The sequence below is a fragment of the Pongo abelii genome, chromosome 9 (assembly GCF_028885655.2).
Source record: "Pongo abelii isolate AG06213 chromosome 9, NHGRI_mPonAbe1-v2.0_pri, whole genome shotgun sequence".
NCBI lineage: Eukaryota > Metazoa > Chordata > Mammalia > Primates > Hominidae > Pongo > Pongo abelii.
This window is the reverse complement of record NC_071994.2, coordinates 6,775,566-6,888,419: the sequence shown is the minus strand read 5'-3', so window position 1 is coordinate 6,888,419 and position 112,854 is coordinate 6,775,566. Positions and strand designations below refer to the sequence as shown.

At 48.6% G+C, this 112,854-nt stretch overlaps 2 protein-coding genes across 5 annotated transcripts; one reads left to right on the top strand and one right to left on the bottom strand.

The window, feature by feature from the left end:
- Positions 1–1,348: 1,348 nt before the first annotated feature.
- TCIRG1 (T cell immune regulator 1, ATPase H+ transporting V0 subunit a3) lies at positions 1,349–13,264 on the top strand. The gene is made up of 20 exons (XM_024255882.3): positions 1,349–1,502; positions 3,660–3,780; positions 4,141–4,219; positions 5,035–5,255; positions 5,338–5,423; positions 5,763–5,889; positions 5,963–6,045; positions 6,206–6,299; positions 6,483–6,695; positions 7,344–7,488; positions 9,800–9,939; positions 10,013–10,170; positions 10,248–10,338; positions 11,245–11,363; positions 11,447–11,660; positions 12,028–12,153; positions 12,328–12,432; positions 12,503–12,620; positions 12,856–13,033; positions 13,110–13,264. Exons 2-20 carry the CDS (start codon positions 3,664–3,666, stop codon positions 13,186–13,188), a joined length of 2,493 nt encoding a protein of 830 aa, XP_024111650.2. The 5' UTR covers positions 1,349–1,502; positions 3,660–3,663; the 3' UTR covers positions 13,189–13,264.
- Positions 13,265–15,218: 1,954 nt separating this feature from the next.
- On the bottom strand, positions 15,219–84,121 carry CHKA (choline kinase alpha). Of its 4 annotated transcripts, XM_054525526.2 has the most exons (13): positions 83,501–84,079; positions 59,224–59,335; positions 44,844–44,873; positions 43,756–43,809; positions 37,065–37,178; positions 33,065–33,198; positions 32,529–32,633; positions 31,227–31,285; positions 28,800–28,887; positions 28,159–28,267; positions 26,893–26,999; positions 24,317–24,398; positions 15,219–16,420 (listed from the first exon to the last, which is right to left on the bottom strand). In XM_054525526.2, the coding sequence occupies exons 1-13, from the start codon at positions 83,836–83,838 to the stop codon at positions 16,361–16,363; spliced, it is 1,392 nt and encodes a 463-aa protein (XP_054381501.1). In that variant the 5' UTR covers positions 83,839–84,079; the 3' UTR covers positions 15,219–16,360. The 4 variants fall into 4 exon arrangements, with proteins under 4 accessions (XP_054381501.1, XP_024111308.1, XP_024111309.1 ...); XM_024255540.3 differs by lacking the exon at positions 44,844–44,873 and having other exon boundaries at positions 83,501–84,100; XM_024255541.3 differs by lacking the exons at positions 43,756–43,809; positions 44,844–44,873 and having other exon boundaries at positions 83,501–84,121.
- Between the last annotated feature and the right edge of the window lie 28,733 nt (positions 84,122–112,854).

Here is a 112,854-nt window from a genome sequence, read left to right as displayed (position 1 = left end):
CAGCCTCTCCCAGCCCATTCCCAGGGAGCCTTTTCTCAGGTCTAACACCTGGGCCTGCTTCCTAGACCAGGCATTGCCATCTAATGCCAAAGTGGCTGGGCTCCTGCTTGGGCCCCACAGCCTGTGGCACTGGGATGAGAAGTAACTGCAGAAGGCGAGGGGAAGCCTGGAGCCTGGGAAGTGTCTACAGGTCTGGCCCACAGCTCATCTTGGCCACTGATGAAAACAGCCGCTCTTTCTAAAAACAAGGCAGGCGTAGGACTCCTGAATCACCACAGGTTTAGCTTTTCCCAGACGTAACCACCGTTAGAGCGTGGCATGGAGCCTGTAGCTGCGCACGGAATACTTCTATTCCAAGCGGGTCAGTCTTTCCAGCTCACCGCTGGGTTCTTTCCCTTACCGTGATCTCCAGGCACTTCTCTGCTGAGACCCCACTCAGGCTGTCTGGTTGTATCAGGCCCCGCCCCTGTCAGAACAGGCCTATGGCACCCAACCACAAGTCCCCCAATTTTCTGAGGAACCACAGCTGAGCTTGGCCGTGACTCAGTTTTCAGGCCCGGCTCTGGGGCTCCATTTGTCCACCCCTGCCGCAGCCCCTCAGGCCTATGCTTGCTGTGTGGGGCTTAGGGATCACCAGAGCTGAAGGGCCCCTGGCCTCCAGTGGGAATGCCCCAGGCCTGTCCAAAGTGCAGGCAGCTGGACGGTCGTGAATCCCAGTTTCCAGGCACTAGGACCTGATGACGCCCATGGTGCTGACCTGGAGCAACGTCGTAGTGACACCCCCGGCTGCAGCTGCAGGTGGAGCTGACAGCTGGCCTCTGGCCCCAGGGTATCTCCTAGGGCCTGCTGGGTGCGGGGCCCTGGGCAGAACAAGGCAGCATGGCCTGGCCCTGTGTCCTGCTGCCAGTGAAGCAGGCCCAGAGTGGGGCAGCCACCCACCCAAGGGCCAGCGCGGGGCCTCTCCAGGGTGGTCGAGAGCAGGAAGGTGTGAGCACCGGCGGGTTTCACTGCCGCCCACCCAAGGGAGGGGTCCCGGAGGTGGGGGAACATCCTGGGGACCCCAGGCCCATGAGCCTGCGAATGTTGGGGTCCCATCAGCCAGAGGCGCACAAGCCTCGAAGTGAGAGGAGAGCAGGGTCTCATCTCCTATCCTGAGCTGGGCCTGAGCGGAGCTGCCCCCGCATCGGGGCCAGCATAGACGCGCGCGGTTGGCGCTGGTCCGTTATCCGCTCCGTTCTCCAGGCCTCCTCTCCGGGATCAAGCGCCTCAGGACCCGTCCGCAAGGCCACAGCCTGGGCTCAGCCTCCCCCAGACTTCCTGGACTCCAGTGGAGGCTTGGGCCGGGGGCGGGGCGTCCCTGGCCCCTCCCCGTCGTCCCGCCTGCCCGGAAAGGAGTGAGCGGCGCCAAGTCCCGGGCGGGCGGGAGTGCAGTTCTGAGTCCCGCCCGGCGTGCGCGGAGCGGGGCAGCCAGCAGCGGAGGCGCGGCGCGCAGCACACCCGGGGTGAGTGCCCCCGCCGGGGTCTGCGGAGCCCCAGCTCTTCCTGTCCACCCTCTTCCCCCTGCCCCGGGGAGGGGATCCTGGCGCCCCACCCAGTTGGTTCCGTGAATGCAGCTCAGCCCGCCACCCTGCCGGGTGTCAGGCCTTGCGGGGGGCCACGGAGGATCCCCAAGGGAGGAGGAGAAGGATGGGGTGTTGGCCAACAGAGCCCAGCGTTCCCGGGCCTGGTGTGCGCGGAGCTTTCCCCACTGCTTCTTCCTTGGAGGGAGGGACCCATTCTACAGATGGGGAAGCTGAGGCCACACAACTAGGAAGTGTCAGAGCTGGAGACCAGCTGGGTCATTTGACTCCAGAGCCCACCCCATTTGGAATGGAGGGGGCGCCAGACCCTCTCCTACTGCCTTCCCGTCACCTGGAGGGGAGGGCAGAGGTGCGGAGAGACCTGGTGGGTTCCTGGAGGAGCCTTATGAGGGGCCAGGAAAGGGGCACAGGGTGAGGAGTGGGCTGGGGCCTGGACCCCAGGGCCGCAGGATGGAGGCGTATTCATTTGCACCATAAAAGTAGCTGGGTGACCCCTGGCTAGAGCGGGGACCAAGGGGGACAGGGGTAGGGGGTGAGCCAGTGGAGCCTCACATGCCAGGCGCGGGGGCTGATCACGTCCCCACACCCTTCCCCCCGCCCATTACAGGTTGTTCCCCCACCCCCTGGGAAGTGCTGGAAGGAGCCCAGCCCTCGAGCCCTCGGCATAGTGGCTGTGGGAGCCCTGATGGCCCTGAGCCAGGGGTGACCCCTCCCCAGATCCCCAGAGCTGATTCCCCACACCCCCTTATTTGGCCAGCACAGCCCCAAAGGGAGCCAGGTCAGACGGCAACCCTCCTCCGAGCTCACCCTTTGTGCTGGGCACGTAACATTGGACTTTACCTCTCCAAGTGTCAGTGGGGTCCTGCATAAAACAAAGGCACAGCGCCTCTCCCCAAGGATTTCTCCCCCCAGGGATTAGTGTGAGGTCGTGTGGATGAAGGGATTCAGTGGGGGTTCTGGTTATTTTTGTCACCTCCCTAGATCCTGTCTCTGTCAGGGGTGCCATGTCCCATTCACCCAAAGAGGAAGTAGAGGCCCAGAGAGGGTGAGAGACTTGCCCAAGGTCACACAGCCAATCTCAGCCTGGGCTCCAAGTCCCTCTGCCCTGTGGCCGGGCCTGGTCCTTAGGGATGGAACCCAGCCCCGCTGCCCCCTGCCCTGCCCACCTGCAGCCTTGGGCCATCTGCTCAGTGTTCCCTCGTTCCCTCCTTCTCTCCTTTCCTAGGCTGGGGCTGCGTTTCCCTATTTAGAGTTAAGTAAACCAGACCCAAGGGAGGAAGTGACTGGCTGGGCAGGCGGGGCCCTGACCAGGCCTGTCCCCTCCCCGTAATTTTCGAGCTAAGCAACTGAGTCCCACAGAGGGGCCCTGGGCCCCGAGAGCAGTGGCTTTGGAGCTGGAGGGGCCCCAGCATCCAGGGCGGGTTGGAGGTGGCCTGGCACCCGCCCCCACCCCGCATCAGCCTTGAGCAAGGCCCCGGGCCCTTCCCCGCCATTCTGCAGTTTCACTTTTGTTGGTTTCAACACCTGGAAGGCTGCGGCTGCTGCCAGGCGGCCCGGGCCTCAGGGGATGGCCCCGCCCCACAGCAGTGCTCCCTGGCTAGCCCCAGGGTACCCGGTGGAGATGCCCGCTCCTACCACTCAGCAAATGCAGCCCCACAGGGAGCAGGGAGGGCTCCAGCCACCCCCGGGGCAGCCCTGGGCCTAAGTGCCTGGGCCAGTGGGGTCCTGTCTAGGGTGAGGGCAGCCCGAGAGGAGGGAGGCCAGAGTGAAGGTGGGGGTGGAGCCGGCGTCATTGGGAGACACTGGAGGTAGGGGCGGGGGTCCCCATGGGCAGAGCAAGCCAGGAGAGAGCTTGAGGTCAGCTTGAGGGTGGGCTTCGGGGTCTCCCAGTCCCACTGCTTACTTTCTGCGTGACCTCAGCACCGCATCAAGCCTGCCCAGGCCTCAGTTTCCACCTCTGTCAGATGGGGGTGGTAGCAGCAGCTTCCAGGATTCAGTGAGTGAAGGTGCACAGGTGCCCGTGGTTGGGAACTGTCTGTGGTCCGCCCCTGACTGGCCCCCATCCGTGTCCACCCACAGGACCATGGGCTCCATGTTCCGGAGCGAGGAGGTGGCCCTGGTCCAGCTCTTTCTGCCCACAGCTGCCGCTTACAGCTGCGTGAGTCGGCTGGGCGAGCTGGGCCTCGTGGAGTTCAGAGACGTGAGTCGGGTGGGCAGGCGTGGGAAGGGGGCTACTGCCAAGGGTAGACCGGAGGCCGGTCCAGGATGGGGACCGCCCCCCACCATAGGGCCCTGGCCCCATTTGAACCCCAGCGGCCCCTGCCATGGGCGCTGCTCATGGGAAGCCCGCGGCTGAGGCCCGTGAGCTGGCTCCTCCCCATGCCCTCCCGGGGCATGGGGTCTGGTCTGTGCTCTGATCTGCGTCTTGTGGCTCCCAGGGCACTCCACACCTTTCTGGAGGAGGCAGCTAAGGCCTGGGGAGAGTCAGGCCTGGGCTCTAGGGTGAGGAGCTCCCTGACCCCCTTCCTGGGACACTGACCCCTCCGTGTGGCACCCACAGCTCAACGCCTCGGTGAGCGCCTTCCAGAGACGCTTTGTGGTTGATGTTCGGCGCTGCGAGGAGCTGGAGAAGACCTTCAGTGAGTTGGTCCCAGGCCTACATTCCAGGCAGGCTTCCTGGAGGAGGCATGGGCCAAGTTTGATCTGAAAGGAAGAGTCTGGGTTTGCCAGGTGGAAGGCAGAGAAGGGAGGTACATGCAGGGCCCTGCAGGGCCAAGACAGAGCAGCTGGGATCTGTGAAGCGTGCTTTGCGAAGGTGGCTGCCTTGTGTGGGCTGAGCAGAGGGCCTAGGGCAGGGCTGGCTGGGGAGGCCTCGAATACAGCATAAGAGCCCAGGACTTCGTCCTGTGGGCGCCAGGAAGCCACACGGGTTTCTAAGCAGGGAAGAGGCACAGACAGCTTTCTCCTCTACAGCTGGGCTGGGGTGGGGGGGGCCCAGAATCTAGGGTTGGGTACCCCCAAGGAGCAGGCAAAAGGGACCCCTGCCCTGGGCAGCCCCTCTCAGGAGGAGCCTGTGGGGGCACCAAGGCAGGGGCATGGGGCAGGCTGGGTTTTGTGTTTGCTGGTGCAGTTTACAGCTTTTCAACGATCAGGCAGACACAGGACTCAACGCCAGCTCCGGTCCCACGCCCTGCAGCGCGAGGGCCAGCCTGTGGGGAGACCTCAGGCCCTCTTTTGAGTGGTGGCCAAGGGACTGGGGAGGGAGAGCAGGCCGAGACCTGAGCTCAGAGGGAGGGGAGCACAGCTTCTGGATGGAAGTTTGGCCGGGATTTTCCGGCCGCCTCCGCCTGGTGAATCCAGCAGCTGGTGGCCGATGGAGTTTGGGGCAGCAGGTGGGGTCCTCAGCTGTTGAGACAACCTCGACTGCACCCCACTCCCGTTCCTCTGTGCCCAGCTTTCCTGCAGGAGGAGGTGCGGCGGGCTGGGCTGGTCCTGCCCCCGCCTGAGGGGAGGCTGCCGGCACCACCACCTCGGGACCTGCTGCGCATCCAGGAGGAGACGGAGCGCCTGGCCCAGGAGCTGCGGGATGTGCGGGGCAACCAGCAGGCCCTGCGGGCCCAGCTGCACCAGCTGCAGCTCCACGCCGCCGTGCTGGGCCAGGGCCATGAACCTCAGGTCAGCTCCCGCCCAGGCAGGAGACTGGGGGGCTGGGGAGGGGCTGTCCGGCCCGGGGCTCATGGTGCTTCTGGGTTCCTAGCTGGCAGCTGCCCACACAGATGGGGCCTCAGAGAGGACGCCCCTGCTCCAGGCCCCCGGGGGGCCGCACCAGGACCTGAGGGTCAAGTGAGTGAGGGATGACCTCATGCCCTTTCTGGCCAGCCCAGAACCCCTGGCCAGTCACTGGGCTGGGCCAGGCTGAGCTCCGACTCCTTGTCCAGTGCTCTCCCCAGGCTGCCCCTGCCTCCTCCTTCAGGCCCGGAACTTCCCACAGTCCCAAGCCCTGGCCCTGGGGGGTTCTCCTCTTCTGGTCCTGCCCGGGAGGCCTCCTGCCTTCCCCTGTGGGCAGGGCCAGTGTGCCCAATTGCCCGATTGCCTGTGCTGGGCAGGGTCCTGCCCGGGGGGCCTGGTGGGGGATGCAGGGCGGGAGGTTGGAGCAGCCCTGCCCAGCACCGTGGCCGCCAGCTTTGTGGCAGGTGCCGTGGAGCCCCACAAGGCCGCTGCCCTAGAGCGCCTGCTCTGGAGGGCCTGCCGCGGCTTCCTCATCGCCAGCTTCAGGGAGCTGGAGCAGCCGCTGGAGCACCCCGTAACGGTGAGCAGCTGGCGCTGGGCTGGGGGGTCCTGGGCAGAGCGGGACCCCGGAGTCAACTGAGCCTGCTCTGCAGGGCGAGCCAGCCACGTGGATGACCTTCCTCATCTCCTACTGGGGCGAGCAGATCGGACAGAAGATCCGCAAGATCACGGACTGGTGAGTCACCGGGAGCACCCGCCCCACTGCCCCGCTCCCGAGGCCCCTGCTGTCACCTCCCAGCCCGCCCTATCACGACTCATCCCCATGAGCTCCCTTCAGACTCAGGGTCTCGTAGCTGTGTCCTTCGGGCCCCTCACGCAGCGCATCCTCCCTCCAGCTTCCACTGCCACGTCTTCCCGTTTCTGGAGCAGGAGGAGGCCCGCCACGGGGCCCTGCAGCAGCTGCAGCAGCAGAGTCAGGAGCTGCAGGAGGTGGGTGCCCCCGGCCTCCCGGAGGTGGGTGTAGGAGGTGGGTGCCCCCGGCCTTCTGGAGGTGGGTGTAGGAGGTGGGTGCCCTGGCCTGGCCTCCCGGAGGTGGGTGCAGGAGGTGGGTGCCCCCGGCCCAGCCGCCCCACCTGCCCGCCCAGCCCCCGCTGACTGCCCACTCTGGCGCAGGTCCTCGGGGAGACGGAGCGGTTCCTGATCCAGGTGCTGGGCCGGGTGCTGCAGCTGCTGCCACCGGGACAGGTGCAGGTCCACAAGATGAAGGCCGTGTACCTGGCCCTGAACCAGTGCAGCGTGAGCACCACGCACAAGTGCCTCATTGCCGAGGCCTGGTGCTCTGTGCGAGACCTGCCCGCCCTGCAGGAGGCCCTGCGGGACAGCTCGGTGAGCAGCCTGAGGCCTCACCCCCTCTCCGCCCGCCCCTCCTACCCAAGACCTCGCCCCCTCCCCACCCGCCCCTCCTACCAGGCCGGGGCGTTTCTGCCTCACTTCCAGCCTCTGGCTCCTGCACCTGGGCTTTGCCCAGGGGCTCCTTCTCCTCCCAGCCTCCTCCATGGCCCACCTCTTCCAGGGAGTCTGCCCTGATGGCCCTGGCCCAGCAAGCTCTACCCTGACTTTCCTGAGTCCCTGGAGGCTGCACGGGGTAGTTTTAAAGTCAGAAGCTTCATTCCAATCCAGGCCCCGCTGTGACCTTAGGCCTGCTCATGGTCTGTGGAACCCGTGTGATGCCCCTGCCTCCGGGGGTCACCCGCTGCGCACAGCAGGTGCTTGCGGGTGAGGCTGGGCTCCTTCTCCTGGGCCGTCCCTAGGAGGCAGCACACTTGCTTTTCCCAAGCAATTGCCAATCCATGTGGTGTATTTGGGCCCCCACCAGGGCAGAGCGGGGCTGATCATCCCACATCAGAGAGGGGGGAAGGGGCTGCCCAGTGAACCCTCACAGGGCTCTGCATCTCCAGCTGGGCCTGGCTGGGGATCCCAGAGTCCCTGAAGGCCCCCACCACCGGTCTGGTCTGTCTCTGCCCTGGCACCCAGATGGAGGAGGGAGTGAGCGCCGTGGCTCACCGCATCCCCTGCCGGGACATGCCCCCCACACTCATCCGCACCAACCGCTTCACGGCCAGCTTCCAGGGCATCGTGGACGCCTATGGCGTGGGCCGCTACCAGGAGGTCAACCCCGGTGAGAGCCATGGCGCCCTTACCCGTGTCCTGGGAGGCTCAGCTGCCCCACTGGGTGGGTGTGAGCCTGACGGGGAGGTGTCTCCATCCTGGGCCTGGCCTGCCCTCCTGGGATGAGGGGCACACATCCCATCACTCTCGAGGGGTTGTTGGGCTCTGCAGCCAGTGTGAGGCTTTATGTGGGCCCCCAGCCAACTCCCCCTTGTTGAGTTTACAAGGGAGCCGGCATGGGCTTGTGCAAAGAACAGAGGCTGTGTGGTGGGCATGGCCCAGGTTGGAAGCCCATCTCACCTACTTTGATACATTTCTTAGCTTCTCTGAGCCTCAGCTGCCTCACCTGCAAAATGGAAATAATAGCGCCAACCTCAGAGGAATGTTGGGAAGCTTAGTGACCATTGGAGGCTGCAAGCTGGAGCCAGGGGCAGCCTCTGGTGTGGTTGGTTTGGTCGAACAGTTTATTTTTTTTTTTGAGATGGAGTCTCCGTTCTGTCACCCAGGCTGGAGTGCAGTGGCATGATCTCGGCTCACTGAAACCTCCGCCTCCCAGGTTCAAGCGATTCTCCTGCCTCAGCCTCCCAAGTAGCTGGGATTACAGGCATGCGCCACCACACCCGGCTAATTTCATATTTTTAGTAGAGATGGGGTTTCACCATGTTGGTCAGGCTGGTCTTGAACCCCCGACCTCATGTGATCCGCCCACACAGCCCCTTGGGGGCCCAAGCACCCTGACTCTTGCCCACTGGGTGAGGCAGGGCCCCTTCCTGACCTGTGACCAAGTCCCCTCCCGTCACACCCATGCTATGGGCCGGGCCCCCACTCAGTGTCACTGGGGGCACTGGGGGGTTTGCTGCTCCTGCAGGGCCAGTGTCCCGGGGCTGGATCTGGGCCCCACCAGGATTCCCCTGCACGTGGGCAGAGGCTGGTGCAGCTAGAGCATCGGCTGGAGGCCTGCGGCGGATAGAATGCTGCCAGCTCAAAGCACCAGCCTTCAGGGCAGTGTGTTTGCCAGGGAAGCTGTAACAAAGCGCCACAGGCTGGTGGCTTAAGAGGCAGACACGGTCCCACAGTCCTGGAGGCTGGAAGTCCAAGACCGAGGTGTCAGCAGGGGCCGGGGGCACTGGCTCATGCCTGTGATCTCAGCACTTTGGGAGGCTGTGGTGGGAGGAGGATCTCTGGAGTCCAGGAGTTCGAGACCAGCCTGGGCAACATAGCAAGACCTTGCATCTTAAAAAAGCAAAAGATGATGAGGTGTTGTCGGCAGGAGGGGCTCCTTCTGAGGCTGTCCAGGAAGATCTGTTCCCGGCCTCTCTCCTGGGCTTGGAGCGGCCGTCCTCATCTTCACACACTGTTCTCCTTCTATGTGGGTCCAAATGTTCCTTTTCATAAGGACACCGGGCACACTGGATTAGGGCCCACTGTAATGGCCTTATCTTGACCCAGTGACCTCTGTAAGGACCCCTGTCTCCAAAGAAGGTCACATCTGGAGTTCCTGGGGGTTGGGACTCCAGTGTATCTTTTTTGGGGTCACAACACAGCCCCTGACAGAGTGTGTCTGTTGGGGTCCTCCTGCCCCCAATGAGGACTTGTTCCCATTTTGCTGATGGGAAGTTGAGACTTCAGAGCTGAAGCGACCAGCTCGGCCTCCCAGAACTTGCCATGTGCCAGCTGGGGCCACCTGAGGCTCCCTGTCCTCTCTGGCTTCTGTGTGGGGCTCTGGGAACAGCAACAGCTGAAGCTGCTAACTTCCTGTGGCTCCAGCAGCTGGCGGGCGCTGTCTGCAGAGACCTTATGAAGTGGCCTGGTGTTACCTCCATTTTACAGATGGGGAAATGGAGGCTCAGAGAGGTTAAGTGGCTGGGCCAAGGTCACACAGCTCCTAAGTGGTAGGTTCTTTTTTTTTTTTTTTTTTTTTTTTCAGAGACAGAATCTTTGCTCTGTCGCCCAGGCTGGAGTGCAGTGGCCCGAGCTCAGCTCACTGCAACCTCCGCCTCCCGGGTTCAAATGATTCTCCTGCCTCAGCCTCCTGAGTAGCTGGGATTACGGGCACCTGCCACCGTGCCCAGCTAATTTTTCTGTTTTTAGTACAGACAGGGTTTCACCGTGTTGGCCAGGCTGGTCTCGAACTCCTGACCTCAGGTGATCACCCCGTCTCGGCCTCCCAGAGTGCTGGGATTACAGGCGTGAGGCACCGTGCCCGGCTGCTAAGTGGTGGGTTCTTGACTTCAGGCCAGCAGGGCCTCCGTGGCGTCTTGGGCCGGGAGGCAGATGCCGGTGTGTTCGGGGGTTCCCAGCTCACCCACCTCTGCCCACAGCTCCCTACACCATCATCACCTTCCCCTTCCTGTTTGCTGTGATGTTCGGGGATGTGGGCCACGGGCTGCTCATGTTCCTCTTCGCACTGGCCATGGTGCTTGCGGAGAACCGGCCAGCTGTGAAGGCCACGCAGAACGAGGTGAGGGGCCGGGCTGGGGTCCTGATGAGGGTAGCAGGGCCAGGCAGTCCCTCACCACACCGCTGCCCCCCAGATCTGGCAGACTTTCTTCAGGGGCCGCTACCTGCTCCTGCTCATGGGCCTGTTCTCCATCTACACTGGCTTCATCTACAACGAGTGCTTCAGTCGTGCCACCAGCATCTTCCCCTCGGGCTGGAGTGTGGCCGCCATGGCCAACCAGTCTGGCTGGAGGTGAGGCCCGGGCCTCAGCCCAGCCGGGGGCCCCACAGCACCCGCAGCCCTGACCACCCTGCCCTCCGTTGCCGCAGTGATGCGTTCCTGGCCCAGCACACGATGCTTACCCTGGATCCCAACGTCACCGGTGTCTTCCTGGGACCCTACCCCTTTGGCATCGACCCTGTGAGTCCTGGGATGGAGTGTCCGTGGGTGGTGAAGGCAGCTGGGAGTGGGGCCTGGGGCTCCCCTTGGTTCAGCCGTCCTGCAGCGCTGTCGCTGAGCACTCCTGTGTGCCAGGCCCTTTCCTCAGCACAAGAGGCGGACAAGCCTCCTGCCCTGCAGAGCCTGCATCACAGTCCCCTGAGTGTGCGGAGGCAAAGCCAGACCAGCCAGGAACCAGTCTCCTGAGTGTGCAGAGGCAAAGCGAGACCGTACAGGAACCAGTCTGCAGCTTGCACTGTGCCAAGTGCTGTTCCCAACCCTCTGTGGAAATGATTTTCTTTTTTATCTTTTTTTTTTTTTGGATATGGAGTCTCATTCTGTTTCCCAGGCTGGAGTGCAGTGGTGTGATCTTGGCTCACTGCAATCTCCATCTCCCGGGTTCAAGCAATTCTCCTGCCTCAGCCTCCTGAGTAGCTGGGATTACAGGCGCCTGCCACCATGCCTGGCTAATTTCTGTATTTTTAGTAGAGACAGGGTTTCACCATGTTGGCTAGGCTGGTCTCGAACCCTGACCTCATGTGATCCACCTGCTTCAGCCTCTCGAAGTGCTGGGATTACAGGCGTGAGCCACTGCACCCGGCCTGATTTTCTATTTGAACCTCATAACAACCCTGTGGGCTTCACGTTAGCAGTGTCCTCACCTAAAGAAGAGACTGAGGCACAGAGGTCATGCCCAAGGTCACCGAGGCTGGCTCCGTGGCAGCTGGCCCATCTGCGCTCTGTTGCCCGTCGGTGGGTGGGTGATGGATGAGGCTGCAGGCTCCGAGGGGGAAAACAGGGTGGTGAGAGAGTGACTTGGGCCGGGGACTTCCTGGCAGTGATGGCCAGGGGGCCCCTGAGTCCAGCCCGCCCCTGCTGCCACCCTAGATCTGGAGCCTGGCTGCCAACCACTTGAGCTTCCTCAACTCCTTCAAGATGAAGATGTCCGTCATCCTGGGCGTCGTGCACATGGCCTTTGGGGTGGTCCTCGGAGTCTTCAACCACATGTGAGGGCCAAGGCTGCCCGGGGGACGGGAGGCTGGCAGGCCAGAGTGGGCCCCAGTGAGCACGCCTTCCTCTTGTCCGCCAGGCACTTTGGCCAGAGGCACCGGCTGCTGCTGGAGACGCTGCCGGAGCTCACCTTCCTGCTGGGACTCTTCGGTTACCTCGTCTTCCTAGTCATCTACAAGTGGCTGCGTGTCTGGGCTGGCAGCACCGCCTCGGCCCCCAGCATCCTCATCCACTTCATCAACATGTTCCTCTTCTCCCACAGCCCCACCAACAGGCCGCTTTACCCCCGGCAGGTGGGCTGCGGCTGGTGGGGGCCGGGCTCACACGGCCTCATGGGGACCCCGCGGTCACTGGGCCACTGGGAGCTGCAAGATCCTTGTCCGAGAAATGGGGATGCAGGCCCCGGGCCGTGCAAACAAGGCCGTCAGAGGCGACAGTGTGCATCTTTAGCAGGTGGCACAAGTGGCGCTGGGAACCTGGGTCCCTTCCCTCAGGAGTCCTTATGGAGCCAAATCCTCATTCAGTGAGGGCACGGAGCCCCCAGGGGCCCTGGAGGGAGGAGCGACCGCGGGCTCTCTGGGCCCTGTGACTGCTGTCACTCAAGTTCCTGTGCAGGTGTGCACAGCAGGGGCGCCCTGACTCTCGCCCTCTCCCTGGCAGGAGGTGGTCCAGGCCACGCTGGTGGTCCTGGCCTTGGCCATGGTGCCCGTCCTGCTGCTTGGCACACCCCTGCACCTGCTGCGCCGCCGCCGCCGCCACCTGCGGAGGAGGCCCACTGGTCAACAGGTAGGACCGGGGCCTAAGGTGTAGGGGGCTGCCTGGGGGGAGAGGCCACTGTCCGGTGTGTCCCTGACTCCTCGCTTCCTCACGGACTCCTGAGTGGCCAGGAGCAGGCCTGGCGGGTGGCGGGGGAACCTCCTGGGGCTGGAGTGCTGCCAACACTGCCTGCTCATGCCCCAGGAGGAAAACAAGGCCGCGTTGCTGGACCTGCCCGACGCATCTGTGAATGGCTGGAGCTCCGATGAGGAAAAGGCAGGGGGCCTGGATGACGAAGAGGAGGCCGAGGTGGGCGCGGTGCCTTCCTGGGGGTGGGACGGCTGAGGCCCCGCTGGCCCTCACTGCACCCGCCCCACAGCTCGTTCCCTCCGAGGTACTCATGCACCAGGCCATCCACACCATCGAGTTCTGCCTGGGCTGCATCTCCAACACCGCCTCCTACCTGCGCCTGTGGGCCCTGAGCCTGGCCCACGCCCGTGAGTGACCTGGCCACCGACGGCTGGCCCCGGCTCCTGGCTTCTCACATACCGCTGCTGGCTGGGCGGGTTGCTTCTCTCTGGGCCTCAGTTTCCCCTCTGTAAAGTGGGACTGTCCAAGGAGGTCCCTGGCCGGCCTCCCGTGCAGGGAGGGCTTCAGGCTGCGGCAGGTAGGTAGGGGGCTGGCAGGCACCCACTTGCCGTTGGCCCTCACTGTCTCCTCCTTTGCTCGTAGAGCTGTCCGAGGTTCTGTGGGCCATGGTGATGCGCACAGGCCTGGGCCTGGGCCGGGAGGTGGGCGTGGCGGCTGCGGCGCTGGTCCCCATCTTTGCCGTCTTTGCTGTGCTGACCGTGGCCATCCTGCTGGTGATGGAGGGGCTCTCGGCCTTCCTGCACGCCCTGCGGCTGCACTGGTGAGCGACCACCCCCTGGCCTGGGCTGCTCAAGGCGGGAGTTCCCCTCACCAACCCCTCCGCTTCTCACCCCCAGGGTGGAATTCCAGAACAAGTTCTACTCGGGCACAGGCTACAAGCTGAGTCCCTTCACCTTTGCTGCCACAGATGACTAGGGCCCACTGCAGGTCCTGCCAGATCTCCATCCTGACCTCTGAGGCAGGAGAGGAATAAAGACGGTCCGCCCTGGCAGTGATGTCTCGTCTCTCTTCCCTCCTTTTTAGCTGAGGCAGGTGGCAGGGTAGAAGGCATGGTGTAGGATCTGGGACCTCAAAAAGTCGAGGCCCGGACCTGCAGCAGATCTGCAATAATGTCAGACTCTTGGGGTGAAAAGGGGCAGAAAAGGGCCAAGGAGAGATGTTTCCAGCACATTCTAACTTGGAGGGAGCAAATGTCTTCCCAGGCTGGGTCAGGGGAGTGAGCTCCCCATCCTCGGAGGTGTGCAACTGGCTGTGAGCGGGTGTCTGGGTTACTCTCTGTTGGGAGTGGTGCCAATATCCATGCCCTGGTGCCAGGCCTCAGGGGGCTGGAAGTACGGAGCAGTCTGGGGCACCTGAGCCCCGGCCAGTGCTCCATGCAGGGCCGTGGTGTCACACGCCCAAGGCCACACACCTGCCAGGAAGGGCAGAGGCTGTCCCTAGCAGCAGACATTACCCAGGACCCCGGGGTTCAGAACGGGCTGAGCCTGACTCCAGGCCCAGCCTCCCCTCACCTGACGCTACAGTCTTCCTGACCCAGGTGGTCCTTCCTGCGTTGCTGGCGGAATGGGGGTGGCTTTCTGCAGTTTCCTCTGGTCTGGGTCCCACCCCCACTGGGAGGCAGAGGAAGTGCTTCCCAGAAGCCAACAAGCTGCAAAGTAGTTCTTCCCACAGCTGTGGCTGTGGCCAGCTGCTGGGAGGAGCCTGTCCATTGGCTCCTGGACTACCTTGCTCAGGACCTCCAGATGCCAGGGGTGGTATCAGGGGCTCTAAGGTAATTCCACATGCCCAGCAGACTCAGCTTAGAGAAACAGTGCTCACAGTGCTGGGGTAGGAGCAGAGGAGGCTAAATGAAGGACTCCGGAGAGCTGCAGGTGGATCTGGACCAAATCCAGAACCCAACGCCTTACTCCCTCCTGGGGAGAGAGCTGGGCAGAGACTTGGGGCGGGCAGTGAGGTGGGGATAGGTGAGCAGCACTCGTGGTGAGTGGCCCCAGTGTGATTTAGGAGGGGTGCGGTGGGGGATCCCAGGGAGATGACCAGTCAGCCCCGCCCTGGCTTTGACATGGGGGTACCTGGCAGTGGTGGCTAGAGAAGTCCAGTTTGCCAAGAGAATGGCACATAAAAAGGCACTGGGGTGGGCACCTCTGGGGCATGGAGGTCACTGGGAGACATAGGGATGGGGTGGGTCACCTGCGTGGAGGACCAGGCAGTGAACAGCACAGGCCTGAGCCCATCCTTGTCCATGTGAGCTTATAGCCTGATGCAGAGACCACCAGGGGCTCCAGGAAAGTTAAGCTGCATGGAGAGAAATGATGGGCCAGGGCTGGGCCCAGGGTGGTTTAGGGAATGGCAGTGTCCTGGGTAGAATAGGAAGGCCCGAGACTGACTGAGCTGACGGCGGGGCAAAGTGAAGGAGCCCAGTATTGGAAGATCGGCTCCAAATGTCTCTCTGCGAGGAGACTGCAAGCGACCTCGTGTGTGAAGGGCCAGGCAGAGGCGAGGGCTGAGTGAGGCCAGCAGTGGCCTGGGCACAGGAAGACGGTGAGTGAGAAGCCACTGGAGCTCCTGTGCAGGAGTGCAACACCATTACTGTTTAATTCAGTTTGGCTTCACCTGCTTAAAACTGTAACTCTCTAGAAGGGTGAACAGCGAAAGCATACCTCCTGCCCCTGCCCAGCCGCTCAGTGTCCCCAGGCACCAGCACTGCTCCCAGTCTCCAACGTCCTCCAGGGCTCTTCGCTTCTGGGCTAGAAGCAGGGAAACCAGAGTGTGGTGGGGAAGAAGAGGAGGTGGAGGAGGGCTGATGGGGCCACATGCTGCTGGGATGCCAGCTGAGAGCAGCGGGGCACTGCTAAGCTGAGGGGCTGAGTGGGTGCAGATGGAGCCCTCCGTGGGCTCCTTCAGGTACCAGGAGCCCTCCCTGAGATTCAGGACACATCCAAGGGTGACAGCTTGAGGTTGGGTTTTTATTTTTTTATTTGTATAGTACAATCTCTGTGGTAGCAGAAATATATGCACAAAAAAACAATTCAAATAAGAGTTCAGAGTACAAAAAAGTCAGCTAAGACTGTATCCCGCGGGACATTTCATATATATGGATTTCACAGCTAAACTCAATCCACGCCCCGCACCACATACAGGCTGCTGTCTCCCACAAGAATGATGTCAGGGGCATTGGGAAAGGTAAGGGCCGGGAAACCGGGCCCTCGGAGAACCCTGTCCAGGGGCGGCCCAGCCCACTCACAGGATCCCACTCCAGGCAGAGCAGAGGGCAGGAGAGGCCCAAAGAGCTAGGTCAAGCAGCTGGCTCCCCTGGGAGGGGAGCCGGGAGACAGGGAGGTCCTCACACTGCCCCCGTGGCCACACATGGCTGTCTGCACACTCCATCAGGAGGAAGGGCAGAGGAGAAGTCACATGCATTACAGTGAAACTCATCAGTGTCACACGCCCAGCAGGAGGGGAGAGATCTGCTCCACACGCAGGCGGCCTTGGCTGCTCCAAAGCAATCCGCTGCTCCAGCTTCAGCCATGGGACCAAGAGGGTAGAGGAGCAGCTTCCGGAGGCCCCAGGCAGAGGCCACCTTGCAGCAGTGACTGGCGACTTTGCGGTGCATCTCTGCTCACTTGCCGCCCCTTGGGAGTGAGCACCGTCTATAACACATCGCCATCTACAAAAGCCTGGCCACAGTGTTCACCAGCACATTCATGAAAAAACATTTAAATCAACATTAACCAAAGTACCTGCAAGTAACACTGCTTACTCTTGCTGTTTGCCCTATCTGACTGGAAACCTCAGCCCCCAAATATGAAACGCCTTCTCTAGATTAAAAGGATTCAGAGATGTTGCACTATTGCACTATATTTCTGCTTCCCAATCTCGTTTCTGAGTCCTAGTGAAATCGTAAACAAGAGATGAAATAAACGTCGCTCCATTTTAATACAGTCTTTAGTATCATACACATCTGTGTTCAGTAGTGAGCCACCCAAAGCCTCCTGCCACAGGAGCAGTAGTCGAAGCACAGAGGGGACCCCGCTCTGCTGCCTCCCCATGCAGTCCAGTGATGAGGTGGATGGAGTCCTCCCCACAGTCACACCCCAAGCTTCCTCTTCTGGTGGAAATAGGCATCAAACCTTGCTTGGGCGTAGTCCTAGGAGACAGCAAAGAGAAGGCCTCAGCAAGGAATCCTGCTGGCCTGAACCCTGCCCATGTGTCCCCCAATCCCCATCCCAGGCAAGAGCTGAGGGCACGGACCCATGAGACCAAACGCACAGGACTGGCCTGTGCAGCACGGCTGCTCGGGGGCCTCGCTGCTCTGCAGGTGCAGGCTCCTCAAGCTCCCAGCCCACCCCACACACCTTCATTCTCAGGAGGCCTGGTTTATAGGCATGGGCCAGCCCAGCCCTGCCTCTCAGGATGGACGTCTCATCCACATGCTTAGCACTGCTACCATTCATCACCTTGCTAACCTTGGGTGCTGTGGGCACTGACTGACCGACATAACACACCTTTTAGAGCAAAAGACCCCTGGGACATAGGCAAGTCTAGAACAGAAGGGGAGAAAAAAGAGGATACCCATCGCCTACTTCCCGGGATCTCCTGCAGCATGACTTTTAAGAAGGACACTGAGAGGCAAGGGAGAAAACCCGGCTTGGTGTTGTTTCTGCCACTGTATTTTTCTGGGTCTCTTCCCTCATGTGCACATCAGTGAGGACAACACAGTCTCAAAGGCCCACTCCTCATCTAAAAGTCTGCAATTCTAGAAGCCAGGAAGATGACAGTAACACTTTTTTGAAGAATTAACTTTGAGCTGTAATTTCTGCTCTACAAGCATCAGCCCATTTTAAGTGTCCAGTTGAGGGCCTTCACAGATGCATCCATCCAGCTCACCACCACCGCAGTCAGGAGGAGACCTGTTTCCAGCATCCCTACAAGCTCCCACGGGCCTCTTGCAGTTGGCCACAGGCAGCCACCGACTCAATTTCTGTCACTATGGACTGGACTTTTCTTTCCTAGAGTAGCACATAAATGCCACTATACAATATGCACCCTCGTGTGTGGCTTCTCACTCAGCGTGATGTCTCTGAGTGGCCTGTGCTGTCATGCATTGGTGCCACCTTCCTTTTGCACTGCCGAGTGTTCTCAGTACACAGATCTGGCACCGTAGTCTCCACGCACCTGCTGACTGGCATTTAGGCTGCTTCCAGTTTGGGACAATTACAAATGAAGTTGCAGACCAGGCGAAGTGGCTCACACCTGTAATCCCAACACTTTGGAAGGCCAAGGCAGGCGGATCACTTGAGGTCAGGAGTTCGAGACCAGACTGGTCAACATGGTGAAACCCCCTCTACTAAAAATACAAAAATTAGCTGGGTGCGGTGGCGGGCGCCTGTAATCCCAGCTACTCAAGAGGCTGAGGCAGGAGAATTGCTTGAACCCGGGAGGCAGAGGTTGCAGTGAGCCAAGATCGGGCCACTGTACTCCTGCCTGGGCGACAGAGTGAGACTGTCTCAAAAACAGACAGACAGACAAATGAAGCTGCTATGAGCATCTGAGTGCAAGTCTTGGTGTGGAATCTGTTTTCATTTGTTCTGGAAAAACTCCCCAGGAGGGCTGCTGGGTGGTCTAACGCATCTTCACACTGGCTGTCGCGACTGCATTCCCAGCAGCAGCACAGGCGCATTCCCATTGCTCCATCTGCTCGCCGACATTTGGGACTGTCAGTTCTTTCAAGTTTTAGCCATCACTGTGCGTGTGTAGGGTATCGCAACGAGGCTTTGATTCACATTTCTTTAATGACTAATTATATGAAACACATGAAAAGATTCTTACTGGCCATGTGTTTCTCTTAAGTGTCCAAATCTTCCATCCATTTATAAAGCAGGCTGAGGCTGGGCGCGGTGGCCCATGCCTGTAATCCCAGCACTTTGGGAGGCCGAGGTGGGCGGATCATCTGAGATCAGGAGTTCAAGATCAGCCTGACCAACACAAAGAAACCCCGCCTCTACTAAAAAAAAAAAAAAATTAGCCAGGCGTGGTGGTGGGCGCCTGTAATCCCAGCTACTCAGGAGGCTGAGGCAGGAGAATCGTTTGAACCCAGGAGGCAGAGGATGTGGTGAGCCGAGATCGCACCATTGAACTCCAGCCTGCGCAACAAGAGTGAAACTCCATCTCAAAATAATAATAATAATAATGAAGCAGGCTGTTTGGTTTCTGGCTGAGTTATGAGTTCTTTATATATCCTAAATATGAGTCCTTTATTAAATATACATTTGTAGTATTTCCTCTCAGTCTGTGGCTTGCCTTTTCATTTTCTCCATGATACTCATTTTGATGAAGTCCAACTGTGATGACATATATGTGTGTTTTTGTCCACGGTCCCTGGCTCCTAACTCCCGTAGCCCTTACTACAGTAAACAGAATCTCTCTCTCTGACCTTCTGCCATCCTTTCACCTGCCCAAAGCTAGACTCTAATGTGACTGTGGGTCATAAGACTCTTATTCCAGAGAGGGTCCTGCCCGATACCCTGGGATAAGGAATGCGGTACAGAGAAGCCCGAAGAACCTAGTCAGGCCTTGCTGGGTTTAGATCACACCTTTTTTGTCCAATCGCATTTCAACATGGTTGTCCACGTTTCAATCATGCCTATCCAATGACATCTCCATAAAATGCCCAAGAGGACGGGGTTTGGGGAGTTTCTAGAGAACTGAATGTGGAGGCTGACAGGAAGGTGAACAAGAATGAGTTCCCCAACCCACCCACAGGGACAGAAGCTCCTGTGCTCGGAATCCTTTCAGACCTCACCCCACTTATTTATCTCTTCACCCTTAAAATACCCTTTGTTAGCTAGGCATGGTGGCGGAATGTCTGTAGCCCCAGCTACTTGGAAGGTTGAGACAAGAGGATCGCTTGAGCCCAGAAGTTAGAGACCAGCCTGGCCAACACAGTGAGACCCTGTCTCAAAAAAAAAAATACACTGGTAAACTTACGTGTTTCCCTGAGTTCTGTGAGCCGCTCTAGCAAATTAATTGAACCCGAGGGGAACGTAGGAACCCCAATATATGGCTGGTTGGTCAGAAATTCCACAGGCCTGGACTTGCAACTGGTGTTGGAAGTAGGGGGCAGTCTTAAGGTCTCAACCCTCAACCTGTGGGGTCTGGCTCTGTCCCCAGGTAGACAGTGTCGTAATGGCATTGGAGGACACCCATCTGGTGTCCACTCCAGAACTGATTACTTGTTTGTTGGCGGGGAGAACCGCCCCCGATGTGGTCACTTTAGTCTTCTGTGGTGATGATTGTTGCTGATGAAAGGAATAGGAAAAAGCACTTTGGTTTTTATGTGTTTCCTGCTCACAGCAACTTACTCTATTTTTTCCTCTTTTATGGCTAGTGCTTTATGTAACCCAAGAAATCTGTGCTTAGGTCAGTAAGCTTTTCTTTTTTTCTTTTTTGAGACAGTCTCATTCTGTCGCCCAGGCCGGAGTGCAGTGGCATGATCTCTGCTCACTGCAAGCTCCACCTCCCGAGTTCACACCATTCTCCTGCCTCAGCCTCTTGAGTAGCTGGGACTACAGGCACCTGCCACCAGGCCCGGCTAATTTTTCGTATTTTTAGTAGAGACAAGGTTTCACCGTGTTAGCCAGGATGGTCTCAATCTCCTGACCTCGTGATCCGCCCGCCTCGGCCTCCCAAAGTGCTGGGATTATAGGTGTGAGCCACTGCGACCGGCCTAGGTCACTAAACTTTTCTCTTGTGTTTTCTCATAGAAACTTAATAGTTTTAGCTTTCACATTTAGGTCTATTATCTGTTTCAAGTTGACTGTTGTTTATGGCACAGAATCAGGTTCAGTTTTTTCTCCACATGACTCTTCAAATGTTCTTGCATCATTTTTTGAAAATATAATCCTTTCCCTCTTAAATTACCTTGGCCTTTCTGTTGAGTACCAGGTGATTATATACACATGGATCTATTTCTGGGCACTGTATTCTGTTCCATCTGATTTGTTTTTTGTTTTGTTTTGTTTTTGAGATGGGGTCTTGCTCTGTTGCCCAGGCTGGAGTGCAGTGGCGTGATCACAGCTCCCCTGACTTCCCAGGCTAAAGTGATCTTCCCAGCTCAGCCTCCCGAGCAGCTGGGACTACAGGCATGTGCTACAGACACCCAGCTAATTGTTTTGTATTTTTTGTAGAGATGAGTCTTGCTATGCTGCCCAGGCTGGTTTCCAACTCCTGGGCTCTAGTGATTCTCCTGCCTCAGCTTCCCAAAGTGCTGGATGACTGGCTTGAGCCACCACACCTGGATGATTTACATTATCTTATGCCAGCACCACACAGCCTTGACTTCTGTGCTTCAGAGAAGTCTTATAACCAGGTAGTAGAAGTCTTCTTTGTTCTTTTACAAAATTATTTTGGTTATTCCAGACTCTCTGCATTTTCATATAAATTTTAGGATCAGCATGTCAATTTCTACACAGAAGCCTGTGGGGGTTTTGATTAGGCCTGTGGGGAATGTACAGGTCAGTGTGGGGAGAATGAGCATCTTTACCTTAAGGCTTCCATCCATCAAGGTGGTACCTTCTCCATTTATTTCACTTCTTTATTTTTTATTACTCTTTCGTAGTTTCCAATGTACATATCTTACACTATTTAACATTTTTCCATGTACAATTATTTCTACCATGTAGAAATCCAACTGATTTTTGTATACTGACCTTGTATCTTGTGACTTTGATAAACTCATTCATTAGGTTAAGTAACTTTTCTGTTGATTCCTTTATTATTTTAAATGCACACAATCATGTCACCTAAAGAATAAAGGCAGTTTCTTCTTCCTTCCCAGTGCACCTACATTTCCTTTCTTTGTCTTGCCTCACTGCACCAGCTAGGAGCTTCAGTACAACACAGAAGACATGCAGTGAGAACAGGCGTCCTTGCGTGTTCTGTACTTGGGGTGGGGGTCAAAGGGGACATTTTCCCTGTTACCACTAGTGATAATGTTGCCTGTGGGTTTTTTTCTTTTTTTATTGAGACAGAGTTTTGCTCTTGTTGCCCAGGCTGGAGTGCAGTGGCGTGATCTCGGCTCACTGCAACCTCCACCTCCTGGGTTCAAGCGATTCTCCTGCCTCACTTTCCTGAGTAGCTGGGATTACAGGCATGTGCCACCACCCCTGGCTAATTTTGTATTTTTAGTAGAGATGGGGTTTCTCCATGTTGGTCAGGCTGGTCTCGAACTCCCCACCTCAGGTGATCCACCTGCCCTGGCCTCCCAAAGTGCTAGGATTACAGGCATGAGCCACCGTGCCTGGCTGGCTGAGGGTTTTTCATACATGCCTTTATCTGGCTGAGGAAGATCCCCTCTAGTCCTAGTTTGCTGAGATTTTTTTTTTATCACATTGGATCTTGTCAAATGCTTTTTCCTGTGGTCCCTGAGATAATCAAACGGTTTTTCACCATCATTCTGTTAATATGAAGAATTATATGAACTGATTTTTTCAAATATAAACCAGCCTTGCATTCCAGGGATAAATGCCACTTGGCCATAATGTATTATCCTTTTACATATGTTAGTGGATTTAATTTTTGCCAATGTTTTGATAGGGATTTTGTGTAATGTTTCTTCTTATGGAATATAAACATTTAAGCTACAAAGCCGTAAGTTTCTATATACTGCTTTATGTATATCCCACAAATACTGACATGCTATGTTTTCATTATAATTCAGTTTAAAATATTTTCTCATTTTCTTTTTAATTTCTTTGACCCAGTGTTTATTTAGAAGTGTACTGTTTAATTTCCAAATAATTGAGAATTTTCTAGATATCTTTTGTTGTTGATTTCCACTTAAATTTCACTGAGAACATATCCGGTATTATTTCAATCCCTTTTAATTTATCAAGACCTGTCTGATGGCCCAGCATATGGTCTATCTAGAGGAATATTCCATATTCATTTGAAAAGAATGTGCACCCTGCAGTTGCTGGGGGGTTTAATGAACGTGCATGAAGCCAGGCTGGCAGGGAGAGTTGTAAGGCCCTCTCCCTCCTTCTGCGTGTGTTCTTCCTTGTTCTAATCACAGAAGAGGAGTGGTGAGATCTCCTACGTTTTTTGTTTTGTTTTGTTTTTGTTTTTGAGATAGAGTTTCACTCTTTTTTTTTTTTTTTTTGAGACCCGGAGTCTCGCTCTGTCACCCAGGCTGGAGTGCAGTGGCGCGATCTTGGCTCACTGCAAGCTCCGCCTCCTGGGTTCACGCCATTCTCCTGCCTCAGCCTCCCGAGTTAGCTGGGACTACAGGCACCCACCACCAGGCCCAGCTAAATTTTTTTTTTTTGTATTTTTAGTACAGACGGGGTTTCACCGTGTTTGCCAGGATGGTCTCGATCTCCTGACCTCGTGATCCGCCCGCCTCGGCCTCCCAAAGTGCTGGGATTACAGGCATGGGCCACCGCGCCCGGCCAGTTTCGCTCTTACTGCCCAGGCTGGAGTGCAATGGCACCATCTCGGCTCACTGCAAACTCTGCCTCCCAGGTTCAAGCGATTCTCCTGCCTCAGCCTCCCTAAGTACCTGGGATTACAGGCATGTGCCACCATGCCCGGCTAATTTTTGTATTTTTAGTAGAGATAGGGTTTCACCACATTGGTCAGGCTGGTCTCGAACTCCTGACCTCAAGTGATCCAACCACCTCGGCCTCCCAAAGTGCTGGGATTACAGGCGTGAGCCACTGCAACCGGCCAAGATCTCCAACTTTAATCATGAATCTGCCATTCTCTTCTTTCACTTTTGTCAGTTTTAATATCATGTCTTTTGAAGCAAGACAAGGGTTTTTAATGTCCTCTGGATGTACTGATGCCTTTATTATCACAAAATGTCCTTCTTTATCTCTAGTAATATTCCTTGTTATGAAGTGTGCTTTGTCTTACAGTATCATTTGACCATGACTCAAATCTGCTTTAAAAATCCAATGTCCCCTTCTTTTACCTAATATCATCTTTGCATTACCAAACCTTCTGCCTAGAAGTAGAAATCATTGTAGTATAAGACTGAGGAGGTCAAAATGAACTAGTCCCATCCCTGTCCCAAAGGAAAGCAGCTCACTAGACTGTAGACATTTGTGTTATCCCCCACCCCAAGACAACTCACTAACATTCATTCACTATGGAACAACAGAAAGGTTTGTCTGAAGGTTAAAAATACTTTCTATTTCTATGTCAGTGACAGTTTTTTTTTTTTTGAGACAGAATCTTGTTCTGTCACCCAGGCTACAGTGCAGTGGCATGACTTCAGCTCACTGCAACCTCCACCTCCTGGGTTCAAGCGATTCTCCTGCCTCAGCCTCTTGAGTAGCTGGGATTACAGGCGCCCGCCACCATGCAGGCTATTTTTAGTAGAGATGGGGTTTCTCCACGTTGGCCAGGATGGTCTCGAACTCCTGACCTCAGGTGATCTGCCCACCTCAGCCTCCCAAAGTGCTGGGATTACAGGCGTGAGCCACCGCACCCGGCTGACAATTCTTAAGGTTAAAATTAAATGACAGCCTAGCTTGGTTACAAATATGCCTATGAAAAACAGGAGGTCTAATTCAATAATTACCAGCTTCCAACCCAAAGTCGTGCACTACAGGCTGGAGAATGAAGTGGTAACCAATAAATAAAACCTTCCACAGCACAGGCAGGAGCCACCCACTCTTCTTCACTTACTGTCCCCTGTGTCAGAAGGGACTGAGGTCAGGGCTGGACTTCCAGGATGCAGATGCCTACATTCCCCATCAGGATTGCAGGCACTTCTCTGAAGCAGGGGAGGCAAGGTCAGCTGGCCTGGAAGTGAGGGCAACCTCCAAAGGCAACCACAGCATCAGTGACAGCGGCTTCTCCCCCAGCTTCCTGGGCTGAGCCACACTGTCCTGATGCCACCAGGTCACCACATTCGGGTACTTGGGGAGACAGAGAACCCTCTGTAAGGAACGGTCATTTGCTGCCAAGATTCACAAATACTATAGCATTTTTACCTGGGAGTAGGAAGAAAAAAAAAAAAAACGGTGCTAAAACATACCATGTACCCAAATTCAATAGATGAAATCTTGGCTTGTACAATGGACCAAAGTCCCCAGAGGAAATGAGATGCAAGGGCAAACCTGGAATGACAAAAGCAAGAAACACATATGAGACATACAGTATCAGTTACACGACCGATGAAATGATTTCATGCCAGATGGACATTTTAACTTGTGTGGATGCAAACCTAGTTAGTGTTGGCAAATCATGGGTCTATATTCCATGGGACTAACTAAGAACAATGAGAAAACCACTCCCACACCCTTCCCTCATCTGCTAGTGACAGGTGCACTGGTGAATGTGAACACACACAGCTGGCCTGGCCATGGCACACGTAAATGCCACTTGGCCATAATATATTCACAAGGTGAATATATTCACATTCACAGGGTGCAGGTGAAGGCCTGGGTGGCCATGCTGGCAGAAAAGAAAGCAAGCTTGCTACAAGGGAGGGTGCACAGCATCAGCAACCAAGAGGCAGCCCTTTGCTGGAGGCAGGATGAAGCTCTCACTCCTTGAGCAAGAGACTTCTCAAATCCCATCCTTGTCCCATCCCCTCCTGTCACACAGAAGTGAAAAGAGCAGATGAGAGAGTGTAAGCCACGTCACCATCTCTAGGCTGTACCAAGCCCCCATGTCACTGTGAATCCAAGTTCCTCCTCAAACAATACCCTGAGGGTTCATCCACATGAAGATAAAGCTCAAATTTAGGAGTGCCTGCTCTAGTACCCTCCAATCCTACTCTCTGTTCATCCTGTGGTCCCGGCCCACAAGAGTCCCGTGTGCTACCCTTTCTGTCTGGGGTCTCCTCCATCTGTTTTTTGTTTCCACCAGTTCAAGAAACAAAAAGAGATGATGTACGATGCGGTGGAGCCCAGCAGGTAGGCAGATGCGACATCACACCTAGTGTCGGGGGTGAGCACTCCGGAGGCCACGAGGAGATGACTGTGCTAAGTGCAGTGGAAAGATAAGGTGGGCCACAGTGACTTAAACAGCCATTTTACCGAAAAATGTTACAGGAGACCCCAAATAATAGGAACAACCCACAGGCCTCTTGACTAAAGAGATGGACAAATAGTGGTCTAGACCTTTGCAGAATCTGGAAGTTTCAGGGCCCTGCTTTGAAAACTGTTGAGAAAACAGTTAAAAGCAAGACTTAAAACTGATAAACATAAGTTTAATCATTTTCTAGGAGAAACTTGAGTTAAAACACAGCATATGGTGCCCGCCACTCCACAAGCATCAGTGACAAGTTTGCAGGGCCAGGTGCAGTAGCCCACATCTGTAATCCTAGCACTTTGGGAGGCTGAGGCAGGAGAACCACTTGAGCCCAGGAGTTCATGACCAGCCTGGGCAACAGAGCAAGACCCCGTGTCTACAAAAAAATACAAAAATTAGCCAGGCATGGTAGTACGTGCCTGTAGTCCCAGTTACTTGGGAGGCTGAGGCAACAGGCTTGCTAAGAGTTAGAGGCTGCAGTGAGCCATGATCACATAGCTGCACTCCAGCCTGGGTGACAGATCAAGACTCCATCTCAAAAAAAAAAAAATTCTATAGGCTCTGGGTGGCAGCAGCCCTGTATGACTGGGTTGTTGTGTCTGGATGACAGTTCAGAATGCCACAAAGTGTCCTGACCCTTCTTGGACGTGGGACCTCTTCTTGTGATATGGTTTGGCTCTGTCTCCCTACCCAAATCTCATCTTTAATTGTAATCCCCATGTGTAGAGGGAGGGACCTGGAAGGAGGTGATTAGATCATGGGGGTGGTTTCCCCCATGCTGTCCTCACAATAGTGAGGGAGTTCTCACAAGATCTGATGGTTTTAAAAGTGTCTGGTAGTCCTACCTTCTTCTCCGTCTCTCTGCCCCTCTCTCTCCTGGCACCATGTAAGACATGCCTTGCTTCCCCTTTGCCTTCTGCTATGATTGTTAAGTTTCCTGAGGCCTCCCTGGCCATGCAGAACCGTGAGTCAATTAAACCTCCTTTCTTTATAAATTACCCAGTCTCAGGTAATATCTTTGTAGCCATGTGAGAACACACTAATATACTTTGCCTGCTGTATGCTCAGATCTGAAAGCTCTGCATAGTCTCAGCCACAATGGAGAAGGAGCAGATTCTATTTTTGACAAAGTGCAAGTCCTAAAGATGTACGATTAAAAAGAAGCTCCTAGGCCAGGCGTGGTGGCTCACATCTGTAAATCCCAGCATGGGAAGGCCGAGGTGGGTGGATCACCGGAGGTCAGGAGTTCAAGACCAGCCTGGCCAACATGGCAAAAACCCATCTCTACTAAAAAATACAAAAATTAGCTGGACATGGTGGCAGGCACCTGTAATCCCAGCTACTTGGGAAGCTGAGACAGGAGAATCGCTTGAACCCGGAAGGCGGAGGTTGCAGTGAGCCGAGATTGCGCCACTGCACTCCAGCCTGGGTGACAGAGCAAGACTCTGTCTCAAAAAAAAAAAAAAAAAAAAAAAAGAAGAAGCTCTAAAATACTCATAATTGCAAGTCAGCATACCAAATATAGTCTATAAAGAGGAAAGCTATCTTTACAAATCAAAAAAGGAAAAACGTTACCTATTGACTTCAAGCAACATTTCTTCTTCTATAATGGATTTTTCTTCAGTATTGAGGTTTTCAAAGTCATTTTGGAATGCAGGCAAGTAACTGGAAATAAAATGGAGCTTAAAAAAAAGTAATTGTGTTAGGATCAATGATGGTTAAAATAGACAATGTCAATAGCTGTCACTAAGCATATGCATCTACTGTGACACACTGGGAGACACACACTCGACATGATGTTCAGCATCTCCGACATCCTGGGGCTGGCACCAGTGAGCCAACCTTTGTTAGGTTTTCAGCCGCTCTCTCTCCCCAGGATTTCTAGTGGAGATACAGTGTCTAGGCTCTTCAGAGTACTTTTTTCATTTAGAGTAGCACTTAAAAACGTAAACTGGAGACCATTATTTTGGAGGCAGGCTTGGTGCACCCTCCCAGTCCTACTCACCTTTAGCACTGCTACCAAGGCTTCAGTGCTGGGCTGAGGAATGGGAGAGAAAGATCCCAGGAGGAAATTCCCATGAGAACTGATTCTCCACACAATCACCAGCCTTCTCCCATCATTCAGGACAGGAAAGGGAACTGTTAACACCAAAGATATTTCCTCCCACTGCTAAACTCTGGTGCCCGAAAGATTACTTCTCTCTCCATAGTGTGAAATGAATAGAAAAAGGTCAGTCAGTGATCACCAAAAAGATGGCCAGAAAGCAGAATCAAGGCTGGGCTTTTCGGAAAACACTAGAAGGAACTACAAAGGATGACAAAGCTCTTCTCTGAATACAAGTATCTCTAGCACAGAGATTTTTAATAAGCTGGACTAAAAGGTCAAGTTTGTGTCTACATTTAACATAAACAAAATAACATTTTTTAACATAAACCAAATTTTAAAAGGTTATCTTTAAAAATGAAGATGTAGGCCAGGCGTGGTGGCTCACAACTGTAATCCCAGCAGTTTGGGAGGCTGGGGCAGGAGGATCACTTGAGCCCAGGAGTTTTGAGACCAGCCTGGGCAACTTGGTGAAATCCCATCTCTACAAAAAATACAAACAATTAGCTGGGCGTGGTGGCATGCGTCTGTGGTCCCAGCTACTTGGGAGGCTGAGGCGAGAGGATCACGTGAGCACAGAAGGTCAAGGGTACACTGAGCCATGATCGCACTACTGCACTCCAGCCTGGGAAACAGAGTGAGACCCTGCCTCAAAAACTAAAAAAGAAGATGTAATTCTAACTGCATGAAATTGACATGTAATTTTCCTATCAAGTATACAAAAACTCATCTCCTACCTGTTGTTTGTTGGTGGGATACTTCCGGATGTTTGCTCTGAAAAAAGGGTATTTTTCATAGCTATAATCATACATCCACTCACAGAAGTGATTTCCAATGTCGAATCCCCTGAAATAAGACATAAGACAGTGCACAGAATGAGGCAAACCGTATGCCTGGAGGCTCCCTGACTGCAGAAGAAAAAAGGCTGAGTTCCGAGCACGCCACTCCTGTTGCCATCTGGACTTGCTGAGGGAGCAAGACTATAACTGCTTTAATGACAGAGAGAGACAACAGGTGGTTGTCAGCATCACAGCTGACTAAAGCTATACAGGTGCACCTGAACCATGACTCCAGAACATTGTGTCTCCTAGACCAGGATTTATGAGAAGAAAATGATCTCTGAAGCCAAAAGAAAATGCCAAAGTCTGGACTGAATGGCATGGCTGTCCCCAACTAGTGCCATCTGCTACGAACAAAGAAGGCCGTGCTGCTTCACCACAACCATCACGGGCCAGTGGACGAGAAGCCACTGATTCCAGGTGAAGCAGCTTGCAACTCAGAGTGGCGTTTTGACTTATTTTCTCTAATAACTGTTAATTAAGCATATCATAATGATAAAACAATATTGAGATGGAAACACTGGACTGTAACATAGTACCTGTAATTGTAACTGCTGTATTCGAAATCAATGAGCATCAGTTTCTGTTTTTCAGAATTCTCTCGGCCTTCCAGCAACAAGATATTACCTGCAAAAGGTTTGGATAACATGGTTTATGTTTTACAATAGAAGGCTCAAGTCCTTGAACAGCAGAGCCGAGAGAATGGATTTGATCCCTTAGGGAATCCTAACTGAATATGGCTTTGGTCTGTGGACATCACCAGGTGCTAGACAGAGCATGAAGTGCTCACGGGAGGCATACCCCTATGCAGGGTGGCTCCTGACCCACCTGGCCATGAGAACCCCTGCTCACAGCCCTAGTCCTCGCCAGACCCCCAGGCTCACTATGGAACAAAGCCTGGCCTCTTGCTCTGCTGTCAGGACAGTACTTCCCAAATGTTCTGCATGGTGGCATGCAGGAGCTCGTGCTAGCCAAACACCACCCTCAGCGGCCCTGGGACTTGGTTTGCTGTCTGCAGGCTGGCTGGCTGTAGCACTCCAGCTGGGAAGCTGTGGGAGTGCCCTCCCGGTAAGAAAGGCAAGGGAGAGCTCAGCTGCCACAGTGGATCCCCTGCTTTGTTCGTGCCTGCTTTCTTCCCAAGGAGACCACAGGCAGCATTCCTACAAGACTATTTGCTTTAGTATTGGATTCTGGGTCAGGAGTTGGTCAGCCATCAGCCTGGCTCTGCAGGCCTGCGTTCCTGAGATCCCCACACTCGACATGATGTTCAGCATCTCCGACATCCTGCGGCTGGCACCAGTGAGCCAACCTTTGCTAGGTTTTCAGCTGCTCTCTCTCCTTAGGATTTCTAGTGGAGGTGTAGTGTCTAGGCTCTTCAGCATACTTTTTCCATTTAGAGTAGCAATTACAACGTAAACTGGAGACCAGAAAACATGTATTGGCTCACACTTGTAATCACAGCACTTTGGGAGGCGGAGGTGAGAGGATCACTTGAGTCCAGGAGTTTAAGACCAGCCTGGGCAACACAGAGAAACTCCATCTCCACAAATAATTAGCCAGGTGTAGTGGTGTGCGCCTGTTATCCCAACTACTTGGGAGGCTAAGGCAGGAGGATCACTTAAGCCCAAGAGGCTAAGGTTACGTGGAGCCTAGATTGCGCTACTGCACACCAGCCTGGGTGACACAGTAACAGTCTCAAAAAAAAAGGCAAATTGGAGGCAGACACCCAAAGTAGCAGAACAAAATTAATGTACAACTGTTACCTCTTCGATCCCTCCTACACTTTGCCATCATCAACACAGCTGATCTCCTCCAGTCCCCTCTCTCTAGTGATATCTGTGCCATTTATCACCCCCTCACCACCAGAAGGGCAAGGGTAATACACAAAGCTGTAGCTGTAATGTCTACACCCTCCTTGACTTGAGTTAGCCAGCGATGAGCAGCTAATTAGTAAAAGGTAATTTGGCTCAAATGAATGGCTTATGGATGACGGGTCTTCATGAGAAACTGTTCTCAGGATTAAAAGCAAACTGCTGAGCCTGGCAAACAAGGGTTCAAGGTGGGACCTGAACTACTGTGACTAGGGGAGGCCATGTCAGCAGCACCAGTGGGAGCTGCATAGTGGGGGGCCTCTGATGAGACTGTTCAATGTGCAATTGCGTGGGATGAAGTTTTGTTACAGTACGGAACATATCACTGTCATGTTTTCAAAGCACAGAAGCCTGAAATAGTTAATAGCACAGTGCACTGATACTAGGAGAGAAGGTGTTAGATTACACGTGTTGCGATAAGCAACACTACGCTGTGTGGTGCAGAAGGGGGAAAGGCCCGGGACTGAATGGGGTAGGCAGTGGATCTTGTTCTTTTATTGTTTTTCAGGTTAAAAAAAAATCATTCATGTTTACTGTAAGGAGTTAAACACTGAAAAAGTAATATGTGACTTAGAAAGTTTAAGTTCTTTATCCCAATTCCCAAGTTTAGTGAATATTCTTTCGGATTTCTTCCACGTAATTTTTTTTTTTTTTTAACAGGATCTTGCTCTGTCATCCAGGCTACAGTGCAGTGGTGTGATCATAGCATACTATAGCCTTGAACTCCTAGGCTCAAGCCATCCTCCTGCCTCAGCTTACCAAGTAGCTGGGACTACAGGTGCACACCACTATGCCTGGCTAATGTTTTTATTTTTTGTAGAGATGGGGTCTTGCTATATTGCCCAGGCTGATCTAGAACTCCTGGACTCAAGCAATCCTCCCACCTTGGCCTCCCAAAGTGCTGGGATTACAGGCATGAGACTCTGTGCCTGGCCTCATACTCTAAAAAAAAATACAAAACCTCATTGTCTGGCTGTATCATAATTTAATGTACCTAATACTCTTGATGCTACGTTGCATTTTTCAGACACACTGCCAGTAATTTTCTAAGTATACACACAAACCTCATCTGTAACAGAACATAGCAATTCTTACCTTCTTGACAGTCATTATGACAAAATACAACTGGAGATGGAGTAGATTCAAGCAATGATCTGAAAAGAAAGGTTTCACTGTTACCCATCAAGCTTCTCAGTCAGCTGCACACAATCTTGCTTTCTCCACATGGCCAGCACCAAATTCGTGCTCCAAAGCAACACACAGTTTCAGAGTAGTATCTGTGATGTGAATTCTGACAACTGTGTCATTATGTGGCAACAACTCCACAGGCCCTCTGCACTCAGCTCTTCCCCCGGAGGACCTCTGCATGTGCCGCTCCCTCCTGGAGCCCCTTTCTCTGCTGGTCTCAGCTTGTATAGCACCCCCTTAGACAGCCCTTCTCTTACCAGTGACCCAAGCAGGTCCTCCTATGCAGACTAAGGGCCCACTTTGATGTGTTTCTGTCACAGCACTTATCACAATTTGACATTATTTTATTTGTTTTCTCTCAGCAGCGATCATCAAGCCTAGCAGAGGAGGCACATACCTGAGTAATTAAAGGTGTAAGTACTTGTGGCTGGGTGTGGTGGCTCACGCCTGTAATCTCAGCACTTTGGGAGGCCAAGGTGGGCAGATCACGAGGTCAAGAGATCAAGACCACTCTGGCCAACATGGTGTAACCCCGTCTCTACAAAAATACAAAAATTAGCTGGGTGTGGGGGCGCATGCCTGTAGTTACAGCTACTCGGGAGGCTGAGGCAGGAGAATCACTTGAACCCAGGAGGGGGAGGTTGCAGTGAGTCAAGATCGCGCCACTGCACTCTAGCCTGGCAACAAAGCGAGACTCCGTCTTATAAAAAAAAAAAAAAATGGTGTAATACTTGTTAGTGTACAGATGTGAGTGGCCGGCGCCCAGCATCACTCTGAGGACGATGACAGCCTTGCTTCAGAGATCAGTATGAAGATTCTGTTTCTCGCAAAAGCCAAGATTGAACTGTAAGGAAGAAGGATCTTCCTCACACTCCCCAGCCTGCCCTTACTCCCTTCTCCCCACCAGAGAAAATCCACTCCGCTAGACACTCTACTGCCCTGGCCACCAAGCCACTCCTTCGACATTTTCCTTCTCTATGGAACCTTCACAAACTGACTAGAGGGCACGTGTGGGCCTCTAGTCCATAGAGTCCATAATCTCTAGTCCTCTAGAGAACCATAATTCCAGATGACAAAACTTAACGGTTTAAATTCACCCTGTAAAACCAATGTAAAATGCCGGACATAAGGCAAGCTCAATCAATGTTTACTGACAACAGTTTTAGTGACTAAGAATATTTAAAGTCAGGAAATAGAGGGAAAACTCACCTCAGGTTTTCCAGTTCCAAGGGCAGATTGTAACTGAGCAATTTGTGGAGCTTTTTAATTCTGGATTCCTCAGTAAATTTAATTCTCAGCACTTCCTTTAGATACCTATTAAAAAAATTTTAAAAAAAGAACAGAACAAAGAATCAACAATCAACTCATCAAGGCTTGCTGTTCTTGGGGCTTTGGTTAAACATTCAATCCCAGCGCAGTCACAGTGCCAGTGGGACCCCTCTGACTGCCATGACTGAGGGGAAGAGGAGTGGCCTTGGGGGTTCGTGGCATTCTAGGAAGGTGACTTTCTTCTGTCCCTTCACCCGTTCAATAGCATTTTTGCATAAGCCTTCTTTCTTGGTTTAGGAATTGACTTTTACACGCAAGAAAGACTTACTTATGAGACAAGTATCAGCAGCTGACACCCTGCACTTCAGTGAACTAGGAAGACCTCTGACTACTGTGGCAAACAAATGCTCACTTCTGGCACTTCTGGGAGCCACCACTGTAAAACTATGTTAGGAACAAGTGATTTGACCACTTACTTTTCCATTGTGCCAAAAAGCCATTTTGGTTCCTTATTGAATGGCATTTTCATACCATGAAACGTAGCCATTTTCTCAGCGATTTCTGCAGAAATATCTGGCAAACTTAATTCTTCTGTATCTAATCGCCGGCTCTGAAATAGAAAAGGGAGTTAAAAACTGACATTTATCAAGTAAACTAAAAAGAGATCACGGTCTTAGGAATGAGAAGTGTTTTTGTAGTGCATTTAAGTCTCACCCAATGCCCCAAATTCCCTTAAGAATGGACACTGTGTCCCTACAGACAGTGACCCAGCAATTGCTATGGCACTTCTACAGTGAGGAGCCGGCCACCTCCAAAGATCTATTTCATTCTGAACTCCTTTTAACTATGAAAACTCCCTCCTTAAATTTTATTGAACTACTACGCTATCATCTATTATTCTGGCCTCTAAAACCACACTGAATGTCTATTCACTACCCAATGCTGAAGTTCATGTCTTCAGCAGTTTATCACACGGCCCCGCTTCCAGCTCCTCCATCAGCTGGGACATTCTACTCTGATGTGTTGCAGGTGAGATGTGGGGTCCAGAACAGGTCCTAACCAGGAGATGCGTCACAGAGACAGGGGGGCCGTCTCCAGCTGCTCCCAGTGGTGGTGTCAGCACCTGACCTGGCACAGAGCAGGTGTCCAGGGCAAAGCTGGGCAAAGAAACAGTGTCTAAGGGACTTCCTCCTGGCCTCTGCATCCTGCACTTCCCCTAAATCAACCCGAGGCCATGCTAGTTTGGCTGCCCTTTTACAGGAGGCCCATGGGAGCTCACAATCAACTGGGACCTCTAGAGCTTCCTCATGCGACCTGCCACCCTGCAGAAATCTAAAGAGAGGTTTCTGTGAAAATGCAAAGAAATACAGCACAGGGGTAAGAGCGAATGCTCCCAACTTAGGGAAACCTCAGTTGAAATTGTGGCTTTAATTCTCATTTGAAAGCTACATGGCCATCCAAGTTACCTCATACATCTGTGTGTTCCCATTTCTATCAAATGGGAATCAGGACACGAAGTCCCTCACAGAGTTGCCAGGAGAGCTGGAGGAGAGAATGCAGGTGAGGTCTCTGGGACAGCACCTAGCCCAGGGTGGAGCTCAGCAAGTGGCAGATGTCTGCTACTGAGAGCTAAGAGCTCACTGTAAGCACTGGACTCAACCTTCTATTCAACTCCCTCCAGAAAGCACTGTCACCACAGCACTGTCAACAAATTACCATGCTGCAATAAGAACAGGGACTCCACTTCCAGCAGCAGGACACACAGGACTTATTAAGGTAGCTCACTCAGCTTTCAAAACTGCCATTAATTTGGCAACAAGGAAAATCCGAAGCTAACATGCTCAGATATGAACAAATCTCAGTATTCCAAATTCCTTCCCCAGTACAGAGAAAGAGAAACAGACTACCTACCATCCCTAGAGGCCCCGCTATTCTCACATGCCCTTTGAAAGATGGCTACAGGAATCATGAAACTAAATCACCTGATCCCAAGCAGTGAAGAGTAAACCTAAGCCAGGCATGGTGGCTCATGCCTGTAATCCCAGCACTTTGGGAGGCCAAGGCGGGAGGATTGCTTGAGCCCAGGAGTTTGAGACCAGCCTGGGCAACACACGGAGACCCCGTCTCTACAAAAAAATAAACAAAATTAGTCAAACATGGTGGCACGTGCCTGTAGTCCCAGCTACTCGGGAGGCTGAGGTGAGAGGATCACTTGAGCCTGGGAGGTTGAGGCTGCAGTGAGCTGAGATCAGGCCACTTATACTTCACTATACTGGGCAAAGGGTGAGACCCTATCTTAAAAAAAAAAAAAAAACAAGAGCAAATCTAGAAATAACATATGATATTAGGTTGAATCAAATGAAACTGCCATTCTTGTTGGTCAAAAACAGTCAAACACCGGCGGCGTCATATGGTTCAAACCTAGTATATAATAGAATTTTTAAAAAATCTTCACTATGGCTGGGTGCAGTGGTTCACACCTGTAATCCTGGTGACTTAGGAGGCTGAGGCAGGAGAAGAGCTTGAAGCCAGGAGAGTTCAAGACCAGCCAGGGTAACATAGCAAGACCCATCTCTACAAAAAAATTATTTTAATAAGCTGGGTGTGCTGGTGTGCACCTGTACTCCCAGCTACCTGAAAGGCTAAGGCAGAAAGATCACTTGAGTCCAGGAGTTTGAGGCTGCAGTGAGCTATGATCATGCTATTGCACTCCAGCCTGGGCAAGAGAGTGAGACTCCCATCTCAAAAAATTTAATATATAATAAACAATATATACAAAAGCATAGATAGAACTTAAGAACTAGAACAAAGTCAATTCCACAGATACTATGATCTATGTGTCCTGATGCCTGCCCTTTTTGTCCCCAAGATATTTTTATTATTCTGAATTGTGTTAACACAATTCCCTTACCTTTTCCAAAAAGAGAACTTTTACTACATGTGCACATATTCTTAAACAATTTTTAAAATTTATCAGGCTTTATAGAATGGCATGATACTACTTACAGTCTCCTGCAGTTTGATCATTCAACATTATGTTTGTAAGATTCACCTATATTGCCACTTATAACCATATGAGGTTCTATTATTTGCAAAATTCTTTCAAAAACTTATTATCTCGGCTAGGCGCGGTGGTTCACGCCTGTAATCCCAGCACTTTGGGAGGCCAAGGCGGGTGGATCACCTGAGGTCGGGAGTTTGAGACCAGCCTAGCCAACATGGAGAAACCCTGTCTCTACTAAAACATAGCCAGGTGCCAGGGAGCAAACTAAAGGTAAAAGCTGGCGCAGTGAAGGCACCATCCACTCATCTAAACACATCCTCAGCACTGGCAGCTAGCACGACACTAGCACAGACGGACAGTGCCACTGTCAACTAGAAGAGGATACCTCTTCTGGGGAGACAGAGCACAACTAGCCTCCCTGTTTCTGGGCTGTGGGATTAGACAAAGAAACCCCTGCCCCTGGTCCCCAGCCAGACGCAGCAGAGCACCCCTCTGCCAGGCATCCTAGTGCTGGGCTCCATCTGCACAGATGTACAGGGCAGCCCTGGACATGCCTAGGCCTCTCATGGATAAGGTATCTCATGCAGCAGGGCAGGAAAAGCTAGCGGCTTATGACTCTAGTCCTCAAGGAACTTATGCTCAATTAAAATGGGGACTATCTGATCTATCTAGGAAGAGAGTGCAGGCTGACAAAGACCAGCACTGCCAACCAAAGAAGTATTGCCAGGGCTCAGAGCCACACTTCAACACTTAGGGTTCATGAGAACCCTTGGGCATGAAGCATTGTGCAGGGCATGGAGTCAGGGGTGGGTGGGTAGAGGAACAGGAACTATGCTTTAGATATGTACATGTAACTCTAAGACATGGTATACTGGTAAATGTTATAGCAACATTAAAACTGCCTTGGGACAATAAGAAAGGGAAAATAATCCTGACTGCTTAGAAATAAGACTGCAAGGTCTTGGAGCAAGGCCTTGAAATCTAAGAATTTGACCAGCATATGGGGACACGAAGATGGGAGGTAGGGAGACTCAGTAGGAATGCACAAAACAAACCAAGGAAAGGTGATGGGAAAGAACAGGCATGGCCCCCGCAGGGCTACAGTCAGAGACTGAGCAGGGTACAGTCAAGGCCAAGGTGTTCTAGCAGCAAGTTCTATAAAGCAAGGCCCTAGAAGTTGAGAGGAACAAGGTGAAAAGGGCAAAGTCTCAGGGTACACAGCCTCAGGGGACAATGAAATGGTAAGTTTCATATATATTTCAAATTTGGATGAATATACCTTTACAGGAAAGAAAGAGGTTCTGATGTAAGTACAAAATAAATGTTGCTTTTCATGATTTCTGATACAGTTTAATGACATAGGTGAGGTTAACAGTGAAAACACAGCATTGCAGGTTCTTGCAGCAATGAGACAAAGAAGCCATCTTCTGTCTGTGGCATATGTCAACTGAGCGTTTATGAACAAATCTTACCGGGATGAACTGCTCCAGTCGGCCTTGGGGAAAGATGCCATAGAGTTTTGGCCCAAGTGACCTCTCTGCGAGAATGGCAAACATAACGCTCTCCAGAACCATGGCCTCGGCCCCCTAAAACAGATGGCAACAAATCAGGTGTTTACTGAGTGTTTGCTAAGCGCCAGGCATCAGAAGCACTCTCACAGGAGTGTTTCATCTGATCTCACGAGTATTCTTTCATGTGGGCACTACTGTTATCATCATCCCCATTTTAAATATGAAGAAATAGAGGTTCCAAAGTCACACACCGTGTCATTTGCAGGATTCATGCTTGCAAGCACTATGCTATATTGATAAGATTTAAAATGTGAGTTTAATTTAGGTCACTAGATCCAAAAATAGAAAAATATCCATCAGTGCTTTTATTGCTTCTATTTATTTCACAACCTATATAGGAGTCTCACCCTTGGCATCTCACCAAAGGCCACACCACCATCCATTCTGGTAAGGGTTGATTTGCTTTTGGTTGAGTGTGTCTAGTTAAAGCAAAGGATCCAAAGGACCTTCTGCCTACTGAATCGGGCTCGTGGGTCCAACAAGCTTGAAAATTACTGATTTAGGTCCAGGGTCTATGGCCTTCTAGTCCAAAGAGCAGCCTAGCATGGAGCATCCTAGACTGCTATTTTCAGTTGGCACACCCGACCTTTTCCTGTTATTGAATGTTTGTTGTCTTGCTGAAATCTCTATGATGCTGTCTGTTCTATCTTCGTCCTAATAATTAACGTGGGATCTATCATCATTTTGCCTTCAAAATCCATGCTTTGATCTCAAAGCAAATTCAGTCCTTGGTCTTTCCTCCTTAAACAGCACATTACAGCATAAGGGTTTCCATCTGTTGGAGTGAAGGAGTCATTCTTACCCAGAGGTCCACCTGAATCTCTTAAAGAGCTTTTACAGGCCAGGCGGTGGCTCATGCCTGTAATCCCAACACTTTGGGAGGCTGAGGTGGGAGGATCACTTGAGGCCAGGAGTTAGAGACCAGCCTGGGCAACATAGTGAGATGCCCCACCACCACCAAAGTCTCTTTAAAAAAAAATAAGAGCTTTTGCAAAGAGATTTCTAGGTCTTACTCCAAGTATTAAAAGAGAGGCACCACCAGAGCTGTTTTGAAAAAGCTTTCAGATGATTCTAATTCACCCCCTGTGAAGGAATGTGCTGTGGAGGAACATGATCCCAGAGAAACCTTCTCTAAAACACATTCACGTTTTAGGAAATGATACAGTACTATAGTAAGAAGAAAACAAAAAAGAAAAGCTACTTCCAAAGGATATCAGACCATATTAAAGCAAAAAGTATTTTGGTCACTTTTACATTTTGTGGGGGTAAATGGATTTGTCGGTAATCCCCCCACAATTATCGTCTACAACCATCATTTGTATAATCCTCACAATTATGGCCTGTCATCTTGTGAGGCTCAATCTTTCCTAATTTGTGGTTTTGTGTATATGACAATAGACTGATAACATCTATCTATCAAGCTAATGAATTTTAGGGTAGGATTTGATATCAGACACGTTTTATTTCTTAAAACCTTAGAGAATGACAACAAAGATCTAGTATCTCTATTTAGTTGTCAAAAGGTTTCCAAGCACTTTTTAGTCCTATGGTAGTGTCGTCCAGAGGTGCAGTCCCCATCTTACTCCAAGCCCAACATCACAGAAACTATCTGGGGCATTTAAGCAAGGGTCTGCAAAGCCTCCTCCAAGTCTCTGCTTAGACATTATGCTCCGCTGCTCCCCAGGGGGCAGCACGGTCCTGGTGCTCTGGAGACTGTGGTCCCCACCACCACCCTCATGCTGTGTAAAACACAGAAGTAAACAGGGGCTGGGCATGGCAGGACAAGGGGGTGCTGGACTCGGAAGTTCAGCATTTTGCACATCACGTCCACTGGGAAGGATTCTCGGAGGTGACTTTATTTACGTGTGGCATCGTCAACACATGTCACCAGCACTAGCCAGAATCCTCTCCAGAGCTGAGTCAACCCAGAAAGGACATAGAGAAAAGGGAAAGAGATTTAGAACTTCCCAATTCTCTTCAGCACTGCCCTAAACATTGTAAACAAAAACACCCTTATTCTTACGTAATAATGTAGTTCAATATTTATTCACAGTAGGAAGAAAGGGGGAGATGGTGTACGGAGAGAAGGATTTGGAGAGGAAGAAAATGAGGCCGGGTGCGGTGGCTCACGCCTGTAATCCCAGCATTTCGGGAGGCTGAGGAGGGCAGATCACCTGAGGTCAGGAGTTTGAGACCAGCCTGGCCAACAGGGTGAAACCCTGTCTCTACCAAAAAAGTACAAAAATAGTACAGGTGATGGGCGCCTGTAATCCCAGCTACTCAAGAGGCTGAGGCAGGAGAATCGCTTGAACGTGGGAGGCAGAGGTTGCAGTGAGCTGAGATCACACCACCGCACTCCAGCATGGGTGACAGAGCAAGACTCTGTCTCAAAAGAAAAGAAAATGAAAGCGAATACCCAGGCACAAGCAAGAAAAATGACAGGTTAAGGACAGCAGAGAATCCTAGAATAAGTGTACCAACTACTGGTGGTCTTCTTGTCATCAGTAAGTCTCCAGGCACCTTCCTGATTGCTCCTGAAAGTGAGCACGGTAAAAAGTGGGGTTGGACAAACATGGCTGGGTTCTCTCCTGCACCATGCACTGGTTTAGCCACAGCTGGTGATAGTGGAGGGAAAACTGGTCCTACTTTTTCACATATCTCAACTTGGAACAATTTACTTGGGCTTCAGAAATAAAGACTCATTAATACATTTGCCTAAAACACACTTACTCAATGTCTACTATGTCCTGGCACTGTGCTAAGTGCCAGGGAACCAACAAACAAGATACATAAGGCCCCTGCCCACAACGGGGCTTACATGAGAGAGAGGGAGGGATGGGGAGAGAGAGAGAAATGGACAGTAAGCAAGTACACGCAGCTATGGACTGGCTCACTGCCATGAGGGAAACAAGGGTGACTGGTGTGGTGGCGTGGGTACTTCTAAGGAGGCCACACTGAACTGACCTGAGATCTGAGGTGTGAAAAGCCACAGCAGCCCCACGGGAGCACAGGGCCATGAGGGAGGAACAAGTGTGACGCCTTCAAGGAACTGAGAGGCCTGTCTCACTGGAACAGGACAATCAAGGAAAACGAAGAGAAGAGCATGAGATTGCCGGGTGGACTGGGGCTCACAGAAACCAATTCACAAGTCCTCAACATGTTGATGATGTTTACAGCTCACAAATTGGGTTCGATCCCCTGGGGACAGAAGAGGAAGAACCAGCATAGGCCTTAAAATGCCCTTTCTTATGTGACTGTCGCCACGGTAAGAAAGCTTTCTACGGGGCACCCTCGCATACACCCCCAAAACAAACACTATCCACAGCAATACTCACTCTCACAACTGGGCAACACTTATTAATATTTTCCACTCTGTTTTATTTTAAAAAACAATAAACATGCTAACATTTCATGTCCCACTAGAGGTTCACAAGCCACAACTTGAAAAACTGGTTTAAGTTCAGGCAGCAAAAAGAGGGGCCAGGCCAGAAGGCGAGGTGAGGCAGGCGCCACTGCCAGGAAGGAGAGTGGTATTCCCTAATGGTGCTGCTAAGTGGCCATTAGATTTGGCAATATGGAACCTGTTGGTGACAAAAACAAGAACAGCTTCAGAGTGATGGGCGGGCAGATGTCAGATTGGAGCATGTGAAGAGTGAACAGAAACGGGAGAGAGAAGTGGCTGAGACTGGAACAAGGGGTTTAAACTGACTTTTCACTTTATTGATGAAGTTTCATTTATTTAAAACTCAGGAAGAAGAGTATTGATGTTATGAACTTCTTGAGAAGACGTAACAGCATTTCTGTGGTATTTCAGCCAAAAATGCATAACCTCAATTGTGAGAAAACACTAGACAAGCTGAAATTGAGGAGACATTTCCAAAATAACAGATCAGTACTCTTCACAAGTATAAAGATTACAAATAACAAAAGAATTGTTACAGGCTGAAAAAGACTAAAGAGAAATAGACAATGCAATGTTGAGATCTAGCTAAATCTCGAGACAGAACAAAAGAAAATATGCATAGGAGAACTTCTGAAATTCAATTCAGGTCATAGTTTAGTTATTATTATTGTTTTTTTTTTTTTTGGAGATATTATTATTTTTTTTTTTCTGGAGATGGATAGCCCAGGCTGGAATGCAGTGGCAAGATCTTGGCTCACTGCAGCCTCCGCCTCCCAGGTTCATGAGATTCTCCTGCCTCAGCCTCCCGAGTAGCTGGGACTATAGGCGTTCGCTACCAAGCCCAGCTTATTTTTGTATTTTTAGTAAAAACAGGGTTTCACCCTGTTGGCCAAGCTGGTCTCAAACTCGTGACCTCAAATGATCAGCCCACCTCAGCCTCCCAAAGTGCTGGGATTACAGACGTTTAGTTATTACTATTGCATCAACGTTAATGTCCTGGTTTTGACCATTGCACTGTGGTTATGTGAGATGTTCGCATTAGGGAAGCTGGGTGAGGGGTGCATGGGAAATCTCTATACTTTTTTTTTTCTTTTGAGTCGGAGTTTCGCACTGTTGCCCAGGCTGGAGTGCACTGGCATCTCCAGCCTGGAGATGCATAGAGATGCAGTGCACTGGCATCTCAGCTCACTGCAAGCTCTGCCTCCTGGGTTCATGCCATTCTCCTGCCTCAGCCTCCCGAGTAGCTAGGACTACAGGCGCCCGCCACCACGCCCGGCTAATTTTTTTTGTATTTTTAGTAGAGACAGGGTTTCACCATGTTAGCCAGGATGGTCTCGATCTCCTGACCTCGTGATCCACCCGCCTTGGCCTCCCAAAGTCCTAGGACTACAGCGTGAGCCACCACGCCCCGCCTCTCTGTACTATTCTTGAAATTTTTTCTGTAAGTCTAAAATTGGTATGAAATAAGAAGTTAAAAATAAATTCATATAAAATTCATATTAAAAAGACTGAAATCGGCCGGGCAATTTCATGGCGAGTTTGAGGGGCATGTGAGACATCCGAGGAGAGACTGCTAGCATTAGTTCCAAGTCGAGGTCAGGGCTGGAGGAAGAATGTAGTGTCCCCTTGGCCTATAGATCAGGTGACCGAGGGAGAGAGGACAACATGAGAAGAGGGCCTATGGTCAAATCATGGGGCGCCCTAGCATGTAGACAGCCAGATCTGTGCTTTGTGTCTCTGTGTCATGGCTGCCCTCAGGAGAGGAAACATTTCAAAAGGGCGGGGGTCATGTCAAATGCTACTGAGAAGTCAAAATAAAATGAGAACTGAAAAGTACTTTGGATTTAGCATCATGGAGGTCCTGGTGAGCCAAGATTTTCAGCTACCAGGATGTCCAAAGGTCTTTGCACAAAGGGCTTGGAATGGTTCACAACAGATTGTCAATCACTTCCCACCCAAGGATTTCCCAGTCACTGTCACTCCAGAGAGCACAAGTTCTAGATCCTCTAGCAGGGCCCTCAGAGCAGGACACACGTAAAACAAGCCGCTGAAAAGTGTGGAAAAAATATCATCACTTTTATTCCTTTTTTATCTCAACCGTTTTAATGTCTATTTCTTGATTTTTTTTTTTTTTTTTTTTTTTTGCGTTTGGTGGGGAGACTCCTGTCGCCCAGGCTGGAGTGCGGTGGCACAATCTCGGTCTACTGCAACCTCCGCCTCCCAGGTTCAAGCAATTCTCCTGCCTCAGCCTCCCAAGTAGCTGGAATTACAGGTGCCCACCACCATGCCTGGCTAATTTTTCTATTTTCAGTAGAGACGGAGTTTCACCTTGTTGGCCAGGCTGGTCTCGAACTCCTGACCTCATGATCCACCTGCCTCAGCCTCCCAAAATGCTGGGATTACAGGTGTGAGCCACCACATTCAGCCTATTTCTTGGCCATTTTAATAATCAATATACAATTGGTAAAAATGATGTGGCGATGTGTGTGTGTATCTACATCTTAGACCCACGTGTGTTGGGCATGTGTGCACATGCACCCTTCTCTGTGAGCCTGCACATAATGGCAGAGATGCTCAAAAGGTGCTTACGCTGGGGCATGCAGACCAACACCCCAGACCCCTGCTTCTGAGGCTCCATCCATCAGTGCTCTTGGCCTCAAGCCATCTGCACATGTGTGTTTCAGAGAGTGGGGTCACATTCTCTAAGTCTAGGAAGAAGCTTTTCCAACTTGGGTATCATGCATAGGAAAAAACATTGCTGCTAGCCCAGGGAAAATGAGTGGCCACCAAAACCACTGGGCAGTGACCCGCTTCCTGATGGGAAGTGTGGGAACGACCAGAAAGGGGGTGAGAGAGGCTTCACAGCAGCGGCAGCCAGGGCCTCCACATCAGGTACCACACACGAATGCTCCCCTGGCTGCCATCTGCCAGCATCCCAATGCTGTTTCGATTGCCATAAAGACACCAAACTTCCACAGTCTACACTCTCAGGAGGAATGAGGAATACCCACTGCTCACTCAGTCTCCGCAAGGTGGCTTCTGATAGATATACCAAGAGCCCCTCCTCGTAGAAAGATAGATCAGGATTTTCCAAGGGTAGATAAGAGGCACTGCCAAGCCCTGGAGTAGCGAAGCGTAGCTAACACTAGTTCACATCTCACACAGATGCAGAAAGACTGAATTACTTACTTGAAATTCATTTTCTTTCTGAGCTTGTTCGGATCCCTCTTTATTACAGGACCTCTATGAATGAGAAAAAGGAAACACTTCCGGTGAGATGGGGAACACTAAACAGACACTAACTTTGCAACCACCAGAACAGTCAGGGTTTACAAAACATCACAGGTCTTTAAGGAAGGTTTCTCAGCCCACCGATGTGACGGGCAGCATCTAATGCACCAGCAGCCTCCAGCACTAGTACCAACACCTTAGAAAGTGCTTCATTGCTTTACAAGAAAAGGGATGTGCCGGTGAGACCCAATAGCTGCACGTCTCACAGCCGCCCCATGTACCTTTCACAATTTCATTGTTAGAGGAAAGTCAATAGAGTGCACTCTTCCAATCAGGCCTTCTAAAGACAAGCGGTCAGGCTGAGTCTCTCACCAATTTAGCTACGTGGTTCTCTCAAGTCAACCTGCAAGAACAGGGAGTGTAAAGATGCCTGTGGACAGCTGTGGTCAGCACAGAACTCGGACAGAGAAGAAAGCGCTGTGCAGGCAGGAAACCTGGCACAAAATCTGTGCAGACATGCCCTGCCGACTCGCCACTTTCCCAGAGTAACCCCTCTAGTTCAGCCGGTCACCAGCTCAAGCTGAACTGTTCCTCCACCATAAAGAGGACTGTGTGTATTTAATAAAGTCTCTAAAATTATTTCAAATATTAATATATTAAGAAATACTTATATCACTTTCCTCAATGAAATTGCAAATTTATGGTAACCAGGATTCTAGCAATAACAACACACTAGATCATTAACTACCATAAACAACCCTTGGGCTACATTCTTTCTTCATGGTACAGATCATATATTTTAAGAGCAACCCCCCACCCCAAATGCTTTAAAATCCTTCGTACTATCTTTAATAAGGGAATGGGGAAAAGTAAAGTCAGAAACTTGTGTCATGTCAAACTTTTATACTCAAATACTGCCTCTAAAAATGTTACTTGTTAAATTAAACTAAGTCTGTTTAAGCCAGACACAAAAGGAATCCCATAAAGGAAACCTCTTTAAAAAAATTTAAGGTAACAGATTCTTGAACACCCCATGAAAAACATACCTTTCCATTCCACAGCTTTATCAAAAATACCTGTACCAAGGGTGGAAAGTGTGGACAGGAAAAAAAATGCCACGTTAAGCAACACCAGCTACTCTAGCACCAATCAAAAACCTAGTGATTTAAAGCAACCACTCATCCATCACACACTGAAATAACATTCCAGACGTTTTAATGCATGTTTTGTATAAACAGTACATGTTCTATCTTAATATAAAAGTAAACAAAATAAGTATCCATGTTCATAAATCTATTTGCAAAAGGCTCTTAACGTTTGCACTGATACATATTCAATACTATATTTAGCATACAGTTAAGTACATTTGGTACAAAATACAGAAAGTACAAATGGGGATTTATGATATTTTCATTTGTGTAATCTGCAGTTCTCTGATGAAAAGATGTTACAGGTTAAATCCCGTTACAATGAAAGCTATAAAAATCAAAATAGTACAAAAATGCTTTCAGATCTTTGCAGATGGTTTGATGTGCGATGTGGTAGGCACTGGAAAGCTTCCCTTCACCCTAATTCCAAACACTCTCGTGGCCGCATCGTTCCTTAGACTCTGCTTTGTGGGTCGCCTCTTCCAAGCAGTCTGTAAATTCCTAATGAATAGGGACTGAGTCTTTTATTGATGTTAGTCTTCTCACAGAGCACCAAGCAAATCTTGATGCCCACTATACTTTTTAGGCTGCATGAATAAATGAACACTCCAGAGTGGTATAGCACGAGGCAAGTGAGCCCAAGGAGCTGCCTGGTGCCACGCAGCCAACCAGTGATAGCAAATTCCCATCCAGGGTCTCGGTAACAAGGAAGCTGGCTGTGGGGTTAATTAGAAATGCCCCTTCAAAAGTCCTTATGCTTTTTTCTCCAAAGAAACTTAAGAATAAAAAAGTTCTATAATCTGATATATTACATATTAATACTTTGCAGTATAAGCTTTAAGACAAATAAGAAAGTTAGATACTCTTCTGAAATTGTTGTAACGGGATTTAACCTGTACACAATTCTAAATGACTATGGTTATTCCTATGCTGTTGTTACTCTAACTGTATCTTCTTAGGGAGATACAGTTAATGGGTTATTTAGCCATCAGAAGTCCCTTTCCCTTATCTAATGGCGCTCTCAAAAGCAAGTTACTTCATCCAAAGTTAAAAACTGGCTGAGGCCCCAAAGTCTTTCCTTTTTTTAAACATATTGGCACTATAAGTGGTGGTAAATTCCATGATAATCCCCCTGCCCACTCCCTCACTCCACCCCCAGACGAATTCATCACTTATACCATCAGAGCACCATTACGAAGGCAAGATGGACTTCTGCAATATCCAGCCCTCTGTTCTGTTTCCTCAGTACAGAATGCTCAGGCTCCCTAAGTCCTGTAAATAACAAGTGTAAGACCAGGAAACCTCAAACCAAGTGGATATTCATGGAAAGGTAAGAGAAGAACTTTTTCGTCCAGGAAGACAGGAAGTTAAATATATTTTGGGGCCGGGCGCGGTGGCCCACGCCTGTAATCCCAGCACTTTGGGAGGCTGAGGCAGGTGGATCATCTCAGGTCAGGAGCTTGAGATCAGCCTGGCCAGCATGGTGAAATTTCAACTCTACTAGAAATACAAAAAAATTAGCCGGGCATAGTGGCGCATGCCTGTAATCCCAGCTACTCAGGAGGCTGAGGCAGGAGAATCACTTGAACCTGGGAGGAAGAGGTTGTAGTGAGCCAAGATCAGGTCACTGCACTCCAGCCTGGGTGACAAGAGCAAAACTCTGACTCAAAAAAAAAAAAAAAATATATATATATATATATATATATACACACATATATATATATAGGAATCCGTGGGATTGTACTTCAGTGACATAAATTCATTTGAAGTAGATATTAAAATACATTGTATAAATATTTAGTATGACATCCAACTTCTCTCTAACAAGTTAATAAAAATTATCCTCTATAAGTTATAAAACAAAACTAAGCTTTTTACATTTATTAGAAATTTGAACACTGGTTATTTAACATTAACTAATTATTAATTTTTTTTAATGTGAACATTACTGTGGTCATTTTTTAAAAATCATCTTATATAGATACAGACTGAAATATTTACAGAATAATATAACACCTGGAATTTGCTTCAAAATAACCCTGGCGGAGTAAATGAGGGAAAAGATGGAAGAAGACTGGCTGTGAGGGGAAGATGAAGAATGAACACTGGGGTTCATTATACTCTTCTACTTTAGGATATATCTGAAATTCCCCATAATAAAAACTTTTAAAAAATAAACACTGAAATTTCAAGACCTAAGAAATTAGAATGTCTCAATTATGCCTAAGACACCCAACTCTATAAATACACTGAAAACCACTGAATTCTACACTTAAAAGGCACACAATAATGAAAAATATATTGCCACTGGCTTCCTCCCACCTTCTTTCTTTCCTTCCTATTTTGGGCTTAGTTTTCAAGAGAATCTTAAGTTAGAGTCATATATTCATTAGCCTGTGATGTAGGAAATAAATGAGGCTACAGTGACATTAATAAAGGAGGCATAATTACTATTTTAAAGTTAGCTTTTAAGAGGTGGAACTTCAAAAAAAAAATTTGGAGACTGGGTCTTGCTCTGCCTCAGGTTGGAGTGCAGTGGCAGGAATAGGGCTCACTGCAGCCTCAACCTCCCCAGGTCGAGCAATCCTCCTGTATTAGCCTCCCAAGTAGCAGGACCACAGGCATGTCCCACCATACCTGGCCTTTTTTTTTTTTCTTGTAGAGACAAGATCTCACTATGTTACCCAGGCTGCTCTTGAATTCCTGAGCTCAAGTGATCCTCCTGCCGCAGTCTCCCAAAGGGCTGAGATTACAGGCATGAGCCATCATGACCAGCCTGAAAAAGATTTTTTGATTGGCCAAGAACTTTTAAATTTAAAAACTAAATTCCCAAAAGTCTGAATTATATTAGCTAGGAAGTAAAATGAGAAAATAGAGGACTTTCATTTTTACCTTATTTCTATACTTTAAAAAGTGCTTAAAAGCGTTTATTATTTTTATAATAAATACATTTGATGCAAGGTTTCAAATGTTACTTTTCTAACAAAATTGCATTTTGGGGCTTTGTGGGGTTTTTTTCGTTTGTTTTGTTTTTGAGACAGTGTCTCACTCTGTCACCCAGGCTAGAGTGCAGTGGTACAATCTCAGCTCACTGCAACCTCCACCTCCTGGGTTCAAGCGATTCTCCCATCTCAGCCTCCGGAGTAGTTGGGATTACAGGTGTGTGCCACCACGCCCGGCTATTTAGGCTTTGTATTTTAAATGAGACTATGAAAAGCAGTAAATGTTCATATTATAGAGCACAGGTTTTCAAAATGTTCTACTTCATGCTTTAAAAATAAAATGGCCCAGGCATGGTGGCTCACGCCTGTAATCCCAACACTTTGGGAGGCCGAGGCAGGCGTATCACGAGGTCAAGAGATCGACACCATCCTTGCCAACATGATGAAACCCTCTCTCTACTAAAAATACAAAAATTAGCTGGGAGTGGTGATGTGCGCCTGTCGTCTCAGCTACTCGGGAAGCTGAGGCAGGAGAATCACTTGAACCCAGGAGGCCGAGGTTGCAGTGAGCCAAGATCGCGCCACTGCACTCCAGCCTGGTGACAGTGAGACTCTGTCTCATAAAATAAAATAAAAATACAATAAAAAAAATCAATAAGTAGTAAGACAACTCCAGGACCAAGGAGGAAGAGACATCCATTTATTGTATTTTGTGTTACATGATTTTAGGATTCAAAAACCTACTTTAAGTTACCTAATGTTCCACAATATAGCAGGTGTATTTCTTTTAACCTATTTAGGCCATCAGACAGAATAAACTTATTTGGCCAGTACTTAATGAAAGACTTCCCTAATACTGAGGGAAGTAGGTTTATGACTAAACGAATAAAGCCCCATTTGGGAAATGAAAACAAAGCAGCACTTCAGTTTTCCCTAGAGTCTGTGTATAGTAAGAATGGGTGAAAGCAGCATAAAGAAAGTGTCATTAAGTCACATATAGTTATCATTTAAATGTCATTTGGCCAGGCGCGGTGGCTCACGCCTGTAATCCCAGCACTTTGGGAGGCCAAGACGGGCGGATCACGAGGTCAGGGGATTGAGACCATCCTGGCTAACACAGTGAAACACCGTCTCTACCAAAAACACAAAAAATTGCCTGGAGTGGTGGCGGGCGCCTGTTGTCCCAGCTACTCGGGAGGCTGAGGCAGGAGAATGGCGGGAACCCAGGAGGCGGAGCTTGCAGTGAGCAGAGATCATGCCACTGCACTCCAGCCTGGGCGACAAAGCAAGACTTCGTCTCAAAAAAAAAAAAAAAAAAAAAAAGTCATTTAAAACATCTTTAACATCTGAAACATTTATCTTCAAAGTATCTTGAAAGGTCCACTACTACATGAGCTGCTGTGAGACAGATTTTTAAAAGTGATGATTCAGCTACAAAGAATAGCATGTCATCAATAGCAAAATAAATTGGAAATGCTATTTAAGAAACCAAATCATTATCAATTATGGATAATATAATACGAGCCAGGCACGGTGGCTCACATTGGTAACCTTAGCACTTTGGGAGGTTGAGGGGGGCGGATCATTTGAGGTCAGGAGTTCAAAACCATCCTGGCCAACATGGTGAAACCCAGTCTCTACTAAACATACAAAAAATTAGCCGGGCCTGGTGGCAGGTGCCTGTAATCTCAGCTACTTGGAAGGCTGAGGCGGGAGAATTGCTTGAACCTGGGAGGCAGAGATTGTAGTGAGCCAAGATCACACCACTGCACTCCAGCCTGGGCAATAGAGTGAGACTTCATCTCACACACACACAAAAAAATCATAATATAGAATAGAAATAGGTACTATGTTAAATATAATGGTGGCTACTGAACTAAAATGATATATAAATAAGAGTACAGGTTTTTTATTGAAAAAAATTGTGCCATCCATTTTTTAATAGAAAAAAAGAAAAATACATACAAAAAAAGAAAATTAAGAAACATGGATGACGGTCTCTTCTTCCTACCACCCCTTCCTCACCAAGAAATAACTAAACGGATCATTCAGCTTACTATCTCTTTTAAAGGCTTTACATAAAACGGTAAATTGATTGTGACCTTTTAAAAATGCTTTGAGACCTATAAATAAATAAGTAAGAATAATCCTGTCTGGGTGCAGTGGCTCACGCCTGTAATCCCAGCACGTTGGGAGGCCGAGGTGGGCGGATCACCTGAGGCTGGGAATTTGAGACCAGCCTGATCAACATGGTGAAACCCTGTCTCTACTTAAAATACAAAAATTAGTCAGGTGTAGTGGCGCATGCCTGTAATCCCAACTACTCAGGGGACTGAGGCACAAGAATCGCTTGAACCTGAGAGGCAGAGGTTGCAGCAAGCTAAGATCACGCCATTGCACTCCAGCTTGGGCGACAGTGGGAGGCTGTCTCAAAAAAAAAAAAAAAATCCTACTGTTAGCTAGACTCAGTTTCCTCAGTTTCTAGGATATCTAAATTTTGGTCTCGGAAAAGAATCCATCTTTCTACTAATCTGGTATTATCTTCCTGAGCTGAGTACTGAAACAACTCCCAGGCCATCATATTCACCCTGAGAATAGGAGGATATGGTGCATCATTCGGATTCAATTCAGTAGCTGTGATGCCCATTTGGTCTTGGAGTGGCATGAACTTCTCTACTGTGTAGCCTGTGGCTTTGGAGACCCTTAATACCCACCCTGGTTATCTCACCACACTCAACCCTCTAGGAGAGAAATAATTTTTAATACAGGGGTGGCATCTGTTATAATCCCTGGCCTGCCAAGTCCCTGTTGATGATGCAGCTATGTTCCATCTCAGGAGAGGTGAGGCAGGAAAAAGCGTGAGAACCATGACTCTATAGAATGTGTTCAATTCTACAGAATTGAAAGAGTTATGCGACTCTTTCAATTAACATTTTGCAGTATATTTTCTTGGCAATATGTTTTCGTCTCAGAGTTATCATGGACCCTAACCTTACTTCTTCCTGACTTCTATGAAAAAAATGAAATCATACTGTATTTATTGCTTTTATGGTTTCTTACAGCACTTTCTCGAACTCCTGACCTCAGGTGATCCACTCGCCTCAGCCTCCCAAAGTCCTGGGATTACAGGCGTGAGCCACTACGCCCGGCCACTTACAGCACTTTCTGAAAACATTTTACAGAACACATTAAAATGTGAGATCTCAATGCAATGATTTATTGCATTATTTATTGCTCATTAAATATTTAATGAGCACATATGAATTACAAGAATTTAAACAGATAAGTGATTTCTAACATTTTATGGTAGTCTCTAGAGTGTCTTCAATTATCCCAAGGACCAGCCTAAAACAACTTGATCTTTTTGGACATTAATAATTTCAAAATTGGATGACTTGATGAATATCCCTAGGAAACTAGAACTTCTAAAACACTTTAGGCAACATAAGCCAGTAGAAAGACAGGTGAGTGGAAGCCCAGGTTTTAAAAAGGCCTATTTCAGGACCTTCTCAAAATCTATGTCTGATCTAGGGCAACCTGCTGACCCAACACTCCTCAGACTTCCAAGACTAAATAAAATACCTTCCCTCTAAGTATCTCAAGGGTTGACTTGCAAGCAACACTTTTACAGGAAGTGTGCCTTCACTACATCAAGTCAGCACTGCAGAGCTCCCTAAGGTCTCAGGTACCCAGCCAAGACATATGAAAGTATACTGACTGGTAAGGACAAAGAAGAATGTTTGTTTCTAATTCTGACCAAAATATCAAAATACATATGGTGTTTCCTTAATGCTGGAAGTGATATGAAGGAAGAACTTGATTACTTCAATTAAGTTATCAAGTCGAGGCCCATAAATTTCTAAAATTCCTAAATGTTTGTCATTTTCTACTGAGGAAACAGAAGAAAGGAATCTGATTTGCTTTGGACAAAAAAAAAAGTGATATATTTATTACACAACATTCTGAAATCTTAATCACTGTACCTCTTTAAGCACAGCACAAACTGTAGCTGGTGCTACTTAACAAGCATTACAACTTTCTTTTTTAAAAGCAATTCTTGAATCCAAGAACTAAAAGAAAGAAATTAAAGCTGTAGAGAATGCTCCAACTTCAGAGGTCTCATACTATACCGTGAATCGTGTCTGTCACCTGGAAACCAGAGTGCTCCAGGCACGATCGCATGGACAAGCCTGCAGCAGAGAACACATGCACATACAGCTAAAGTGGTACATTACCCCCAACGCCCTTCACTCCACCCAACATAAAGACATTCCTTCCCAAAGAGGGGTGGGCTGCGGTCAAACCATCGTTCCATGGACCAGAAATCCGCATTGGCTTCATGCTATAAATCCCAAACATTTAATACCAGCAAGACAAAGACACTCTGAATATATAAAAATTAGACATAGTAGTCTGTGGTTTATTTGGTTATCAAAAGAAGGCACCAAAGCAGGTATGGAAGGACTATTGGTAGTAATTTGGCAACTATCTTGGGAGAGTATCAGCTAAAGAAATATTAGGTTAGACCAAATGGGAACACACAACACTAGAAAAATGTTTTACTTCTGAGAAGGAAGTTTTGACTGCCTTAGGAACAGAGAATTAAACCATACTCAAAAGTATAAGGGAATTTTTTTAAAACAGAATGAACAGAACAACTTAAATTCCTAATGATCCTAACACAATGAGGAAAACAGTGGCAATTCACAGAATTCAGTTACCAGGGACATGACTCCTTCAAGGAGTACCAGCAATGCTGGTCTTTGCATGGTGTGACCTTAGTAACATAAAGAAATAGTTTTAGCAACTGATTTCTCAGTAGCTGGTAGTTTAATATTAACTATTTATGAGTTATTCCATATTTTATTGTGGCTTTTTAATTAAACTGGGGCTAAGAGAAAATAGGGAGGAAGACATTTGTTTTCTAGATTCAAAAAGGACAGTGTCCAGATTTGACTCTTTTGAGTTGCTAATACATATCTGCGTTGTGCCTTGATGCCTTTATTATGGTTAGTACTCAAACAAGCACTAATATTAGCCTTCTATTACTCAAAAAACAAACAAAAACAATTTTCCAGACAACATTCAAGAGAGATCTTTGATGTGTATTATAAACGTTCATGCCTGTGAGACCGCTCATAACGGTGAGGCCAAATCTCTCCATTCATGCACATAAGGAAGTGGCTTAACACAGAGTCACTGTTCTGACAGAGGAAGGGACAAAGCAATCCTCTGAGACTTCCGCCAACTGGCACAGGTTACATTGAATGAACAATACGTACTGACATTTGTGTCTTCCACAATTCATGATAAATAAGCAAACTGGTTATTTGTAATCAGCCAAACTTGCTTCTCTGAAAAGGCTGCTACTGGACGTTGCAGAGCTCATGTTCCTTCCCAGTATCAGAAAGGAAAAAAATCAAGTTACATTTATAGCTAATTTTATACATTTACGCTCTCTTCTAGCAATTCTATCTCTTTCCACAATGCAAAGGCTGAACTATTACTTCTCAAAACTTCTATTAAATTATTCTCTTTTAGTTCAGGGTAGTTCTACAGTTGAGTTTGATTTTCATAATCTATGTAGCTAATGAAAATAACCTCATTTCCATTAAAATTAAAGACAGTCTATGTAAAACAGACACTAAATTATACTCACATGCATTATTTTAAGATCAGACCAATATTTTTATGTTTAATGATTTCCTACAAATAATATTGTATAGTTGTGTGTGTCTTATCTTGTTCATATTTTCAAAAGGACCCATTCTTGACCTTGCCAAACACAGGAATTTTCATAAGCACCCTAAAACTAACACAAATCCTAAACAAAAACTCCAGGATACAGTCAGGAAGTTTGTTTCCGTCTCATCTTAGATAGAAATAGGGGCTAGAAGAGACAGATGTTTGTGGGACAGAAGCTGTGGGGCTGAACCCAATCAGAAAGTTTTACCTTGGCTTTCTGGCACTTAACCTTAGAGAACTGTACCAAAGAGCAGTCATTTCAGTGTCACTATGGAAATAAAGGAAATCAGACATCTTATAATGCCAAGATGAAGAAAAATGAGAAAGTTGAGAATCATCTAGTTATTTTAAACCAAGTCACCTGTAAATCATTTGCTGATCAAAGAACGTGTAAAATGTTACCACCTCTGATTCTCACAGAGGTAAAATGTTCAAAAGCTAAAAACAAGGAAGAGAAATGGAAAGAAGGGACATACTAAACTAAATCTGTCATATAATTAAGGAAAAATGCAAAATACTCTGAGAAAATACATAGGCCTATTATTTGTGCAGTAGTCTTCAATTAACATTTTTCAAAGAAGGAGTGAATTCTAGCCCACCTTAAAGGACGCTATAGCTGCATTTATAAAGTTGGCTTGGGAGATACCAGTTATATTTGTATAAGTACATATACATGTATAGGATATGTGTATGCTTTCCTACAACATAGAGCAAAAAGAAGGAAAGCAGAAGATTTGAGTCATGCTATATTTAATTCTCTCTTTAACCCATAATTTTATGAAAGTAATGTGATTTATTATTTGGGGCTCTGTATTTGCTCCGCCACATCTCTCAATTAATGCAAATCTTGACAATTTTTTATCAATCCTGACAATTTATCATAAATTCTGGCTTTTTTTGTTGTGATAGGAACAAAACCCTCATTGTAGACCATAAATATCTCCTTCCATTATAGGCCAGATTCATTCTAAAGAGTTGGCTATACATCAGCAATTTCATCACACCTAGATCACAGCAAAAATAAATAATAGAAACTTTAAAGCTGATTTGAAAACATTTGGAAAGGAATTTAAAATCCCCGGCACAGTGTGTGGCAGCTCAGCTTCTAAAGCACACAGCAGCTGTTGCCTGGCTCGCATCTTAGAAGCTTCTAAGCCTGCTCTCTACTTTGCTTCTTTTGTACCATAGCCATCTTTTGGAGTTCTTGATTTTGGTTCCCCTCCTCATGTTGTCACAGTACTCCCAATGACCAACAGTCTCCAATGGCCATTAATATCTGAAACTCTTAACTGGCAACAAGTATGACTGCTAAACTCCGCAGAGCTAGGAAACCAAATAACTCTGAGACTCTAAGCTTCATGGTTTACTAAGTTTAAACTACAACCAAAAAAGTGTGTTTGAACTAAAGACTCGACCAACTGAATAATTATATTGAAAATATAGATTCCCACCTAAGAAGCAAAGAAATAGTTTTTTTCTAACAAAAATCAGTTTGTTGTCTATGTCAACTGTCAGATTATCAGAGGTATGCTTACTATCCATATAGAAAACTACTAATTTCCCACCCAGTTTTTTTTTGTTTTTTTTTTTTTGTTTTTTTTTTTTGAGACAGGGTCTCTCTCTGTCCCCCAGGCTGCAGTGCAGTGGCATGATCTTGGCTCACTGCAATCTCCACCTCCTGGGCTTAAGAGATCTTTCCACCTCAGCCTCCAAAGTTGCTGGGACCACAGGCACATGCCACCACGCCCAGCTATTTTTTTATAGAGATAGGGTTTTGCCATGTTGCCCAGGCTAGTTTCAAACTCCTGGACTCAAGCAATCCACCTGCCTTGGCCTCCCAAAGTGTTGGGATTACAGGAGTGAGCCACCATGCCCAGCCCTAATTTCCCTTTCTATCCAAGGTGCTTTCAAGTATGGTTTCCACCTTACATCAGTAGATATAGCTTCAGGAATGGAAACTCATTTAACATTTGCCTAATAAAAATATAACTGAGAAGCTAAATGTAGGGTACCTCCCCCCAAATTGGAATTATATGTAAAACATACGCCATTCTATTAGTTTGGTAAGAGTTAATTACATTTTAAGTGGCTTAAATTATTCTTTTTATTTTTCTTAGTTACTTAAGAGTCTTTTTTCTTAGAAATAAATCGGGACATAGAATTCTGTTCAAGCAAATTTTATTTCCAGACATTTCTACTGTATTTAACTACTGTCAGGTACTACTTCCAGACTGCTAAAATTTCAAAATGGAAAAAAGACTAACAATTGACAATGAATCTTTATTAGAGGAAGGCTAATTGCCAGGTAGTAGGCTATGCTGCAGCTGGCTTTTACTAAGTGACTCATATAATAAACCAGAACATTCTAGAGCTGGGCTGTCCAACACTGTGGCCACGAGCTACATGTGACTATTTTAATTTAAATTAATTAAAATTAAAAACAATTTAAAACTCAGTTCAACAGCCACACTTGCCACATTCCACATATTCGTTAGTGACATGTGGCTGATGACAAGTGTATCAGACAGCACAGATGCAGAACCCTCCATTACTCCCATCACTACAGCACTGTTCTAGAGCACAGGATTAAACTCCCAGGTTAGTCTAGACCACAGAGGAGCACCTTGTAACACATTTAAAATGCTTCTTATTTAAGTTAGAAATGAAAGCCTCATAAATCAGATTTAAACAATAGTTTTAAATCACATGTAATTTCAGCATCTACTTATTATTCTAAAAGTGTTGTATAAATGCAAAACACAAAAAAACAGCAGAAATGGGACTTAATTGTTGCAGAACATAAACAGTCCTCAAAGAAAAAATGACTATCAAGACATACCAGGCCAAGCGCAGTGGCTCATGCCTGTAATCCTAGCATTTTGAGGACTAGACGGGTGCATCACTTAAGGCCAGGAGTTTGAGACCATCTTGGGAAACATGGTGAAACCCTGCCTCTACAAAAAATACAAAAATTAGCTGGCGTGGTGGCTCACTCCTGTAGTCCCAGCTACTCAGGAGGCTGAGGTGGGAGGATCACCTGAGCCCAGGAGGTCGAGGCTGCAGTGAGCCATGGTTGTGCCACTACACTACAGCCTGGGTGGCAAAGTGAGACCCTGTCTAAGAAAATAAAGGCACATCAGTAAAAGTGCCAAAATAACAATGAAAGATTTCAAAAACTATACTTTGAAACTGCAACTTGATTAAATTTAAAACCCAAGCTGCATGGTGAACACAAGAATCTTTTCTGCTTGTGTATTAACAAGCAAGGGGTCTGAGTTTTCAGTTAGCATCAACTGTTGTCCTAGCTGGATGCCAGCTATCTGCACCTAATGACAAAGTGACCTCAGATATCCTCACCAAGTGCACACGTGTGTGGAACAGCTATGCACCTTCAAACATACTAACTTGTTCCCAGCATTTTTAGATCTTAACCATTTCCACAGCTTGACAGAGTCAAGGAAAAGCTATCCATTAAAAGGGTTTCTTCACATTATGACAATTTTTTTAATGAATTAACATCTAGACTGCCAATTTGAACTTTAATATTTCTAAACATATAATCAAATATCATATGGATATGATCTGCTTTTTAGATTGAGCTGAAATAGGCCGGTCTTTTAAAAAATTTAGTTTGAAAACTACTCTGCTCTATTTCATTAGGATAAAAATGGGCCCTTCCAAAGAAGATTAAAATGGATATCAGGGCCAGGCACTGTAATCCCAGCACTTTGTGAGGTCAAGGCGGGCGGGTCACAAGGTCAGGAGATCGAGACCATCCTGGCTAACATGGTGAAACCTCATCTCTACTAAAAATACAAAAATTAGCCAGGCGTGGTGGCAGATGCCTGTAGTCCCAGCTACTTGAAAGGCTAAGGCAGGAGAATGGCGTGAACCCAGGAGGCAGAGCTTGCAGTGAGCCGAGATTGCACCACTGCACTCTAGCCTGGGCAACAGAGCAAGACTCCATCTCAAAAAAAAAAAAAAAAAAAAACAGCCGGGCACGGTGGCTCACACCTGTAATCCCAGCACTTTGGAGGCCAAGGTGGACGGATCACGAGGTCAGGAGATCGAGACCATCCTGGCTAACATGGCAAAACCCCATCTCTACTAAAAATACAAAAAGTGAGCCGGGTGTGGTGGCAGGCGCCTGCAGTCCCAGCTACTCGGGAGGCTGAGGCAGGAGAATGGCGTGAACCCGGGAGGCAGAGTTTGCAGTAAGCCAAGATTGCGCCACTGCACTCCAGCCTGGGTGACAGAACAAGACTCTGTCGCAAAAAAAAAAAACAAAAAAAGAACAGGTATCAAAATCCTACCACAGGCCAGGCGTGGTGGCTCACACCTGTAATCCCAGCACTGTGAGAAGCTGAGGCAGGCAGATCACCTAAGGTCACGAGTTTGAGACCAGCCTGGCCAATATGGTGAAACCCTGTCTCTACTAAAAACACAAAAATTAGCTGGGCGTAGCGGCGCACCTACAATCCCAGCTACTCGGAAAGCTGAGGCAGGAGAATTGCTTGAACCCGGGAGGCAGAGGCTGCAGTGAGCCGAGATCGCGCCACTGCATTCCAGCCTGAGCTACATAGCCAGACTCCATCTCAGGAAAAAAAAAAAAAAATCCTACCAGAGAAATACATCAACCTGGCCGGGTGCAATGGCTCATGCCTGTAATCCCAGCACTTTGGGAGGTCACGGCGGGTGGATCACTTGAGGTCAGGAGTTCGAGACCAGCCTGACCAACATGGTGAAACCCCGTCTCTACTAAAAAAATACAAAATTAGCCAGGCGTGGTGGCACACATAACGTCAGCTACTTGGGAGGCTTAGACAGGAGAATCACTTGAACCCGGGAGGCAGAGGTTGCAGTGAGCTGAGATCGCGCCATTGCACTCCAGCCTGGGCAACAAGAGTGAAACTCTGTCTCAAAAAAATATATATATATATCAGCCTAATATTTCTACTGTGCTCAATGTAATAGTAAATTCATGACATTAATAATAATAATAATAAACCCAGACAAGTTGGGATATCCTATAACTGGATAATTCAATAGGTATTTTAATTAAGAATTAGATTATTTAAGAAATATAAAACTTTAGAAAGATTATGACTGTAACAAACAACTCAAAGTTTTAAAGAAATCTCAGAGAAACAGTTATTAAATTCAGCTTCGTTGAGATCATACTTTGTTAACTGGGACTATCCTCTAAAATCTTTTGGATTATGTTACAAAAACAATACCTTCTCCACATTAGAACTTTACAATCTAAATCTGAACTGAAAATTTTAATCAATATGTAGAACCAAGAATCATCAAGCACTATTAAAGATTTAACCAACGTTGTACCTTCTCTGGATGTAAAACTGGGAATACTTGCACTAGTTTACTAATAAACAATAACTAAAAAAAACACAAATTAACTTAGAATGCAAACCAAGCTGTGCAGCCCAATTAAAGTAAAAGTAAAAGCAATATACTCAAATATCTTTAGTAACACCATTAAAGTATTTAAAATCTCTTTCCAAGGTATCTCAGGAAAGAGGATTTAAAATGTTAACAGGATCCCCCCCTCCCAAAGTAGCCTACCAACTCACCATCTGCAAAATTGCTCCATACAGCCGCAGGAGCACTTTCCGAGGCTCATCGCCAAGGGTGGCTGTGGTGTCAGGCAGGGAGCACTGGAACAGCATGTTGCTAAGGCCACCTCTGTCAGAAATAAGAGGACAGCAAGTATCTTTATTACAGGTGAGCTAAATCACTCTTCTTGGATAAATATGGATGAAAAGTCAGGGTTACGCAAGAACTGTTCTCATCTTATCTCGATTTATTCTCTCAATTTAACTCCATGAGTCACATTAAAAACAGACATTCCCTTTCTGTTTTTCTGCAGTAGAGGTGGGGAAGCGTTTTTGAAATTGCCTGTGTGGGCCGGGCGTGGTGGCTCACGCCTGTAATCCCAGCACTTTGGGAGGCCAAGGCGGGTGGATCACGAGGTCAAGAAATCTAGACCATCCTGGCTAACACAGTGAAACCCTGTCTCTACTAAAAAAAATACAAAAAATTAGCCAGGCGTGGTGGCAGCTGCCTGTAGTCCCAGCTACTCAGGAGGCTGAGGCAGGAGAATGGCATGAACCCGGGAGGCGAAGCCTGCAGTGAGCCGAGATCGTACCACTGCACTCCAGCCTGGGCGACAGAGCAAGACTCCGTCTCAAAAAAAATAATAATAATCTTGAGGCAATATTTAAACCTTCTTCTCTAGGGCTTTCCATTTGATATGTATTAATAGTTCCAAGATCTTCTACGCTAGTGTTACTAAAAATCTGTCAACTGATTTTGACTAGGAGCTTGTTCAAAAAACTTCCAACATTAACTGGTTACCACAGCCTTCAGATGAAACAGGAGACCTCAATACTCTAATCACATACCAAGTAAGTAGCTAAGCAAGGAATCGAACCCAGGCATATAGCTCCAGAGTCCCTGCTTGTAACTAACCATGAAGAGTTGTCAAAGAGATAGGAGGCAAAGCTGGTGAGCACCATGTGCCACATTAAAGATGTCATAGGAGGTCAGGCGCGGTGGCTCACGCCTATAATCCAAGCACTTTGGGAGGCCAAGGCATGTGGATCACCTGAGGTCGAGAGTTTGACACCTGCCTGGCCAACATGGCAAAACCCTATCTCTACTAAAAATACAAATTAGCCGGGTGTGGTGGCACACACCTTGTAATACCAGCTACTTGGGCGGCTGAGGCAGAAGAATCGCTTGAACCCAGGAGGCAGAGGTTGCAGTGAGCCGTTATCGCGCCACTGTACTCCAGCCTGGGCGACAGAGTGAGACTACCATCTCAAAAAAAAAAAAAAAAAGAAAAGATAAAAGAAAATGTCATAGGAGCTGCGTGAGCTGCAAAATCACCTTCCATCAGGACTACTCTCTAAAAACCTCTATGACACAAACATCTCCGTGTCCTATTACTGCTATAACAAATTACTACAAATTTAGTGGCTTAAAACTGAAAACAGATTCTGATTGAGCTCATTAATTTTTAAAAATAAGGGTAACTAGGTGGAAATGGGGAGTTGGTTTAAGTTTAATGGGTACAGAGTTTCAGTTTGGGAAGATGACAACATTCTGGAGACGGATGGTGGTGATGGTAGCACAACAATGAATGTACTTAATGCCACTAAACTATAAATTTTAAAATTGTTAAAATGGTATTTTTAATGCTGCTTATTTTACCACAATTTTACTTAATTTTATTTATTTATTATTTTTTTTCAGAGAGGGTTTTGCTCTGTCGTCCAGGCTAGAGTACAGTGGCACAATCTTGGCTCACTGCAACCTCCACCACCCAGGTTCAAGCGATTCTCCTGCCTCAGCCTCCCAAGTAGCTGGGATTACACGTGCATGCCAGCATGCTCAGCTAATTTTTGTATTTTTGGTAGAAACGGAGTTTTGCCATGTTGGCCAGGCTGGTCTGGAACTCCTGACCTCAGGTGATCCACCCATCTCGGCCTCCCAGAGTGCTAGAATTACAGGCACACCATGCCTGACCTTATTTTACCACAGTTTTAATAAAAAAGGACGAAGTACTGATATATACTACATGAAACTTAAAAACATTATGCTAAGTAAAAGAAGACAGTCACAAAAGACCACATGTTATATGATTCCATTCATATGAACTGTCCAGAACAAGGAAATCTATGAAGTCCATTAGTGGTTGCCAGGAGCTGGGGTGGGAAGGGGTACTTAGGGGTAGGGGATGATAGCTAAAAGTTTCTTTTTGAAAGATGAAAATGTTCTAAAACTGACTGTTGTTAACAGCTGCAACTATCTGTGACTACACTAAAAGCCACTGGACTGTACAATTTAAATGGGTGAATTGTATGGTATGTGAACTATATCTCATTTTTTTCTTACCAAATAAAAAATTTGAACGTGCTTCTAGCACAATTTTTTCCCAGATTTAAGTAAGACATATTTAAGAGGTTTTTTCAAAGGTTACTTAAAATGAAAAACCATCATGAGTCTCTAGGAACAAGACAGCAAGAGTCAGGATCTATTTTCCCAGAAGGTTGTCTACCTTAGTTAAAAAGAACAAAAATAAAAGGGAACCCAAAGTTCTTGTCTTCCCAAAGCAAGCTGTGAAGCAGGCCGACAGCGTGTAGATCAAAGGAACCAAAAGCAGCCTTAACCTTTCTGCTAAACTTGGGGTGGCACCTCAACTGTGTGGCTTATCAGAATCCCCCTGCTGCGTCTGGTCACAGCCAACATGGGTTTCTGGCTACCAAGCAACAGAACGGGCATTAAAACAGTTAAAAGCCCTAGTTTTTCTTCCGGTCACATACTCTGGAAATCTCAGTCAAATGCAAAAGCAAACAGATGAAGTACTGTTCTAAATTGTGTAACCTGATTCAAAGTTTACCCCCGTACTGCTAAAGAAGGAAGGCAGACTAGCTTGGCCAGAAACAAGCTCACAACCTGGAAACCCTTCAACTGCTTTGTATTACCTGTAGCCTCTATTGTTCAATAGGTTTTAGTGAATAAATTGTCAATTATTTTTTAGTGACAGCCAAAATAAATGAAGCAAGGTAACTGGCACCAATAACCCAAACTGTGAGAAATTTACCTAGAAAAAAAGCTAGCTACCAATGAGTCAAATAATAATACGACCAGGAACAATAAAATGTGGTGGGAAGAAATGCCAGAAATGGTAGCAAAAATGTAACAGTTCAATTTATCATATAATTTGTCAAAAATATCCTCTCAAGTAAAACCCCAGGAGCTCTCAAGGATTTGCAAGAAGTTTTGAAACCACAAACTTTATCACCTGGCAAAACAGCTTTATAAGTCATAATTAGATATGAGAGGCATGGGCTGGATGTGGTGGCTCATGCCTGTAATCCTAGCACTTTGGGAGGCTGAGGCAGGCAGATCACTTGAGGTCAGGAGTTCAAGACCAGCCTGGCCAACATGGTGTAACCCTGTCTCTACTAAAAATACAAAAATTAGCTGGGCATGGTGGCACGTGCCTGTAATTCCAGCTACTCGGGAGGCTGAGGCAGGAGAACTACTTGAACCCGAGAGGCGGAGATTGCAGTGAGCTGAGATCGTGCCATTGTACTCCAGCCTGGGGGACAAGAGCGAAACACCATCTCCAATAAATAAATAAATAAATAAATTTAAATATATATATATATATATGCACACACACACACATATATATGAAAGGCACAAGATACTCAAGCAAAATCTCAAATACAGTGACAATAACACACTTATTCCACACTCAACACAATGACAGGAAGGAAACAGAAAAGAGCAGGAAGTACCTGCTGGCAGGAATTCTCACCCCTGCCCCTCCACACCCAGTGGTGCACGCATCACTAACTGCCAACCCATGATTCCTTAAAACAGAATACTAAGGGAATAACAAGTAGTATAAAGAGGTTCTTTTTTTTTTTTTTTTGAGGCAGAGTCTCACTCTGTCACCCAGGCTGGAGTGCAATGGCGCGAACTCGGCTCACTGCAAGCTCCACCTCCCAGGTTCACACCATTCTCCTGCCTCAGCCTCCCAAGTAGCTGGGACTACAGGCGCCCACCACCACACCGGGCTAATTTTTTTGTATTTTTAGTAGAGACGAGGTTTCACCATGTTAGCCAGGATGGTCTCGATCTCCTGACCTCATGATCCACCTGTCTCGGCCTCCCAAAGTACTGGAATTACAGGCATGAGCCACCGCGCTGGTCCAAAGAGGTTATTTTACATAAATTGTTGAGCAAAAATGAAATGAATCATTTCAGCTTCTCTTGATAGCCAGAAGAACTAGGCAAGAGAAAGAAATAAAAGGCATCCAAATTGGAAATGAAGTTAAATTATCCCTGTTTGCAGACAACATGATCTTACATATAGAAAATCCTAAAGACCCCACCAAAAAACTATGAGAACTAATAAGTTCAGTAAGATTGCAGGATACAAAATCAACATACAAAAATCAGTAGCAGTATTATTTCTATATGGGAGGCTCAGGTGGGAAGATCACTTGAGCCCAGGAGGTCAAGGCTGAAGTGAGTGAGCTGTGATCATGCCACTGCATGCCAGCTAATAGCAAATTATCTGGAATGGAAATCAAGAAAACAATCCTGTTTACAATAGCTAACAAAAAAAAAAAAAAAGAAAAGAAAAAGAAAGAAATTTAACCAAGGAGGTGAAAGATCTCTGCAATGAAAACTTTATTGATCAGAGAAACTGAAGACACAAATAAATGGAACAATATCCCATGTTCATGTATTAGAAGAATTAATATTGTTAAAATGTCCATACTGGCCAAGTGTGTGGCTCACGCCTGTAATCCCAGCACTTTGGGAGGCTGAGGTGGCGGATCACCTGAGGTCAGGAGTTCAAGACCAGCCTGGCCAACATGATGAAACCCTGCCTCTACTAAAAATACAAAAATTAGCTGAGCATAGTGGTGGGCGCCCGTAATCCCAGCTACTCAGGAGGCTGAGGCAGGAGAATCGCTTGAACTCAGGAGGCTGAGGTGGCAGTGAGCCAAGATCACGCCACTGCACTCCAGCCTGGGCGACAGAGCAAGACTGTCTCAAAAAAAAAAAAAAAAAGAAAAGAAAAAAAAAAAAGTCCATACTACCCAAAGCAAGCTATACATTCAATGCAATCTCTATCAAAATACCAATGACGTTCTTCATAGAAATAGGAAAAACAATCCTAAAATTTATATGAAATCACAAAAGACCCCAGTAGCCAAAGCAATCTGGAGCAAAAAGAACAAAGCTGGAGGAATCACACTACCTAACTTCAACATATACTACAAAGTCATAGTAACCAAAACAGCATGGTGTTGGCATAAAAACAGACAGAAACCAATATAACAGAATAAAAGCCCACAAATCAACCCACACTTACAGCCACCTGATTTTCAACAAGTGTCAAGAATACAATAGGGAAAAAGACAGTCTCTTCAATAAACAGTGTTGGGAAAACTGGATATCACATGCAGAAGAATGAAATTAGATCCTTATCTCACACCATATACAAAAATAAACTCAAAATGGATCGAAAACTTAAAGTAAGACCTGAAACTATGAAACTGCCGTAAGAAAACATAGGGGAAAAGCTTCATGACCTTGGTCTGAGCCAGGAATTTTTTTTAAAAGACCTCAAAAGCACAGGCAACATGAACAAAAATAAACAAATAGGATTATATCAGACCAAAAAGCTTCTGCACAGCAAAGGAAACAAGAGTGAAGAAACAACCTACAGAATAGAAGAATCTATTTGCAAACTATACATCAGTTAAGGGGATAATATAGAAAATATACAAGGAACTCACAGCAAAGAAAGGAAAAACCAATTAAAAAATGGACACCAGCTACTCAAGAGGCTGAGGCAAGAGGATCACTAGAGCCCAGGAAGTCAAGGCTGCACTGTACTTTAGCCTGGGTGACAGAGCAAGACCCTGTTTAAATATATATATATATATATATATTTGCCCTAAATGGTGGCGTGTGCCTATATTCCCAGCTTGGGAGGTTGACACAGGAGGATTGCTTGAGCCTAAGAGTTTGAGGCTGAAGTAAGCTATGAATGCACCACTGTACTCCAGCCTGGATGACAGAGCAAGATTCCATCCCTCAATAACAAAAACAAGGCAAAAGACCCAACAGACATTTATCAAAAGATGACAAATAAATGGCCAGAAAGCCACGTGTGGTAGGTAGCACGTGCCTGCAGTCCCAACTACTTGGGAGGTTGAGATGGGAGGATTACTTGAGCCTGGGAGGTTGAGGCTGCAAATGAGCTGTGATTGTGCTACTGCACTCCAGCCTGGGTGACAGAGCAAGACCCTGTCTCAGTAAATTAAAAAAAATTAAATAAATGGCCAACAGGTATATGAAAAAATGCTGAACACCACTAGTCATTATTACACTGTCTATTATCAATGATAAAAGATAACAAACGCTGACAAGGATGTGGAGAAAAGGGAACCCTTACACACTGTTGATGGCAATGTAAGTTACTACAGATATGAAAAACAGTATGCAGGGTCCTCAGAAAATTAAAAACAGAATTACCATTAAGATCCAGCTCCTGCTCATCAAAGCAAGTTTAAAAAAAAAAAAATCCAGGCTTGGCGCAGAGGCTCATGCGTGTAATCCCTGCATTTTGGAAGGCTGAGGCGGTCAGATCACCTGAGGTCAGGAATTCGAGATCAGCCTGGCCAACATGGTGAAACTCTGTCTCTATTAAAAATACAAAAAAATTAGCCAGGCATGGTGGTGCACATCTGTAATCCCAGCTATTTGTGAGGAGGAAGCACAAGAATCACTTGAACCCGGGAGGCAGAGTTGCAGTGAGCCGAGATCGCACCACTGCACTCCAGCCTGGGAGACAGAGCAAGGCTCAGTCTCAAAAAAATAAAAAATAATAAATTAAATAAAATAAAAAATTAAAAATCCAGCAATCCCATTACTGGTAATACATCCAAAGGAAATGAAATCAGTACATCAGACATCTACACTCTCATGTATATTGCAGCACTAGTCACAAAAGCCATCAATTGATTATAGAATAAGTGTAAGTGTCCATCAACAGATGAATAAAGAAAATGTGGTATATATACACAGTAGAATCCTATTAAGCCTTATAAAAGCATGAAATTCTGTCATTTGTGACAATATGGATGAACCTGGAGGACAGTACTTATATTAAGCAAAATAAGTCAGGCACAGAAAGACAGTAACAATGTGATCTCACTTGTGTAGAATCTAAAAAAGTTGATCTCATGGAAGTTGAGAATAGTGCTTACCAGAGGCAAGGGGAGGCGAGGGGAGACAGGGAGAGGTTGGTCAACTGGTACGATATTATAGTCAGATGGAAGAAATAAATTCACCTTATACCCCATAAATAGGACAATTATTATTATTATTATTTTTTGAGACTGAGTTTTGCTCTATCATCCAGGCTGGAGTGCAATGGTGCAATCTCGGCTTACCGCAACCTCCGCCTCCCAGGTTTAAGCGGTTCTCATGCCTTAGTCTCCTGAGTAGCTAGGATTACAGGCTCCCGCTACCACGCTCAGCTAATAATTTTTGTATTTTTAGTACAGGTAGGGTTGCACCATGTTGGTCAGCTGGTCTCGAACTCCTGACCTCAAGTGATCCAATCGCCTCGGCCTCCCAAAATGCTGGGATTACAGGCGTGAGCCACCGCATCCGATCAATATGTACAATTATTACATGTCAATTATAAACATTATGAATAATGCTCCAATGTTTCAGCACTTACATCAAATACACAGGTTATAAAATTATAAAATTCTGGCCGGGCACAGTGGCTCACGCCTGGAATCCCAGCACTTTGGGAGGCAGAGACGGGCAGATCATCTGAAGTCAGGAATTCAAGACCAGCCTGATCAACATGGTGAAACCCTGTCTCTACTAAAAATACAAAATTAGCCAGGCGTGGTAGCACATGCCTGTAATCTCAGCTACTCAGGAGGCCGAGGCAGGAGAATCGCTTGAACCCGGGAGACGGAGGCTGCAGCGAGTTGAGATCGTGCCATTGCACTCCAGCCTGGACGACAGAGTGAAACTCCACCTCAAAAAAAAAAAAGAGATTATTTAATGCCTGTTACATTCTATAGCACTGTAAAACAAGAAAAACCCATGCTACATGCTACAGTGATACAACAACTTAGTAGGCTGCCCAAGGTCTTGAAATATGTCATCTCTAGGCCAGGCACGGTGGCTCACGCCTGTAATCCCAGCACTTTGGGAGGCTGAGGCGGGTGGATCACGAGGTCAGGAGTTCAAGACCAGCCTGGCCAACATGGTGAAACCCCATCTCTATTAAAAATACAAAAATTAGCTGGGCATGGTGGCGGATACCTGTAGTCCCAGCTACTCAGGAGGCTGAGGCAAGAGAATCGCTTGAACATGGGAGGAGGAGGTTGCAGTGAGCCGAAATCAGGCCACTGTACTCCAGCCTGGGCAGCAGAGTGAGACTCCATCTCAAAAAAAAAAGAAAAGAAAAGAAAAAGAAAGAAATATGCCAACTCTAATGTCAAACATCTATCTATTTTTAATTATTTGGGTTTTTTCCCCTGTCATTTTTAGCAACGGGGATATTTTGGGATTCATGTATGTGAATCAGCTGAATGAATGCTTAGGCAGATGACAAACCTGAGGAACTGTCTGCTCCAACCTGTAACACAAAGATTTCCACCTGATAAATTAAGATAAGAAGTGACCTAACCAACTGTATTTTGCTGAAAACCAAAAAAGCCACTGAAAGCCCTGCAAACTGTCTACAAGTCACAGGGCACCCAGTCCAGCACATACAGGGCTTAGTCCCCAAGGCTGAGGGCCTGGACCTAGGAGAAAATAGAGCAGGCAGTTCCATGACTATCATCTAAAAGTCAAAATGACTAGAAAGAAAAAAAAATCACGACATAACCAGTGTCTCAACAGAAAAATGATCTTTAAGCCATAGGGCTGGCTACATAGAAAAGAGAATACAGCATAATATCAAAACAGCTACTGAATTTAGAGCACAAGGAAAATAAGAAAAAAAGCAGACTTTTGAAAAATTTCTTCTAACCATCTAAAATTCAAATTGCAGCTATGGCTCAGGTGAAAAAAAAAGTGCTGCAGTAAAACATCAGCATCTCTACGGAGTAATCAGGACGGTCTTAACCCCCAGCTCTCTGAACACAAGAAAAGCCAGGAGGTACCATTAAAAGAACAGGCTAGGCCAGGCACAGTGGCTAACACCTATAATCAATCTCAACACTTCAGGAGGTCAAGGTGAAAGGATTGCTTCAGCCCAAGAGCTGCAGACCAGCCTAGGCAACATAACAAGACTTGATCTCTACAGATTTTTTTTTTTAATTGGCCAGGCATGGTGGCATGAGCCTGTGGTCCCAGGTACTTGGGAGGTTGAGGTGGCACGACCGCTTGAGCCTGGAAGGTTGGGGCTGCAGTGAGCCGTGATCACATCACTGCACTCCAGCCTGGGCAACACAAAAACCCTGCCTCCAAAAAAAAAAAAAAAAAAAAAAAAAGACCAGTCCAGCCCAGGTGGAGTGCTGGCTCTGCACAAAATAGCTGTGTGACCTTGGGCAGGCCTCCAAGTCTGTTTTCACACCATAGAACAATGTAGCAGTATCTAACAGAAGTTTCTGCGAAAATTACATGAGATCATATGAGCTGTTCACTTATCAGCACCAATTGCAAAGCAAAGGTTAATATTTAAGAGGATGCCAGAAGGAAGAAAGGATAAAGCTCAGTCTTAAGAATTCTACTCCAGCACGGCTCAGCCTTGACGCTTCATATCTGGGGCCAGGTCATTCTTTGCTGAGGGGCAAAGCTGTCCTGTGTACTGCAGGAATGTTTAGCAGCAACACTGCCCTCTATTCACTAGATGCCAGCTGTGCTGCCACCAACATGGTAACAATAAAAAACACGTCTGGCCGGGCATGGTGGATCATACCTGTAATCCCAGCACTCTGGGAGGCCCAGGCGGGTGGATCACGAGATCAGGAGTTCAAAACCAGCCTGGCCAACATGGTGAAACCCCGTCTCTACTAAAAATACAAAAATTTGCCGGGCGCAGTGGCAGGCACCTGTAATCCCAGCTACTTGGGAGGCTGAGGCAGGAGAATCGCTTGAACCTGAGCAGCAGTGGTTTCAGTGAGTCAAGATTGAGCCACTGCACTCCAGCCTGGGCGACAGAGTGAGACCCTGTCTCAAAAAAAAAAATGTTCAAACATTACCAAGTGGCGAGGTGGGGGTATAAAATCACCCCATTATTCCTTTACTTTTTATCATTCTTTCTGCAGTTTTTACCTATTTTTCCTTCCCCAAAATTTGAACACCAATTTGTTCTCTAGCTTGATTCCCAACTTATAATCTTTTCCTTCCTCTATTCAAAATAATTTCTTCCTCCTGATTTGCCTATTTCAGTTAACAGTAGTGCCCTTTTCCCACTCACCCAGGCTCAAAATCTTCCTCGTTTCCAATGGCCTGGTCCTCTCCCTATCTCCCAAATTCTCTCCTCCTTTCCATTCTCAATGCTCCTGCCCAAATGTACATCCTCCCCCAACCCCCACTACAGCAGCCTCCTCTCTGGTCTCCCAGCTTCTTGATCCCTCTCTCCTCTATGCTATCCCCCAGGCCACCTTAGAAAGTGTTTCTAAAATACAAATTTCAAGCCGCCACTGTCCCTAGCACAGTCCTTGGAACATAGCATGCCTCTGCCTACCCTTCCCACCTAGGAGGTCCTTCCACCAGGCATGGTCAGAAGTACCCCCTCCCACTTTCTCATAAAGTGCTTGCATCCCTTCTAGCCCACGCTGACTCCCAGTCAATACTCGACAAAAAGAGTACTAGGCACATTAAGATGTGTAAATACATTATGAAAGACATGAAAATTACGATCTCATTGTGGAAAACTAAAGACAAGGGCTGTGCCCCAGCACGCAGCAGAACGAGGAGATTCCCTGCCACTGACACAGAATGGAGAGGTCCTGGAAGGACGCTAGACAGGCTGACGGGGCTCCACCAGAGGGGAAAACAGGAAGGACAACGTGGGCATCACTGAAAGCAATATATGATAGATAACAGAAGAAGTGCTTTTATTATTATTATTATTTAAATTCTACTCCTAGCTGGGTGCAGTGGCACGTACCTGTAGTCCCAGCTAATGAGGAGGGTGAGGTGGGATGATCGCTTGAGCCCAGGAATTCCAGGCTGCAGTGAGCTATGATCCCACAAATGCACTCCAGCCTGGGCAAGAGCAAGACCCTGTCTCAAAAAAAAAAGAAAGAAAGAAAGAAAGAAAAATACCACTCAACCACTCAACCTTCTGGTTTCTAGTCCAGCATGTAAGAAGCTTAAAAGTCGCCACCTGATCCTAACAACATGTAAAAAGCTGAATGAACTGAAAAATCAACTCAAAGAAATAAGGTGCCTGGGCGCAGTGGCTCACGCCTGTAATCCCAGCACTTTGGGAGGCCAAGGCGGGAGGATCACGAGGTCAGGAGATCGAGACCACCCTGGCTAACACGGTGAAACCCCGTCTCCACTAAAAATACAAAAAATTACCCTGGCGTGGTAGCGGGTGCCTGTAGTCCCAGCTACTTGGGAGGCTGAGGCAGGAGAATGGCGTGAACCTGGGAGGCAGAGCTTGCAGTGAGCCAAGATCATGCCACTGCACTCCAGCCTGGGTGACTGCAAGGCTCTGTCTCAAAAAAAAAAAAAAAAAGAAATGAGGTTAAGGGGGAAACTGCTGCCTCCCAAATTGGACAGACAGACAGGCAGATACAGAGAATCACAGTTTACTGAAGCAAAATCCTCCACCAAATCAGCACTAGGGTAGGAAAACCCTAACTATAACTAACAAATTCCTGGAGGCTCAGTGTGGACAACTGTGAGAGTTTAAAACTCCAGGAGACCCAATTACTGGGGAGCCCCATTCTTTGACGAGTTTTACCTCCAGGAGCTCTACCAGTTCCTTACAGTGAAAACTGAGGGGGGAAAAAATCCCTTCATGCTTCCAGCAGAGGGAGGGGCAAAGAAACCTTTTTTTTTTTTTCTTTTCTTTTTTTTTTTGAGACACAGTCTCGCTCTGTCCCCCAGGCTGGAGTGCAGTGGCGCAATCTCGGCTCACGGCAAGCTCCACCTCCCAGGTTCACACCATTCTCCTGCCTCAGCCTCCCGAGTAGCTGGGACTACAGGCGCCCGCCACCATACCGGGCTAATTTTTTGTATTTTTAGTAGAGACGGAGTTTCACCATGTTAGCCAGGATGGTCTCAATCTCCTGACCTCGTGATCCTCCCGCCTTGGCCTCCCAAAGTGCTGGGATTACAGGCGTGAGCCACTGCGCCCGGCCTCTTTTTTTTTTTTTAAATACACCAGAACATTCTGTTCTTAACAAGGTCTGCCCTGAGGAGAAATTATTTTGCCAGCGCCTAACCTTTTGGGATTTTCTCAGAGCCTAAACTTCTTGGGAGAGGGCAAATACACAATTCCAGCCCCCTCTGGCCATTCTGTCCCACCTAAGTGGGGAGGAGAACTAAGAAAAATGGGTAATGTTCACAGTCTAAGTGCACAGGCTCACCAAAAGACTGAGACCTCACCATAGGACTATAGGTTAAACATTCAAAAATCAACAACAGGCTGGATGTGGTGGCTCGTGCCTGTAATCCCAGCACCTGGGGAGGACAAGGCAGGTGGACCACTTGAGGTCAGGAGTTCAAGACCAGCCTGGCCAACATGATGAAACCCTGTCTCTACTAAAAATACAAAAATTAGCAAAATGTGGTGGTGCACACCTGTAATCCCAGCTACTCGGGTGACTGAGGCACGAGAATTGCTTGAATCCAGGGAGTGGAAGTTGCAGTGAGCCGAGGTCACGCCACTGCACTCCAGCGTGGGTGACAGAGCGAGACTCTGTCTCAAAATAAAAAATAAAAAATAAAATCAATTAATATAATCTACCACATCAACAGGCTAAAGAAGAAAAATCACATGATCATATCAATAGATGGAGAAAAACTATCTGACAAAATCCAACACCCACTCATGGTAAATAATAAACTCTCAGAAAATGAGGAATAGAGAGGAACTTCCTCAACTTGATAAAGAACATCTATAAAAAACCTACAGCTAACATTATACTTGATGAGAAAGTCACAGCTTTTCTATGAAGAACAGGAACAAGGTAACAATGTTCCCCCTCACCACTTTTTTTCAACATCATAGGAAGTCCTAACTAATAAGAAAAGGAAATTAAAAGTATACAGATTAGGAAGAGAGAAATAAAACTTTGTAGATGATATGATTATCTATGTAGAAAATCAGAAAGAAGTGACAAAAAAAATTTCTGGAATAAGAGATTATATAGCAGGACTGCAAGATACAAGGTTAATACATAAAAGTCAACCCGTTTCCTATATACCAGTGACAAATAAGTGGAATTTGAAATTAAAAGCACATTACCATTTATATGAGCACCCCCAAAAATGAAATACTTATATATAAATCTAACAAAATGTGTATAAGCTCTGGTTGAGGAAAACTATAAAACTCTGATGAAAGATATCAAAGAAGAACTAAACAAATGGAGAGATATTCCATGTTCACGGGTAGGAAGACTCAATATTATCAAGATGTCGGTTCTTCCCAACTTGATCTGTAGATTTAACGCAATCCCAATGAAAACCCCAGCAAGTTATTTTGTGAATACCAACGAACTGATTCTAAAATTTACAGGGAAGCCAGGCACAGTGGCTCACGCCTGTAATCCCAGCAATTTGGGAGGCCAAGGTAGGCGGATCACTTAAGGTCAGGAGTTCCGAGACCAGCCTGGCAAACATGGTGAAACCCTGTCTCTACTAAAAATACAAAATTAGCTGGGCGTGGTGGCGTGCACCTATAATCCCAGCTACTCGGGAGGCTGAGGCAGGAGAATCACTTGAATCCAGGAGGTGGAGGTTGCAGTGAGCTGGGATCACGCCACTGCACTCCAGCCTGGGCAACAGAATGAGACTCCATCTCAAAAACAAAAACAAAAAAAAAAAAATGATAATAATAATAAAGTTCATAAGGAGAGGCAAAAAGCCTAGAATAGCCAATGAAGAATAAAGTCAGAGGACTGACACTACTCAACTTCAAGAATCATTATGAAGCTACATTAATTAGGCCAGGCGCGGTGGCTCATTGCCTGTAATCCCAGTACTTTGGGAGGCTGAGGTGGGCAGATTACCTGAGGTCAGGAGTTCGAGACCAGCCTGGCCAACATGGTGAAACCCTGTCTCTACTAAAAATACAAAAATTAGCTGGGCGTGGTGGTGGGCGCCTGTAACCCCAGCTACTAGGGAAGTTGAGGCAGGAGAATTGCTTGAACCTGGGAGGCAGAGGTTGCAGTGAGCCAAGATCGTGCCATTGCACTCCAGCCTGGGCAACAAAAGTGAAACTCCATCTCAAGAAAAAAAAAAAATACAAAATGAGCCAGGTATGGTGGTACACACCTGTAATCCCAGCTACTCAGGAGGCTGAGGCATGAGAATCACTTGAACCTGGGAGACAGAGGTTGCAGTGAGCCGAGATCATGCCATTGTACTCCAGCCAAGACACTATCTCAAAAAATAAAAACAAAAAAGCTACATTAATTAAAACAGTGTGGTATTGGCAAAAGAAAAGACAAATGGATCAATGGAACAGACTAGAGAGTACAGAAATACACTCACATGGTCAACAGATCTTTGACAAACGAGCAAAGGCAATACAATGTAACAAATGTTTTTTACAACAAACCATTTGTTGTTTCAACAAATGGTCCTGGAACATGCCCCGCGCGGTAGCTCACACCTGTAATCCCAGCACTTTGGGAGGCTGAGGCGGGTGGATCACCTGAGGTCAGGAGTTTGAGACCAGCCTGACTAACATGGAGAAACCCCATCTCTACTAAAAATACAAAATTAGCCAGGCGTGGTGACACATGCCTGTAATCCCAGCTACTCAGGAGGCTGAGGCAGGAGAATCGCTTGAACCTGGGAGGTGGAGGTTGCGGTGAGCCGAGATCACGCCATTGCACTCCAGCCTGGGCAACAACAGCAAAACTCCGTCTCAAAAAAAAAAAAAGAAAAGTCCTGGAACAACTGGACGTCCACATGCAAAAAAAAATCTAGACAGACATTACACTTTCCAAAAATTAAATCAAAATGGATCATAAACCTAAATATAAAATACAAAACTAGATAATTTCTAGATGGTAACATAGAAGAAAATCTAGATGACCTTAGGTATGGTGATTGCTTTTATTTATTTATTTACTTTTTTTGAGACGGAGTCTCACTCTTGTCGCACAGGCTGGAGTGCAGTGCCGCAATCCCGGCTCACTGCAACCTCTGCCTCCCAGGTTCAAGCGATTCTTCCTGCCTCAGCCTCCCGAGTAGCTGGCATTACAGGTGCCCATGACTACACCGGACTAATTTTTTTGTATTTCTAGAAGAGACAGAGTTTCACCATGTTGGCCAGGCTGGTCTCGAACTCCTGACCTCAGGTGATCCACCCATCTTGTCCTCCCAAGTGCTGGAATTACAGGCATAAGCCACTGCGCTCAGCCAGATTACTTTTAGATACAGCATCAAAAGCATGATCCATGAAACAAATAATTGATAGGCCAGACTTCATTAAAATTAAAAACTGCTTTGCAAAAGATACTGTCAAGAGAATGAAAAGTCACAAACAAGGAAAAAATATTTGCAAAAGACACATCTGATAAAGGACTGTTAACAAAAATATATAAAGAACTCTTAAAATTCAAGAATAGGAAAACACTTTCCCACTCAAGAAGGTGTGGCAGGTGCCTGGCACGGTGGTTCACGCCTGTAATCCCAGCACTTCGGGAGGCCGAGGCGGGAGGATCACGAGGTCAGGAGATCAAGACCATCCTGGCTAACACGGTGAAACCCCGTCTCTACTAAAAATACAAAAAATTAGCCGGGCGTGGTGGCAGCTGCCTGTAGTCCCAGCTACTCGGGAGGCTGAGGCAGGAAAATGGCGTGAAACCGGGAGACGGAGCTTGCAGTGAGCCGAGATCGCGCCACTGCACTCTAGCCTGGGCAACAGAGCGAGAGTCTGTCTCAAAAAAAAAAAAGAAGCTGTGGCAGGAAAAAAAAAAATTAAATTAAAATTTTAAAATGGGCAAGAGGCTCTGTGGCATGCCCCTATAGTCCCAGATACTTGGGAGACTGAGGCAGGAGGACTGCATCTGTGAATATCCACTACACTCAAGCCTGAGCAATGTAGCAAGACCCAGTTTCTTAAAAAAATAAAAAGGAAAAAGAAAAAGACACAAACTGACATCTCATCAAAGATATACAGATAGCAAATAAGCATCTGAAAAGATTTTCATCATATGTCATTAGAAAGTTGCAAATTAAAATAAGATACCTGACTGGGCACGGTGGTTCACTCCTGTAATCCCAGCACTTTGGGAGGCCAAGGTGGGCAGATCACCTGGGTCAGGAGTTCAAGACCAGCCTGGCCAACACAGTGAAACCCACCTCTACTAAAAATACAAAAAATTAGCCGGGCGTGGTGGCAGGCACCTGTAATCCCAGCTACTCAGGAGGCTGAGGCAGAGAATTGCTTGAACCCGGGAGGCGGAGGTTGCAGTGAGCCAAGATCACACCACTGCACTCCAGCCTGGGCAAAAGGGCAAGACTCTGTCTCAAAACAAAAACAAAAAACAGCCAGGCGCAGTGGCTCATGCCTGTAATCCCAGCACTTTGGGAGGCCGAGGCGGGTGGATTACCTGAGGTCAGGAGTTCAAGACCAGCCTGGCCAACATGGTAAAACCCCATCTCTACTAAAAAATACCAAAAATTAGCCAGGCGTAGTGGCAGACGCCTGTAATCTCAACTACTCAGGAGGCAGAGACAGGAGAATCGCTTGAACCCAGGAAGCGGCGGTTGCAGCAAGCCAAGATCGCGCCATTGCACTCCAGCCTGGGCAACAAGAGCGAAACTCCGTCTCAAAAAAAAAAAAAAGGAAAGAAAAAGAAAATGAGAGACCATTATATGCCTATCAGAATGACCAAACACCAGAATGCTGACACCACCAAATGCTAGTGAGGACATGGAATAACAGGAAATCTCATTCACTGCTGGTAGGAATGCAAAATGTTACAGCTACTCTGGAAGACAGTTTGGCAGTTCCTTACAAAACTAAGCATAACTCTCACCATATGACCAGCAATCATGCTCCTAAGTATTTACCCAAATGAAAACCTACACATGAATGTTTAGAGTAACTTTATTCATAATTGCCAAAACCGTGAAGTAACCCAGATGTCCTTCAGTAGGTGAATGGATAAATAAACTGTGGTATATCCAGATGACAGAATACTACTCAGTATTAAAAAGAAGTGAGTTATCAAGCCATGAAAAGACACAGGGAGGCTGGGCACAGGGGCTCACGCCTGTAATTCCAACACCTTGGGAGGCCAAGGCAGGCAGATGACAAGGTCAGGAGTTTGAGACCAGCCTGGCCAATATGGTGAAACCCTGTCTCTACTAAAAATACAAAAAATTAGCCAGGCGGGGTGGCACATGCCTGTAATTCCAGCTACTTGGGAGGCTGAGGAAGGAGAATTGCCTGAACCTGGGAGGTGGAGGTTGCAGTGAGCCAAGATTGTACCATTGCACTCCATCCTCGGCGACAGAGCGAGACTCTGTCTCAGAATAAAAAAATAAAAAGAAAAATAAAAAGAAGAAGAAGAAAAGACAAGACAAGACACAGGGAAACTCAATGCATATAAAGTGAAAAAAGCCAAACTGAAAAGACTACACACTATATGATTCCAATTCTATGACATTCTGGAAAAGGCAAACCTATGGAGACTGTAAAAAGATCAGTGATTGGCTGGGCTTAGGAGGGAAAGAGGGATAAACAGACATTAAGTAGAGGATTTCTAGGGCAGTGAAACTATTCTGTATGATACTACAGATGGTCTCCAACTTATGATGGTTCAACTTATGATTTTTCGACTATACAATGGTACAAAGGTGATATGTATTCGGAATAAACCATACTTCGAGTAAACATACAACCATTTTATTTTTCATTTTCAGTAATCAATAAATTACATGAAATATTTAACACTTTATTATAAAAACAGACTGTTAGATTATTTTGCCCAACTGTAAGCTAATGTGTAAGTGTTCTGGCAAATTAAAGGTAGGCTAGGCTAAGATATGCTGTTCAGTAGATTTGATGTATTAAATGCATTTCAATTTATGATGGTTTATCAGGGCATAACCCTGTTGAAGTAACCTCATCATGTAAAAGCAGTGTCAATACAATGGTGGATACATGTCATTATACGGTGGCCAAAAACCACAGAATGTACAACAGCAAGAATAGGATGTAGTGTGTTATGGACTCTGAGTGATAATATGTCAATGTAGGTTCCTCAGTTGTAACAAATGTACCATTCTGGTGGGGGAAGCTGAGAAAGGGGAAGGCAGTGCCTGTGTGCAGGCAGGGGATTATATGGGAACTCACTGTACTATCTGCTCAATTTTGCTGTGAACCTAAAACTGCTCTAAAACTGGGCACAGTGGCACACACTTGTAATCCCACCTACTAAGGTGGCTGAGGCAAGAGGGACCACTTGAGCCCAGGAGTTCAAGACCGGCCTGGGTAACACAGTGAAATCCCCCATTTCTAAACAAACAAATACAAGCTGCTCTAAAAAATTAAGTGTATTAGTTTAAAAAGGAAGAAAGAAAAAGAAAGCCAGCAAGCCAGCCACCCAAGGAACAAAACTTTCCAGTAAAAACAAAGTTTAAATAAAATTGTATCTTGAAAAATGAAACTGAAAATTGTTTCTGTTCTTATATGTAACATAATTTAGGTTATAATACTACATATTTATGTTTAACTTGAAAAGCAAACGTTTAAAATGAAAAGTAGGGAGTTTGGGCACAATTTTTCCAAAAAAATTACGATGGCACCATAAGACACAATTAACTTCCTATGTGAGTTTTACTGCATAATTTTACAGTTTCTGAGGACTTGGCCAGTCTTTTCATGGGACTCTCTCCATCTTCTGATATGATTCTATTTTGCAGGGCCCAAGGTATAATCCTCCTCAATGATTTTCTTTTCACTGTTAGTGGGTCTGTGGAACGTAATGTCAAAAGATGTGTGAAACTTAGTCACCAACATTTCATTCATTGAACTTCATGAAATCTTGTATCCTTCGCAAGATTTTAAACTTCATTTCACAACTGCTGTGACCTTATCAATCAGCAATGAAAATAACAAACTCTTAAGCTAGGCACGGTGGTTTACGCCTGTAATCCCAGCGCTTTGGGAGGAGGAGGCACTGGATGTAGCCCAGGAGTTCTACACCAGCCTGGGCACCATGGTAAAACCCCGTGGCTACCAAAAAATACAGAAATTAGCCAGGTAGCCAGGCATGGTGGCTCATGCCTGTAATCCCAGCACTATGGGAGGCCGAAGCAGGCAGATCATGAGGTCAGGAGTTCAAGACCAGCCTGGCCAACATGGCGAAACCTCATATCTACTAAAGATACCAAAAAAAAAAAATTAGCTGGCCATGGCACGCGACTGTAATCCCAGCTACTCGGGAGGCTGAGGCAGGAGAATCGCCTGAACCTGGGAGGCGGAGGTTGCAGTGAGCCGAGATCGCGCCATTGTGCTCCAGCCTGGGCAACAGGGCCATACTCAGGAGGCTAAGGCATGAGAATCACTTGAACCCGGGAAGCAGAAGTTGCAATGAGCCGAGATCACACCACTGCACTCCAGCCTAGGCTACAGAGCAAGACTGTCTTTAAAAAAAAAAAAAAGAAAAAGAAAGAAAATGATAATAACATACTATTGATTTGACAGGCAGGGACAGAAGTTAGTATTAAGCTGTGATGTCTGGAAATGAACAAATTTACTAAGTGGTCAGCTCATTAACAACAACTCTCATGTTAGGACAATTTTTATTTTTCCCTATACCACTCATAGTTGGAGAGACTCAGACAAAGACCTCCGTTCATCACACAGCAAAGAGGCGAATTTAAGCTAAAAATGACAATTTCTACACTTATCCAGTTCCGGTGTGCCAGGCACTATCCTGGTGCTGGAGATACAAAGATGGACATGAAATGCCCTCTAGGAATTCAATCTAACAACAGAATGGAATGAATAAACACACACACAAACGTGTTAAGGGTTGTGATAAGAAGGCCTGCATGTACAAAGTGCTAAGGATGAGACACACAGGGGAAAGAAATTCAGTATGTCTGGTTCTCTCTGAGTTAAGCCTTCAAAGAGGAATTTTAAAAGCAGACACACCAAGGGAAAGGCTGCCAAGCAGAGGGTAGGGGCAAAGAAAGGCCTGGTAACTGAAAACACAAAGCTCATCCAGAAAATGCAGGCTCCAGTGTAACTAGCTCAATGTTAGTTGCTGTGGTTCTGGAGAAGGAGTGATTTTAAAACAGTAATAACAAAAAGAACCAGTCTAAAAAGTTAGGCCAGGCAGGATGCAGTGGCTAATGCCTGTAATCCCAGCACTTTGGGAGGCCAAGGAGGGTGGAACACCTGAGGTCAGGAGTTCGAGACCAGCCTGGCCAATACAGTGAAACCCCATCTCTACCAAAAATACAAAAATTAGCCGAATGTGGTGGTGCATCTGTAACCCTAGCTACTCGGGAGGCTGAGGCACAAGAATCGCTTGAACCCAGGAGACAGAGGTTACAGTGAGCCAAGATCGCACCAGCCTGGGTGACAGAGCAAGACTCCATCTCGAAAAATAAATTTAAAAATAAAAAATAAAAAGGTAGGCCAAGGCTCAAGTTTAGACCATGCAAACAAGTTTGGATTTTATTTTCCAATATTTGAGAAATCCATAGCAACAAGATACAGAATGGATTAGAAGGAACACACAAAATGCAAGAAGATCCTAAGGTACCTCCTATTATAGTGTCTAAGCAAGGACAGCAAAGGGACCAGACTGAAGGTGGGGATACAAAAGTAGCTCATCAGGTTTGAGTTACAACTGTGTGCAGAGGAGGGATTTCTGGGGGAATGCAGAGTTAGAAATGATCCTGGGGCTCTGGCCAGGCTGCTGCTACAAACGCAGAGAGAAAGCAGAAGCACATTCCCGGGTGGGGAGGAGCCAAAGGGTTAAATTTGGAATAGGAATGCACTGAGTTGAAGTGGTGAAGTCTGATCAACTACTGCAGATGCACTGGCACTCAGTGAAACATGGAGCTCCAGAAACAGATTGGGGCCAGGTGTGGTGGCTCAGGTCTATAATCCTGGCACTTTGGGATGCTGAAGCGGAAGGACTGCTTGAGCTCAGGAGTTCAAGACCAGCCTGGGCAACATGGCGAAACCCCATCTCTACAAAAATACAAAAATTAGCCAGTAATGGTGGTGCATGCCTGTAGTCCCAGCTACTTGAGAGGCTGAGGTGGGAGGATCACCAGAGCCTGGGAAGGCGAGGCTGCAGTGAGCTGTCATCACACCACTGCACTCCAGCCTGTGCGACAGACTGAAACCCTGTCTCCAAGAAAAAACCAAAAACCAGAATCAGATTGGGAAATGTCAGTAAAATTTGATAGCTGGAGCCATAATAACTGCAACTGCCTATGCAGAATCACTGAATTTCAACCAGGCGAATTCCTCTCCTTCTCCCCACCTCCAAATTCCCTTGTCTTTTTTAAAAGCTAGACATCATCCACTTTCCCATGTCCTAAATCACCTTTTTTTCTCTTTATTAAACTTATTCCATAACTACATTCTCTTTCAGAACACAGGACTGAGAGAGTGTACTCTTGCAACATTATGTAAAAAGGTCATCCAATCCAAAAGGAAAGCTGTGTTTTCCAAGACTGCTAACTCCTGGAGAAAAGAAACAAGACATCCTCAATGCTTTCCTAATAACTGGTTTGAGCAAAATGCAAAAGTTTAACTGCTGAGTGACTCTCCCTGGAGAAAGGCATGAAAATGTCTTAAGGCTGGATCTAGGGTGTCCAAACATTTTCACAGGCCGCAGGCTAGCGCACTGGTGCAGGAGACGGGGACACCAGAGACCTGGCAGTTCAGGCTTTGAAGGCAGTAAACAGCCACTGACCTCAGGCAAGTCACTTCTTTAGGTTTTTCACTTCACAGACTGATAAGTACATGGCCTAAAATGATCGCCCTTCTAGTTAAGAATTTTCAGGCCTAACTAAAAGTAGATTAAAGTAAACCTTGGAGAGAGCTGAATTTTTTTTAAGTGCCATTAAGCAATTCAGGGATTATCTAAACAGCCTCGGTTTTCTTTTCTCTGCTTCCTTACCAACTGCCTTTTAACTCTCTCTTAGCTCATAAGCAGTCAGAGGGGCTGAAGCACAAAGAGGAAGTGAAGCTCAAAGAGTTAATTTTGCTGCATTAGTGGCTCTGGTGAAAGACAGTGGGCACGGAAAAGGAATCAAATGACCAAAACTGGGCTTCGGGATTACTGGTGGCAGCCAGCCAGCAAATTTCTAGATACTGCACACAACCTGGTCAGCCAACTAAAAGAAAATTGGCAGAAAATGACGGAACACATTCTTTGTTTTTGTTTTTGTTTTTTTGAGACAGTCTCCCTCTGTCACCCAGGCTGGAGTGCAGTGGCATGATCTCGGCTCACTGAAACCTCCGCCTCCCGGGTTCAAGCGATTCTCCTGCCTCAGCCTCCCAAGTAGCTGGGACTACAGGTGTGCGCCACCATGCCCAGCTAATTTTTGTATTTTTAGTAGATATGGGGTTTCACCATGTTGGCCAGGCTGGTCTCGACCTCCTGGTCTCAAGTGATCCTCCTGCCTCGGCCTCCCAAAGTGCTGGGATTACAGGCGTGACCCACCGCGCCTGGCCGGGAACACATTTTTTTTTTTTTTTTTTTGAGATGGAGTCTCACTCTGTCGCCCAGGCTGGAATGCAGTGGTGGGATCTCGGCTCACTGCAAGCTCCGCCTCCCGGGTTCACGCCATTCTCCTGCCTCAGCCTCCCGAGTAGCTGGGACTACAGGCGCCTGCCACCACGTCCAGCTAATTTTTTGTATTTTTAGTAGAGACGGGGTTTCACAGTGTTAGCCAGGATGGTCTCGATCTCCTGACCTCGTGATCTGCCCGCCTCGGCCTCCCAAAGTGCTGGGATTACAAGCGTGAGCCACTGCGCCCGGCCCGGGAACACATCCTTAAAGATCTAAATAGAAGGATGCACACACTACGTTGAATGGTTATGTCTTGGGAGCAGAGTGGTGAAAGAAGGTCAGACTTCTGTTAAGTCTGAATACCTACACGCGTACTTCTGTAATTCAAATTTAAGATTAAATATTTTCAAGTTTAAAAAAAGGAAAAAATGGCCGAGCGCGGTGGCTCACGCCTGTAATCCCAACATTTTGGCAGGTCGAAGCGGGTGGATCACCTGAGGTCGGGAGTTCAAGACTAGCGTAACCAACATAGAGAAACCTTGTCTCTACTAAAAATACAAAATTAGCCGGGCGTGGTGGCGTGTGTCTGTAATCCCAGCTACTCGGGAGGCTGAGGCGAGGAGAATCGCTTGAACACGGGAGGCCGTGGTTGCAGTGAGCCGAGATCGCGCCACTGCACTCCAGCCTGGGGACCAAGAGCAAAACTCTGTCTCAAAAAAAAAAAAAAGGAAAAAATATTTCTACCTTACTCTTATTTTAGGAGCCATGCCTCCCACCTTTGTCTAGTAACACAGCTATAGTGATGTCTCAACAGTCTCTTAGGGGATGAGAAAATGCTACTCCTCCACTAACAATGACTCTTGGAGAGGGGAAAAGACATCAAATCGCAAACTCGAGAAACTCACAGAAAAAAGTTAAAAAGTGGTTTGTGTTTTTAAAGCCAGCCACAACACCTTCATTTAAGGCTCTAAACCGCAGAGACTTTCTAGACCTGTCTTAAGCGTCAGTACCACACGCACTTCGTGATGGAACGGTATTGTTCTCCTAGAATAGAGCCGTTTTCTTATGAAACCGACGTTTTTACAAAAGCCTGCCTGTGGACGGCCTGCGGCGGCCGCGGACCCGCTTTCCTTGGATTTCCCGAGGGCTGGGAGAAGGAGGGCTTTCGCCGGCTGCGGTCCCCGGCCCCGGCCCCGGCCCCGGCCCCGGCCCCTGCCCCGGCCCCGGCCCCGGCCCCTGCCCCGGCCCCGGCCCCGGCCCCTGCCCCGGCCCCGGCCCCCGGCCCACGCCCCCTGCCCAGACCCCGCCCCGGCCCCGCCCCGCGTCACCTGACTGGCCCGCGGCCCCCAGACCCGGCGCCACCGACCTGATGACACTGATGTGGAACTCGTCCTCGCGGAGGCCCCGCCAGGCGCCGGGCAGGAACTCCTTGCACCACAGATAGGCCCTGCGCCGCGTCCGGGGCTCCGGCTGCTCGTCTGCCGGCGGCGGCGACGGGGGCTGGGGCAGCGGCGGCGGCGGCGGGGGCTGGGGCAGCGCGAGCGGCGGCTGTTGGCCGCCCAGCTGCTTCGACTCGAGGTCGCTGGCGGCGTCGCGCTGCTGCCCCACGCCGGGCGGCGGGGCCGCGCTGCCGCTACCGCAGCTAAGCAGCAGCCCCAGGGGCGAGGGCTCCGCCTCGCCCCCGGTGCAGAACTTGGTTTTCATGCCCGACAGGCGGCCGAGGAGGCGCGGGCGGCCGCAGCGCGAGAGGACGAGGCTCAGGGTCCGGCCGGGCGCCCGCCTCAGGGGGCCGAGCGGGAGGCCGCTCGCCGCTCTCTCACTGGCAGGCCAGCGGGGCGGGGGGCCGCGGCGGTTGGGCGCGCGGGGCGGCGGCGGCGGCGGCGGCGGCTGTGGCGGCTGTGGCGACTGCGGCGACTGTGGCGCGGGGATGTGCTGCTCCCCGCTGCACTCGCTCCTCTGCCGCCGCCGCACGAGGAGCGCCGGCCGCGTCACAGCCCGCCCTCGCGCTCGCCACTGATTGGCCGCCGTTCTCAGGCCCGGCGCATCATAACCGCCGCCGCCCTCGCCACGCCGCCTCCCCATTGGCTGCGGCGCCGCCCCCAACCTAGAGCGCTGCGGCCTCCGGGAGCGGGGCCCGGGCGGAGGGGGCGGGGCGTCGAAGGGGCGCCCACGGTCGCAGGGAAGGGGGAGAGGGGAGCGAGGCGCGGGGGGTGCCGGGAGAGCGGCTGCGGGGTGGGACGGAGCCGGACTGGGCCGAGCGAGGGAGGCTCCTGAGCCTCGGAGGACCCCGGGGTTGGCTTTGGGAGCTGAAAGTTTCCTTGGACCCCTCGGAAGCCCCGTGACATCAGAGGCCGGGCCTGGCAGGGGCAGGCAGGAAACGTGTCTGGAGGCTACTGCCCTCTCCGCGTGACCTTGGGCGAGCAGCCTCCTCCTGGGGCTCAGTGGGTGTGATTTTGTAACATTTCCCAGCGCTGCGAGAGGCGCGTCCTCGCCCTGTCCAACGCGGAGCCCGAAGAATTACTAAGAAACCGAGGTCTGAAGGAGGGAAGAGGTGACGGGCTCGAGGCCACAGGGTGGGCCAGGCTGGGCCAGACTGCACGCCGGCTACCGGGGCCCAGCCCTCTGCACGCCTCCCGCAGCCTCAGTTTCCCTGTCCGTGGTACTGAGGATTCTCAGGCCTAGAAGTTCAGGGCTGGAGGCCCCGGGACCGGCGAGGAAGGGGCATCATCCCCGCCATGGGGCCGCTGCAACTGCCCAGAGCACAGGCCAAAGGTGCGTGCCACGGGGCTACTGGCGTTGTGGACGCTGTCCCCTGCCTCCCCATCCCCCGCAGGAAACAGCCTTGTGACCGTGACTAACGCACCTTTGCCGGGGTAGAGGGGCAAGAACCCCTGCTACCGTTTGCCACACGCTGCCCCATGTCCCTCACTGCTCCCGTCCTTCCTGGAAGTCAGGTGCTGATACATATAAAAATTACGGATCCCATTTTACGGCACATGAGCTGAAACAGGAGGTTTCCTGGGCTGCCAGGGGCTTAGGAAATCCAGTGCCTGATGCACAGGAAATGCTTCTATGTGGGGAGTTCACAGTCTTCCAGAAGCAAAAAAAAATTTTTTTTTTTTTGAGACGGAGTCTTGCTCAGTCGCCCAGGCTGGAGTGCAGTGGCACGATCTCGGCTCACTGCAACCTCCGCCTCCCGGGTTCACGCCATTCTCCTGCCTCAGCCTCCCGAGTAGCTGGGACTACAGACGCCCACCACGACGCCCGGCTAATTTTGTGTGTGTGTGTGTGTGTGTGTGTGTGTATTTTTAATAGAGACGGGGTTTCATCGTGTTAGCCAGGATGGTCTCGATCTCCTGACCTCGTGATCCACCCGCCTCGGCCTCCCAAAGTGCTGGGATTACAGGAGTGAGCCACCGCGCCCGGCCGCAAAAACCTTTTAGAGTGTGTACTTGGCTGAACTTGCTCCACGCAAAATGGTCTTATTTAAGGATAAAAATGAAAGGGGACTTTTGTAAGGCTGCTGTGGCGACAGGCCTGGAAGTTGACCTGCAGGGAGGTAGGAGAGACCAAGGCCCCTGGGACGGAGGCCGGCCACTGGATGTTTGAAAGGCTGAGATGCCAAGGGCTTCAATCTGGGGAGGCCGTTTGGATAAAGGAGCCAAGGACTTTCTCTAAAAATACCAGCTCACAGGGAGGTGGGGCCATGCCAATGGCCTGCCCAGGTGACAAGCCCTTTGTCCCACTGTCCCCTGGCACCAGTCTGGTAGTCTCAAAGGAATGCCAGAAATCTGGCCAGGAGGAAGGGACACTAAAGTAAGGAGTGGCCCTCTACAATTTGAAATAACTCTTTCTGGCATCTGCTGGCTTTTGTTAGGAAAAGCCTGAGACATTTTTATGGGATCACAGTTCCCTGTGGGAGGAAGAGGTTGCCTCAAGGCCAGGCACGGTGGCTTATGGCTGTAATCCACCATGTAATGCTGTGGCCTCACTTTGGGAGGCCAAGGCAGGAGGATCACTTGAGCCAGGAGTTTGAGACCAGCCTGGCCAACATAACAAGACTCTGTCTCAAAAAGTAAAAATGAAAAAAAAAAAAAATTAACAGGGCATGGTGGCTTACACTTGTCCAACTACTTGGGAGGCTCAGCCAGGAGGATCAATTGAGCCTGGGAAGTCAAGGCACCCACTGCACTCCAGCCTGAGTGACAGAGTGAGACCGTATTTGCTGAATGAATGAATCAGTGAGCTCCTGGCTCAGCAATTATTAACTTATGACTTTGGGCTGAGCCTTGGTTTCCTCAACTATAAAATGGGGATTATAATACCCCGAGCACCCAGGATTGAATGAGAGAACGTATGCAAAATGCATAGCATGCAAGAAGTAACCGTTTGGTTGCATGCAGTGCATTGCATGGCATTGCCTTTGCCAGTGGTTGGTTTTCAGAGATGAATAATGCATGCACTTGTAGCAGTTCACAGCTTGGGAAGACAGTGTCGTATAAGAAAAGAATTTGGGCCGGGTGTGGTGGCTTATGCCTGTAATCCCAGCACTTTGGGAGGCCAAGGTGGGAGGTTTGCTTGAGGCCAGGAGTTCAAGATGAGCCTGGGCAACAAGTGAGACCCTGTCTCTACAAAAAATAAAATAATTGGCCAGGCACAGTGACATGCGCCTGTAGTCTCAGCTACTTAGAAGCCTGAGGTGGGAGGATCCCTTGAACCCAGGAGTTCAAGGCTGCAGTGAGCCATGATCACGCCACTGCTCTCCAGCCTGGGCAACAGAGGCTGTCTAAAAAAATAAAAATACAGTTTAAACAAAAATAATTCAAACACTCCGATAACCAAAATGTCAATGTCTGTGCACAAGTAGACAAGAGTTTGAGAGAAACTTGCTATGGCAGGCACTGGTCCTAAGGAGAGGTTGTTCCAATTACCAAACCTTTTCCTCTAGGATAAGATTTAAAAGTTATCCAAAAGCTCTGTGATTGATGCTGAATTCTGAGAGCAGACTTAGAGGGTGGGTGATGGGCCTTAGGAGGGATAGAGGAAAGATTGGGAAGTTCCCGTCCACTCTCTGAATTTCCTGCTGATGGGTTCCTCGGGGTCCACCCACGGGCCTCAGCCCTGCCACCAACTCCAAGGCCTGTTCTGAGAAAGGGCTTTGTGAGTCTGACTCCCCCCGAGATGGGGGAACCCGCTGTCAAGCACGTGGTAGGAGCAGGCTTTGAGCACTTTCAAAGATGCTGCATGCAGCAAGTTCCCTAAGCAGCAGTGAGGTGAGTGTAATTAGCAGTTCATCTCCCAGGTGGCAAGGGAGCTTCACAGGGGATAAAACCATTCGTTAAAGGCCAGCAGGACCTGGGACTCCACCCAGGACCCCATCCACGGGAGCCTTGTCCTTCTGTCCTTCTGCACCATAAGCACCTTTGGCCCAGGAAGCACTAGACATTTGGCACAGTGGGGATTCCCTCACAGGCTGGAGAAGCGGAGCCCTGGCAAGGCTGTGCTCACACCTCCTCCCAGGTCACACCCAGGACCAAGCAGCCCTGCTCCCGTTCTGAGCCTTAAAATATTGATGAGAACACAGAGGCCACCCGGCTGCAATCCTCCATGTTGAAGATTGGGTTGCAGTGCCAGCTAGCAGAGTGACATGGAGCTGAGCTTTCCCTGAGTGTTGAGAGTGGCCCCAGCCCAGCTGTCAGCGAAAGGCTGTGTAGGTCCAGCAGCTTTCTGGAGGTCTCTGAGCACAAGTGTCGTCTGACTTGGACTGACCCTTCTACCATACATTTGGCCTCAGCACCCGCAGCCAGAGTCTAGGACCCAGAGGGCTCAGAGAAGGCAGGTGACTAGAATACCCATCTGTCTGGTGGGTGAGGCAGGCATTCCTCCTGTCCTCATTTGCAGGGATTTTTAGTATAATATTATGGGTAAGAATTCTGGCCAGGTGCAGTGGCTCACGCCTGTAATCCCAACACTTTGAGAGGCCAAGGTGGATGGATCACCTGGGTCAGGAGTTCGAGACCAGCCTGGCCAACACAGTGAAACCCCGTCTCTACTAAAAATACAAAAATTAGCCAGGCGTGGTGGCACATGTCTATAGTTCCAGCTACTCGGGAGGCTGAGGAAGGAGAATCACTTGAACCTAGGAGGTGGAGGTTGCAGTGAGCCGAGATCATGCTACTGCACTCTAGCCTGGGCAATAAAAGCAAGACTCCATAACACACACACACACACACACACACACACTTACTTTAGAGGTCATGCTGCTACCCACTGTGTGACACACACACACACACACACACACACACACTTTAGAGGTCATGCTGCTACCCACTGTGTGACCGGGACAGAACATCTACCTTTCTAAGCCACTTTCCTCATCCCCAAACGGAATCCTACTCTACAGGGCTGTTGGGGAGATTCACCGAAACCAGCAAGGAAAGAGCTGGGTGTAGAGCCAAAGCCCCACAAAGGGTAGCTATGCTTTTCTGCTTATTGTTAGCTGGATTCCCAGAGCCTGGCAGAGAGCAGCAAACACCCATTCATCCTAAGTGCCAGTGGAAGCGCAAAGCCTGCAGGAGCTCTGGCAGGTCTAACAGGGCCTGGAGAGTTTTCCATTCTTTGAAGCTCCTGGCACATTCAAAAAGTAAGAAACATCTAGGCGGGGCACGGTGGCTCACGCCTGTAATCCCACCACTTTGGGAGGCTGAGGTGGGCAGATCACCTGAGGTCAGGAGCAAGACTCCATCTCTAAAAAAAAAAAAGAAATATCTCGACAGGGTTACCAAAACTGGGGCATGTTTGAAATACTTAAATTGAACAAACCAATGCTTTTAACACACATGCAAAAGTCCCATTCAAGATAATTTTGCAATTCTCAAGGTAATAGAGGGATTACTTTAAAATAATAATGGAGCCAACCAAGCATAGTGACACCTGCCTGTGGTCCAAGCTACTGGGGAAGCTGAGGCAGGAGGATCACTTGAGCCCAGGGGACTGAGGCTGTAGAGACATGACTGAGCCACTGACTCCAGCCTGGGTGACAGAGTGAGATACTGTCAATAATAATAATAATAATGGTTTGTAGAGCACCTTAAGTGGTATGGTGTGACAAACATCTTTCAGGCCTGACGACACATCTCTGTACTAATCTGATTATCCTTATTCAGATACATCTAAATCTGAGGCCCTTGGGGTACATGATTGCCTCCTGGGGCTGCCATAGTAGACCCTGGCAATGACCTAGTGACCGTCCCTCTACTGGAGATGATCCCCTGGGCCCCTCAGAATGCATTTCCTGTGTCCACATAGCCTGTGTTTTAAGTCAGGTGATCTTTTTCTTTTGAGACAAGGCCTCTCTTGTTGCCCAGGCTGGAGTGCAGTGGTGCAATCTGGGCTCACTGAAACTTCTGCCTCGTGGGTTCAAGCGACTGGCCTGCCTCAGTCTCCCAAGTAGCTGGGATTACAGGCGTGCACCACAACACCCGGCTAATTTTTGTATTTTTAGTAGAGATGGGGTTTTGCCATGTTGGCCAGGCTAGTCTCGATATCTGCCAACCTCAGCTTCTCAAAGTGCTGGGATTCCAGGCATGAGCCACCGTGCCCAGTCTTAAGTCAGGCAATCTAAGCTCTCTTTCCAAGTTTGTTGAAAACCTGCTTTGAGGCTTTGTGTAACACAATAAGTGCAATTTTTGGCACAATAAATGCAAAATTCTGGCACAGTGACTCACGCCTGTAATCCTAGCACTTTGGGAGGCCAAGGCAGGTGGATCACCTGAGGTCAGGAGTTCGAGACTAGCCTGGCCAACAGGGCGAAACCCCGTCTCTACTAAAAATACAAAAATTAGCTGGGCATAGTGGCGGGTGTCTATAATCCCAGCTATTTAACAGCCTGAGGCAGGAGACTCACTTGAACCTGGAGGGCAGAGGTTGCAGTGAGCCAAGATTGCTCCACTTTACTCCAGCCTGGGCAAAAGAGCCAAACGCTGTCTCAAAAAAACAAACAAACAAAATAGAAAATAAATACAATTTTTAAAAAGACCCCAGTCATCATGCAGGTTACACTGTGGGGATAACACTTCTGGGCTAGGAGTTGGGCAACATGGGTTCAGGCATCGCACCCCCTCTGCCGGCTGCACAGGGCCCCTCTCCCCTCAGTCAGCCCTGGGCCCTGCAGGCTGGACTTTTGCCTGGTAGCTTTGGGCTGGCCCTCCCTTCTGCAGGGGACTCCTTGTACAGATGGGTAAGCAGAGGCACAGGGGCCCAGGCAAGACAGCGACTCTGCTCACGCAGGATGCCATGGCCGGTCGTGGGCCTACTCCATCCTCGATCCTCCCCTCCCAAGGGCACATGCCATCCAGGCCTGAATGGCAAGAGGCCCCTAAGGGGCCCCCAGTCCTGTCGGCACCCCCTTTGAGTGACTGAAGGGGAGGCAGGGGAGCTGGCAGCCCCCACCCCCACACCAGCTTGTGGAAGCTACCAGCGATCGGTGGGGCCCCACAGGCAGCCCATCCGTGTGGCCTTGGCCGGGCCCCCAGGCTTCTTAGAATGCCATCTAAGAAGGCAGAGGGGGATGAGCCGCGGCGGGGAGGAGGGGCGGCCTTGGGAAGATCCGCTGGGTCCAGGGAGGCGAAGGCCGGACCCTCCTCCCCCAGCGCTACTGCCCGGGCCGAATTCCAAGGCCAGCGGCTGCCCGCTGAGAAGGAATCCGGACCAACGGGATTCTGGCTTCCCTCTGGCCCCTCCTGGCGAGAGCGGCGCCGGGAGGAGGGGGCCTCGGAAGGGGCGGGCTGGGGCGGGCTGGGGCGGGCTGGGGCGGGGCCCGCAGGGTGGGCGGAGCTTCCAGGAGAACAGCGGGCGGGGCCTCGCGCGAGGGGCGGGGTTGGCGGCCAGGCGTCCCACGACCACCATTCCTCCCTCCGCCCCGGGGCCTCTGGGGAGCGGCGCAGCTTGACCGCCACCGACTGCGGGCCTCCCTGCCCTACAAGCCCCCACCCCGCTCCCCCTTGGGACCTGGCGAGGAGTTGCCCCGCAAAGTTGGGGCTGGTGCGGGGTTAAGGGGATTACAATTATCCTAGGACTTGGTGTGCTGAAGCTGCTTTTGCGATTAGAATTTATATTTACAATGCTGATAACAATGAACTACCCAGGCTACGGCGCCACGTGGACGGGGGTGGTGGATGGAAAGGGAAACCCCTGGCCACCAGCAGCCTGTGATAAGGCCAAGGTTCCCTGGCGGGATTGCTGCCTAGGATGCCTGTGGTCCCTACCCCCGTCCGGGAGGCAAGATTGACTAATCCCACCAAGCAAGGCCTCCAGGCCGGGCCAAGAATCCCTTCCCAGTCCTCTCCCAAAGTCTATGTCCTTGGGCTCACATTGTCCTCTCCTCCTGTCCTTGCCTCCTGCATCTACGGACCCCTCAGGCCCCCTCCTCCTTCAGAGCATGCACGTTGCAAATTCTCAATGACTGTTTGGAGGAATGAATAAATGAATTGTGAACAAATGGTCTGAAGATTCCAGAGGTAGCCTAATGGGGCCCTGCTGCTTGAGTTCTAATCCCAGCCCCACCAGTTGTTGGCTATTTGGCCCTGGGCAGGTGATTATTCTCTCTTTGCCTCTGTACCTTGCCCTTAAAATGAGGAGAATACCAGTACCTACTGCATAAGGTTGTTAAAGGATTAAAGGAGTGAATAGTTGCAAAGAGGCTGGAACAGAGTGTTCAAAGAAACACACGGCCACAGTATTAAAAAAATTAAAAACCCATTTCTCTCCAGGCTTCTGCCATCACTGTCTGTGACTTCAACATTCTATCTGCTGCATGACCTGTGCAGCACCTGGCCTCTGTTACCTTGCCACCCTCACTGACATCTTCTCTGCTTAGGCCTTCCACCATGCCCTGCACTTTCTCACCGCTAGAAATAGCCCTGGCTCTGAAATGTGTTTTAATCATCCCACTTTGGGTCCACCAGTTCCTGCTGGTGAGCTTAGGCCTCTCCTCCAGGACCCTCCCTGGCTACAATTTCCCAACCCCTCTCGACCTTCCATTCACTGGCCTTGCCGCTTTCTTGCCTCCGGCCTGCACCTCTCCCCATCCCTAGTGTGGATTCCATCCCCTCGTGAACGCTGCCACCTGTCCTGGCAGAGACTCAGTACTTCCACTCTCTGAATGCATTTCTTCTTCCTAGGCACACCAGAAGACCACATTTCCTAGCCCCCCACCCCCTTGCAGTGGCTGGGACCATGTGACTCCTTAATTAGGTCACTTCTGTCTCCTGGGAGGCCCTCTCTGCCCTCTCTAGGTCTAACTAGTGGCAAAGGATCTGAAGGAAGAAACCTGACAGAGTTACTAGTCCCAAGAAGCCTGGGTCCCTGAATCACCGCATGGAAGTCTACATGCCCACCACCTGAATGGACTAAGGCAGGAACAGAAGTAATACACACCCCTTTAGGGCCAAGGAGGTGAAACAGCCGGTATGCCTTCCTCACACTCTCCTCTGCTTCATGGTGACCTAGGAAGCTGCAGGATGAAGATAACAGCATCACAAGGAGGAAGCCAGGATCCCTGTGTTACCACAAGGAGGAGAGATGCCTAACCAAGACCATCTGCAAGGATTTTGTGTGAGCCAGAAGCAGAGCTGTGTGGTGTTCAGCTACTGAGATTTGAGGGCTGTTTGTTACAGCAGTTGACCTATCCTGACTGACACATCACATCATTCCTTTCCCTACCATGTGTCTAACATGCTACCAAATTGAATTTTAAGTAAATTAGTACTTATAAATTAAGTACAAATGCTTTTCAAACTCACATGAATCTTTGGTAAATAAAACTGGTTGTAAAATTATTGATAAGTATAGAAATGCCTGAAATTATTGATAAAATAACATTGTGCAAGTAAGACTAATTTAAGATCGTTGGTTCAATGAAAATAACTGAATCTTCTGAGTTGTCAGCAAAATGCTCATGTGTTTAAGATTCTTAGATAGGTGTTCACTTAATGTTCAGACTTTAAAAATGATTAACTGGGATATAACTTTGACCAGCCTAGTAGCATAGTTTTTATAAGTAATCCTGGGCCAGGCGCGATAGCTCATGCCTGTAATCCCAGAACTTTGGAAGGCCAAGGCAGGTGGCTCATGAGGTCAGGAGGTGGAGACCATCCTGGTCAATATGGTGAACCCCATCTCTACTAAAAAATACAAAAAATTAGCTGGGTGTGGTGGCACGTGCCTGTAGTCCCAGCTACTCGGGAGGCCGAGGCAGGGGAATCACTTGAACCTCGGAGGTGGAGGTTACATTGAGCCGAGATCTTGCCACTGCACTCCAGCCTGAGTGACAGAGTGAGACTCCATCTCAAAAAAAAAGAATTGTGGAATCCTGCTGGGCATGGTGACTGTAATCCCACACTTTGGGAGGCCAAGGTGGGTGAATCACTTGAGATCAGGAATTTGAGACCAGCCTGGCCAACATGGTAAAACCTCATCTCTACTAAAAACACACAAAAAATTAGCCAGGCATGGTGGCAGGCACCTGTAATCCCAGCTACTCGGGAGGCTGAGGCATGAGAATTGCTTGAACTTGGGAGGTGGAGGTTGCAGTGAGCCAAGTTCTCACCACTGCACTCCAGCCTGGGCAACACAGCGAGACTCCATCTCAAAAACAACAAACAAACAAACAAAAAGAATTGTGGAATGCTGCTCATCCATAAAATGCTAATATCTAATTGGCATTTCAGGATTTCTTGCTTTCTAGATTTATATAAAATGTGCCAAAGATGTGTTCTTATTGAGAAAAAGAAGAATTTCGTCTAATTCAGAAGTTATCTGCCTGGATGCAGTGGCTCATGCCTGTAAACCCAGCACTTTGGGAGGCCGAGGTGGGTGGATCACTTCAGGTCAGGAGTTCAAGACCAGCCTGGCCAACATGGTGAAACACATCTCTACTAAAAATACAAAAAAAAAAAGTTATCTAAAAGTCAATTCAAATTATGGAGTTAAAAGTGGTTCTTGGCCAGACGCAGTGGCTCACACCTGTAATCCCAGCACTTTGGGAGGCCAAGGCAGGTGGATCACCTGAGGTCAGGAGTTTGAGACCAGCCTGAGCAACATGGTGAAACCCCATCTCTACTAAAAATACAAAAATTAGCTGAGTGTGGTGGTGGGCGCCTGTAATTCCAGCTACTCAGGAGGCTGAGGCAGGAGAATCTCTTGAACTGGGGAGGCAGAGGTTGCAGTGAGCTGAGATCATGCCATTGCACTCCAGCCTGGGCGACAAGAGTGAAACTCCATCTCAAAAAAAAAAAAGTGGTCCTTAAACAAGGTTGAAAGAAACCAGTAAGTAGGGGAGAGAGAGATGTGAAAAAAATTATGGATACAAAGATGTATTTTTGGCAAAGAAGCTTATAAAGAAAAGAGAATACCTTTATATGAGAAAGGATCTTGTATGGAAAATTATTGTCCTAGAGTAGAATGACTGGTTATTTAAGAAAGAGGAAGGCCAGATGTGGTGTCTCACGCCTGTGATCCCAAAACTTTGGGAGGCTGAGGCAGTGGGATCATTTGAGATCAGGAGTTTGAGACCAACCTGGGGAACATGGTGAAACACTGTCTCCCCAAAAATATAAAACTTAGCTGGGCACGGCACATGTGCCTGTAGTCCCAGGTACTCAGGAGGCTAAGGTAGGAGGATTGCTTAAGCCCAGGAGATTCAGGCTGCAGTGAGCCAAGATTGTGGCACTGCATTTCATCCTAAGCAACAGAACAAGACCCTGTCTTTAAAAAAGGAAAGAAAGAAGGAAGGAAGGAAGGAGAGAGAGGGAGGGAGGGAGAGAGAGAGAGAGAAGGAAGGAAGGAAAGGAAGGAAGGAAAGAAGGAAGGAAGGAAGACAGAGAGAGAGAGAGGCTGGGTGTGGTGGCTCATGCCTGTAATCCCAGCACTTTGGGAGGCTGAGGTGGGTGGATTACCTGAGGTCAGGAGTTCGAGACCAGCCTGACCAACATGGAGAAACCCTGTCTCTACTAAAAATACAAAATTAGCTGGGCATGGTAGCACATGCCTGTAATCCCAGCTATAGGGAGGCTGAGGCAGGAGAATTGCTTGAACCTGGGAGGCGGAGGTTGCGGTGAGCCGAGATCACACCATTGCACTCCTGCCTGGGCAACAAGAGCAAAACTCCATCTCAAAAAAAGAAAGAAAAAAGAAAAAAAAAAAAGAAAAAGAAAATGAAAGAAAGAGAGAAATAGTCTAGGACAAGTCAGAAAGTCCAAGCAGGACATAGATGGTTTGTGTAAGTTGCGATAAGGTTTGTAAAGGGGAATTTATAAAAATAGGAATTTTGTTTGTGATTAAGTTAGCTGTGATTAAAAGGAGATTATTTCTCCTTTCTAAGAAATGGTCCCCTATGTTAAAAGAAGATTTGCTTAAGGTATTGATTTGCTCTTAATGAAATTATAAAAAATTTTGCTTTTCAATTTTTTGTTTGTTTGTTTTGAGACGGAGTGCAGTGGTGTGATCTCAGCTCACCGCAAGCTCTGCCTCCAAGGTTCATGCCATTCTCCTGCCTCAGCCACCCAAGTAGCTGGCACTACAGGCACCTGCCACCATGCCCAGCTAATTTTTTGTATTTTTTAGTAGAGACGGGGTTTCACCATGTTAGCCAGGATGGTCTCGATCTCCTGACCTCGTGATCCACCTGCCTTGGACTCCCAAAGTGCTGGGATTACAGGCGTGAGCCACTGCGCCTGGCCTGCTTTTCAATTCTATAACCTGTTTCTTTTGAAAACTTCTCAGATTCATATCTCAGAAGTCAAAATGTTGTTGTGTCTTGCTACTTTCAGCTTTTTCTCCCCTTAAGAAGGCCTGAGATGATAACTCTCTTAGCTTTTTCATCAGCTCTAGCAACTTTTTCTCCCTCGGTTCTCCCTGCTGTTATGGCCTGATGCTGAAATATCTTATCTTAGAGGTCTATAAAAGCAGTGTTTTCCTTCAGTATAAATTGATTTTAGACTCTTGGCTCTTTATTGATATATTTAAATTTTCAACATAATCAGGAAATTCTTCATGCAATTACTAAGAGTCATGTATTCCCCTGCCATCCTCAAAATCTTGAACATACTCTTCCTGTGTCCAATTAAATTCAAATACTTTATTCATCAGGTTTGACTTCCAGTTTATATAAATGGGCTTCACACAAGGAGAAGCAGTTACATTGCAGAAGGGTTTTTTTGTTTTTGTTTTTGTTTTTGCCTTTTTGGTAACTGGCTTAAGAAACAAGATTTTATGTTTCGTCAAGACAGTTCCTGTGCTGTCTTTATTAGGATTTTTTTTTTTTTTTTTTTTTTTTGAGACAGAGTCCTGCTCTCTCACTCAGGCTGGAATGCACTGGTGTGATCTCAGCTTACTGCAACCTCCACCTCCCAGGTTCAAGCAATTCTCCTGCCTTAGCCTCCTGAGTAGCTGGGACTTCAGGTGCACATCACCATGGCTGGCTAATTTTTTTGTAGAGATGGCGTTTCAACATGTTGGCCAGGCTGGTCTCAAACTCCTGACCTCAAGTGATCCACCCACCTCAGCCTCCTTAAGTGCTGGGATTACAGGCATGAGCCACCATGCCTGACTTTATTAGGTCTTTTGAATGCTTAAAGATTTAAAAAAGTTAAAAGTTTTTATATCCACATAACCATCTGTATTGCCCTTAAAGGCTTTTGATTATCACCAAACAACTATTGTTTTACAATGATCTGTGGTTCCGTTTTGATCAAATGTTTTGAGTCATTTTAACATCTTTGACAAATGCCGTCAGAATCAAATCCTAGTATAAGACTCTGACCTGTTGCTGGGGTTTATCAAAGCTTTAAAAATTAATTACTGAAAGATTGTAAAATCTTTTTACAATTTCCAGTCAGGCCACAGAGTGTCACCAATAAAAGTAAAGTGCTTTCTTTGTTGTTGTTTTTTTTTTTTTTTTGAGGCAGAGTTTCACTCTTGTTGCCCAGGCTGGAGTACAGTGGCGCAATCTCAGCTCACTGCAACCTCTGCCTTCCGATTTCAAGCAACTCTCCTGCCTCAGCCTCCCAAGTAACTGGGATTATAGGGGCCCACCACTTTTTTGTATTTTTAATAGAGATGGGGTTTCACCATGTTGGCCAGGCTGGTCTCGAACTTCTGACCTCGTGATCCGCCCACCTCGGCCTCCCAAAGTGCTGGGATTACAGGCATTAGCCACTGCGCCTGGCCGTAAACTGTTTTCTGAGACACAGGGACAGATTTGTATCCATTTAATATCGTTAATTCTATGCCTCAATACTAAATAATTTGAATGTTTAGCTACCTATGAGCTTCCTTTCTGTCATTCTCAAAACAATATCCCCAGGGCTTATGACCTTTTTTTCCCCCTCCTCCTCCTGGCCTTTTTGCTTGAAACATTGTTAATTCTTCATGTTTTGTTTTACCTCCAGAATTTGAAACTATTTAATCTCTCCAGGCTCAGGGGCTATTGCATGAGATTATAAGGGCCAGTTTTGAAAAATAAGATTAGTTCAGGCCCTCCAAATCAAGGATAGACACACAGACGCCACAACAGCTAAAAAAAATGCTTGTGTTTTGTATAGCTCATTGCTAAAAGCCAAAATTACATTTGATCAAATGCATAGAATTTATAGATGAGTCAGTTTCATCACCTTGCCTTTTGGCTTTTGGTTTTTGGCTCCTATGTTGCTTAAAAGGGGTTTTAAGATGAATAGCCGGGTGCGGTGGCTTACGCCTATAATCCCAGCACTCTGGGAGGCCGAGGCAGGCAGATCACGAGGTCAGGAGATCAAGACCATCCTGGCTAACACGGTGAAACCCCATCTCTACTAAAAATACAAAAAATGAGCCGGGCGTGGTGGAGGGTGCCTGTAGTCCCAGCTACTCGGGAGGCTGAGGCAGGAGAATGGCCTGAACCCGGGAGGCAGAGCTTGCAGTGAGCCGAGATCGTGCCACTGCACTCCAGCCTGGGCAACAGAGCAAGACTCTGTCTCAAAACAAAAACAAAAACAAAAAAGACAGGCGAAGCCTTCTAATATACAATTATACAACATCACTTGCCCAAGAACTAAGTGAGCAATTGGCCTCATATTGTCTGGGGTCAGGGCTGCTATGGGCTTGTTGACAGCAAGGAGGACATACCTAACATGAGGCAACTCTTCAAAACTTTACTTTTCACTCTACACGCCTCCTTATAAAATGGGAGATACTTTAGATAAATTGAGACTCTCTCAATTCTGTAGCAGATATAGTTATGGATAACAGATTGGCATTAGACTATGTGTTGGCTGAACAATGACAGGTATATGCTGGATTAATAAAACCTGCTGTACCTATGTAAACACCTCAGGTCAAGTAGAGGAAGATATCGACAAAATATATGAACAAGGCTGCGCACAGTGGCTCACGTCCAGTGCTTTCGGAGGCCGAGGAGGGTGAATCACTTGAGGTCAGGAGTTGGAGACCAGCCTGGCCAACATGGTGAAACCCCATCTCTAGGAAAAATACAAAAATTAGCTGGGCGTGGAGGCACATGTCTGTAATCCCAGCTACTCCAGAGGCTGAGGGAGGAGAATTGTGTGAACCTGGGAGGCAGAGGCTGCAGTAGGCCGAGATTATGCCACTGCATTCCGGCCTGGGAGACAGAGTGAGACCCTGTCTCCAAAAAAAAAAAAAAAGAAAAAGAAAAAAAAAAAGGGCCAGACATGATGGCTCACGCCTGTAATCCCAGCACTTTGGGAGGCTGAGGTGGGTGGATCACAAGGTCAAGAGATCAAAACCATCCTGGCCAACATGGTGAAACCCTGCCTCTACTAAAAATACAAAAATTAGCTGGGTGTGGTGGTGCACGCCTGTAGTCTCAGCTACTCAGGAGGCTGAGGCAGGAGAGAATCACTTGAAGCCGGGAGGCGGAGGTTGCAGTGAGCCAAGATTGCACCATTGCACTCCAGCCTGGCGACAGAGCACGACTCCGTCTCAGGAAAAAAAGAAAAAAAAAAAAAAAAAAAAGAACAAGCCAAGTGGCTGCATGGTGTTCACAACCCCAATACCCAGACTACTATGTGGAATTCCATAAGGGGTTTCTACCAGCAGTGACTTGGTTTTTACCTAGGACCTTTTAATAGCTCTCTTGTTACTATTGATCTTTGGCCTTTACTTATTTAACCTCTTAGTAAAGTTCGTGTCTTCTAGATTATAACAATTCCATATGGAAATGATGCTGGCACTAGGTTTCTGACCCATCCTGTCTTCTGGCCTGGAAAATAAAGACCTCCTGCCTTTGGGGTCCTTAGATCAGGCATCCAGAGATTTTCACTCCTCCAACACCAGGCAGAGCCTATGCCCATAAGATCAGCAGGAAGCAGTTGTAGAAGGTGGACCTCTGCCCTTCTACCACTTTTTAAGATTAAGGAGGAGTCTGATGCCTGTCATCCCAGCACTTTGGGAGGCCGAGGCGGGCGGATCACTTGAGGTCAGGAGTTGGAGACCAGCCTGGCCAACATGGTGAAGCCCTGTCTCTACTCAAAGTACAAAAAAATTAGCCATGCAGTAGTGGCGTGCGCCTTTAATCCCAGCTACTCAGGAGGCTGAGGCAGAGGTTGCAGTGAGCCAACATGGTGCCACTGCACTCCAGCCTGGGTGAGAGAGCAAGACTCTGTCTCAAAAAAAAAAAGAAAAAAAAAGGCCTGGTGCGGTGGCTCACGCCTGTAATCCCAGCACTTTGGGAGGCCGAGACGGGTGGATCACGAGGTCAGGAGATAGAGACCATCCTGGCTAACATGGTAAAACCCCATCTCTACTAAAAATACAAAAAAATTAGCCAGGCATGGTGGTGGGCGCCTGTAGTCCCAGCTACTTGGGAGGCTGAGGCAGGACAAAGGCATGAACCTGGGAGGCGGAGCTTGCAGCTTGCAGTTAGCTGAGATCACGCCACTGCACTCCAGCCTGGGTGACAGAGCAAGACTCAGTCTCAAAAACAACAACAACAAAAAAAATAACAAAAAAAAAATGATTGAAGAGGACCCTACAGTCTCTCCGGAAAGGAATAAGGTTAGAGATCAGCAGGACTTGTTTTCTGAGCACCAGTCACAAGACCCTGCTGAACAAAACAGGATCTGATCAAAAGAGGATGCAGGAAAGACATTGGCCGAAACTAGCTAAAACCAACACGGTGACCAAACTCTAGATGCCCTCATTGTTCATTGTGCACTAATTATAATGCCTTCGCATGCTGAAAGACACTCCCGCCAGCACCGGGACAGTTTACAAATACTGTGGCCACTCCCAGAAGCTACCTTATACAGTTTAAAAAGGGTAGAGGCCCAGTGTGGTGGCTCACGCCTGTAATCCCAGCACTTTGGGAGGCGGGCGGATCATGAGGTCAGGAGATCGAGACCATCCTGGCTAATGTGGTGAAACCCCATCTCTACGAAAAATACAAAAATTAGCCGGGCGTGGAGGCGGGCGCCTGTAGTCCCAGTTACTCGGGAGGCTGAGGCAGGAGAATCGCTTGAACCTGGGAGGCGGAGGTTTCCGTGAGCCGAGATGGCGCCACTGCACTCCAGCCTGGGTGACAGAGCAAGACTCTTGTCTCAAATTAAAAAAAAAAAAAAAAAGCCAGGCTGGCTCACGCCTGTAATCCCAGCACTTTGGGAGGCCGAGGTGGGGCAGATCACCTGAGGTCAGCCTGACCAAAATGGTGAAACTCTGTATCTACTAAAAATACAAAATTAGCTGGGCGTGGTGGCTCATTGCCTGTGATCCCAGCTACTCGGGAGGCTGAGGCAGGAGAATCGCTTGAACCTGGGAGGCGGAGGTTTCCATGAGCCAAGATCACGCCACTGTACTCCAGCCTGGGCAACAAAAGCGAGACTCCATCTCAAAATAAATAAATAAATAATGAATGAATAAATAAAATAAAAAATTTTAAAAAAAAAGGTAGAAACCCTTGGTTCCAGAAACTCCCCACTCCTTTTGCAGAAAACTCGTGAATAGCCTGTCCTTTATTTAGCATATAATGAAGGAATAGCCATAAATATAGCTGGCCAGCAATCCACGAGGGCTGCCGCTACTGCTCTATGGAGCAGCCATTTTCCTGCATTCTGTTGCTCTAATAAACTTGTGTTTGCTTTGCTCTGTCTTGTTTGCTCACCCTTGAATTCTTTTCTCTGCAAAGCCAAGAGCTCTCCTAGTCTGAGCCCCAATCATCAAAGACGATTTTGAGGGCTTCAGTATTTAAAGGGGAAAAGCAGGCTGGAGGGGAAGGAGGGAGGGGATGGTCACACTATTAAATCCGTATGTTGGAAGAGAAAAGGAGCAGGGAGGGGAATAGTCAGTGACGTATTCATCTAGTGCTTCTACATCGGCATTTTACACGAGATAAGGTGAATGCAGAGTGTAGATATTTAACTTTTTATCCGTGGCTCTCTGCTTAGGAACAAAAGGAGAAGCAGCTTCTTGCCTGACTCAGCTTTCAGCTTAATTTTTTTCTTTTGGCAGAGTGAATTTGGATTCCGAGATTTTATTTGCCTTTCCCATCATGTGATTGGATACCACAAAGCAGTGAAGAACAGTGAGTGCCCATGTACTTGACAATGAATGGGAATCTTCCAGACATACATGAAGTGAAGGAAGGCAGGCAAAAGAGTGTGCTTGTGTGATACTGCCTATTTGGGGCTCTAGAAGAGGCAAAACTAATCTATGGGAGTTTGAGGATAATGTTCAGGATAATGGTTTACTTTTGGCAAGTACAGTCTGAGAAGAGGCATTTGGGAGCCTTCTGGGGGCTGGAAATGTTCTGTATCTTGAGCTAGGTGGTGGGTACACAGGCATGTGGCTTGTCAAAAATAATTGAGTTAGCCGGGCACAATAGCTCATGCCTGTAATCCCAGCATTTTGGGAGGCCAAGGTGGGTGGATCACCTGAGGTCAGGAGTTTAAGACCAGCCTGGCCAACATGGTGAAACCCCTGTCTCTACTAAAAAAAATACATAAGATTAGTTGAGCATGGTGGTGGGTGCCTGTAATCCCAGCTACTCGGGAGTCTGAGGCAGGAGACTCGCTTGGACATGGGAGGCAGAGGTTGCAGAGAGCCAAGATCACACAATTGCACTCTAGCCTGGGGGACAGAGCACGATTCCATCTTAAAAAAAAAAAAGAAGGCCGGGCGCGGTAGCTCATACCTGTAATCCCAGCACTTTGGGAGGCTGAGGTAGGTGGATCACCTGAGGTCGGGAGTTAGAGACCAGCCTGACCAACATGGAGAAACCTCGTCTCTACTAAAAATACAAAATTAGCCGGGCGTGGTGGCACATGGCTGTAATCCCAGCTACTTGGGAGGCTGAGGTAGGAGAATTGCTTGAACCCGGGAGGCAGAGTTTGCAGTGAGCCGAGATTGCGCCATTATACTTCAGCCTGGGCGACGAGCGAAACTCCATCTCAAAAGAAAACAAAACAAAACAAAAAATAAATAAAAGATACTTGGGGCTGGGCACGGTGGCTCACGCCTGTAATCCCAGCACTTTGGGAAGCTGAGGTGGGTGGATCACTTGAGGTCAGGAGTTCAAGACCAGCCTGGCCAGCATGGTGAAACCCTACTAAAAGTATAAAAATTAGCCAGGAATGATGGCAGGCGCTAATCCCAGCTACTCAGGAGGCTGAGGCAGGAGAATCGCTTGAACCTGGGAAGTGAAAGTTGCAGTGAACTATGATTGCGCCACCGCACTCCAGCCTAAGCGACAAGAGCGAAACTCTGTCTCAAAAAAAAAAAAAAAAAAAAAGTTGAGTCATGTTGTGAATGTATTTAACACCACTGAGCTGTACACTTAAAAATGGTTAAGATGTTAAATTTTATGTTGTATATATTTTACCACCATACAAAAAAATTGAGTTGTACCTTAAGGTTTGTGGACTTTATTACATGTCAGTTGCACTTCAACTGAAACATTTAGCATGATCGTTGCCCCTGGCTCCTGAGTAATTTTTTTTATTTTTCAGACATGAGGTCTCGCTGTGTCGCCCAGGCTGGAGTGATAGCACACTGCAGCCTCGAACTCCTGGGCTCAAGTGATATTCCCACATCAGCCTCCCAAGTAGCTGGGATGTCAGGCATAATTAAGCTACTGTGCCCGTCCCCTCAAGTCATTGCAGATGTTCTTTGAAAATACCACCTTCAGGCCAGGCGCAGTTGCTCACGCCTTTAATCCCAGCACTTTGGGAGGCCAAGGCAGGCAGATAAATTGAGGTCAGGAGTTCAAGATCAGCCTGGCCAACACGGTGAAATCCTGTCTCTACTAAAAATACAAAAATGAGCTGGGCATGGTGGCACATGCCTGTAGTCCCAGCTACTCGGGAGGCTGAGGCAGGATAATTGCTGGAACCCGGGAGGTGGAGGTTTCAGTTAGCCGAGATCGCACCACTGCACTTCAGCCTGGATGACAAAGCAAGACTCCATCTCGAAAAAAAAAAAAAAAAGGAAAAAAGAAAATACCACCTTCAGTGGCCACATATTTTCCCATCCACGGATGTGTCCTGGTACCTTCATTCACTCTCAAATCTTTCCCCAGAATTGTTGTGAGAACCACAGCCCCATGCCACAGCCCCAAGGTTGCAGACAAGGTCCCGACCCACGTTAACTTAAGACGCAAAGTAATGTATTGGAAGGTTTTCCTTAGAGCCCTGGGAAGGCTAGGAAACCCGGCTTGGAAAGAAGGAGGAGCTTAAGGAGGCAGGAAGCTGCCCCACAGCCTGGGTTACCCCAGGAATAGGCTGGTCTAGGGGCCACTGTAACCACTGCTGACACTGCGGATGTCACCATCAGGGACAGTGCCACTCTGGGATGCTGCGGCCATAGCCACTGGGAAGAGGTCCCAATGGGCCCTGATTCTTTGTGGAGGAATCTATAGGCCTGAGCTCTAGAGGCTGGGAAATGGAGGGACAAGTCTCTGGTCCCCATGCTCAACAAGACCCCCTCAGTGGGGAATTCCTCATTGCAGAAGGGACACCAGATGCAGGACAGCTAAACAAGCAGCCAGGGGCTCCTATCCCGAGAAATGTCCTCTAAGATAATAACAGCCAGCATTTGTTGAGCGCTCACTGGGTGCCAGGCCCCTGCGCCAAACTTTCTACACGGATTATCACAAAGAATCCTCACGTTAGCCCTGTGGGGTGGGGGGTATTATTATCTGGATTTTGCAGACAAGGAGGCAGGCACAGAAAAATTTGGCAACCTGCCCAGGACCACACGCATGAGGAGCAGGAGGCGGCATTGCACTGGGGGCACCTGTGTGCCAGGTCAGTGCAGGGCACTTTGCAGTCCTCTTAGGGCTGAGGGCCTTGGACACTCAGCACCATTTTCCCTGCTCTGTGGCTGCAGGGGCTGCGGGGGCTGGAAGCCTGACAGCCATGTTTCCTTGAAGCCCCTGCAGCAGGGTTCTGGGTTACAACCTGTCAGTCATGGGCATTTGCCTGACACCTGGAAGGCAGTGGGGAGGTGCCGTGGCAGGCAGGGGTGGGCTTTGCCAGATGTGACACTTTGCCAGTGACTTCTGGGGGTCTCCTGGGGTTGACCAGCCCCCCCAGTGGTGCATGCTCCTGCAATTCCTCCAGTCCTAGTTTCTTTTCTTTCTTTTTCTTAAGATAGGGTCTCTCTCTGTCACCCAGGCTGGAGTGCAGTGGTGCAATCATGGCTCATTGCAGCCTTCACCTCCCAGGCTCAAGCAGTCCTCCTGCCCCAGCCTCCTGAGTAGCTGGGACCACAGGCATGCACCACCATGCCCGGCTACAAATCCTAACTTCTGGACCAGGTGTGGCTGCCCCTCAGCTCTTTGGAAGGTTTTGCAAGCCTCAAATTCCCCGTGTTCAGTCCTTTCCTGCTTGAAATGCCATTTTCCCAACTGAACCTTGATGAGACAGAGGTGTTAAGGCAAAGCAGTTGGGCCTATAGGCCTGAGCTCTAGAGGCTGGGGAATGGAAGAACAAGGCTCTGGTCCCCACGCTCAACAAGACCCCCTCAGTGGGGAATTCCACATTGCAGAAGGGACACCAGGTGTGGGGCAGCTCAACAAGCAGCCAGGGCCTCCTACCCCAAGAAATGTCCTTCTAAGATAATAGCCAGCATTTGCCAGGCACTCACTGGTGCCAAGCCCCTGTGCCAAGCACTCACTGGGTGCCAGGCCCCAGGAGGCTGAGGCAGGACTGGCTTTAGAACAGGAAAGCTGGGGGTGCGAGCCCGGCTCTGCCAGTTCTGTGGGTTTGTGGTTTTTTGGTCACTTCATGTGCCTGAGTCTCATTTTCCTGTTTCCTCATTTGGAACAGGCAGTGGTGGCGTCTCTCATGGGGACGTGGAGATCAACCAGGGAGACATCAGGGACACACAAGCCCAGTGCCTGCGGCGATGGCCGACGAGGCGCTCTTTTCATTTCCTGGTAGCAGATGAGGAAAGTGAGGCTCAAAGAGGTGATGTCATTTGCCCCAAATCACACAGTCGGGAGGTGGTGGGGTGTGAATTCAAACCCAGGAGTGTGAAGCTTCCAGCTTGTCTGTTTCTCCCTGGCTGTGGGTCAGTGCCCCGTGGGAGGCCAGGATGCCGGTCGGGGACTGGCATGGCAGGGTGAGGGGAGCAGGGCGGGCCAGCCTGCCTCCCCTCCCTCTCCCGGGACTGCTGCCCTGTGGGGTAGGGGACTGCCGTGGCCGTCACCTGTCCACCTTGTCTCCTTGCCTGGGCCTTGTCAGCCCTATGTACCCCACAGGGCAGGGACAGGGCCTGCTGTTGAGAGAAGTTCAGAACAAGGCAGTGCTTGGCCCTGGGTTGTGCAGCAGATGAGTGCTGGGGCTGGCCTGGGGCCTGAGCTCAAGCCTCCGAATCCCCTTGCCCAGGCTGGACTCTTGCTGCACCGGGGCAGGTTGGCAGAGGCCTGGAAGTTTTCTCTGGGCTGCAGGTCGAGGCACCTGGGCTTGCAGACGCATGTCTGGCGGTCCAGCTTCCTCCCTGGCAGCCTCTCTCCTGCGACAGCAATATGGCGGCCTGCAGCTTCAGGCTCATGTCCTGCCCATGAGGCTACCCCAGTGAAGAGAGAGGGCACCGTGCCTCAGGGTCCCAGCTGAAGTCCCCAGGCTGAGTCTCACTGGCCAGGCTTTGTGATATGTTGATCCCTGACCAGTCGCAGCGCGCGGGGGGTGCGCCCTCTCATAGGCCAGCCATGGAGTAGGCTGCGGTCAGGAAAGGCCTCTCCTCCCTGAGCCACATGAACTGAGAATGAGGAGGTGACCTTTCCAAAGAGGGGGTAATGGACTCCAGGAGTCAGAGGTAGTAAATGACCCTGACGGGGAAACGCAGGCCCCACTGTCGCCAGCCCTGCTGATGGTGGCCATCCTTTCTTCCTCGCCTTGGCAGCAGGCGCTGGATGGAGTCTGGCGAGGCGGCAGGTACATGCTGGAGCTCAGAGTGTGAGAGACAGTTGAGGATGGAGCGCTCTCTTGGAGAAGGGAGAATAATGCCTCCTCCCCTTCTCCAAACAGCAAGTGCCCGGCCCAGCCTCTGTCTCAGGAACCTCTCTAACAGCCAAGATCAGGGCCTTATGGAGAGCCGACCCAAGGCAGGCACTATGTTGGACACATCTGATGAGTCACCTCACTTCAGCCTTGCCAAAGCTTCGTGAGCACCCATTTCACAGAAGAAACGGAGGCTCAGAAAGACAAACGTTTCAGCCAATAAGTGGCTGAATCTATGCTCAAACCTAGGTCTGTGTGATCCCAGACCCTGAATTTTACAACTCCACCAAATCTCCTCTTTATCTTCATTATTTATTTATTTATTTATTTATTTTTAGACAGAGTCTCGCTTTGTCGCCCAGACTGGAGTGCAGTGGCGCGATCTCGGCTCCTCTCCGCCTCATGGGTTCAAGTGATTCTCCTGCCTCAGCCTCCCTAGTAGCTGGGACTAAAGACGCACGCCACCACACTCCGCTAATTTTTGTATTTTTAGCAGAGATGGGCTTTCACCACATTGGCCAGGAGGTCTCACTCTCCTGACCTCGTGATCCACCCACCTTGGCCTCTCAAAGTGTTGGAATTACAGGCGTGAGCCACTGCACCGGCCTATCTTCTTTTAAAAACATCATCAGTCCACCCTGGGTAATATGGCAAAATCCCGTCTCTACAGAAAATACAAAAATTACCCAGGCATGGTGGCACATGCCTGTGGTCCCAGCTTCTTGGGAGGCTGAGGTGGGACGATCACCTGAGCCCTGGAGGTTGAGGCTCCAGTGAGCCGTGATCATGCCACTGCACCCCAGCCTAGGCAACAGAATGAGACCCTGACTCAAGATACATAAATAACTAAAAATAGCCGGCGGGCTGGGCGCGGTGGCTCATGCCTGTAATCCCAGCACTTTGGGAGGCCAAGGCAGGCAGATCACAAGGTTAGGAGATCGAGACCACCCTGGCTAACACAGTGAAACCCCGTCTCTACTAAAAATACAAAAAAATTAGCCAGGCATGGTGACGGGCGCCTGTAGTCCCAGCTACTCGGGAGGCTGAGGCAGGAGAATGGCGTGAACCCGGGAGGCGGCGGAGCTTGCAGTGAGCCGAGATTTTACCACTGCACTCCAGCCTGGGCGACAGAGCAAGACTCTGCCTCAAAAAAAAAAAAATAAAATAAAATAAAATAAAAACACATAAAACATCATCAGTGTCTTGTTAAAGTAGTGCTGTTCTAGTTGTAAACGAGTTAGTGTGAGGTTGTGGGCCATGTCTGAGGCCTCAGCTCTCAGCCCAGGAAATAAGGCTGTTGTGAGTGAGTAAGGTGGGGGTGAAGGATGTGGGAGGGGGGGCTCTACTGTTGCTGAGCTGCAGCTGCTGAGGCAGTGCTGAAGGCCACAGGACCCTTCCTCACCACTGTGGTCCAACTCTTCTTTCTCCCTCAAAACCCAGCTCAAAGGATACTTCCTCCGAGAAGTCTTCTCTGCTGTGCCTATAACCCTCCCCCTCCCCCAGGAAGACACACACACACACACACACACACACACACACACACACACACACACACACACTCTTCTCTGTGTACTCCATCCCCTACGTTGTACTCTTCAAAGCCCCAACCATAGTGTGTGTGGTGTGTATGGTGTGTGTGTGTGTGTGTGTGTCTCCCCAGTCACACTGGGACAACCTGAGGGCAAGGAGAGGGAATTCCCTGATGCCCAAGGTGTGCCCCGTGCAGATCACGGTACAGAGTGGAGGCTTAGCAACAGAGCATAAATGAATGAATGAGTGAGTGAATGAATGCATGGAATCTTGGGGTGAGTTTCCCGGCAGACAGCCCCAGGGTGCTGTGGCTGTAGGAGCTGGACCGTCTAGTGCCTTGGTCTGGGGGTGGCTGAAACTGGAGGAGGGAAAGAGGCCAGTCCTTTACAGCTTCTGGAGGCCAGAGTCCAAGGTCAGCCTCTCTCAACAGGACCCCTCTGAACCCGGCTGACACCACGGCCTTTGGAAGCCACGTGGTCAGTAACACGCTGTCACCCTTACTGCAGTCTGTTTACCTAACCTAATGGCTGGGAACCTCAGGTCTGTGACTCAATGCCCAGAATGCTGCCTGGTATGGGGGTATGGGTCACACCTGGCTCATCTCCAGGACAGCCCTGTTCTGCGTGTCTGCCAGCCAAGGGGTCACATGCTAACCTGGCTGCGCCACTGGGGGTGAGAGGGGCAGCTTCAGGATGGGGCCACATCAGGCCCCATCTCCCTACTGGGCCCGTCACTGGGCACCCTGCACCTCTCTCTCGCGTTCCTTCTTTTTTTTTTTTTTTTTGAGACAGAGTCTCGCTCTGTAGCCCAGGCTGGAGTGCAGTGGCGCGATCTCGGCTCACTGCAAGCTCCGCCTCCCGGGTTCACGCCATTCTCCTGCCTCAGCCTGGCGCCCGCCACTACGCCCAGCTAATTTTTTTGTATTTTTAGTAGAGACGGGGTTTCACCATGTTAGCCAGGATGGTCTCGATCTCCTGACCTCGTGATCCACCCTCCTCGGCCTCCCAAAGTGCGGGGATTACAGGCGTGAGCCACCGCGCCCGGCCACATTCCTTCTTTTGAGCCTGCAGCGCTACTCCCCGACCAGAGCACACTTTCCCTTCTCGTCTGGAGGAGAGATGGGGCCTCATGCCAGCTCTGCCCCTGCCTAACACACACGCTTGGCCCGTCACTGGGCCTCAGTTTCCCTCTCTGTATTTCTTGGCTGTGCAAAGGCAGTTGGGGTAGGCTGGCCCCTTGAAGCTGGATGAGGCTGGTGTTTTTTTTTTTTTTTTTTTTTGAGACGAAGTCTCGCTCTGTCGCCCAGGCTGGAGTGCAATGGTGTGATCTTGGCTCACTGCAACCTCCGCCTCCCGGGTTCAAGCGATTCTCCTGCCTCAGCCTCCCGAGTAGCTGGGATTACAGGCGCCCACCACCACACTCAGCAAATTTTTTGTATTTTTAGTAGAGACGGGGTTTTGCCATGTTGGGCAGGCTGGTCTTGAACTCCTGACCTCAGGTGATCCGCCTGCCTTGGGTGGCTGGGTTTTTGAGCTTTGTGCTGTTGGGGCCCAGCCCTCAGGGCTGCGTGGGAACCCCCGAGGTGGGGGGGTTCTATACCAGGAAGTAGGCAGAGGGCCAGCCCGAGGACAGTTCGTTTCTTGCCAGTCCCCTGAGCTCTCCTGGCACACAGGCTGTGGCAGCAGCAGGGTGAAGCCAGAGGCTGCTCAGACCTCACGCCACGTCGTTTGCCCAACCCAGAGAAAGCTCTGCCCCCGGCTTCTGGCTCCTTCTCTGCCAGGACTCACTGGGTGTGATGAGTTGGTCTTGGGGCACTGTCTAGGCACAGCCTGTTTGCCCAACATGGCCCCCTAGGCTCCATGCATCTGCGGGTGGGAGGGGTCTGGGCTGGCCCAGGGGCTCTGACAGCGGCTGGCAGCCTGAGGTTTTGACTTCAGGGTGACCTGAATCCTGCCGCATTATGGAGGCTGGAGTCTCTGGGGGCTGCTTTCCCAGAGAAGAAGCTCCTTCCCCATCAGCCTGACATTGGCCCCAAGGACTCCATGTGGCTGGAGGGCTCAGGGCTAAGGGGAGGGAAGCCCCGGGATGGCAGTGAGGGGTGAGGGAAGATTTGGGAGGTGACATCTACAAAGAGACCTGAGCGGGTGGGGCAAAGAGGGGGTCCCAGGCAGAGGGAGAAGCAAGTGCAAAGACCTTCATGACCCAGGGGAGCGCTGAGACCACCGACCAGCAGTGCCCCCACTTCTTCAAGCCACCACTCCTCAGGGCCTCCCAGGGGTCCCCAGCCTGGAGCACCCCATGTGATAGAGCTGGTAGGCTGGGGGACACTGGGGACTGCTGTCCTACGTGGAGCCTCGGGCTACTCCGCCCAGGAGCAGCGATGTGGAACCTTGTTGGATTTTCCTGTTCCCAAACACCCAGGAGACACACAGTTGTGAGTTTCCAGCCAGGCGATCTCTAAGGCCAGAGCAGCCCTTGTGGGTGTCAGTGAGGAAGGACAGAAAGACTCTGGCCTCAAGCTCAGCTCCCTGCTGCAGGGAGTTGAACGCCCCTTTGGTGAGTAGCTCTAGCTAAACAAACATGTGTTATCATGTGTCGACAGCGGCCACCTCCTTGCTGGCTGGGCTGCTGCTGGCTCAGAGCCCAGAGCAGCCCTTCCGGGGCACTGCCTGCCACAGCCAACGGTCAGGGAAGGGCAGCTACTGCCCTGGGTTCAAGCCCTGGCTACCCCTGCTCCTACTCACTGTGTGCCCCCAGGCAAGTCACTGTCCCTGCCTCTCTGTACAGTGGGAGGCCTGGATCTCTCTGCTCTGGGAAGACACCCAGAACTGGAATGGTTGGGCCACACTTGGGGCTGGGGGCCAGGAGGAAGTTGGAGGGCTGGGCTGGGGCTGGGGCTGATTAGTTGAAGCCAGTAGAAAAGTACAGGCTTTGCTATTAGATTCCAGGAAATAACAAAAGCTGCTAACAGTTACCGAATGCTTACCACGCACCCGACGTGGTGCTCACGTATCTTTTGCTGTTTTATTTCATCCTCAGTGAGCTGGGTACTATTATCATCTCCATTTTACAGAGCAGAAACTAAGGCTCAGATAGGAAAAGCTGCAAAATCAGGAGGTGGTGAAGACAGAATCTGCCCCTAGGGTGCCCGATCAGGGCCCTCACCTAGAGGCAGATGCCCCCACTCCTAAGGTCAATGGTCCTCAGCTATCATCCCTTTTTGTTTTTTGTTTTGTTTTTTGTTTTTGAAGTGGAGTCTCGCTCTGTCGCCCAGGCTGGAGTGCAGTGGCACGATCTGGGCTCACTGTAAGCTCCGCCTCCCAGGTTCACACCATTCTCTTGCCTCAGCCTCCCGAGTAGCTGGGACTACAGGCGGCTGCCACCACGCCTGGATGATTTTTTGTATTTTTAGTAGAGACAGGGTTTCACCATGTTAGCCAGGGTGGTCTCGATCTCCTGCCCGCCTCAACCTCCCAAAGTGCTGGGATTATAGGCGTGAGCCACCATGTCCGGCCAGGTATCATACCCTTTTAAACTTTCTGGATTGGCCATGCTGAACTTCTCACCCTCCTTTCCATAAGACACCCTGTCCTTCCACGTGTCCAGGACTTTGCAGATGTCCACCACCTCTGCCCTTTGGGCTTATGAAGTCCTATTCATCTCTCAGGACCCTTCTTAATTTTACCTCCTCCATGAAGCCTGTTTCGCACTCTCCTTGGTCCTCCTGCCACGCTTCTTCCACACATGCATCCTGGCAATTACCACATTTTACTGATGTTCGTGTGTGTTTCCTTGGAGGGAAAGGAGTGGGTTTCAATCACCCCCATATCCCCTGTGCCTTTTGAGTGACCAGCCCTTATTCAGCACTCAAATAGGGAAGGCTGTCAAGGGAGCAGATGACTCCAGAGAGACTGCCTTGGAAGGAGGAGAGGCCCGGGGGTGGAGCGGAGGTTTCGGGTAAACAGAGGCGGCGTGACTGACAGAGGGACATCAGCCAGGGGAAAACAGAACCAGGATCCAGGATCGTCTGAGTACTGAAGCTGGGCTGGAGAAGGTTGTGATCAAGGCAGTTTGAGCAGGTGTCAGCTGAGGAGGGCAGAGGTTAGAGGCAGAGCAGGGCCCATGAGGTGTCTGGGGTGCACCCACAGACTGTTGAGGCAGGACACGGGTACCAACTGACTCGGGTGCCAGACCCATGTGAAGGGCACGATGGGCACTCTCCTGCTGAATCCTCAACAAACCTAGAGCGCTTTCACTCCCTCTGCTTTACAAGTTACAAATCTGAGGTTTGGGAACAAGTGAGGCAGGGCAGGTGCCTCCCAGCCTTGCCCCAGGCCAAGCAGGTGCCTGAGTCAGCTCTGGTCCACTTGGATGACAGTCACGTGCCACCACACCTAGCTCAGCCTCTCCAGCTTGCCGCTTACCACAGAAGAAAAACGTGGTTTGACTAGCAAGAGGAAATTAGAGTTTTGTGTATAGAAGAGTCCCTCTGGGCTGGGCGCAGTGGCTCACACCTGTAATCCCAGCACTTTGAGAGGCCAAGGTGGGTGGATCACTTGAGGTCAGGAGTTTGAGACCAGCCTGGCCAACATGGTGAAACCCTTTCTCTACTAAAAACACAAAAATTAGCCAGGTGTAGTAGCAGACGCCTGTAATTCCAGCTACTCGGGAGGCTGAGGCA

Coding starts and splice junctions, on each gene's coding strand:
- TCIRG1 (XM_024255882.3), top strand. CDS start 3,664: ATGGGCTCCATGTTCCGGAGCGAGGAGGTGGCCCTGGTCCAGCTCTTT. Junction 6,696..7,343: donor AGGCCCTGCGGGACAGCTCG/GTGAGCAGCCTG, acceptor CCTGGCACCCAG/ATGGAGGAGGGAGTGAGCGC. Junction 11,661..12,027: donor GGCCGCTTTACCCCCGGCAG/GTGGGCTGCGGC, acceptor TCTCCCTGGCAG/GAGGTGGTCCAGGCCACGCT.
- CHKA (XM_054525526.2), bottom strand. CDS start 83,838: ATGAAAACCAAGTTCTGCACCGGGGGCGAGGCGGAGCCCTCGCCCCTG. Junction 43,810..44,843: donor TAAAGCTGTGGAATGGAAAG/GTATGTTTTTCA, acceptor TCTCATTCATAG/AGGTCCTGTAATAAAGAGGG. Junction 28,888..31,226: donor TCATAATGACTGTCAAGAAG/GTAAGAATTGCT, acceptor AACCTTTTGCAG/GTAATATCTTGTTGCTGGAA.